At 48.5% G+C, this 127587-nt stretch overlaps 4 protein-coding genes and 1 non-coding gene across 10 annotated transcripts; 3 read left to right on the forward strand and 2 right to left on the reverse strand.

Annotated features, from left to right (window-relative positions):
* Positions 1-15236: 15236 nt before the first annotated feature.
* On the forward strand, positions 15237-17570 carry BRD3OS (BRD3 opposite strand). Its single transcript, XM_034427186.2, has 2 exons — positions 15237-15458; positions 15615-17570. Exon 2 carries the CDS (start codon positions 15646-15648, stop codon positions 15898-15900), a length of 255 nt encoding a protein of 84 aa, XP_034283077.1. The 5' UTR covers positions 15237-15458; positions 15615-15645; the 3' UTR covers positions 15901-17570.
* A 56-nt stretch (positions 17571-17626) lies between these two features.
* On the reverse strand, positions 17627-49162 carry BRD3 (bromodomain containing 3). 5 transcript variants are annotated; one of them, XM_087879706.1, is made up of 13 exons: positions 48682-48811; positions 40871-41196; positions 36989-37126; positions 36588-36735; positions 34400-34629; positions 33804-34175; positions 31612-31740; positions 30213-30404; positions 29612-29677; positions 26633-26868; positions 25986-26278; positions 20802-20930; positions 17627-19414 (listed from the first exon to the last, which is right to left on the reverse strand). In XM_087879706.1, the coding sequence occupies exons 2-13, from the start codon at positions 41069-41071 to the stop codon at positions 19296-19298; spliced, it is 2253 nt and encodes a 750-aa protein (XP_087735832.1). In that variant the 5' UTR covers positions 41072-41196; positions 48682-48811; the 3' UTR covers positions 17627-19295. The 5 variants fall into 5 exon arrangements, with proteins under 5 accessions (XP_087735832.1, XP_060547688.1, XP_087735833.1 ...); XM_060691705.2 differs by having other exon boundaries at positions 48569-48766; XM_087879707.1 differs by lacking the exon at positions 48682-48811 and adding an exon at positions 47648-48476.
* A 2786-nt stretch (positions 49163-51948) lies between these two features.
* WDR5 (WD repeat domain 5) lies at positions 51949-72410 on the forward strand. Its single transcript, XM_034427183.2, has 14 exons — positions 51949-52247; positions 53071-53207; positions 55088-55196; positions 56911-56984; positions 57640-57729; positions 62388-62477; positions 63671-63754; positions 63892-63947; positions 68451-68497; positions 68594-68669; positions 69084-69117; positions 69597-69671; positions 70651-70738; positions 71577-72410. Exons 2-14 carry the CDS (start codon positions 53127-53129, stop codon positions 71675-71677), a joined length of 1005 nt encoding a protein of 334 aa, XP_034283074.1. The 5' UTR covers positions 51949-52247; positions 53071-53126; the 3' UTR covers positions 71678-72410.
* A 1644-nt stretch (positions 72411-74054) lies between these two features.
* LOC117671334 (U6atac minor spliceosomal RNA) lies at positions 74055-74179 on the reverse strand. Its single transcript, XR_004592812.1, has one exon. It is a non-coding gene; the product is annotated as a U6atac minor spliceosomal RNA (small nuclear RNA).
* Positions 74180-76188: 2009 nt separating this feature from the next.
* Positions 76189-83660, forward strand: LOC117671320 (uncharacterized). Of its 2 annotated transcripts, XM_034427179.3 has the most exons (4): positions 76273-76617; positions 77514-77723; positions 82140-82280; positions 83296-83660. In XM_034427179.3, exons 2-4 carry the CDS (start codon positions 77711-77713, stop codon positions 83478-83480), a joined length of 339 nt encoding a protein of 112 aa, XP_034283070.2. In that variant the 5' UTR covers positions 76273-76617; positions 77514-77710; the 3' UTR covers positions 83481-83660. The 2 variants fall into 2 exon arrangements, with proteins under 2 accessions (XP_034283072.2, XP_034283070.2); XM_034427181.3 differs by lacking the exon at positions 77514-77723 and having other exon boundaries at positions 76189-76617.
* Positions 83661-127587: the final 43927 nt, after the last annotated feature.

Genomic DNA, 127587 nt, shown 5'->3' on the forward strand with positions numbered 1-127587 from the left:
ACATCTATACCCCCTTCCACTTATGAAGGATTTGTTAGCTGCACTATCTACAGGACGGGTCTTTACAAAACTTGATTTAAGGGAAGCGTACTACCGAGTACGTATCAAACAGGGCAATGAATGGAAGACCACTTTCAACTGCCCTCTTGGTAGCTACCAATATAGAGTTATGCCGTTTGGACTTCAAGGCGCTCCAGCGGTGTTCATGCAGCTTATCAACGAAGTTTTGCATGAACATTTGTATAGAGGAGTTCTTGTTTATTTAGACGACATTCTAATATATACGCGCACCTTGGAAGAACATGTCGTGTTAGTCCGTCAGGTCTTAGAGAAATTGTTAGCTGCTAAACTGTTTATAAAACTCTCGAAATGTGAGTTCCATAAATCAAAAATAGATTACCTCGGGTATAGGATCTCAAGCGATGGGATAGAAATGGATCCACATAAAGTCCAAGCTATAGTTGAGTGGCAAGCGCCGAAAACCAGGAAACAACTCCAAAGTTTCCTTGGTTTCGCGAATTTCTATCGCCAATTCGTCCCCGCATTTGCCGCTATAGCACTACCGTTAACAGACCTGTTACACACTAAATCCACTGTGATAAAACCAAGACCAAACCAGTTATTGCAATGGACAGCTCAATGTCAAAGTGGGTTTGAACAGTTGAAATATCTTTTCACCAGAGAACCGGTACTTAAACACCCTGATCTGTCTCGTGAATTCATCGTTCAAGCCGATGCTAGTGACATTGCTGTGGGAGCTGTGTTGCTGCAAAAAGATGAACAGGATAGGATACGCCCTTGTGCTTATACCTCACACAAATTAAACACCACAGAGCGAGGGTGGGCGATCTGGGAAAAGGAGGCCTTCGCTGTCTGTTGGGCTCTACTTACGTGGCGTCACATCCTGGAAGGGGCTACTATTCCGTTTGAAGTATGGACAGACCATAAAAATTTAGAGGCATTACAAACGCCTAGACGTCTGTCTCCAAAGCAACTACGCTGGGCACAATATTTCCGAAGATTCAATTTCAGACTCAAATATGTGCCAGCAGGAAAGAACTTCCTCGCCGACGCACTTTCTCATATGCCACAATATAACAGTAAGCGCGAGGAAGTAGTGGAATCTCTTATACCAACCATTGAGAGTGGGCATGCGGTTGCAGCAGTGTTACGGAAAGAAGAATCCTTCTTAACGAATCTTCGGATAGCCATCAGCCAGGATACGTGGTTAAATCAAAACCAAACGTCAATAGTCCTACGAAATGGATTAGGGTGGAATGGGGATCATTTATACATTCCAGAACCGCTTCGGGCTACAGTCTTACGACGGTGCCATGATGCCAAACCAGCAGGTCACTATGGTTTCCTTAAAACACTTCACCTGATTAGACGTCAATTTTGGTGGCCACGAATGCGTGGTGAAATTGAACGTTACGTAAAAACATGCCCAACATGTGCGGCAGCAAAACCATGGTCAGGGAAACCACTCGGTCGATTACAATTGGTGGCTGATCCTAGTCATCCGTGGGAGGAGGTGGCGATGGATTTTATAGTGGACCTTTCGCCCAGCAATGGACATACCATTATTTGGACAGTAGTAGACCTATTTTCAAAGCAGGCGCATTTTATACCCTGTCGGAGTTTACCATCTGCCCGACAATTGACAGACATGTTTATACAACATATCTACCGCCTTCACGGTGTCCCGAAGCGTATTATATCAGATCGGGTGTCCAGTTCACCGCCAAGTTTTGGAGGTCTTTCATTCATAGGATAGGGTCTACTCAAGGATTAAGTTCAGCCTTCCATCCCAGTACAAATAGAGCAGTCAAACGGGCTAATGCCACTGTGGAACGATATCTACGTTGCTACGTTTCGTATCAGCAAACTGATTGGTCTGCCTTACTCCCGTTCGCTGAAGTCGTGTACAATAATATCAGCCACTGTAGCACGGGATTTTCTCCTTTCCAAATCATCTATGGAAGAGAATTCCCTGCCATACCTGAAGTAGAACCTCCAGCTACAGGTGTATCTACACATTCTGGTTGGGCCGACAAGATCCGACAAACGTGGCCAGCGGTAAAAACGGCACTTCAAAAAGCAGCAAATGAATACAAACTTTATGTCGATAAAAAAAGAGCCGACCCAAAACAGTTTTCTGTAGGAGATCACATGTATCTATCAACCAAATACTTGAAATTACGATTACCTAGTAGGAAACTAGGTCCCAAATACATAGGTCCTTTTCCTATAACACGTGTGATCAACCCTGTCACTGTCATGCTTAAGCTACCTTCACTGTTAGGAAAAATACATCCTGTTTTTCATAGCAGCCTCCTTAAACCTGTCAAGGAGGAAAGACCCACTCATCAGCCTGTTTCCCCGGGACCGAGTCATTCAGATCAATATGAGATAGATAAAGTGTTGGATTCACATCTACATAGAGGCAGGTTACAGTACTTAGTATGGTGGAAGGGTTATCCACTAGCACAAGCATCTTGGGTGGCAGCTCCAGACATTCATACCGACCGGTTGCTCCGTTGGTATCATTGTAAATATCCAAATAAACCAGGTCCCAGTGGGTAGAACGGATACTATACTAACATCTTTATTTTGTTTCCTGCAGGTGGACTCCTGGTAGAGAGGAGCTGCCTGTCGAGCCTCGGTTGGGTCTCGCCATCAATGGGGAGAACGATGAGGAGGGGGTGAGCTGCTGGACTCTCCAGGGGCATGTCATCAGTTGTTTGAGAAGTCTTTACCACTCGCACACAAAACGAAGCAAACGCTTTCATCGGAGATCGGGGGGGCATGGAGTATCAGATGATGCTGCCTTGTGATGTAACAGAGGTGCGCTCCTCTTACAGGCCAGCTAGGGGAAGGAGGGATGATGTTGACTGTTTGATTGCAAATTGATTTATTGCTGCGTATATAAAAGGCGCTACACTGCGATTGCGTGTAGCGCTAACTTTAAACCTTGTTTCCGGCTTGTGCCTTTCTCCTGCCTGTGTTTGCTGTGCCGAACCTAATTAAAGAAATTGCAACCGCTTTATTCCGTTCTGGTGGTGGCTTGTTTCCAGTGCAGTTGGGTGGACTTGCCGAGACCCTGATAGTCTAACAGGTACCAACAGCCTAGCTGCTGATATTAGATTCAAAATCAATTTAGTCTCTGATACTGTACAGTCCGTAGTTATACCCAATAGGAACAATTGAGGAGTAAATTTCAGAATATTCTGCATCACCCACCAAATTTTTATCCAAAATGCCTTGATTTTCTTACAGGTCCACCATATATGATAATAGGTTGCATCATTACATTCACATCTCCAACATTTAGCTTGCAAATTAGAGTACATACATGATAATTTTTTAGGATCTAAGTGCCATCTATAAAACATTTTATAAAAATTATCTCTCAAATTTTGTGCTTGCGTAAATTTAACATTTCTGACCCAAATCTTTTCCCACGTTTCCATCATGACTGGTTCCTGAAAGTTTTGTGCCCATTTTATCATACAATCCTTAACCAATTCCGTTTCTGAATCTATTTCCAATAATGCATTATACAACCTTTTAATATGCATCTGGCTTTGATCTCTAATCTGTTTCACCAGATTTTCCTCATTTTGCATAACACCAAATTTTTGATCTTCTCTCCATCTAGTTTGAAGCTGACCATACTGAAACTGTGAATTGTTTTCCAAAGGACCTTGCCCAATAACCACAAATACGATTTGTCTTTAATTTAAAAGCATTTATTTATACCATGTCTTCTCCTTTCAGGTGCACATCTGGAACTGCTTTGGTCAGTCCCTGGGTACGGATTTATGTACCATGAAGGCGGGGTCAAGGTAAGGAGGGGTCAAGGGAAGGGCTAGGTGAGGAATGTGGGGTTAACCCATACACTGCCATATACAAAGTTAGGCATTTATTCATAACAAATCCCCCTCTAAATGTCTAACGTTTGGGGTTGGCCCCGTACAATGCATAACCATTCCTAGCTTTGATGTCAGATACGCATGTTGTTTATTTGGTAACGGTTTTGTCAGGATGTCTGTGATTTGTTCAGAAGTCTCGCAGTGTACGGCTCTGATGAAACCTACGTTCAATAACTGTCTGACGTGTTTGTGTTTGATGTCGATGTGTCTGGATCTTTGGCCTACTGCGTCCGCGTTGGAAATGTCTATGGCCACTTTATTGTCCTTGTGAATTGTTATTGGATAAGCTGGCTCGGTCCATATGTTGGAAAGTAGATCATCGAACCATACTAAATTGTTAGCAGACAGATGTACTCTGCTTCCGCTGTGGACGTGGCAACCAAGTTCTGTTTTCCGGTGTACCAATGTACTGGGCAGTTATTGATGAGAAATATATAACCAGAGGTGCTTTTTCTACTCTTTGTGTCACCTGCCCAGTCAGCATCCGCATAGCAGGTCAATACGGGTTCTTTGGAACTTGTCGGTTCTAGACATAGGTATGCGTCTGTGCTATATTTCAGATACCTGATTATTCGTTTTACACCTTCCCAGTGGTATGTTTTTGGATCACTGACATGCCTGGATAACAGGTTTACTGCTAAGCTGATATCTGGCCTCGTCCAATTGGCTATGTATAGAAGGGATCCAATGACGGATCTGTACAGAGTGTTGTCCCTAAATGGCTCCCCTTCTTCGTGCATATGTTTCAGGAAGTCTATTTGCATGGGTGTCTCACATGGTTTGGCGTCCTTCATGTTACACCTGTGTATAAGTTCTAATATTTTTTCCTTTTGTGATACCCTGAACCCATTGTCTGTTTTTTCGATTTGTACCCCTAGATATTTGTTGACTCTCCCTAAGGTCTTGAGTGTGAAATGCTCCCCCAGTTTCTCGGCAAATTCATCACATTTCTGTTTGTGTTGTCCTAAGTATAGAATGTCGTCTACATAAATGAGTGCGTACTCGACTGACGTGCCCTCCCTCTTGACGAAGAGGCAGAGGTCTGCTGAGGTGGAGGTGAAACCCATGTCCCTGAGCGTTTTGGCTAGACACTCATACCATTTTTTTCCCGACTGCTTTAGTCCGTACAGGCTTTTGTTCAGTAACCAAGTGTCTCCCTTTTTCGTGTCCTTCCCTGGGGGTTCCCTGACATAGATTTCTTTGTCTAGCTTTGCATGGAGGTAGGCAGTCTGAATGTCAAATTGATAGACTTCTAGGCCTAAGATGGATGCTATTACTAGGGCGCTTTTGACACTTTCTGCCCTAACTGTTGGTGAATAGGTATTTGTGTAGTCGTCTGGATACCTCTGTGCGAATCCCTGGGCTACGAGCCTAGCCTTATAGAGAGTCTTGTTGCCTTCGAGTTCCTTAATCTTGAAAACCCATTTTGTACCTATGAGTGTTTTGTCGGCTGGGACCTTAGAGGGGGTGTACACATTTAGTTCCCTTAGGCTAGCCATCTCCTTTTCCATAGCCTGTTCCCACCTACTTCTCTCTTCCTGTGGCAGACTGATTACTTCCTCGTATGAGTTGGGGGTCGTTTTATTTGGGTGTATGGACATAACATAATCCTCAAATCTCTTTGGCATTCTATTTCTGTTGTGTCTTATGGGCCTGCTTGGTCGTGCGTCTGTATCATGCATGTATTTGGCTTCCTTCTCTGCATCTACCTTAATGATGGGGTGATCTTCTTTCCACCCTTTTGTGACTATCTCTTGGTATCTAGGTTTGTGCCTTTCTTGTGTTTTCGTTTCTATTGTGGTATGTTTGCCCTTATCCCTTATGTTGTCTGTGTCTTCCTGTCTGGTGAGTATCTCGTTGAGATGTATCTTTGACCAGTTGGTGTTCTCATGGAACACCACGGTCCTGGATATGATGAACCTATTGTCCCTGTTGATGAATCTGTACCCTTTTGTGCCGGGTTCATACCCCATGAACCTTAACTTCTTTGAGACCTTGTCTCCCTTTCGCCTCAGCTGTTTGGGGATATGTACATCCGCCGTGACCCCAAATATGTGCAAGTGTGCAATTTTTGGCTTTCTGTTATACATCACCTTGTAAGGTGTTTTCTCCACTACACTAGACCAGAGCCTATTCAGTGTGTAATTTGAATAGGTGAGTGCTTCTGCCCAGAATGATTGTCCCAACCCTGCGTCTTCTAGAGCGCATCTCACCATTGTTTGTAAGACTCCGTTCCTTTTTTATGCGACTCCGTTCTGGAACGCGGAAAAAGGAGAAGTCATGTAATGTATTATCCCGTGCATCTTTAACCAGCTCGAGAAGTCCCTTGACAGGAACTCAGACCCCCTATCCATCATTATCTGTCTTATTTTTGTATTGTGTTGTGTCTCCACCCTCTTCTAAAATTCCTTACATTTTTGAAATACCTCGCTCTTATGGTTAATGGTATACACAAAGCCATAGCGGCTGAAGTCATCTACTATTGTCAGGAAGAATCTCTTTTTGTATTTTATAGAGGGCTTCATGGGACCCACAATGTCCATGTGTACCAGGTGGAAGATGGAGTTGGTGGTGCGGGTGGCCTTCCTAGGTCTAGGCTTGGTCTTAAGCTTAGAGGATTTACATACGGAGCACTCTAAGTAGTTTTTACAGCCTTTTATTTTCAAACCATTGGTACATTCTGTCATTTTTTGGATGACTGGGAAGCTGGCATGACCCAACTTTCTATGGAGTAAGTGGGCAGAGTCATCATGAATGGGCTTGCCAATCAGCAACGTCCCTTTGAGTGTTGTGTTGCAGTTGTGTCTATCTTCAGTGGCGTCATCGTCTTTGTCCCCCTCTGTCTCGACTTGGGCATCGGCCTCGTTCTCTGTGTTTTCTAGCTGAGCATTTATACTGGTCTGACCATTCCCTTTAGGTTGGAGGTATGTTAGTCCTCCATCAATGACTATGTTTCCGATGCTTTTCTTGCCCTTGGTCATGTAGGCCTTCCCTCCCTTGAAGGTGGTCTCTATACCCATGTCTCTGCTGAGTTTAAGTGTTGCTAAAATATTGTGGGGTATTTCGGGTATGAGCAATACCCCCTCTATCTTGCCTATCCCGCTTATGAATGTATCACCTTTCCCTGTCACTAGAACTTTGTTCTGATTGGCTACCTTAATGTGGTAGTTCTCCTCTGTAAAAGAGGTGAGGATCTTTCTGTCATGAGTTGTGTGGTTGGTGGCTCCCGAATCAATGAGCCACGCTTCTCCCTCTCTCGTTTGTGGGTGTGTGGGTGTGTTTTCCCTGATCCCATACATGCATCCTGATCGGCTCTCCCTGGAGTTGTCTCTATTTCCCCTTCTGTCCCTTGGGTTGGGGGAGTCTCTGCGTCTATATCTGTTCTCAGGTGGGGACCTATCGGGGAACCCTGACCTCCGGCCTTGCCTTTCCTTGCGGTAGGTGTAATCCCTTTCCCTCGAATTTTTGGGGCAATCCCTCTTATAGTCCAGAATGCGGCCGCGCGGGTGGTTATGGGCGCAACTCGCTGTGCCCGCATGACACCCCTCCTGCGCGAGCTGCACTGGCTCCCAGTGGTCTTCCAGATGCGATTCAAGGTGTTGGTTACCACCTTTAAAGCGCTCCATGGCATAGGACCCGGGTACCTTCGAGACCGTCTTCTGCCACCAATAGCCTCCCACCGACCAGTCCGTTCCCACAGAGAGGGTCTCCTCAGGGTGCCATCAGCCAAGTTATGTCGGCTGGCGACACCCAGGGGGAGGGCCTTCTCTGTGGGAGCCCCAGCCCTGTGGAATGAACTGCCCCCGGAAATACGCAAGATCTCCAACTTCCGGGTGTTCCGCTGCGCATTGAAGACCTTGTTGTTCCGCCAGGCAGGGCTGTCAATATAATAATTTTAAATTGGGGTATTTTAATTTTTAGAGTTTTAAATCAGCCAAACCTATTTAATTATTTTAATTTTTAATTATTGTTGTGTCTTGTGTTTTTAAACTGGCTGTACACCGCCCTAAGTCCTTCGGGAGAAGGGCGGTATAGAAATAAAATATATTATTATTATTATTATTATTATTATTATTATTATTATTATTATTATTATTATTGTGGTTCTTGGAACCACAGGTGAAACATTCTGGGTAGTCTTGGTTCCTGGCTTGGAACTCAACCCTCTTTGTTGGTTTGCTGTCCCTGCGGCTGATGGAGCGGTCCCTCCTTAAGCTGTCTTCTGCTATTATTCTGTTTGTCAGTGACTCAAGTGTAAAGTGGCCTAGGCTTAGGCTATCCAGCTGCATTATGAAGTTAATCCCAGCTAGAGTCCAGGGAGTTAATGACAATGCTTTTCATACTTTCCTCTGAGATGTCCTCCCCACTTTGTATCAACTCAGCCCTTGTGGCATTCAGATTTAATATGTGTTCACCCATGGGAGTTCCAGCCTTGTGTCTAGCTGAGTGGAATTCCCTAGATATCTTGGCTGTGGTGGCAGCGCTTTTACTGTAGAATAAGTTAAATATTTTCTGCAGTATTTCAGATACGGTTAGATAATGGCTAAGACTGGGATATATGCTTGGCAAAATGCTTGCTATGACTATATAATAAGCCCTGTGGTGCAAGCAGTCTATTTCTAGAGTCCAAGGTTTCCAATTTTCCATTTCTTTCTGTACTTTTTGCCAAAGAATTTCATAATTATTTTTAAACAATTTCGTGTTTGAGGCTGCAATATATACTCCTAGATACTTAACCTTTTTAACTACTTCAAAACCCGTTATTCTCCCTAAGTCTTCTCTTTGAGTTATGGACATATTTTTAGTTATCATCTTTGTCTTATGAAGATTTACTTTAAATCCAGATACTTTGCCATATTGAGCTACTATGTCCAACATATAGGGAGCCGCTTCTATAGATTGAGATAAAGTAAGAACCAGGTCATCTGCAAATGCTCTTAATCTATAATCCTGCTGTCTAATTACAATTCCTTTTATTTTATCAGAGTCACGTAACTTATTCAACAAAACTTCTAAAGTTAAAATAAACAACAATGGCGACAAGGGACAACCCTGCCTAGTACCTTTCTCAATTTTAAATGCATCTGTTAAACCTCCATTAACTATTATTTGTACTGTTTGTTCCTGATATATTGCTCTAATTGAATGTATAAAATACTCCCCAAAATGCATTTTTTCTATTATCTTAAACAGGAATTGCTAGTTCAATCGATCAAATGCTTTCTCTGCATCCAAAAATATGAACGCTGCAGGGACCTGGTTATTTTTTTCCAAATATTCCAATAGGTTTATAATTTGTCTAACATTATATTTCATTTGCCTCCCTTTTATAAAGCCTGATTTATCATTATGAATTGTTTGTTGCATAACTGGCATTAGTCTATTCGCTAATATCTTAGCAAAAATTTTATAATCCGTGTTCAAAAGTGAAATTGGCCTAAAATTTTCAGGTTTAGTACAATTTTGATCTTTCTTCGGGATCAGTGAAACAAAAGCTGTTCGCCAAGAGGGTGGGACTCCTCCCCCTAATTGAATTTTACAAAATAGAACTCTAAGCGGTTCTACCATTTCAAGCTGTAAATTCTTATAATAAACAGCTGTTAATCCATCTGTTCCCGGAGCTTTCCCTACTTTTAATTGCTTAATTGCATCAGTAATCTCATCAGGAGTTATTGGTTGATTCAATCCTTCCCTCTGTTCCAAAGTTAATTCAGGAATATTCCCTTCCTTTAAGTATCTATCTATATCTATACCTTGTATTGAGTCACTAGCATATAACTTTGTATAAAATTATAAAAAAGCCTTTTTGATAATATTCTGTTGGTCAACTTGCTTACCTCTAAATTCTATCTTACCAATGACTCGTGATTTCTGTTTTTTCCTCAACATATAGGCCAACCACCTACCTGGTTTATTGGCATTACAAAATGTATTATGTTTAGCATATTGTAGGCTAGTTGCCACCTGATCAGCCATTAACATACTAATTTGCCCTCGTAGTATATTTATTGTTTCTTTTACTTTCTTGTCTCCTGGATTAAGTATGAGTAATTGTACTTTCTTTTTTATTTCTTCCTCTATCTCTTTCCGCTTCTTTTGTTGTTTTAGTCTATGTTTATTATTCATGTGTATTAACATACCCCTCATATAAGCCTTACTAGCATCCCAGACCATTTCCATGGAAGTACCCTTGTTCATATTAATTACAAAAAATTCTTTCATTTGTTTTTTAAGCTCTTTCACATTTTCTTCATATCTAAATAAATTTTCATTTAACCTCCAAGACCTTCTTTCTCCCCTCTCCTGTTCAAATTCCACCCAAACCGGACTGTGATCAGTTAAAGTTCTTGGACATATCTTCGTCTTCTTCACCCTAGAAATAAAATCATTTGTGGTTAGTATAAAATCAATCCTGGAGAAGGATTGATGTCTATCAGAAAAAAAAGTAAAGTCTCTTTCCTCCACATTACGTTCTCTCCAAATATCTCTCAGTTCTATATCTTCCATCATATCAAAAAAAGATTTAGGTAATTTTGCACGTGTTGAAATCTCTGATAAAACTTTTTTTTATCTTTCTGTGTGTCTATTACTCCATTCCAGTCACCCATTAATATAAAAGATTTATAATCCCATTGTATTATTTTAGTATGTAGAAATTTATAAAACTTGTCCTGTTGCTGATTAGGGGCATATATTCCAATAAAAAGCATTTTTCCAGTCTGTGTTGATAATTCAATTGCAATATATCTTCCTTGATCATCTGCCTCAATTAGATTAGCTGATAGTCCTTTCCTTACATATATGACTAGACCATTTTTCTTCTCTGGCGCTGATGCCACAAAATGTGTACCTAATCTTGAATTTATCAAATATTTTTGATCTGATAATCTATGTTTCTTGCAAGCAAATAACGTCATTGTTAAATTGTTTCAAGTAGTGAAATACTTTCTTTCTTTTTTGTGGTGAATTTAGGTCATTGACATTCCAAGATAGGAATTTAGTTGCCATCTTTAGCCTTTCAAAGCCGTATGAGCATCAGCTGAAGCTCCTCCTCCACCTTACCCTTCGGCCTAGCCCCCCCCCCACACACACTGCTTCTGTTTTTTGAACTTCTTGAGATAAATCTTGAGATTGTTGCCTTTTTGATTGTTGTTCTTGAAGTTTATAAGTTGATCGGGTCAGTCTTCCGGCTCTCCCTTCTTAGGTGGTTCCAAAGTTGGAGGTAAGCCCCCAAGATCCAAATCTTCTTCCATGGTAATTCCTCCAGCTGCAACTTCAGCATAGGTTTGTATCTACTTTCCATCTTTTTCTTGTTGTAACATCTCCATTTTCTTCCTTCCCCCCCCCCGGTGAGGGTGGGTATCCAGCCTTTAAAACATTTACATAGAAGTCTTTTGCCTTCCAGACTGTGTTTAACTGGTATCTTTCTCCATTATAAGTCACTATTAGACCAATTGGAACGTCCCATCTGTATGCCACTTGTTGATTTCTCAGCTCATTTACCAAAAAGCCAAAGTCTTTTCTACTTCTCAGCATCTTTGGAGGAATCTCTTTCAAAACCACTACCTCTTGCCCAGCCACCTGAACCTTATTCTTGTAGGAAGCTTGGAAGATATCGTTTCTGATCCGCCTAGTTGTAAAGTAGATCACCACATCTCTTGGCAGCTGCCTTTGTTTTGCCAGTCAGGAATTAACCCTGTAAATTTTATCAATTTGGCTTGCCACATCTTCTGGTCTTTCTTTAATTATCTCTGCCATAGCATCAGCACAAATGTCTTTTAAATTTTCTTTGCTATTTTCCTTCTGGCCTCTCAATCTCAGAGCAAACTCCATGGACCTGTATTGTAACATTACCAATTCATCATCCACTTTCTCTGTTCTGGTCATAACATCTCCCATTTTGCTTTCCAAATTTAAATTGGCTTGATTAATTTCTTCAACTTTCCCATCAAGCTGGATAACAAGGTTTGACAATCCTGATACAGCATAAACAATATCCTCTCTTATCTCATCGTGTTTCTCTGCAACCACTTCCTTGATTGAACTTATATCCTCCTCAACTTTCTTTAATTTCCCTTCCACAAGTAATGTTAAATTATTCATAGCTTCTTTCATTGCTGTTGCTTGATTATTCATAGCTTCTTTCATAAATTCTTTAAAATCATTAAGTGCTGCATCTTGACTCTGACTCTGTGAATCAGCCGGAAGTTGTGCTTTCTGTGTCACCACTGACACAACTGGAGAACCTCCCCCTCCTTTAACAACTCCTGGTTTCACTTGTCTAGAAGCCATTTCCCCCCCTCTTTTAAAGAGATCTTCATCTTTTTTTTTTCCCCAAAGCCACAAAGTCTTTAAACAACTTTAAAATATTTGTAATTTATAGTCTCTAATTTATCAGGCAGGATAATTTTTTTTCCCCACAAGCTCTCACTTCCCAGCAGTTAATAAACAGTTAATCCACTTTCCCAGCACAAAGTTCTCAAGCACTTTCGTTTCTGGCTTTCACTTTCAAAACTATAACAAAGACGCCATCTTCAGCCTCCAGCTCAATGAGATTCAGTTTGAAACAAAGTAACTTCAGAGTTAAGCTCTGTACTTTTAAAGCTTGTTCTCCTGTTTTCCGCTCTGCCTGCGCTTGTAATCAGTCAAACTCACTTTTAAAAGCAGGATCAGATTGCGGCTTCTTGCTCTGCTTTCACAGAGTCGTCCTGGCTTCGGAGCTTCTTGGTGGGCTGGCTGGGGAGCTCTCACCCTCCAAGCCTCTGGAAATGTTCCAGAGGGCTTTCGGGGAGCTCTACTCTCACCCACCGGCTCTCCTCTCCTTCTTTTCCTGAAGGAGAGGTTTTTCAGCCGCCAGACAGCGCTGTCAAAGCGGCTTTTTTCGAAGACGCAGGGCTGGCGGTCTTAGAAGACCGTCCACGGAGCCTGCGGTGTTGACCGGAAGTCCATCAGAAGTGCATCTTGTTGAATAGGGCCCAATGCTAAACTCTGTATTGTCTATTCTCCCCAGTCTGTGTCGTTGCAAATTTGTTGAGTTCCCCATCTATCCCCTCGTCCAAATCATTGATGAAGATTTTGAAGTATACTGGGCCTACGACAGAACCTTGGGTTGCCCCACTGCATGCTTCCCCCCAAGTAGATATAGTTCCATTGAGGATACACTGGGTGTGGTTGATGAGCCAATTGTGGATCCATCTGTTGAAAATCATGCAATTTGATGAAGTATCATCAATCTGCAGATGAGACTCAACTCTGCACCAGCTGATGAAGATGACCCTGAGCTCTAGGCGTTGCAATAGCCACCATTCAGTCTCCTGGTTTTAACCTATAAAGCCCAAAATAGCTTGGCACCTTGGCATTTTCAGCTCTGCCTCCCCCAATCAGATTCAAGGGCCTGATTGGGGAAAGTGAAGGGGGCCAAAACGCAAGTATCTCTCCTCTGGAATGGCCTCCCCCCCCAAGGGTTCTCTTGAGGTAGCCTTCTGAAAACCAGTTAAGACCGAGTTATTCTGGAGGGCTTAGTGATGAATCATCGTACTGTTAGCTTGTTTCTTGACTTAATTTAACGTAATTTAATTTAATGTAAAATGTTAGGTGGGTTTGTAGGTGGTGGGTTTTTTGTTTGTCTTTGTATTGTATTGTATTGTATTGTCTTTATATCTGTGTTTATATTTTAATAATAATTTTTTTTAAAAAAAATATATTCTGGAGGGCTTAGTGATGAATCATCGTATTGTTAGCTTGTTTCTTGACTTAATTTAACTTTAATTTACTGTAGCACTTTACTGTTATATTTTGTCATTGTTATAAATCACCCATGGCAGTATGCTGTGATGATATATGAAATACATAAGTAAAACTTAAGATGAAACTTAATTCGTGAAAAATGCATTTTCATGGTATTCTTTAAAAGGCTGTCCTATCTACCTTTCTATGCTGGAGATTAAGAAGTCTGAAGGTACCTTAACATGTATCATTTGATCCTTTCTCTTGTGGGAAGCCCCCACTCCTAGAAGAATGAAATATTTTGAGGGATATTAAAAGGGCAAGATATACTATTTCTCTAAATAAGAAATGGAGAGACTTGTTTTTTTAAAGGTAGAAAGCAGACTCAGTCTAGCCCACTCCCCCAGCAGATATTTTGTGCCCATTAAGAAAGACTGGGCCAGCCTGTCTACAAAACAAAAGACCTTCAGCTCCAGGGTGATGGTATAAAGAGCAGGACACGATCCTTCAGGACATAAGCGAAGACACAGAGCTACATTACATTCCCCATAGGAATCTGGCAACAGCTAATAGAATAGTCCCAGCTTGGAACTGAACCAGATGGATATTTCTTCCAACACTCTGTTCTATACTGCTTGAATATTCTTAATACTGTTAATATGATTTCAGTAAGAAAGCTGGGATTTAAAGAGGTTAGTACTATATGTTATTAAATGATATTCCTAGAATTTATCTATTTATGAAGAATTCTGGATTTCCCATGCTCCGATTCCTGCAAAAATGTATTCTTGGGAACAGAAAAAGGCCGGCCTGTTCCAGATACAAGAGCGGCTGCCAGGAAACGGCCCTCTCCGCCTCCAAACTGGCCACTTATCAACCAATGGAAGGAGCAGACAAGGGGATCCCACCTGGCCAAAGGTTTAATGAGCTGTTAATTTTCAAATATATCACAGTGTTTTATGTAGCTGTTATCTGCTTTTTTTTCTGTATCTAGATTCCATATCTAGACCAAAACATTATTATTTTAAGGCCACAAAACTGAGTTCAAGCAATTATAAAGGAAAGCCTCCCGAACCTAACACCCATTTTGTGTAGACTTTTCTGGCAGGATGCCTCATTGTGCATTGAAAAGCTCCATCTTCACTGATGTTCCCAACTAAAGAGCTCCATTTAGTATATTATTGTCATTGTACATCATATACTATACAACGAAGTTGGTTATTTTCTCGTTTTGGTTCCTACTGAAATAAACTCTTCACCTGTTTTTTTTTTAATAAGGCAAGTATTTTTGTCCTTTTTTCTAATATGCATTTCTTACAAATTACATGCTTTCAATTTTTTTTCAAATAGCGAAATGATTTTCTTCTTTTTTTTTGAAGAGCATTCCATTTCTATTCCACAGAAGGCATTTCAAATCCGTATTTATGCCAAACATTTAGGAACATCCTTGGAGCTCCTTCCTCGGATCCTTAGCCGCCTTGGTTGCATAATTCCTGTGGTCCCATTGATCATTTCCCATTTTGCTTTCGAGACTAAAGCGCCGCCTTCGCAAGCCGCCCGCGGAGCCGAGGCGGGGCGCAGAGCCGGCCAGACCCTCCTCCCCTCCCGCGCGCTGCCCAGCGGCGAGGCGGGGGCGGCAACGGCCGGAGCTCCGCCCGGGACGGCCCTCTCCGCCCCGCGTAGCGAGGAGACGCGCCGACGCCGGAGGAGGGCGGGGGGCAGCCCCGGCGGCCGGCGTGGAGAGCCTCTCCGGGAGCCGCGCCGATCGCCCGCCGGCCGCAGCTTGCCGGAGCCCAGGTAGGGCGGGCGGGCGGGCGGGCCCGGGGGAGGAGAGCTGCCCGATGCTCGCTGGGCCGCAGGGGGAGGCGCTGCGGGTCTGCGCTCCGGGACGCTCCGCCACCGGCTCCCCTCTTCCCCCTTTCCTTCCTTCCTTCCTTCCTTCCTTCCTTCCAGGCGGGCCCGGCGCCCAGGGGAGCCGAGGGCGATGTCGGCGCGGCCGCCGCTGGCCGAGAAGGCGCTGTCCGAGGCTTACGGCCGCCTGCGCTACCGGGACGCCTCGCTGCTCATCTGGCAGCAGCAGCAGCGGCAGCTGGAGACCCGCCCGCCCGCCACCTACCTGAGCCGCAGCCGCAGCGCCTGGTACGCGCAGTACGGCAACCAGGCCATCCTGGTGCGGGACCGGAGCAAGCTGGAGGGCGCCCGCGACACCGGCCAGTCCCGCTTCTGCGCCCTCATGTGACTGAGCCGCCTGCCCGGAACGCGGCCCCTGCAGCCTCGGCTTAGCGCTCAGGCGGGAAAGGTCCCGTCCCTGGCCCCAAGGAAGCCCCTGGCAGGCAGTCGTCTGGAAGACTCTTCATGCCTTTGGCCCCTGCTTCAAGTGGCCGGCAGTTCCTCCTGACCTGCCTCTTGCAGTCTTTAGAGGGGGCGGGGTCTGCTCTCCCGATGGACCAAGGCTTGGGTGACCTGAGGGCAGGCCGGCTGCTGGAAGGAAGGAGGGGAGCCCAGTGGGGCGGGGGCTCAGGTTCCTCCCCTAGTTGCCAAGCGAAGAGCTTTCCAGAAAATTGGGCGGGAGGGGGGAGAAAAGGAGGCTGGGGCACAGGCAGGAAGAGACCACCCTTCCCCATTCCCTAGAGGCCCTTTCCTATATCCCTAATGTGCTGGCTGAGACTGATGGGAATTGTAATCCACCCAGATTGGGTGAGGCAGAGATGGAAATTTAGCCCCCCTTCCTGCGAGCTCAGAGTTGGGGAAGGCTGAACTCACACAGGAGTTTCCTCTTGGACCACTGGACCCAGTCCTCGACTACAAAGCCATGGCCTGAAGTTTGTTTTGATCCCAGGGCAAGTTGGGGGGGGTTCTTCTTGGGGGACATTCAGATTCCATGCCTCCTCCGGCTTCCTCCACTGGTTGGAGGTACTCCAGAGCCGCCTCCCCCAGCTTCTTTCTGGGGTCCAGCATGGCGTTGACTCCCGCAGGCTCTGAGGGAAGCCTGCCCTCTTGGCTGCTGGTGTGGGTGTTGCACTGTGGCCCCCTCCCCCTTGTGCTTCTTGAAGGCTGGGCTGGCTTCTCTGCTGGGGGGGTGGACAATTGGAGGGTATGGGCAGAACCCACTTGCTGAAATCTGGCAGGAGGTTGGGGGCCTGTTCACCCCAAGGCCTGCCAGGATTCCTCCAAGTAGCAACATCTCCGCATTCTTGGCTTTGGCCGTAACTTGCTGCGTTGTCCAAGCCCTGGATTGCTGCTGGTCCAAATCTCTAGCAGACTTTTGCCTAGCTCAGGCCTTCGCAGGCACGGGACAAAGAAGCCAGCTGGGCTTAGCTACCTGCTGTGCTTGTATCAACCAGCTGGGAGAGGCTTGCAGAGAAAAGGAGACACTTGACCTGGAGCTGTCTATCCCAAGAATGAAGGCAAGCTTAACGCATTGTAAGCCGCCCTGAGTCTCCGGAGAAGGGCGGCATATAAATCAAATTTAAAAAAAAAAAAAGTGGCACCAGGAGGCCAAACTCTGTTCCAGGTAACGTGGTTGGCTGGGCTGTCCATGAGCCCCTTTGAGGGCCATTTCCATGTACTGGGCTTCCCGGATGCATCCTTGACCCTGGCGCAGAGAGTTATGATGCTCGGGGAAACGGCCTCTGAACTCTACAGCTCTGCGCATCTGATGGGAGAACCAAGTTTGAATCCCTCCAGTTCTGGGAAGCAGCTTTCTTTGGCCAACCTGAGCAGCTGTTCTTCGTGCGTATTTTACCTTGGGTGAACAGTGGTCAGTCTGGCCCTTTCACATTCATTCTGATGCCCCAAATGTGATGCCAGTGAGGACCCAGAAGAAACAAATTTTAAAGGTGCACCGGACAATGTTCAGTTTGTTTCCTTTTAAATTGCATCAGTCAATAAAGAATAACTCGGCACACACTTCTGCTCCCAGGCCTGTTATGGTGTCAAGTACAGAAGTGGCATCTGCTCTTAAATGGGTCTTTGTTGCTTTATTTTTTTCCAAACTGTTCTACTTTAAAACAAGATACAGAGAAAAAGACGGACATGGGAGAAGACTAGGAATATACAAATAAAACATGCTTTATCTGGAAGTTACCAATACCTGTAAGTCCAAAGTCTATACAAAAAGAAACCCAAAGAATCCCAAACAATCCCATTCCCCCAAACTGAATCCACGTACAAGGAATAAGCACCAGAACAGGAAACTATCAAAGGTCCATAGCACCTGTTGGTTAAAAAGTCAAAATACATTTAAATTAAAAGGATTCCCAAATTTCTTTTTCAGAGCTTAGTTTTAAAAACAACACAAACCTACATTTTGTCTGCTGCTCTTCAAAACGCAGGATACATTTTTTAAGTGACCACTGGAGTTAATAAATAAAGTATTTCTATGTACATGAAAAAAGGATAACTCAATTCCGGGTGCGTCGTGGGCAAAGTGCAGGTCTCCAGGGCAGGCTGGAGAAAAAAAAAAAAGCTTCTAAAAAATGGATGAACCTTACAAAAAAATCGCTTGCCCACCCTCCCCTTCCCCAAAGCATATTCTCCCACCATACCTTGAGGTAAAAGTTTTGATTATTTGGAAACCTGCACTCACACGACACACATGTTCTCCTGGCAAGGGGGAAGCCTGGACTGTAGTTCAGCCGGGGCACCGCCTCAGGGCTGCCTGCTGTCTGGGGTCGCCTTGCCATGGATCTGGCAGCCCCTTCGCTCTCACAGAAGCTGCCCAATGCCAGGATCAGAATGGAAGCCCAGGTCCCACTGGCTGCTGGGAGACCCCGAGCAATGCTTAACAGGCTCCCTCTGCCCAAAGGCCAAGGAGCCAGGCCTTCCTACCCCCCAAGGGGTGATGGGCGATGCCATCCTGCACGAGGCCTTGCCAAGGGTGGCTGGGCAACCCCTTGCTGGGCCCAGGTCGCACCCAGCACCCTCAACAGGGCAGCCACCTCTGAAGAAGTTTTTGCAACCAGAGCATGAATCTATATATTGATTAAAAAAAGGTAAAAGAAATATCTAAAAAGGTACGCTTTAAAAAACAATCCACAGTACATGAGCTTTTTCCCTCTTATCTATAAAAAAAGATTAGGATCTTCATCTCAATGGAGAAGGGGGGGGCTGCTGCCAGGCTTGGGGGGGGTGGTCGGCAGACCAGCAGATGATTAGAAGATTCACGCCGGCCGGCCAGCCTTGGAGCTCTGGCCTCCTCCCATTGCAGTACCATTCACCAAGGTTGCCCCCACTCCCTCCCCGGTCGCCTTCAGAGAGGAGAGGCCCCCTGGCCTGGCCAAAGGAGCCCCTCAGGAAGGGCAGAGTCACTCTCCGTCTGGGCTTCAGCCACAGCGGGAGGGGGCAGTAGAGTCTCTGTTGAGTTCTCCTTCAGTATTTCAGCATCTTGGGTTAAAAAAAGGGTTTAGAGACTTCAAGTGATGCAAATAATTTTGCCACCAAGTCTAGTCAGGCGTTTGACCTAATAAAAGCAGAAGGAAACTCTTCTGAGAAGGGATCGTTTCTGTAACACTGAGTCCTTCAAAACGGCTGCAAAAGAGTGGAAACTTGGTCATGATGGAAGAGAGGAACCGTTAGAAAAATAAAGCGAGGGGACAGAGATTCCAGTCCGGGCAGGCCAAGAGTCCCCCCTGGTCATTCTGAGTCGCTGCTGTCGGAACTGGAGCCACTGGAGCTGGTGCTCCCCGACTCGGAGCTGCTGCTGCTGCTCAGGTGAGACGGACCGCCGGACGGTGCTGAGGAGCCCGATTTTTCTAGCAAGAAAAGGAGCAGAGGCAAGTGGTCAGCTGAGCCTCGGCTGCTTGCCCCCAGCTTTGGCGGGGCAGCTCCCTCTCCAGCCTTCCTGCCCTGCCATCCCCTCCCCTCCTGGGTCTCCGGCCTGACAGACTGGACCCTGAGACATCCGTCCCTCTGTCTTCCTTTGGGCAGCAAACGCCCCTAGGGCGGGGGTCTTCCCTGCTTCAGCTCAAAGCCCCTGCAGAAAGCAGCCTGGGAATCGGGCCTTGGGGGATGGGAGGGGGGTTCTGGTTGATAATTGAAAAGGCTGGCTCAGTACTCAGATGGGAGACCACTAAGAGATCCCAGGGTTGGGAAACTCAGGAGCTGCAGTTGCAAGTCATGAGCCCAATTTTGAGGCAACTTGATGATTTAAAACATTTTTGAAACTCAAGTTTTCCTCCACCCCCCTCCACCGACAGATGAATCAGTTACACCCAAATGGCAGGTGAAACCAGTCCTGCCCAATGGCTAACACAATGTGCTAGGATGGGGGGGGGGGTGTCTCCGCAGTGTAGCTTGTAGGTCCACTGAGAGGCCGAGCGGAACAACCAGGATGCGGCTGCCATGTGAGAGCCGGGGAAGACGGTGGAGGAGACGGGGATGCAAGGTTGAGAGGGAATTGGGAGATGGACCGTGGGGGCGGCAGCCACAGGAAGGAAGGCGACCAAATATTTCCGACTGGAGGAGGAGGAGAGGGACCGGATTCTGCCCCAAAACATCCGTTCAGAATGTCAGAAGGACACAACCCCTGGCTGATGATCCTTGCGTCTTTGCCCCCGCCCTGCTGGCCCCGAGCCGCTCCCTGGGGACCCCTCAGGTGGGACCCTCTGTCTCCCCAACCCCACCTCGACTGTGAAAGGTAGGTAGATGGAAGGGCTGGGTGCCTCTGCTGCCCTCAACACTGGCCTGCTTGCGGTCCTCTTTGACCTCTCTGCCCCCATGCCAAGGGAAGCATCCTGGCGCTTCTGGTGCCAACTCCCAGGCTACGCGGCTCTTTTGGGCACCGCCAGGCAGCCAAGATTGCCTAGCGGGGCTGGCCACGGGAGGGCTGCTTTGCCCTCTTTAGAGACACCCTGAGGCAGGCAGGTCGAGCCAAGGAACTCTGGGCTTGGTGGGCACTGCTGGGTCCAGGGATGGGTGGAATGAAAGCCTAACAAATGAATAAAACACTGGTTCATGAAGAAAACCTCTAGCAGCAGGAAACAAGCTGCCTGGGGCCCTTCTGCCTCTCGTGGAAGCCAGCAGGAAAGCCGTGCTCCACAGTGCCCAGTACGGGCCCTCCTGGGAAGGGGCCTGGGGGCCGCAGCCTCGCCTCCCCTGGTGCTGGGGCAGAGGTGAAGGAGGGAGGCAGCCTCTGCTCACCTTTCCTGGCCGGCTTCTTGTTGTTGCTCAGCTGCCCACTCACGTCCTGCAGGCGCTTCTCCAGCTCTTTCTTCTTTTCCTGAGCCATCTCCTCCTTGGACTTGGCTGCCTGCTTCTTCCCACTTGCGGCTGTGGGCAGAAAAGCGGAAGGGCTCAGATGGGGGGGGGGAGAAGAGTCGGGATCCCAACTTCTCAGGAGGCAAGAACCAGTATGGCCCGTTGGGCTGCATCAAATGAAAGGCTCACCCCTTGCAGGCGTTGGACTGAGGATGATTCTGGACAGTGGTCCAATCGGCCAGGGCTGGGGAGCTGCTCCCTGTGACCAGGTCAGGGCCACGAGGGAGACAGGCGGGCTCGTGAGTGGGGGAACAATACCATAAAGGGCGGGGGCCCAGCTCTGGGGCCCAGGATTGTATTGAGCAGGGCAAGGTGGGGTTCACCGAGCTGTAGAAGCTCCTTTAGGCTCCGCAGTGGAGAGGATGGGCAGGCCTTCCGGGGGCCTTTCAGGGGCCCAGCCTGAGCAGCCAGAAGGAAATCAGGAAGGGTTGGAACCAGATCCACTCTCCTTCCACAGGAGCTAATGGGAGGGGCAGAGGCCTGCAGGACACCCCCTCCAAGAAGGAATACAAATTTGAGACACACACAAACACACCCGGAACCCAGCCAGTAAAAAAGGGAAGCCCCCCTTCCCTCATGATTGGCCCCTCCTGGAAAGAAATTTTCCTAACATCCGATATGGCAGCTGCTCCCTCCTCTCTCCTTCTCCAACCGCCCGCCTTCCTTGCCCCCCAGCCTCCATGCACACAGGGTTCGTGGATGTAGAGAAAGGGAATGCCAAAACACCATGGGTTGAATTACAGAGTATGTTGGACAAACCCAGAGTTGACAGTTGGTTGCCGAGCATGATAACAGAACAGTGATGTGTAAAGGAAATAAAGTATGTATGACAACCAATATTCCTGTTGATTGTCGTACACACTTTAAAACTTCCTCCACACGCTTAGCAGAGAGGAAGTCAACAGCACCGGGGGTCTCCTTCACGGTTACTAACTGATTTGCTGATAACTGACCAGGAATGCTTGTGGTCATTTCAGCCTTAGGTATGGACGCCTGTGTGCAGATGTCCAGCGCTCTGCTTCCCTCTTGTCTCTCCTTTTGAGTGCCCTGGCACACTCTTCCTCTGGACCTTGCCCCAAACTTCTGAACTCGTGCCTCGTCCAAGAGGAGACCAAGCAGGCCCTGCCGTCACTTTGCTGTGGCTGAAACCATCTCCTGGGGTGAGGAGAAGATAGGCCGAGGCCCCGGGTCCTATCTTGAAAGTCTGACGTCTCAGTCCAGCTGAGCCTCCACTTCCCAAGAGGGCCCTGGTGTGGCTGAGTGGGGTGTGTTGAGAGAGGAAAGAACAGCGAGTGCTTGTCTGACCACTCCAGGACATCTATGCCATGTTGGCATTCTTTTGAGTGTCCAGCACCCTTAAGCCACGCACCCCCTTGGCTCCAGGCGCTGGCACTGGCAGGGCTAGGATTGCAGGAGAGGACTTCCAGACGCTCTCATCTGGACACCCAACCTTTGAAGGACCATTTCAAGCCCTGGTTCAGGGAACCATGGCTCAGCTCCACCTTTCTACCACGGGACCCTCGGGATACCCCTGAGCACTCTAGCTCAACAGCAGGTCAAAGAGGGGAGCAGCTTTCGGAACTGGCCACCCAGGTAGTTAAATCTCAGAAAGGCCAACATGAGGGATGGGTGGGTGGGTGAATGGCCACAGGAAGGTCCTCTCCCTTGAATTTAAGGAAGCTAGCAGTCACTGGATTTGGGGCAAATCTAAGCGGACATTGAGATCTTGATGACTGCATTTGGAGACCCAGAATGCTGTCCAAGCCCCACCAGCAGTGGAAATGAACTCCTGGGAACTCCTGTCTGTCCTTAGAGAGCAAGCAGATGAGAGTGGAGGTTCGTTTGTGGGTCCAGACCCGAATGTTTCATTACCAGGGTAGGTAAACATCTTCAGTGGAATTTAGGGGATGTCAGAGCAAGTAGATAGATGCCTAGCAGATGGATGTGTCGGTAGCCTTCTACGTCTGCCGCAACCAGGTGCAAGAGGGTGATGCCAGCCTCAGGATTGGTTGATGTGATTATAGGAAACTGTGAAGCACCCTGTTAATTCAGGATGATGGAGAAATAGATGCAGCCCGTCTTCCGTGGATGGACTTTAGCAGGACCTTCCAAGGCCACCTTAATTGGATAGGCAGGGTAGGCATCTGGCTTTTGTCTGCTCCTGTTTACTTTAATCCAAATAGTTTCAACAGCTTGCCCAGGCTGGATTTCTGAGGGGGGCCTATTTTGCTCACCCAGTGGGACTCTTTCTCTCCTGCTCCTATCAAGCAAAGGTATCTTCAGCTGCTACTGCCGAATTACGAGTCCTTTATTATTTATGTTGAGTATCATTTACTCTGCTCATCCCAACAGGTCCCTGTTGAGCAATGATGTTTCCCTTCCGATACTATGAATTCAGGCTCACTTTCCACCGTCTCATCTTTATAGGGAGTCCTCAAATTACAACCATTTGTTCTAGTGACTGTTCAAAGTTACAATCATAGAATCATAGAATAGAGCTGGAAGGGGCCTTGGAGGTATTTTGGTCCAGCCCCCTGCTCAAGCAGGAGAACCTATGCCAGCCTCCAGAGACTGTCCAGCCTCTTCTTAAAGCCTCCAGTGATGAAGCACCTACAGCTTCTAGAGGCAAGCTGTTCCACTGGCTAATTGGCCTCACTGTCAGGAAATTTCTCCTTAAATCCAGGTTGCTTCTCTCTTCGATGAGCTTCCATCCATGGCTTCTGGTGCTTTGGAGAATAGGTTGACCCCCCTCTTCTTTGTGGCAGCCCCTCAAATACAGGAACACTGCTATCATGTCACCCCTAATTCTTCATTTCTCTAGACTGGCCAAATCCTGCAACCGTTCCTTCATATGGTTTAGTCTTGTGACTGCTTTTCACGCTTATGACCGTTGCAGCATCCCCACAGTCACGTGATCAAAATTCAGACACTTGGACTCATATTTATGACGGCCGCATTGTCTCAGGGTCATGTGATCTCCTTTTGCAACCTTCTGACAAACACATCAATGGGGGAGCCAGATTTGCTTAATGATTGCAGTCAATTGTTTAACAACTGTGGCAAAAAAGGTCATAAAATGGGGCAAAACTCAACAATTGTCTTCCTTAGCAACAGAAATGCTGGGCTCAATTGCAGTCATAAATCGAGGACTATTTGAGTTCATTTGCTCCTTTCTAGATTTCTATCCCACCTTCTGGGGCTGAAGGCAGGGCCCAGAATGCTCCCTCCGCAACAACCTGTGAGGTGAGGTGGATGAAGGCATGGGGACAGGCCCGAAGGGGTTGAGATGGGCCTGGTCTCCTCAGTGCCTCCCCTTCTGAACCAATATGCAAGTGGGGATCTCTCAGGAAGCCCCTGCACTTCCTGAGCTTTCACAGAGGGGCTTCAAAAACCTGGTCCTACCAACCCATCCATCTTCTGCCTCCTCGGAGTTTCTCACATTAGTGTCTTCATCCCCCATTCCAACAGGCATAGTTTAGTCCTTGGCAGATGCAGCCGTCCTCCTGCTGGCAGTCTATAATCCATTGGGGGTGGGGGGATGGGAAAGACGTCTGAAGTTCCCGCTATAGCACTTTCCTCCTTTAAATCTGAAATCTTTACACTTTCTTCTCAGGCCAGTTCCCAATTAGGATCCTCTGGGCTCCTCGGCCTCTCTCCCAAGCAAGGCCCTTGCTGCAAAAACAGGGACACCACCAGCCCACAAGCACTGCAGGCCATGGACACAAAGAACCATGGTTCTCTTCACTCTCCTGCGGCTAACCTTTCAGGCTCTCAAACGTCCTGCCAAATCTCTACGGTTCCGCCACAAGGAATATTTCTTTAAGGACTCCTGCTGAATTCCCCCAGGCCCAAGCTGGAGCTTTCATAGTCTTCTTAAGGACGACCTTCAGAAAAAGATTAAGGCTCAGTTGCATCTAGTAAATTGGCGTTTATCTGTAATTTAATCATGGGAGAAGCAGCAACCTGACTATCATGTTATGAGGGAATGACCTGGGGGGGAGTTGGTGCCTAGGAAACAATCAGAGAAGGAGGGGGAGCCCTGTGGTCAGAGAATGAAGTTTAGAAAGGACCCTCCCTAAATTATCAGGACGTAAACGGAGACAGCAGGTAACTTGCACTTTCAGACTTTCAAGGCTGCTCTGTTAATGCAGCCTTACAATAAAGCAGAATCAGCTCAGCTGCTCATGGTCTACCTGAGAAGGCTAGAAGGACACGCAACACAGAAAGGAAATCAGAACGGCGAGTCTCTAGGGCAGCTGAAATCAGGAAGATTTCCCCTTCCAGCCGGTGACCGGAGGGCTGCCTTTGCCTTCTTCTCAAGACTCTTCCCATCAGCCAGGCGGCAGCAAAGCACACGTGCTCTCCGCCGAAGAGGCGCAACAGGCAAGAGGGAAATGGCAGTTAAAAGTAAATCACCTCCCACCCTCCCCCAGCGCCATCTGCCCTCACAGAGCACTCCCCCACCTGGGCCGGGAAAGGGTCCAAAGCCCCCTCAGCAGATAGGAAACCCTGGGAAGGTTCCAAAGGTTTGGGTGCCTGAGGCTGGTTGCTGAGACAGAAGGGCCATCTGAATGCCGAGACCAGCTGAGAGGACAAGAGCAGAGAGAGCAGCCTGTTCTCAAGAGCAGATGGGTTTTCACAGCCCCAAGCAGACTGGGGGTGTATACGGGTGAGTTGGAGGTGGGGGAAGAGTTCAGAATGGACTCTTCAAGCTCCTGCAGCCCCCCCCCCCCCAAAATTAGGAGCCTGGGCAGTGGAGTTCATGGCTATAATTTTCCCCTGGCTCGTTTTTCCTTTTGCTGGCATCCCTTCCACACCAACACTGATGCTGTCCAAGCTCTCTGCCGATGGACAGATCGGCCCTCATAACTCATAAATAGATGAACTGTTTCATGGCTAGGAAAACTATAAAGGGGGGGGGGGGCTGTTTTGATTTTCCCCCTCGTCCAACCGAAATTGCCGCATAAACCTGCATTTCATTCCTTTCCTTAACCCCCGGGAGCTTCTTCTCTGGCGCTCCAGCCTTAAGAGCCCCACCGGTTCTACGGCGCAAGGGATCCCACTTACAAAATGGCTTCCGCTGCTTTTTCTGCAAGCAAGACTTGACGTATCTCTCAAGTTCTCGCAACGTGGTGGGCTTCAAGGTTTCAAAATCGATCTCGATCTCGTCGGGATTGGAGTCCCTGAGGGAGGGCTCTCGCGACTGGATGATGTGCACCACCCGGCCCAGCTTCTCCCCCGGCAGTCGGTTGATGTCCAGGCTGAGCTGGCGCTTCTCATCGTAGGTCATGGGGAGGCCCTCTTCCTCCTCCTCTGAGTCGTAGGTCGCCGAGGCCTGCTTCCCGGCCTTCTTCGGCTGCCTGTGGGCGGAAGGGGAGCGGTCAGGACCTGCAGCTCCGAGCTCACCGGGCAAGGCTCCTTTGGAGCCTCCCCGGCGGCCTGAGAGGGTGGGCAGACTCTCAGCAGGGAGCCCACTGCCGGGGGTCCAGAGAGAGGTACCCTGCTCCCATGGGCCCCTCTCGCCTTCTTCACCCTGCTGGCCCCTGGGCAGCCTTGCCAGAAATGCTACTGTCCTTCTGGCACCCCTTTTCCAATGTCCCTTTCCGCTTTGTGTTGGCCAGCTGTGTAACTTCTTTGGGTGGGTCCTCCTCCCTTGCCCACCTACCACTCGAGCCTTGCCCCAACCAACTTCATCCCCGTCCTGGAGCCCCTACCTGTTAACGGGAACCGTGCTGTTGGCCTTCTTGGCAGGGGCTTTCTTCTGCTGGGGGGCTTTTGTTGGCGGGACCACCTTGGCTTTCTTCTCCTCCTCGGCTTTTGCCTTGTGCTTCTCTTTCTCCTTCTCTTTCTCCTTCTTTTTCTTCTCTTTTTCTTTCTTCTCCTTCTTCTTCTTTGGCTTGTTCACCGGTGCTTGTGAGAGGGCAGCCAGCTGCTCGTGGACGGCCTTTAGCTGAGAGAGAAGCGAAGGAGAGAAGCTCAGCCCTCGGACCCACTCAACCCCAGCAAAGTCTGGCGCTTGGCAAGAGGATGGGGAGGGCAGCAGCTGTTCCCATTCCCCCCCCCCCCACACACACACTGCCCTTGGTCTTCGGCAGGCCAGCCAGCTCAGTGCCGTGAAATGTTCATGGGGCCAGCAGCTCCCAGCTCTCTAGGCTGCCAGGCCCGGTGCCTCACCCCATCCCCAGACCAGGCTGCCAGGGCCTGGCACAAGCCGCTCCCTTAACCTGCTGCATGAATAAGGCTTTCCCGCTGGGCCACAGCGTGGCTTACTTGCTGGAGCATTGCATGGGAGGTGAACGCTACAATGGCGCATTTTTTAACCTGACTTGGACTAACCACACAGGATGTGAGCCAAGAGGCAGGCTGGGCCATGGGAAAAGCTTGCTTCCTTTCATTTATTTTCAAGTGGTTATTGATAGTTTGTACATTGTTTTTGACTTGATTTGCTGTTTTTTAACTATCACGAGACGCCCAGAGTCACTTAGATGAGATGGGCGGCCATACAAATCAAATCATAACGAAATAAATTTAAGCGAATTAGAATCCAATCTAGCTGAAAAAGGATCCTCCGGCCATGGCCGGCCCAGGACGCCTGCAGCACACAGAGGCAGGCCCCTCCCACCCCTGGCAGAGGGAGGTGCCTCCCCAGGAGATGCCCACTTCACAGCTGGCAAGAAGCAGAAGGCCAGGCGGGAGAGACGAGCCTCCTCCTCCTCCTCCTACCCAGAGAGGAAGGGGGAAGGCAGGGGTCACAGGGAGGGAGAGGCCCCCGCCTGGGGCGATGGATCTGGCCTTTCAAGAGTGTGCAGGCCCACCGATCCCACCGTCTGGGGCAGAGGATCTTCTCCTCTCTTGGCTCCTGTGCACTTTCAGAGCCATAAAGGGGCATCAGGCTAGTGGAACCGGAGATGGCCACAGCCAAGGCATCTGTGATTAAAAGGACCCAGGTTCAAATCCTCATTCAGCAGCGATACTCACCGGCAGCTTTGGTCTACCTGACCGGGCTACGGGCAGATGCCACGATACTTGCAAACCCCCAGGAGAACCGGCCCTCTTGGGGCTTCTGCCCTTCTGGTTCCCTTTCCCCCCAGGGTCCCCCAGCAAGAGCTCTTCAGCACTCCCCGCCTCAAACTCCCAATAAAAATCCAGCCACAAAATTGGCAGGCACCGTCCCTTCTAGAGTCTATTCCTTTGCTTTGCTTTGCTTTGAATTCAGCCCAATTCTAAAGTCTGGATGGAACAGAAATTGAAAAATAAAACAGGTGCTGCTACCAGGGGTATATACTGCATATCAAACTCAAGGCCCACGGGCTGTGCTTAGATCTGGCCCTCGGGGCCACCTGGAAACAGCAAAGGATGGGCCTGTGATGCCTCTGCCAGTGAAAAGAAGATCTTGGGGGGCCGCACATGGCCCTCCCTGGCCCCGTTTTTGACGGTGAGAGCCTCCTGCAGCCCTCTGACAGCAAAAACGTAGCTTGGGGGGGGGGCTGTGTGCGGCACCCCCCCCCCCAGTTCCTTTTCTCTGGCAGAGGGTTGCAAAAGGCAGTCGCAGCCAAAAACAGGGCCAGGGGGTGGGATGGGGGCTGCACAGAGGGCTATCAAAACAAACTGAAAACAAAACAAAAGGAGAAATGTTTCCTCTTTTGTATTTGAGCATGCAAGAAGGGACAGGAAAGGAGGAAGGGAAAGAGGGAAGACAAAGAAAAAGATGGGAAGAGAGAAGGAAGGACAAAGAAAGAAAGAGGAGAAGGAAGGAAGGAAGGAAGGAAGGAAGGAAGGAAGGAAGGAAGGAAGGAAGGAAGGAAGGGTTATAACGAGACTGAGGGAGGGTCTGAGGGAAGTCCTGCCTCAGCACTTGGCCACCACAGGTGCCCCTGACACAAGTGATGTTGGGCTGACCACGCCCACTCCAGCCCCCCAAGGTCGAACACAACCCTGATGCAGCCCTCAATGAAACCGAGTTTGACACCCCTGTGCATATGTTCAGACAAAGACAAGGCAATTCTGAGGCACCGAGGAGAGAAACATCACTAAGTTTATTCCCCATATTCATGAGGACTAGACACTTGTTCACTGAAATCTAAAGCAAATTCTCAGAAAATCTGGTGCAACCTTAAGGGGCAAAAACAGCATTCACCCACGAGGGGTGATGGGACTGGCAGGGCCAATCCCAGCTACCACCACCCGGAGGAAGGCTGCAACTGGGGAGGGTTTGCCATCGTGAGCTCTTCCCAGAAGGCCCTGCGATTGTTCGCTCGAAGGAGCTCTCTCCTGCGGGGCAAGACCAGCCCCACCTGCCTGGAGCAGCCCACTTGCTTCTCTGCCCATGAGAGGCTTTCCCAGTCTGCCACCTTTTACAGAGCCCACACCTGGCCCATCCCATGGGGGCGCTTCCGATTCACAGCACAGCTGCCCCCCCCCCGCCCTACAGGGGATCCAGGTGCGATTCTACAAGGAGCAGCTGGCAGAGCAGGAAGAGAAGAGGCTCCCCCCCAAGTTCAGGCATGGAGCTGCCCTCCACCTGCCTTCCATCTCCCCACCGAGCTCTCCTGGGCCTCAAGGCACTGACTGACTGCTGGGATGAAGCATTTCTGAAAAGGCCTTATGAACTTTACGTATCTGCACACAATACAGAAAAGGGGAAAGTACTTTATAAAAGGGGGAAAAAAGGGGGAAAAAAAATAAACAAATACATTCCATCCATTCCAGTCTCGGGAGTCAATGACCTTGTAGCACTGCCTCAATGATCGGGAACAGTCCTGTGTGAACAAGAAGACAGGCAGGGAAGCAAATCGGGTGTCCACACCGCACCCGGAGTCGGGGGGGAGGGGAGGGATATCCACAGAACCACAGTCTGGTTCTTGGGGAAGCCTGGGACACTTTGGGTCTTTGGTTTCAAGTGCCAAGTTTCTAGTCCTCACTGCTGCGACCGACGTATGAAAAAGGAGGGTGGTTCCTTTTCTACTACCGGTCACAGAGCAGGCATAGGAGTTATTTTGCACAACCCCCAAGGCACCCGGCAGACCTCTGGGGGGTGCTGTGGCCTCATTTGCCTATCTTCAAATTTTTGGCCCTGCCTTTTCCGACTGTCTCAACGTCCTTCTTAGCGACCAGGTGGTTTATAAAGAAAGTGGGTCTTTCTGACCAGTCAAGAGGACCTTCAGTGGGCCAGAATGAGCATCTCTACAAGGCCCCCGTCGAGGCTTCCCGCACGGCCAGCGGCCTCAGGGACCAGACGTGGCCCTTCGCGAGCGGCCAAGCCCTGAACCGCTCCGAAGGCTGGCTGCCACCCACCTGCTCCTGCAGCTCTGCCAGCCGCGTGGCCCGCTCCTCTTCCGAGTCCGAGCTATCCGAGTCCGAGGAGCTCCCCTCGCTGCTGTGGCTGCTCTCCGTGCTTTTGCTGACCACGGGGGCGGTGGGCAGAGGGGGAGGTGGGGGGTCGGCGGGCTCGTCCGGCATCTTGGCAAATCGCATCTCAAAGACGTCCTGTGGGAACAGGCGGGTTTGGAGAGGAGGGCAAAGGTGCCCTCACAGCAGGCAGCTGCCCCAAAAGAGGCACCCCCACCCCCGCCCCACTGCTTTTCCACAGAGCTGACTGGAGAAGGACGCCAAAGGGCAGCTCGGGGCTCTTCAAATGCTGTGACCCCCCATTAGAACTGCCATCTAGCCTTGGAAGTGAGAGAGCCCCCGGGAGATGCAGCCCCAATCCACCTGGGGCAGGTGCCAAGTTTGGGCCAGCTGCCCGAGGCCTCCTATGGCCCTCTCTAGAAAAGGCAGGTGTCCTTCACCTATCAAGGGGAAGGAATGTCCTGCCTTCTGCAATGGGAAAACGGAGGGCAGCCAGCCAAGTGGCCCCCTTCCCTTGACTCCAAGGTCGTGAAGGAGGCAGAGGGCTGAGGAAGACAGCCTGCCCGGATTAAAGGTCACTCCCTTGAACAGCAAAGGCAGCTCTGACCGAATGGACAAGCGGAACAAATATAGCAGCATAAATTATAAGCAATCTACATGCAAATGTGTACCACCGTACACGAATATCCAACTCTGCATAAAACACATATGCTATTTACAGATCTCATTTTTTGAGGGGAACTTTTTGGAGATTTGAACCGGCAGAATCCACACATTTTATGGGTAACACGCTCAGGTTCAGGAGAGCCTGACAGAAACTCCTGAGGGGCTGGAGGGGGAGGTCCAAGATGAGGCATCAACTCCAGGGATGCTTTCCTCAAGCAAATGGCCATGAAAGAGGAAGCGGTTAAAACTTTTCACCCTTAAGACCAGCCCCGGTCATGATTTACTCCAAGGTGGAGGGAAAGAGCAGTCAGTCTCCGCTGTGAGAACTGCCTGTCAGGCATTGTGAATATTTTGTGATGTTGTACAACATAGCAACAAGCCTTGTTGTGAGCCTCTGGGATGGAGGCTGCAGGGAGCAAGAGTCGGCCGTAGCTGGGAGAGGCCCCGGGAGGCCTGGAGGCACCAGTCCCAGAGTCTGGACTCAAGCAGGGAATTTCGGGGGCAACCCTCATGCAGCAGGAGAGAAAGGGAGACTCAAAGCCAAGGAGGAGGTGGCCTCCTTGCAAACAGCGGCAGAACTGACCAAATTGTACCACCCAAGCCCTTCATTGGCCCCACAGACCCACTGCTGGTGAGGGAGGACGCTCTTTTTTCTCGTCCTGGCAGGGAGCCCCCTTACCTGCAGCTTCCTAGCCATGGCCACCACCTCGTGGTCAGGGGGGTTGTACTTGTAACAATTGGAGAACATTAGCCGGATGTCCGCTGCGAAGCCCTGGGCGTCCTGATACTCCCGGCTGTCCATTTTTTTCTGCAGAGGAGCCCAGAAAGGGGACAGGATTAGAAGGGAAGGGGCGAGGAGGGGAAAACCCCCAGTAGAGACAGAAGACCTAGGCCACTCCAGGACTGGCTTCAAATGAAAGCAGTGGGCAGGAAAAGGCCCCTGAAGCCCTGCTGGTCACCTGACCACCTTCCTATCCTTAAAGCCCCTTGAGAAGCCCCCGACAGAGCAGCTGGAAGGCGGGGGGGAGGGGGGGCAGGGCAAAGTCTGAACAATCATTCAAGTACTGAGACGTATAGAGCACAGAATTCAGCCGGGGAGGTCTCCCTCTGGAGAGAAGAGGACTCATCCTGAAAGAGGCCTGGAGCAAACTGTCAAGGCATGGAGGGCACCACTCAGCAGCCTCACCTCCCAAGGCAATCCCAGACCCCCAGCCCAAAGCTCAGAATGGCAATGGATCAGGCCCCTGGGCGTTTCACGCAGAGCTTCCAAGGCAACCTTCCTTGTGGGTGGACGTGTGGGTGCCAGCTGAGCCCCTCAAGGGCAAGGCATAGGGGAGGGGGCACGTTCTGCCTTCCCTGTGGGCAGAAGAGCGGAAGTAACATGGGGTTGCCTTTGGAAGTCCTTTGGGACAAGAGCCACGAAAGGCTCATCTCTGCTACCTGCGCCCTGGTTGGTTCCTCCAGAGGGATTACTGTATGTGGGGCTGCCCTTGAAAAGCATCCGGGAAACAGCTGGTGCAAAATGGGGCGGTGAGGACATTTACGTGCACCCTGAGATCAGCACACGCTACCCTTCTGTTCCGCAAACTACGTTGGTTGCCAGTTTGCTTCCAGATTCAATGCAGGATGCTGGGCATGACCTCCAAAGCCCCAGGTGATCTGAGGGGCGGCTTACGTCTCCCCATCCCATCAGCCCCAGAGGTGTTCCATCAGGCGGGACCCCGGAGAAGAGCTTTCTCTGCCACAGCACAGACCCTCTGGAAGGTCGTTTCCCAGACAGGAGGGTGGGCCCAATCTTACTGGCCTTTTGGGAAGGGTCTGAAAACTTGGACAGGCCATTCAGGCTCTTATGAGCTGCTGCTGGTGCTCTCCCTTGCTTTAAATTCTTTTCCACTTTACTTATGCAACCTTGTTTTTTGTTGTTCCATTTTGCCATATGAGTGAGTTGGGCCCAACTGGAGCTTTTCCCCCCAAGCTGCCAGGGCAGGGCAGCCCCACCGCCACGCCCTCCTGGCCCTCGTCCTGGAGGAAGGTGGGGCAGAGAGGAGCCCCACTGAGGGCAGCACTGGCCTCAGGCCTGGCAGGTCAAAGTGGGCTTCCTTCCCTCTTCTTGGCCTTTGCCCAGCCACTCCTACCTACTGATCATGTCCTTGTGGCCCTGGAGTTCTCTGGGGCTGCCCCTCCCCCCCAAGGAAGGTAGGGCCCATTCAACCCAGAGGGGCCAAGAGGGAACTTGGTGTTCTGCTGCCTGGTTTGTCTGAGTTTAGAACAAGCATGGGATTGGGGAGCGCTTGTGCAGGTTCTCAGCTCCGGGAGAGGAATAGACCGGGAGAAGGCAGCTCTGGGGAGGCCAGGAGGTTCTCCCCCTGTAACCATTTGTCTAATGACTCTTCAAAGTTACGACAGCACTGAAAAAAGCGACTCACCAGCTCCTTGCACCTCCAACCATCCTAAAATCCCTGAAGTCACGGCGCCCCAATTTGGGCTGTTGGCACCTAACAAGTACTTACAATGGTTGCAAGCAACCTGGAATCATGTGACTGACTTCCAACCAGAAATGCCAGTGGGGGAAACCAGACTTGTGTAATGGTTGCGGATTTACTTAACAATCATTTGCTTAACAGCCAAGGCAAAAAGGTTGTAAAATTGGACATACTTAAGGACTGTCTCACTTAGTGACAGAGTTTCCAGTCCCAACTGTGATCATAAGTTGAGGACTACCTGTATCCAGCTAATCTTGTGGACAGGGACCAAGGCTCCAGCAGCACCACCTACCGCAGGTAGGAAGGGGGAATCCCTGTTGGGCCAGATTCCACCTGTGGGTCAAGCAGGGGGAAGGAGGGGCAGCCAGAGGGGGCAAAGGCGACCTACTTTGACGGTGCTGAGGTCCATGGGGTGCTTGATGATGTCGTGGTAGTCGTGCAGCTCCAGGGCTTCGGCATCCACTGGCTTGTAGAAGGGCCAGGCGTAGGCTGCGTGCTTCTTGGACAGCATCTCCTTCAGGATGCTGTCGCAGTACTTGAGGTGCTCCGAGAGCTTGCCCTTCTTGCCCGCGTGCTGGGGCACCTCCCCATCTTCCAGGTCCTTCTTTGGCGGTTTGATGGGCCGGCCACCACTCTCCCGCCGAGCCACCACTTTGGCCTGCTTTGAGTCCAACAACTGCGGGGGGGATTCGCTCCGGCTGGCGGTGATGGCCGACGTGGTGGGCGTGGTGGTATCCGCTTTCCGCTTCACCCCCTTTTTCTGAAATTCAAGCACAGCCCATAAGGAGGGGGCAGGTGGAGAAGGAGCCCCCAAGGTGGTGGGTTAGGAGGAACTTAGGGGGGCCAGACAGATGGCAGCATCTCTCTGGCCTGAGACCAGAAACAGACCAACCTCTGCAAGGAAGGGGCAGCGGGGGCAGCGCCCCAGCCCCACCCCTGCCCTGGAGGAGAAGCGCCTGCGCAGAGAAGGGAGGCCCCCATTACCTTGACGATGGGCGGTGTTGGGGGAACGACTGCCATGATTGGGGCGGCAGGAGGCGGGGGAGGCAGCACGGGCGTCACAGGGGGGGCAGTGATGGGGGTGACGTTTGCAGTGATGGTTGGCACAGGCGTGACGGCAATTACAGGCGTCTGAGATACCGACGGAGGGACGTTCTGGAAGGGCGCCGGAGGCGATGCGGAGGAGACGGCTGTGGCTGCTGGGTGCTGGGTCCCTGCCGGAAGGAAAGCAAGGCTGTCAAGAGGAAGGCCGGCTTTTCCTTTGCTATGGAATTGATGGCATGGGAATTCTCTCCCCCGCTCCCCAATCCTGTAGGGGTGGAGTCTGGGCAACTGAATGGAGGCTGAGTGTTTATTGGCCGGATGCCCTTCCTATCGCCAATGCAGAGTTCGCAGCAGATATTTACTCAGTGGGCCCAGAGACATAAATATCTGCCGCTACCTAGGATTGAACTCACAGCCTCCTGATTGAGAGGCGAGGGCTCCACCTCTAGGCCACTGCACCACTATGATAAACATGAAGTATGGAGCATAAATGAAAAAATAGTAAAGAACATTAATTGGGAGGGGGGCAGAGAAAACTAGCTATGCTATGTGCCTGTAAACAAAGAGAAAGGGAAGGGAAGGATAACAGAGGTGAATGAAGATGGTTGATCTTATGGAGGTAGGGAAAGTGCACATGTGAAATTAAGGTTTAATCATGAACGAAAGAGTCACAATGAACCTTAGAAGTATGAATTGGCATTGAAGTTGCTCTGACTGCAGACAAAAACAAGAATTGGTTGGTGATGCAACAGTGGCGTGTCACACTATGCTGTATGGCCACAGCAAAAGAGCCTGCAATGAATTCTAGAAAAAAGCTGCTGGACCTTCTGACTGAATGCCATCGGAGGAAAGACCCTAGACGAGGGGTCGGCAACCTTAAATACTCAAAGAGCCACTTGGACCCGTTTCCTACAGAAAAAAAACACTGGGAGCCACAAAACCTGGGTGGGCGTGGCCAACTCGATGTCACTCACTCCCACCCAGTCACATGACCACCTAGCCACGCCTACCCAACCACAAAACTATTTTCTATATCTCTCTCCCCCACTCATCTCCCCCTCTCTCCCCCCAAAGCGCAGCAAAGGCATGCGCGGGATGGGCGGCCGCTCGCTTAAGGAGGGTCTTAGCAGTATGCGGCTTCTCTCCTGCACTAATGCTGCGGCCATCGCCTTGCCGTGTCCTCGCCCACCCCCAGCAGCTCTTCGGAAACAGTATAAGAAAGATTATGGAGCCATTTAGAGACCCAGGAATGAGGCCTTGGAGCTGTGGTGGAAAACCAACAGTCCTCCAAGACAGTTTCCCTTTAACAGACTATTCCCATCCTGGCCCTGAGAATTTGACTTTTGTTTCTTAAGTGAGGGACTTTCCACTATTCCCTGTTACATTTCATTTTGTTACTCGGATCAATTACAGAAACAAACTGGTCGAGACTAGTTTGTATTTTATTTCTGTCATCAAGGGTATTAAACAAACAAACAAATCAACAAATAAGCAAGCAAGCAAGCTGTGTAGCCCAATTCTGTATTGCCTGTAAAAGATGGGCTTTCCTTTCACCTCTCCATCCAAACCATAATGAAAATATAGAGCGGGTGGGGGTGGGGGTGGGGAGACAGACTTGGCCCTCCGGACTAAATCTGATGCTCTCCTCTCAATGCCCTCTCCAGTTTGAGGAGCAACCATGCATGAATGTCTCCATTTCACCCCTGTGCTATCCAACCCACTTCTTACTAGCTTGGGGTATAGTTGCAATTTTTTCTGCTAAATCAAAGCTATACCATGTCTAAAGGGAAGGGGACAAGCAAGATTCCAATGTAGCATGCATTACCGAGACCTGGCCAACATCGTATGTGTGCACGTATGTGTGTATGTGTGTGCACCCCTTGGTTTGACTAGGTTTGGCACCAGCCGAGATCCCAAGGCAGGAGAAGTGAGATCATCTGACAATCTCTCTTGGCCTTCAGGGGCCGTGTCCTCCGTGTTGAACTACGAGATAGACAGCAAATAAATGTAATAATAAACAAATAAAATAAAATCCTCAGAAATGTTTCTCTGCTTCGCCACCTAGTCCCTTTCCACGAACACCATTGTTATGGCAATCAGGCCTGCATGCACAGCCTTTATCTCTGACCTGAGTTGGGGGTCCCAGCTGCCATCTTCCGAGCTTTGCCTTTAGGCACGGGGGGCAGCAGCTCCACTTCCTCCTGAGGCATCTGGGCCACTTTCTGCAGGAAGATCTTTTCCAAGGCTTGTGCCATGAGGACAATATCATCCGTTGGCTGGCAGAGAAAAAGGCATGGGAAAAGAAGGAAATGGAAAGTAACACACAGGGCCAAAGCCAAACTGAAATGCAAATGTCCACACGTTCATTGCTAACTTTTGGGGACAGAGGCCATTTGGCCTCAGAGGTTTTGGGCCCGAGGGAGAAATTCAGAGCCAACACCCCCTCTTGGTAGTGGCCAAACAACCTTCTGAGCATAGCCTGTAAATGCCATGAGCCTCCCCCAGAAAAGAGCAGACTAGATCCTTTACCTTGTTGTAAATGTAACAATTGGTAAACATGGTGTTGAAATCCTGCATGCATTCACTGGCGCTCCAGTAGTAGTTGTGCTCCAGGCGCTTCTTGATGGTGCCCATGTCCATCGGGTTCTTGATGATTTTGTGGTAATCCTGTTGGGGAGAGGAAGCAGTCAGTCTTCCACTGGCACCCTGGGGATCACCTCAGAACAGGGGTGTCAAACTCAATTTCTTTGAGAGCCGCATCAGGGTTGTGGTTGACCTCAGGGGGGCTGGGATGGGTGTGGCCAGATGGTCACAGCCAACTGGGTGAGTGTGGCCAGCTCGACATTGCTCACTTTGGGTGCGCCTGTGGTGGACCAGGTAGGTGGGTGGATCCATTGTCTCCAGCACGAGCCCAGGGGGTAGGGTGGGAGCAGCCCCTTGCTGGCTCCAGGGAGGCCCCGTGGATCTAAGGCTGACCGCGTTCCAGTCCGGATGGCCGTCACCAAGTTTTATATCAGCACTTGGCCAGCCTGGGCCAGGGCCAAGGCACTGGGGGACGGTCCTTCACTGTTTCCAGGGCAGCTCCACTGACCAGATCTAACCACAATCACAGGCAGGATCTGGCCCATGGACCTTGAGTTTGAGACCCCTGCCTTAGATGGCTAGCAAGGAAGGCTGTGTCACGGGAAGCCCTAAATTCTGATAGTGGAGAGTGATGGATGGAGCAATCAATCAATCAATCAATCAATCAACCATAATAGAGCTGGAAGGGACCTTGGAGGTCTTTTAGTCCAGCCCCCTGCAACAGCAGGAGACCCAATACCATTTCAGACAAGTGTCTGCCCAGTCTTTTTTTAAAACCTCCAGGGATGAAACAGAAGCAACTTCTGAAGGCAACTTCTGTTCCACTGGTTAATTCTCCTCACTATTAGGAAGTTTCTTCTTAATTCCAAGTTGCTCCTGTCCTTGATGAGTTTCCATCTGCTGCTTCTTGTCCTGCCCACAGGTGCTTTGGAGAATAAGTTGAGCCCCTCTTCTTTGGGGCAGCCCCTGAGATATTGGAAGACTGCTCTCATGTCACCACTACTTCTTCTTTTCTCTAGCCCAGGGGTGTCAAACTCAAGGCCCGGGGGTCGGATCCAGCCCACAGGGTACTTAGATCTGGCCTATGGGGTTGCTCTGGAAATAGCGAAGGACCGGCCTGCGGTGCTTCTGCCAGTGAAAACGGGCTCCTGAGCTCTGTTTTATGCTGCGACAGCCTCCTGCAACCCTTGGTTGAACTCCGTTTTCACTGGCAGAGGGTTGCAGGAGGCCATCACAGCTGAAAATGGAGCGCTTGAACCACCACAGGCGCCCCCAACACGAGTGATGTCCAGCTGGTCACACACCCCCAGGCCACACACCCCGAGGTCAAGCACAACCCTGTTGCGACCCTCATTGAATTTGACCCCCCTGCTCTAGACTACACATACCCAATTCCTGCAGTGATGATAGCAGTGATGGTAGCATGTAATTAAGAACATCAATTAATCTTATTCCTAGGTGTAGTGCAAGGAAAACAATCACATTCACAACACAGTGAAAACCAGCAAGACAGTAAGACAGTCTTAATAACCAATCAAAAACATCATTAACCCCAGGTAAGTATGATGATGGAGAGTTTTGACAATAAACACTAAATATCTGGGTATTCTTTTCCTCTCATAAATAATATATATTTGTCTCTGCGCACTGTATAAATACACTGAATATTCTTGAACAAGATATGGTAACCGCTATTACCGTACCATATTATATGGTAACAACAAGCAATGAAAACCTCCTAGAATCCATATTGGTCAATATAAAAGGAAAAAAGAATGATACTGCGGTAGGCGTATACTGCAGGCCACCCAACCAAGCAAAAGAAATAGATGGACTTTTTGCTAAACAATTAACAAATGTATGTAGGAAACATACTACACTAGTAATGGGAAATTTTAACTATCCTGATATTCAATTGGAAGACAAACTCTGCAGAAAGTGGGAGATCGAACAAATTCCTAACCAACCTAGCTGACCACTTTGTCATCCAAAAGGCAGAGGAGGGAACTAGAGGAAAAGCCATACTTACTAATAGAGAAGAAGTGGAAGAGGGAGTGGAAGCTGCCAGAACTTTGGGTGAGTGACCACCTCATATTTGAATTCAATATAATGCAAATACCAACAAAAGAAAATAATCCAACCAGTGTCTTTAAGAGCTGATTTTCACAAACTCTCAGAAGGTCGCAAAGGGGATCATGTCACCCTGGGACAATGCAACCGTCATAAATACATCCCAAGTGCCCGAATTTTGATCACGTGACCGTGGGGATGCTGCAATGGTCTTAAGTGTGAAAAGCAGTCACAAGACTAAACCATATGAAGAACGGCTGCAGGTTTGGGGTCTGGCTAGTCTAAAGAAAAGAAGACTTAGAGGTGACATGATAGCAGGCTTGGAGGTTTTTAAGAGGAGACTGGACAGCCACCTGTCTGAAATGGTCCAGGGTCTCTTGCTTCAACAGGAGGTTGGACTAGAAGATCTCCAAGCTCCCTTCGAGCTCTATGATGATGATGATGATGATGATGATGATGACGACAACGATGATTGGAAAAAAATTTTTTTCAAATGCCAGCAGTTTGATTTTCACCAGCTCAAGGTTGACTTGACCTTCAATCCTTCCATGGTTGCTAAAATGAGGACCCAGATTGTTGGGGGCAATAGACTGACTCTGTAAACCACTTAGAGAGAGCTGTAAAGCACTGTGAAGCGGTATATAAGTGCTATTTTGTGTTTTCCTGCCTTTTATCGGAAACAAAATATTGAGCCAGACTGGAAGTCACTTTTGTTCTACTTGGCTTTGTTTCATTTGAGATGGGATGCCAAAGTGCCATCATTCCATGTGAGTGGTCATGTTTGCCTCAGCTAAAATTCAACAATATTTGGGGATTTCCTTATTTTCTTCTGGATTTCAAATAAATAAATAAAATAATTAAGGGGGAAGAGAAAGAAATTAGGCTGACCGGCTGTTTTGCTTTGGGAATCTGGAAAGTTAAGGCAAAATCCTGCAGGATCTGAACTACTTAAAAGAGCCAGTAAGCCTACTGCAAGACATCAGAAAGCTGTTATTTTTGCTGTCATGGTGAAGGTGATGCAATGTTTACTCTCCAAGGATGGGGTGGGAATCTTTCCATTTAGCAACACAAGCACATAGAGAGTGACTAGATAATTCTCTTAGGAGGCAGGATTCTGACTGCCACCTCAAAACCCAAACTCCACATGCACAGGGAAAACGGAGCTGTGTTATGGACCAATTGTTCCATCTTCAGGAGCACGTGCCTATCAAACATGGCCTTTAATTGGAACCAAAGAGCCAAGAGAACCTCCTGAATCTCGCTTTTCACTCAAGATGACAATTTTAACTCCTTTTGCAGACAGCTTCAAAAGGCACCTTCACACAATATCATCTTATAGGAGGGGGGTCAAACTGGATTTCTTCGTGGGCCGGATCAGCATTGTAGTTCTCCACTGTGGGCCAGCAGGAGGGGGAAGGGGGGGCAGGGAGTGGGGGGGGGGCAGATGGGACGAACACCTCCTGCAGCACTCTGCTGGCCAAAAACGGTCTGCATGGAGGCCTCCTGAGGCCCCTGCGTGGCCCGTTTTGGCCAGCAGAGGCACCGTGGCCTGGTCCTTTGATATTTGCAGTCCGGGCCTATGGGCCGGATTTAAGCACCCCGAGAGCCAGATCTGGCCTGTGGGTCTTGAGTTTGACACCCCTGGTCTATAACATGTCCTGATTTTAAATTTAACCATGGTGCAGAAGTTAAATGTTAAATGACTTGACAGTGACATTAAAAAAAGAGAAAGCCACACACACAGGAAATATCACTCACCGGTAAGTTTAATTTAATGGCATCAACTGGCTGATAGAAGGGCCAGGCAAACTGGTGCTTCCACAGGGTCTTCACCACCACATTCTGCATGTACTGCAGTTGGTTCGTCTTCCTGCCAGGCTTGGTAGGGTTGGTGACCTCTGGGGGAGGAGGGTTGACCGGCCCCTGGGGGGCCTGGATGGCTGATGTAAGGGCAGACATGGTTCCCCGCCTCCTGGCTTCACTGAGGGCAGCCGCAGCAAAAGGGAGGAGGAGGAGGAAGAGGGCCGCCTTTTATGCTCCCCGCGTGGGATGGGCATCCCATTTCCAGGGACCAGCTACGCAGCCTGAAGGAGCAAGGAAAAAAAGCATGGTCAGTTTCTTCAGATGGCATTATGGAAAGCGAAACATTTTGGGGGCAAAGCATTCAACCTCTTTTCCCAGATTCCATGATTACTTGGCACTCCAGAAATAAATGTAATCCATTTGGAGAGTTTCAGACTCCTATCTTGCATCCCCATCACTCACCCCAGAGCAGAGGAAGAGGCAACCAACTCTCTGGGGCCGTAAGCCATCCAGGTTTACGGCTCAAATGAAGAGCCTTACATAAAAGAAAACCCACATGCAGAACAGAACATTCCTAAAGATATTGAGAGGCCCCATCAGTGATATGCTTATTAAGTACAGCAAACTGCCACCTGCCAGCCACGGGTGATTTTCAGAGAGACAGAGAGCCTTTGCAAACAAACTGACAAGCTCAGAGGCACCACCCTGACCATTACAGACATCGGGGAAAGCGGGGAGGGGCTTCTATCACATCCCCTTTCTAAGGCCAGGGCTAGTTCTTCTCAATGGGCAGAGGAAACGTAGCACACACTCTGAAGTCTCAAACCCCAATTTTTCAACAGTTATGCCTACATAACAAGATCTGCCCCAAAGAAGAGGTGCCTTTATGGTTTAACGAGGGTTGGATTCCCACAACATACTGAAGCCTTTTGTGTTGGCCGCATCTAGTGTGTTACACAAAACCTCAGGTGAAATTTGAACTGGAGCCCCGCCAATGCCTGCCTCTTGAAGAAAGAGCAGATAATCCTACAGTCATCAACGAAGATAAAAGAACATTTTCAAGAAAACAGCCAAGCTCAGAGAGCACCAAGGACCTCCATAACTACAAGTGACTTTTCTTTCTTTCTTTCTTTCTTTCTTTCTTTCTTTCTTTCTTTCTTTCTTTCTTTCTTTTTCTTTCCTTCCTTCCTTCCTTCCTTCCTTCCTTCCTTCCTTCCTTCCTTCCTCCCTTCCTTCCTTTCTTTCTTGGAAATTGAAGTCCGTCAATATTTGCCTTAGTCAAGTACAAAATGGCAGATAGGATCCCATATTTTTTTTTTTTTGGTCAGAATCTTTACTCCAACTAACTCTTTGCTAGTAGTTTCTTTATGGACACAAAGGTCCATAACTGATTTTGTTCAGCTCTTTGTCCTTGGTGCACGCAACAGGGTTCAAAGGCAGCGGCTCGATCCATATACGTGGCAAGCCATATGATGACTTCGTTTTCATTTAACATTCGTAAGGAAACTAAGCAAACAAATAGTTTGTTCAAAATAGCTAAACATTACCCTGTTTCCCCCAAAATAAGACCTCCCCTGATAATAAGCCCAATCGGGCTTCTGACCACATGGCAACAAGGCCAAGCGTTTATTTCAGGGTTCAAAAAATTATAAGACAGGGTCTTATTTTCGGGAAAACACAGTATTTTTTTTTACATTAGGCTAAGACAATGTGACTCAAAGTACTAGCAAAGGGACTATATAATTTAAAACTATTAACCATAAGGCAGTTGGGGCATTTTCATTCTGACAATAAAATAAAATGACACACCAAGAGCAAAATCCAATTTCTATACCATCAGTCATTTCAAGTGAATAAAGATTTGATCTTTTCAAGGATTCACATAATAAACCGAAGTATAATTTGTTTAAATATGGGAAATGTCCCGAAGAAGGCAACAGATATATCTATTCCAGGAGTGACTCTCTTTTTTTCCCAGTGAAAACTACAAACTCCACCAAACGCCTCCCATCACTGGGTTTAATAGTTACAGAGCTCCCCATATGAAGAGATGAGTCACATAAGAGCAAAGCTTTTCTTGAGGGTGGAGTTTCAGTAAAATAAAAACTTCCAAACCATGAACCAAGGGTTTCTTCAAACATTTCTGCCTATCATGGGCCAATCCATGTGGCCAGAAGAGAGCGCAAAGGGCAGGGATGGCCCAGGCTGTGGCCTTCTGCAACTGACCTTCCAATCTGCAGGGAGCCCCACCACTTTGGAGCCACCTAAATGGGCACAAAGTTGGGGACAGTTTGCAAAACCTCCCCCTCTCCCCTCATAGGCACTAACCACATTTTTTTCTGATATTTTGAAGCAGTTTTTCATCACCATAACAACAGTTTATACTTTGGTATCAATCCCCAAAATGTTGGTATAGATTAAAACAATAGTTCCCACAGCCTAGAATTTGCAAAGTTACTTCTGGCTATAAATGATGGGAAACTATCCAGTAAATTCTCCTGATTGCACACAACCCATCATCCAACTCTCCGATTCTCTTTCGGCTACCACTACCTGTGTGTTAACAACCAAAAAAGTATGTTGTTGTTTTTTGTTCCTTCCCTCCTGAAGAGATGCAAGATGCAAGGGGGGGAAAGGAAGGGCTCTGGAAAACTCATTCCAGCAGCCTCCCTGTAAATGTTATATTCAAGCACAATAATGACATGAGTAATGCAGAACTCATGGAGCCACTTCCTACCGTTCCCAGGGCGCCTCCTGGGCACCACCACCTCTCATTATCCAGGCCTCTGCTTCAAAGCAAAGCGAGGTGCTGGCTTCGTTCAGTCATCAGGTGGAGCCCAGATGCTGAGGCTGCTCTTGGGTCGAAGCTCAAGCATTAATCCTCCGGCTCTCATAAAGTGCACTCAGTCCATGCTTTGAAACGTGTCTGAACACTCAGGAGCTCCCAAAAAGCTCATCCAAAGTGCCTCAATGAAAGCGGCTGCACCTCGACCAGGCGCTCTCTGTGCACTGTGGATTCCAACTGCCATGCTGAAGTCAGAGGGGCCTGCCTGCCTGCCTGCCTGGAAACCAGAGCTGAAAAGGACCAGGAAAAGCCCCTGTATTGAGCCCAGGAGCCAGAGGAGCAGGGACACCGCTGGTGCTGGAGAAGAACTTGCTTTGCCCTCCAACCTGCCCAGATCCCCCTGCAGAGAAATGGTCACAAAAGAGGCTCTGGAAGGCAGCAAACAGCTGATGGGCGACTGCAAACCTTTCTCAGATCCTGGCAATTGTGTTTACTTATGGACTAGTTTTTTATCCTGCTTTTATTTTTTTAATTCAAAGCAGCATACATAGCTTAATGCTTCCTGTTTTCTCCACAACAATCCTGTGAGGTAGGTTGGGGAGAGGGGGAGAGAGCACCTGCCCCAGAGTCACCCATCCGGCTTTCACCCCTAAGGGAGGATGACAATTTGCATTCTTCTGGTTTCCTTTAACTGCTACACCAAATTGGCTCTCACCAATTACTTTGCCAAGAAAAAAGAACTCCTGAGTCCCACACACAGAAAGAAAGAAAAAGCTAACTTTTCCCAAGAATGGCATGCAGGCGTACACACACACACACACACACACATTTTCGGGCATCCGGTTTTCGTATTTGTCAGAAACAATAAACCTGAATGACAGAAAAATTGCTGCAATTCTCCCCAGAATTTTTTATTGCTGTGAATAAATGAAGTAACAGATAAAGCATAAAGGTCAAGCAGCCTCCAAATGATGAGGGGGGGTCTAGCAGGCACAAAGTACCATTTTATTTCGGCTCCGAGGCTGCTGCATTCTGGATTCCAGAAACTTCTCTGTTATAAGGCAGCACTTAAATCCCGCAGGCGGCACCTCCACCCCCCCCCACCCCCATCCCATGGCTCTCCTCCATCCAGGGGCTCCTTCTACCTTGGGAGTCGGCCAACCCAACCACTTCAGTCTGCCACTCTTTGGCAGGCTGCTTAGCAGTTGAGTTTTGCACGCTGCCCTCCTGGCAATTAAGAGTTTTCATCATCTCTGATCCTTGTGACTAGGAATTATGGGAGCTGTAGTCCAAAACAACCGTAGGGAATCAGGTGATTTACCCCAAGTTCCTTCCATAACCTGTTGCTGGGGAAGGCAAGTAATTACAAAGACTGTGATTTTAGAAAGCCATTCAGCCGGCTGAGCTGTTTTTTAAAAAGCCAGAGTAGTGATTTTTCTTCTTAGTTGAACTTTTTGCACACTTCCTCAATGGAATAAGCTTAGACATCCTCATGAAGAAGGTGCCCGTAGCACATGAACCAGCGTAGCTCCTTCTGCTTTCCTGTGATTCAGGCAGAGCGGGATGTTCAAAAGCCAAAACTCCTTTCCACAAACCAGCATAGCAGAGACCTCCAGAGATGCAAAGCCTCCACTGCACCTCCGGTTTTTTTATAGGAGGGAAACATTAAATTCAATGCACTGCGATGGTACCCCAACTCGGACAAACAAGCTAACAATAAACAACAAAGAACCGCCAAGAACCACTGAGACCACTTCCACCCACACTGACAGGGCAAGCCACGGGCATATAAAATGAGAGCAAACCCTGCTCCCTATACCAGGCGTGCCCAAGCTGCAGCTCTGGAAAGCAGTCCCACAAGATCGTAAACTTTTAACGTTTATATGTGTATACAAATTAACTATATTATATACAGTTATAACAGGTGGAAGACTGGCAGAATGCATCCATGGCAGTCAGAAGACAAGACAAAAATTATTTAATTTCACAATATAGAGACAGATTTAACCATCGTTTCAATTGGGAAAATGTGAGCATCCTAGACCAGGCCAAGTCCAAAAATGCCAGGGAATTTCTAGAAGCCTGGCACTCTGACAAATCAGCCATCAACAGACACATAGGCATTAACAACATCTACAGATTATGCAAAAAAGACCATCAACCAGCTCAAAAGAGAACCAAAAAGACCCCAACACCTCTCCACCAGCAATCAGCACCCAGATCAGCCAGATTAACTCCAGGTTAACTTCAGACCAACAATCAAGAAACTGCCAAAGAGCCATCAGTAAACAGCCCAAACAAAGAAGCCCTAAGAAGTCCCCACCCACACAGACAGGCAAGACACCAGAATATAAACTGACAGCAAACAGCACTCCTTACTAGAACTGATGATGTTACCTAATTGGGTAATGAAACGTCTGAAAGAAAACAGCCAAGCTCACAGAGCGCCAAGGACCCCACAGAACCTCAACTGCTAGGCAACACTGTTTCTATGGCACATAAAAGCCCAGGCAGAAGAGATGGCTGAAGTCGGCCTGACTGCACAAAGCCATTTCAGCTGCTTTCTATGAAACGGCTACTGTACTGCAGTTGGTAAAGCTCAGATAGCTTGAAGTGCAAACGTTAACTCATCACGGCTCATTCAATGAGCCATGCTTAAGAAAACAACGTGTTAGGCAGTGTGTGAACCAAGACACAGAACGTCTCAAAAGGTTACAGATGAAGCCTGCACTCTCTGAAATGAGGCTATTCTATCAGACTCACTGCTGAATAAATCCACTCGGGACGGGACGGGGGGGAGGCACACAACTTAAGTACCAAATTAGGCTAACAAAGTACACATTCAGCTTCCAAAGTTCATCCACAACTTATGAGAGGCCCTCTCCCTTTCACCCATCTTCCCCAGGCAGGGCTGGAAGAGGGAGCACAAGCATCTCTCCTAACTTCTTCAACAACTTCTGTGCCGGCTGGGCTTGGTAGTTTAGCACCACCTGGGCAGGAATAGGAAATGTTACTTGACAACCAAAGCAGTGCAATCACAGGGCCATTGTAATCTTATAGGCAAATGGATTTATTCCTAGGTGTGCACTTAAGTATTGATAGACGCCTCCACCGCAGTTAGTTATTGAATTTCTGCTCTTCAAAAGCTCCAATCAATTAGTCCTGCAATCCAAAGACTATCCTCTAAGTGTTTAGAATAAATATTAGAAAGTAGGACTATTCCAGAGAGTTACAGGTTGGAAACCAAACTTCAGAGCCAGAGTTGAGCAAAGTGACCTTTTCTACGGCAACCTAAAAGCCTCAAGTCCCCTCCTGAGAACTGAATTTGTTACCTCTGGTGGGAAAGAGAAAGGGAGTTCCTACCTGCTCTTTAAGGAGGCTGAAAGTTGGGGGGGGGGGGAAGACTTCAATAGTGCACTGGCTGTGTGTGCACTTTTCTGCCTTGGGTCAAAGTCCATCAGCACCAAGCAATGCCCAGAGAAACACTGGCTCAAACCATACTCTGCATTCAGCCATAGAGTAGCTTTGTTGCTGCCCACTAAATATGCCAGGGTTTACAATCGTCCCTCCAAAATGTGGCATTTATGATGAAATTTGCACCTGCCTTCTGCTAATATAAAGCACTCAAGTTGGCTTGCAACAGTTAAAAAAAACACAAAATATGAAGTCCATTCACCCATAAAACTAAAACCAATTAAGAGTTCAAAGCCTGATGAGAGAAATGCATTTTGACCATTTCCCTTAAAGGATGGGGCAAAGAACACCTCCCTACAGGACAGGAGAACTTTTCTGCCGGACTCCAGAGGCAGGCTTCCCAGGGGCCTCTGATCTGGGCAATCGGGCTGGGCTCTGGTCTGGTCTTTCCCCCAATCAATTATGGCATGTTTAGCAATGTGTGGTTTAGCATAACTTTTACGCAGGTCTCTGTCTGAGCAAAATCCATTCACCATTTGGACTAACAGGGAGTTGCGTTTGCACCCAGGCTTCCCGGTCCAGCTTGAGAGCCGGGTCCCCAGCAGCCCAGTGGGGCCACCAGCAACCTGCCAGTCCTCCAAAGCTTCTTCCCCGACCGACTCTGAAGTTTTGACAGGTGTCAGTAACTTTCTTCCCGGCTCTTCCAGGCTGCCAGGCCGGTCTTCTTTGACCAAAGCTAAGAAGGGGCTGCAGGACTTTGGCAGCTGGGAATTTTGGAGGAAAAGCAAGCGAGCCGGGGAACCCCCGAACCGCCCAGCGATGAATGGCTGCCTGTCTCGCCCAGCCCGGTGGGGAACTGCGGCGGCGGCGGCCCCCTCCATCCCGGCAGAGCTCAGCTTGCGCACCGGCCCCGCAGCCCAAGGAGAAGGAGAGGGCAGGAAGCCCCCCGGGGAGCCCCACGCCTCCCTCCGCTGCGGAGAAGAGCCGGCAGCTGCCCTCCGGCCGGGGCTGGCGGAGGCCGCGTGGGAGCCCACCGGGGAGGCCGCCCCAACTTCGGGGGAAGCGCCGCGGCGGAGACCGCGAGGGGCGCACCTTCCCCCGCTCAGGAGGAGGTCGCTTGGCGGGGAGGGAGGACGGACGGACGGGCCCCGGTAAGAGGCCCCTCCAGGCACACTCGGGAACCCCCGCTTGCCGGCCCCGGGAGAAGGGGCGATCCGCGGGGGGCCCGGCCGGGCTTCGGCCGCCCCCGGAGGCGGCACTTCGCCGGGCCCACCGAATGGCGCCGGCCTTTGTGTGGCCGCCGCCGCCGGCGAAGATGGCGCGGAGGGGGAGTCGCTTCCCGCCCCCCCCCCGCCCGCCTTTGTTGCTGTGGCGCCCCTCCCCCCGCGCGGCGGTTGGGGTCCCCGCGGCGCCCCTCCCCTCCCCTCCCGGCCTGGGCCCGCCCGCCCGCTTACTTGGGCCCGCCGCCCCCGCCGCCGCCGCCGCCGCCGCCCCCGCCTGGCCAGGCCGGCGGGCGGGCGGGCAGGCTGGCCGGCTGCTGGCTGGCTGGCTGGCTGGCGCTGCGTACCAAGCCGCTCCTGCCGCCGCCGCCGCCGCCGCCGCCGCTCCGGTCCGCTGCCGCCCGCCGAGGCCAGTCGGGCTGATGCGCGGACGGGGCGCAGCGCTGCGCTCATGCGCCGGCCGCGCGGGCCGCCGGGAAGCGTAGTTCGCTGGAGCGGCCTGGCGCGGCGCTCCGCCCGGCGGGGACTACAAGCCCCAGCCTTCGCGCGCCGCCTTTCTTCGCCGCGCCGCCAACAAAGCGCTCGGCGGCGGCGGCGGCCCGGCCAGGTAGGCCTCCGCTCGGGGGCCCCGTCGGGGGAGGTTTTGCCGGGGCTCCGTACCAGCGACCGAGGCGGCCTCGCGGGGGAAAGGCCGGAGTCGGCCCCGTCGCGCAAGCGGCCCAGGCATCCCCCGGCTCCGTTTCTGCCCTGGAAGCCTCCGAGGTGGAGGCCGCGAAAGGCCTGGCAGAGCCTCCCGGGGCGGCCGGAGCGCCTCTCCTCGGGCCCTTCTTCGTCATGGACGGGGCGGCCCCTCCTGTCAGGGGTCTCAGGGAAGGCCTGTGCGCGGGTTCCTGGGTCGGGGACCCTTCAAATGCCCGGCTTGACTACTGTAACATGCTCCATGTGGGGCTGCCCGTGAGGACCACCCAGAAGCTTGGACTGGTCCAGAATGCGGCGTCTCCAGCAGCCATGGATGGGCATGCGTGCCTCAGTCTTCCCTTGCAACGCCCCTGCCTTCCGAGGGGTATGGTTGGTGGTTTGTTTGCAAGCGAGATGCAAAGTGTACCTACAAAGTCTGCATTGCCATAGCCAGCGCATGGTTCCTTGAGGGCACACCTGCCTCCCACAGCATCTGCTCGGCCAATTGGTTCCTGCAAGACTGGCACACGCCATGTTCCGACAGACCTCGGAAGCCAGCCTTCTCTGCAGCAGCACCTGCTCTGTGGTTCCCCCAGAGATCTGGATGTGCCCAACTCTGCTGTTGGTTAGAGCTGTGAAAACTTGGCTCCAAAACCGTAAATTCGAGTAGTCCTCATATATTGACCACTTGTCCTGTGACCATTCAAAGTTACAGTGGTACTGGGTGGTACTTAGGATGGGTCCTCAAAGTTCTGGCTGTCCCAGCAGCCCTAAATGCCACATGGCCCCAATCTGGGCACCTGGCAGCTGGCTTAGACAAACAGTTGGCAGCATCTCAAAGTCAGGTGATAGTTATTTGCCATCTTTCCTGCCAGCTTCCTACAAGCAAAGTTAATGGGGAAGGTGGCAAGTCATGCTAGTTACTCTCACTCTCCCCCACACGCTCATTGTGCTCATGCCATGCTGGCCACCCACATGCCCTCCCCATAGGGCAGCAGCCATTTACCTGGGACTCGCCGTCCTTGCTTAACAATGGCAACGGAGTGTCAGGCTTGCTTAGGTTGACATCACACTTTACAAATATGCCTCTTAAGGACAAATTCCTTAAGACAAATTCCTCTGTATCATCATTGTTAATCAAGGACTTCTTCAGTGACTGTAATGCTCTTACTATAAGGTTACAATAACTGAACCTTGCAAGTCTGAAAGGACTGTTCTCCACACCCTAGTTTTCAGAGAAGTAGGGAGGGTCCCTTCTGACACCCTCCTATCCTTTGGATTTGGATTTCATTCATCAGATCTAGGCTGTCTAGGCTGTGACTCTTCTTCCAGTCTCCCATAGTTACTTTCACATGCCTTTCACGCCCCTGGCTTTGTTACACTTGCCAGTTTTCATCTTTTATTGTAATAGTAATTACTTTGCTATGAACTGCCCTGAGTTATTGAGTGGCTTACAATTTTAATAAATTATCATTGTAATATACATGGTACATATTGTTGCTGTTCAGCTGTTCGGGTCTACCCAGCACTGATTTATTTCCATAACTGCAATTTCTTGTTGGAAACATTCAGTCACTGTAAAGTAATAAAATCAAAGGATTGTTCACTCATTCAGTGTAGGATTATTCATAAGAGGAGAAAATGATTGACTGCATGCGGAATTATTACATTAAGTGTAATCATTTGAGGTTGACAAGTAGCTTAAAATGGAATACTTTTAAGTCTGATGAATCAGGGAAACCCAGGGAAGCTGCACAGCACCAGCAGAACCAAGCACAGGATCTGAGATAGAATCGGCCCCTGACTTGGGTCCTGCCCTAGACACCCACAATTGCAGAATGCTATACAGATAATCCTTGATTTAGGACTGTAACAAAACCTCCCCACTACAACCATAAGTTGCTGTGGTCGTTAAGTGAATTGCCTGCATGGTTGCCTCACTCAACGACCACTGTCCCAGCACTCCCAGATGCTAAGCAAAATGAGTAAAAGGCTGGCGGCTCCTCTCCGTGTGCAGAACCAGCACTTTGGGCCAGAGAAAGGAAGCTTGGACCCCGAGGAGCCCTGCTTCCTTTCTCCTGCCCAGTGGACCAGGTCCCCTCCCCACTACAGGGGCCTAACTTTCCAGCCTGGTAGTGGTGGCATACAGCGTTTTCTTTCTCAACTTGTGCCCCTCAGGGAGGGCAGAATCACCGCTGCCCTCCCTGAGCCAAAAAATCTTTTTAACTTTCTGGCCCAGGGAAGGGAGGGGAACAGGCACACTGGGCAGGAGAAAGGAAGCGGCTTGTGACCTTCCCTGATAGTCCATTCACCACTGTACTTTCAAATGGCTGCTGAGCGTTCGTAAGTCAAGGACTACTTGCACTTCAAGCTGCCCTTGAAGCCCAATGAATGAGAAGCTTCCTCCGGTCTAGAATTCAGCAGGGCGGGCAGCCATGGGCACTTCTGCTTTGTGAACTACACTGGTGGCCAGTTTTCTTCTGGGTGTGTTTCAAGTGTTGGTTGTGACCCGTAAAGCCTTACTTCATTCATACAGTGCCTGGTTACTTGAGAGTTCACCTGCCGATCTGATCTGCCAGAGTTTGCAGACTCCGGGTCCCTAAACAGCTTCATCTCTAGGGACCCATTAAGCAGGGCTGGGTCTCCGCTGCAGCGCCCGGAAGGATTCCCCGAAGATCCAGGCAGCCGGAGCCCCCGCTGGAGGCTAGTTTACGTTTTCCGCGTTGTTGGACGGATTCTCCTGTTGCTCTATGACAGGTCCCCAAACTTGGCAACTTTAAGATTTGTGGGCTTCAACTCCCAGAATTAAAGTCCACAAGTCTTAAAGTTGCCAAGTTTGGAGACCCCTGTATGAGAATGAGATACGACGTTTCAGCCCGTGAGCTGCGCTTGCGGAGTCGTCCTCCCTCCTTGGGAAGTTCCCGCCGAACCCGACTACGCGCCTGCGCCTCCTGATCCTCTAGGCCCGCCGTAGCCGCGAGAGGCGCTTCCGCCCGGCGTGTCCCGGCACGCCTTACTGGGAGCCTCTGCGCTTGCGCGAGCAGGGCAAGCCCAGCGCAAAGAGCGGCGTCGGGCCTGCCTCGCCTGACCGCCCGCAGTACGCCTGCGCGAGGCCTCGCGCGGCTTCCCCTCCCTCTTCCCTCCTCCCTCCCTCCCGCCGGGCGGCCCGCAGGGAGGCGGCGGCGGCGGCGGAGCCCGAAGACCCCGCGAGACCCGCCGCGAAGGAAGCGGCCCGGTGAGTCAGCCGGCAGCCGCGCCGACGGGCGGGCGTGGTAGGCCGGCCGCAGCCTCCGGGCCCTCCATCCCACGCGGCGCCGCTGGCGGACGGTCCGTTTGGGGCCTCCGCCCGCTGGAGGTCCTCGGGAGGCTTTCCCTCGCGCCGCTGCGGCCGCCGCTCCTCCCGGGTGGTCCTGCGAGGCTTCCCTGCTCTGGTGACCGTGGAGGGGAAGGCCGGGTCCGGGACCCCCCCCCCACAAGAGAGACCCCCCCCCTTCTGCTGGCTGCGTCTCCTTTGCCTGGGAGGGTCCCCCCGCCCCCTCCCCCCGCACTGGAAGAAGGTGGACTTCAACCCCCATAATCCCCCAACTACCTGGCTGGGGAATGGTGGGAGTCGAAGTCCAGCCTCTTCAAGGGCCATGTGGGGGGGGGGGGCAATGAGCTGCTGGAAGGGGCTGTGCAGCCTCCCTCCTGCTTCACTTTGGGCCCCTCCTGAGTAATCCACAGAAGTCTGCCGCGTCCCCTTCATATTATTGCCGGGGGGGGGGGGGGAAGCCAATTGTGCCACACAGGCTTCCTGGGTAAAAGCCTGGCCCTGCAGTTGATTGCCTTGTCGGGATGGGACTTGCCTTCCAGAGCCACTTATGGGCTTTGTAGGTTGGCTGGCAGAAGCTCACTGCCCTTGGACGGCTTCACAATGTCCTGGGATGCGTCCTCCCTCCCAACTTATTTCACTGGTGGGTGAAATGCCCCACTGCGTCTTCCCAGCCACGGTCATGTTGCTGCTCTCAGATGCCTTAAGTATCTTAAAAGTAAAATGCCTTTTCTCTTTCTCTCCCCAGAGAGAGGTGAACCTTCCTTTGAGACCGCCTAATCCTGGCTTGTGCTTCCCACCATCATGGCTACGGAAGAGAAGAAACCTGATGCAGAGTCAGCCAAACCACAGTCGGCTCCTTCCTCCTCAACTAATCAGAGCAAGGTGAGTGGAAAGCTTCTGGCCTGGAAGTCCAAGTAGAATTCCTTGGGAGAGTCCGAGGAACATGAAAACCTGCATTTTGCTGAGAGAATACTTACCTCTCTTCTTGCTTGTAGGATTTAGTTGCTCATGGAGCCATCACATCTAAGCATAAACTATGTTTGTGACGGGAGAAGCAGGCTATTGTGCCATCTGTTCCAGTACGTGATAGGTTTAACCACAACCGCAACTTTGCAATTGTTGAATTCACGTATTTATATTCTAGTAACTTTCTGCCAGAACTTTATTGATTTGAGCAATATCAACTAACTATGTTAACATATAAATCCAAGATACAAATAAAGAAAGAAAAATATGGGAAATACAAAAAAGGTTCTACTATAATGTAGATAAAGAGTTGGATACTGAGCATCTGAAAATGTGCCATATATAAGAAACACATCTTTATTTCTATTCTAGCTACTGATCAAACTTTTGAGATACAGGTAGTTCTCAAGATATGATCATTTGCTTAGCAAATGGTACTTAAAATATGGGCCCTTGTAGTTCCAATTGTTACAGGGTCCCTGCTGGCTTCCCACAAGCAAAGTCGATAGGGAAACTGGCAGGAATTCAAAATTGCAACTTAACAATTGCAGCTGGGACTGCTGGAATTGCCAGTGCTAAGTGACATGGTCACTTGATGTCACACTTTATGACTGTGTCACTTAACAACTGCCGTTCTGGTCCCAATTACTATTGTAAGCCAAGGACCACCTGTATCTGCCATAATTAGAACAAAGCACAACTCAAAACAATTTACATGTCAACAACTGAGAATAGAACCAGATACAAATGGACATTTTCTAGCCATACAGCCTGCAATTCTTTTATTCGGAATTCTTCGATTCTCTGCATTAAGCCTGTGCTCCAGAACTGAGCCCCGATCTCCACCTGTAACATTCTCAAGTGTGCCTGACTCTAGTATTTTTCTTAAAAAGTTCTTGGAAAGATGCAAACTATATCTGAATAGCCTAATAAATTTATCTTCATCAGGACAGTAAAATGTTAAAGAGGAAACCACACAGTACTGGATTTGTGACGGTTAACAGCTTTGCCAGTTGATCTGAATATGCTGTTGCAAAGGAACTTCTGTCTAGGGTCAGACTTCGTTCCAGTTAGTCTAGCTCTGCCTTCCAGCTGCTTTGCTGGGAGGATGCAAATGTCACAGCCCCCCTGCCAGGCAGCCGTTTGCAGATACATGGCATTTGCAGAAAAATGGCTTCTGCCCAAAAATCTTCATTTAGTTCTCTGAATGGAGAACTCTCTTCTAAAAATGAATTTTTAGACACTTATTAAAACTGTCTTCTAATTGGTGAAGGAGCAGATTTCAAAAGTGACTCCATCTTTGCACCATCTTGTTTTCACATACTTCTCTGTTAATTCAATCAATCCGAATAAAAGGATCCTGAAAGCCAGTTTTTCGTAGCAGTTAAGGGGCTGGATTAGAAGCCAGACCAAGACCGAGTTCTAATCTCCCCTCGGGTGTGGGAGCTGCCTGGGTGACTTTAGGCCAGTTGCTTTCTTTCAACCCTAGGAAAAAAGCACTGAAGAGCCATCTTGAAAGCATTGGAGCAAAACTTCAGAGACAAGGGCCATGAAATAATAGATCTCCCAATTGTTGTTTTATTGGGATTGTTTTATTGGCCTCCCTGAAGCCAAGGCAGCCTTCCTGCAGAGCTCTCTGCCAAGGCCCCAGTCCTTGTTCCTCTGCTGCCGGGAGGGAGGTACAAAGAGCAGGTTTGGGGGGGATCCTGGCAAGTGATGGAACTGCATAGCCCCTGCTTGGCCGTGTGTAAAGAGGACAAGTTGTTTCTTGACCTAACATGACTTTCTTTTGCCAGCCTGCACCTGTGAAACCCAACTATGCCCTGAAGTTCACATTGGCAGGACACACCAAAGCCGTCTCCTCTGTAAAATTCAGTCCCAACGGGGAGTGGCTGGCTAGTTCTTGTAAGTATCCTTCTGTTCCCTTCTTTTCTTTCTACAGCATGTAATCCCAGTTAAAAGAATTAAAATTAAAATGGTAATTTTAAAGTAGAAGCCAAATGTCTAGGTTTTTTTTTTTACATTTTTGGATATATGTGTCACACAGTGGAGGCTTCCTTCCGAGCAATTGTTATTCAGAAGCCCACCAGTGTCCTTGGGATGGGTTTGGAAGAGCAGGGGTTTTGACTGGGGTGGCTCCAGAGAAGCAGTTTGCCTTGGTTCCTGGTTGTCCCAAAAGTGCTTTTTCAGGAGGCAACTGGACTTTGTTGTTGTTTTTCTTTTGAAGACATTTCGCTTCTCATCCAAGAAGCTTCTTCAGCTCTGATAGGATCGTGGGGAATGGAGCCCCTGTCAGAGCTGAAGAAGCTTCTTGGATGAGAAGCGAAATGTCTTCAAAAGAAAAAACAAGGAAGTCCAGTTGCCTCCTGAAAAAGCATCTTTGGGACAACCATGACCTGGATGACACAGAAGCTCTACAGACTATTGGTTCCTGGTGTGTCCTCATCAGACCTTCTGCAATTATCACTGCAGTTAAAGCAGCTGGTAACATCATTTTCCTCTCCAAGGCATCCAGTTGTGGAATCTCTGCTCTCTGGGAAGCTGGCATGGCTTCCCATTTGTTCTCTTCTTGAGTATCAGGTTCAGATATTTGAAAGGTTTAAAGCAATGTCGATAATATGCTATATTTCAAAATGCAGGAGTCTGGTACTCTACTTCTTATTGCTATTTTAATTGTGCATTTGTTATCTGTACTTTCTTTTAAGTTATACATGACATTTTAACCGAAGAAAAATTGTCCTTGGTACAGTGGGTGAGCACATTATTTCAGAGCATCTGTAAAACTGGCAGAATTAGGATTTCTTAAGGCTGTTTATATGCTCAGTGTTGTATCAAGGAAGGGTATTTTTATGATTGGTATAAACATTTCATAATTTTGCACAACATACACTGGTTCTCCATGATCTGGACTGGGCGGAGACAAGTGGAAGGCCCTGAACTTTGGAATTCTTTATCAGAGTTCACTGTGAATAGATTTTATTTATTTATTTATTTATTTATTAGATTTTTATACCGCCCCCTCTCCCGAAGGACTCGGGGCGGTGAACAGCCAAAATTAAAAAACATACAATATAAACAATTAAAATACGTTTAAAACAGAATTAAATCTAAAATGGCTCCCCAATTTAAAACGCCTTACCCATACCCCTATAAATAAGACGAATTTAAAATTTAAAAATTTAAAATTTCCACATTTAAAAAGGGGGAAGATTTAGGCCAGGCCAGCTTGATAAAATAGAAAAGTCTTAAGCGCGCTTTGTCGGCTGGACATTTGTAAAGATGAAAGTGAAATTTCCGTGTTCACAATACTTTATGGCTGGCTCTGCTGGTTAGTGCTTAGCCTCCCTCGTCATCCGAGTGGGAAAGCAGCTCCTGCCTTCTCCAACTCTCACCGGGTTAACTGTCTGCCAGTTGCCAAGCTTCCACATGCCAATCACGTGACTGCAGGGACACACTGAGGGCCACTACCTGTCATAAGTACCCCTTTTCCAGCACCATCATAACTTCAAATGATAACTAAACAACATTAAATGAGATCTACTTGCTTTCACAGCAAACAAAGTTATGGGTGGCAAACTGACTTTTATAATCATTTTCACTTTTTCCCCCTTTTTTTTAGCGGCTGATAAGCTGATTAAAATTTGGGGTGCTTATGATGGCAAGTTTGAAAAAACAATGTCTGGACATAAACTGGTAAGTATGATACATGGGATGGGAGTTTGATGCTCCTTGCAGATTTAACTAAGATGGTCCCAAGATATAGGATCCTCTTGCTTAGCAAAATCCTTCCTAAGGAGGAGTTCTAATAAGCCATGAGGAGGAAGTTACAGCCTGGCTTCTATCACTGAGGTGGCCTCTCGGTCATAACATTAGACAGATCATACTTTGGGGACAAAAAGCATAAAGGGAAGAGAGCTTTCTAGATTAGACAATGTTTGACCACAAACACAGGGAGACAGATTTTGAAAGCACTTCCTAAACCACTACTGAGGAGTAGTTGGACACATCAGGAGTTGTATCAAGTAAAGCATTTGCTGGAGGAATCTGCTGCCATTCTTCTCTGAATGGAAAGATACACCTGTGCACCTGTCCCCTCCTGAACGAAGGCTTTTCCAGGTCAAGCTAATTCTTTGTGATGTCCATGTAGGTGTTATAAAAGAGATGATTATTGCTGCTCTCCAATTTTGTTTTAAGCTTCCAAATGTCATTACAGCCCTGAGGTTTCCTAGCAGTCTGGCTTCTCATGAGCAACTCCTGATCACCCGGCAGTTGGTAGGGCCAGCTCCTGGGGAGGGATGACATTTTTCAAACTTTGGGTGAAGAAGAAATCATTTTTTCTGTTTTGCAGGGAATCTCTGATGTTGCTTGGTCATCTGATTCTAATCTTCTTGTTTCTGCCTCCGATGACAAAACTCTCAAGATTTGGGACGTCAGCTCGGTAAGAAGTTACTGATAGTGTTCAGATACAGTTCAGTGCCCAAGAACTTCACCTTTGGAGAGACACTTCATACCACATCTGACATACGCCCTGATCCAAAAAGTCCCTCTTTTTTTCCAATCAGGCTTAATTGCAGTCCTTAATTTTCTCTTCTCTGCCTTAATATATAACCTGAAGAGAGTTTCTTGTTGCAGTTCCAGGATCAGTTAACTTTTACTAAGAGAATTGATGATTTCACAGGTGTTTAATCTTATTGTGCGTATATATGAAAACACAGAAGGGGAATTGCTGTTTTCCCCTGCCCTCTGTTCCAGGAGGAAGTCGGGGAGTGCAGAGAGGAAGAGGCTGCTCCCTCTTTATTTGCTTCTGGCCTTGATTGGTTGGGATGGAAAATGATGCTTCAGGAGAGTAAAAAGAGAGTTACAGGCCAGTATACAATATCAATACCTGGGAAAATCCTAAAAAAGATAATCAAATAGCAAATTTGTGAGCACCTAGAAATCAATAATGAAGCCAGCATGGTTTGTTAAAAACAGACCGTGTTCAACAAACCTTACATTCTTCTTTGACAAAGTGACTAAATTAGTGAACCAGAGAAATGCTGTGAACATAGTACATTTTTATTTCAGTGAAGCATTTGACAAGGGAGACCACAACCTACTTCTTGGCAAGATAGAAAAATGTGACCACCAGATAAATTCATAACTGGCTGACTAACCACACTCAATATGTAGTCCTTAATGGGACTACTTCTACATGGAGGGAAGTAAGCAGTGGGGTACCTCAAGGTTCTGTCTTGTGCCCAGTACTCTTCAACTTCTAGATGAAGGGGAGCTCATCAGATTTGCAGGTGATAGCAAGTTGAGGGGAATTGCTAACACTTTGGAAGACAGACTCAAGATTCAGAACGATTTTGACAGAATTAAGCATTGGGCCCTATTCAAAAGATTCAGTTCTTCATTGGCAAGAGAAATAAGGTCCTGCACTTTGGAAAAACCAGGCGCACAGGTACACAATAGGAGGTACCTGGCTCAATAGGAGTAACTGAGAGGGATCTAGTAGACCTTAAGTATGAATTAGCAGTGTGCAGGAGCTGCCAAAAAAGCCAGTGCAGTCCTAGATTGTATCAACAGAGGGAGAGCATCAAGATCACAGGAAACAATAGTACTGCTTTATACTGCACTGATCCAATTCTGGTCACCACAATACAAAAAGATTGTATTGTAGAAAGAGTGCAGAGAAGAACAACAAAGAGGATTAGGGGTATGGAGGCTAAACCATACGATGAATGGTTAAGGGAACTAGATATGTCTGTTGAGAAGAATAGGGAGAGATGATAGGTGTCTTCCAATATTTGAGGGGCTGTCACAGAGAAGGGATTGATTTATTCTGCAAACTACCTGAGGACAGAACAAGAAGCAATAAGCTAGATTCCAACCTGGAACTAAGGAGAAACATCCTGACAGTGAGAATGATTAATTAATCAGTGGAACAGCTTGTCTTTGGAATTGTGAATGCTCCATTGCTGGAGACTTTTGAGAACCATTTGTCTTGGATTTTTGAGGAAAACTGCTGGAGTGACCATACGAGAGAAAATCAGAAATGAAACCATAAGAAAAAGAATTGATGTAGAACCAGTCTTAGATTGCATATAAAAACAGCAAATAAAGTGATTTGCTCACCTGGAGAGGATGTCTTGGAGTTCCATAACCATACAAAGCATGTAAAAAAGGAGAAGGTCAAAGGCAGACCCCAAAGAAGATGGAGAGACAACAACAAAGACACACTACAATAGCACCAATTAACAATGGTTGGGGCCACCAGAAGAACAAGAGCTAGACCTTTTATCTCCCTTGACATCTGAAGTAAAAGAAGAAGGAGAGAAAGAAAGAGAGAGAGAGAGAAAGATGGATAGAAGGATAGATGGATCTAAGGATAGATTTAAGGTCTCTTGCCTTGGCCAGGGAATTTCATTGAGGTCCCTTTCAGCCCTATGATTCTGTTTTCCAGTACAGCTTTTCTTTCCATTGAGGAAGAGAGAAGGAGTTCAGATTGTATGTTAGCTAGAGAATATTGGAATGCTGGCAGAAGAGTTTAGAGATGCAAATGGATCAGAGGTGCTATTCAGCAGATTCTGACAGGTTCTGGAGAACCGGTAGTGAAAATTTTGAATAGTTCGGAGAACCAGGAAATACCACTTCTGGCTGGCCCCAGATTGGGGTGGGAATGGAGATTTTGCAGTATCCTTCCCCTGCCACGCCCGCAGAACTGGAAGTAAAAAAAATTTAATTTCACCACTGAAATGGATCCTTTCCTTTGGCAGTTCTAAAGTAGTATCTGTTTTCTGCCAAATAGAAAAGGAATTCCGTCTCATTTTCATGGAATGTAAAGATTGGAAACCAGTCTGACCCTTCCCCAGTGCAGGAATCTCTACTGCAGTGTTCTCATATGAGGTTCTCCAGCCTCTGCTTAAACATCTTCAGCCAAGGAGGCAGCTGCTCCATTGATGAACAGTCCGTAATTCTGAGAGTTTTTTCCCTGATGTCCACCCAAATCAATTTCCTTGCCACTTAATCTCATTGTTTTTTGCTCCTGTCTTCTGGGGGAGCCTCCAGCAATTTTTACTTATTTTCTAAACGATGGCCCTTCTGGTACTTCTCCACAGCTGTTAGGTTTTCCAATTAAACTTCTTTAAGAACTCCAACTACCCCTCTTAAGTTTTTCATTGCTGCCTTAGTTAGTCTCCTCTGGACACTCTCCCGTCTGTCAGGGTCCATCTTAAAATTCTCTGAGCTGGATATAGTATTCTCAATGTGGGCTGCCCACCAGAGAGCAGAGAAGAATGATGATTCCCCTTGATCTTGAGGCTTAGCTTGGCTTGACTTCTGTTAATGTGGCCTATGATTGCATTGGCCTTTGGCTCAGGTTGTCTTCCACTGAGATACCCAGACCCTTTTTGTCCATACAGTGGTCCAGAATGGTTCTCTATCTCTGGGCCTTTGATTTCTCCCACCCAAACATAGGACGTCCCCTGTTGGTTTTTGGCACTTATTCCAGCTTGTCAAGTTCTTCTGGAAGAGCATTAAAATTTTTAAAATCAGGGGAACAACTCGTCTTCAGAAGCTGTGGGTGCTCCATCACTAGAAGCTTTTAAGAGGAGACTGGGCAGCCATTTGTCCGGAATGGTATAAGGTCTCCTGCTCTGGCAGCGGTTTGGACTAGAAGACCTCCAAGGTCCTTCCCAACCCTGTTGTTCAGTTATGTTTCTGTATTTTGGCAAAAACAAAACCTACAGAGCCTTTGGAGTGATTTTTACTGGGTGAAAATGACAGAGCTGGTGCAGATATTTAATTGTCATGGATGATCTTCCCCATCTGAAAATTTTGAATGTGATTCTATTCCTTACACCAGGTAGGGTTCTGATAGTGTGGCACTAATGCTTGTCCTGTGGGCAAAAAACAAGAAGCTGAAGATAAAGGGATGGACTGGTGATGCCAGAGTGGTATATTCAGGAGGTAGGCATCTGGCTTGCTTGCCCAGCCAGCCTGTAGTCCTGATGCTGCCTGGTTAGAACAGCCTTGTGTGGCTTGTCTGACAGGGCAGCCTCCTTCCAGGGGCCCTGTGGTGTGAGCCCACCAAGCGAAATGAATAGAATAGAGTTCTTTATTGGCCAAGTATGATTTGATACACAAGGAATTTGTCTTCGGTGCATAAGCTCTCAGTGTACATAGCGAGTACAAAAGTGATAAATCATGATCATAGTCATCATAAAAATACATTCATCATAAATTATAAGATACAACACTTAGTGACTATCATAGGATACTAAATAAGCAACATAAATCGTACTAGGAAACTAAATAAAACAATATAAATCGTAAAGATACAAGCAACAAAGTTATAGTCATATAGGAAAGATGAGAATAATACAGTCTTACTAAATAGTTTGACAGTGTTGTGGGATTTAGTTGTTTAGCAGAGTGATGGCATGGGGGAAAAATTTGTGTCTAGTTCTTGTGTACAGTGTCCTGTTTTGAGGGTAGAAGAAATGCCAAATTCTGTGAAGAAAGATGCCCGTCCAGAGCCCAAGTCAGCTTTATCTGCCAGTTCCAAGTTGCAAAGTAGTGAGGCAGCTGGAAGGAGGCCTTCCCATCTCCCGTTTTTCAGGAGTGAAATTTGCGAAGGCCTGGATACGTTTCTTCTTCCCCACCAGAGCTCTGACAAAAGAGGAAAGTGTTTTGCCAGCTCCCTTTCAGCATCAGATTATATAGATTAGGCTGGTGGCCCCCAGGGGGAGGGCCTTCTCTGTGGGGGCTCCCACCCTCTGGAATCAGTTGCCCCCGGAGATAAGAATCCAGGACCTCAATGCCTTCCGTCATTCCCTGAAAACCCATCTTTTTCAGCAAGCCGGGTTGGCTTAAGAAGAAATTTTTAAATTCTTTAATTAGTCTGTCATTCTTAACTTTCGGGCCAAAATTTATATATACTTTTAAATGTTTTAATATTTGTATTCTATGTTTTTTATTTTGGCTGTACACCGCCCTGAGTCCTCAGGGAGAAGGGCGGTATATAAATTGGAAATTAAATTAAATTAAATTAAATATCAGTGCGGGTGGGGCACGTTATAAATATATATATATATATATCTCTTATTGTAGGGAAAATGCTTAAAAACTCTGAAGGGGCACAGCAACTACGTCTTCTGCTGCAATTTCAACCCTCAGTCAAACCTCATCGTCTCAGGATCGGTAAGCATCTGGCTGGGCAAGATTTGCTCCCGTTTCAGGCAGAAATGCACGGTGGCTCTTGGGACCTGCAGCCAGACAGGCTTCCTTGGCTTTCTAGAGCTGCAGCTCTGCCTTTGGAGGCCCCAAAACATAGCCCTCCATACACCCCCATGGCCCTGGAAGGGAAGGGCTCTGGATTCCTCTGGGCCAAAGAGAACCCCGTGGTTTCCAGCCTCAGGTGGGCCTTCTGGTGCAGGATGAAGGTCTCCTATGAGTCCTAGCATCATCTCTCTCTCTTCCTGGTTATTTTCCCCATAGGTGATAAAATCTTATTAAATAATTTGTAATGTATGTGATCAAATAGAGCAGGAGATCTCAGATGAGTGATTACAGCAAAATAACTTTTTCAAAATACTCCCATTACTTTCTGTCTTATTCTGCTAGAATTTTGATTGGCCCTTTTTTAATTTTCCTGAAAATTATAGCTCAAATATTCATTAGTTATAGCCCCGCCTCTCCCATTTAGCCGGCAGCCATTTCATGCAAAGAAATTAAATGTTTCTACGCAGGTGTCTTTGGGGGGTGGGGGGGGGTTGGCATTTTCATTTGTTGCCCACCATCACCACAAATGGATGCTACTGGAAGAGAGCCCGAGGGTGACCTGGGGGAAGGAGGAAGGGCTTCGCAAGCCCCGTCAGTCTCTCGGGCCATGGGGAAAGTCTGTGTGAAATGGAGGCACTCTGGGCACCCCGAGTCAGAAACGGCTCTTTTTGGGGTTCCATAGCAGGGCACTGGAATAACGAGAATATATCGGCTGAACAAAACTCCACAGTGGCGACAGGAAGGGCATCCGACCAGTAAACACTCTGCTAGCTCCCTTCAGTTGCCCAGACTCCACCCCGCAAGGGATTATGGGGTCGTTAAAGGAGGGTGATAGCAGGGCACTGGAATGGACCCCCTGGAAGCTGAGCTCCACAACACAGAGATAATTTTTCTGATTCTTTTCTGTGGCCTGTAGCCTCTGCCCCGGGAGAAGGAGGGGTCTCTCTTCACCTCAAGAGGGATCGTTTAGAGCCTCTTTCTAGGGCCAGGGGGGGCAGAGAGACAGGCTTCCCTCAGAGCAGAAAATGCTCCCCTGCCGAAGCAGAAGCCCTTCAGGTGTTTGGGGGTCCAGAAAACGCCATTTCTGACTGTCTCCTTTGTTTCATTTCCAGTTTGACGAAAGCGTCAGGATCTGGGATGTCAAAACGGGGAAGTGCCTGAAAACGCTGCCAGCCCACTCGGATCCCGTTTCTGCCGTAGGTTCTCATTCCCGGGGAGCCTCGGCTGGGAAGAAGCGAAGGCTTTCCTCTGTGGGGCAAAAGAGGGATGACCCCAGAGCCTGTTCCCTCCCTTCCCTCTGCCCCCAAATAGCAGGGTCTTTTCTCGCCTTCAGGTGCATTTTAACCGCGATGGCTCCCTGATTGTGTCCAGCAGCTATGATGGTCTGTGGTGAGTAGGGAGCAAGGAAAGGCCTGCAGTGCTGAGTCAAGGCTGCCTAGCCGGGCAAAGCAGGTCTTTGCAAGCCATTCTTCCACTGGGACAGGGCATGGCAGAGCTGGCCTGGGGGAGGGGGAGTGCATGTCCCTTGAATTAACACGGTGACTCCAGCCTTGATTTCAAGAAGGGGGAGGGGGCAGTGGGATTTCTTGCCGTGTGGCAAAAGTCCCGTGAAGGCACACAGGCCTGCTTCCCACCTTCAGCCCTAATTGTGAGCAAAGGAACCCCATCATTGAACGGGCTCTGCCCAGAGAGATGGGACAGTCTCTGGCCTGGTTTGTGCCACTACCTACTACAGAGGTGGATCTCCCTCTCATGTGACCTTTTGAATTTAATTGGGGTCGAACAACCCTGGCCTCATTTCCAACTCTGTTTGGCTCTTGACCCAAAGACCCAAAGACCGGGGAGAAGCCGGAGGGGTGTGTATTGGGAGGGGAAGTTTCAGAAAAGAGCTGTTGGTTCCTATTTTGTGTTGCCTTCCTTTCTCCCACCCCCCGCCCCAGTGGGCTGCATGAAGCTGCCTTTTCTGTGCTGTGCAAAGAGCCTTGGCGGACAGCCCTGGGGCCCTGTAGAAAAGGACAGCCAGGAGAAACTGTGGGGCCTGGAGTTTGGGGCCTGGCTTGGTCCAAGAGTCCCTCAGTTTGTTCCTTTGGATAACTGGAACCTGAAGACCTCCAGCCTCCACTGAACCCCACATGCAGCCTTGGCTTCTCCCACTTGGCTCTCCCCTTCCCACTCTGGGCTGTTTCCCTGGTGGAAAACAAAGCCTTGGCGGTCTGGGAGAGGGGCTGCATGTCCTCCCAACCCCTGAAGAGCAATTGGTCGGGCAGGAGGGAAGGTGTTTAGGGCAGAATGGTGGCTCCCCCCCCCCTCCCAAGGATGGGGCCTATTCTTGCCCTGACCCTCTTGCCAGCATCTCCCACCAGACCAAGGCTTCCCTTCCCTTCCCAATTGGCAGAGCCCCCCCCTTCCCCCCCCATTCCTCATTCCTTTCTGAGATCCTGTTGGGAGGGGATCATAAAAAGAAAAGAGCAGGTTCCATTATTGTAGAGAAAGCTTTAATTTGAAAAAGTTTCTTCACCCTGATGCTGAAGAGGTGGGATTCTGGAGTGGTGCAGAGGGAAACCCCTGTCTGGAATTAATAAGAACATAGAAAGCCCAGCCTTGCTCCATTAAAGCCAACGGGTAGGGGGAGCCGTCCTGCTCCTTGGAGCACCCTGCAAAGCCAGCTGTGTCTCCTGCCCTGAGAATAGAGAGCTGGGTGGGGTGGGGGACTCGTTAGCAACCGCTTCCTGGGTGAGAGTCGGGCATCCTCAGAGCCAGGACAGGGGAGCAGTTGGTGAGCAGCCTTCTTGGCACACCTGGGTTGCACGGCCTTTTGTTCAGTGGGCCACCAGTTTTCTAATGAACGCCCAGTGACCTGTGGTGGTGGAAGGAAGAAGGCGACCTTGAGGGAGACGGGCAGGGAGCCTTCCTGAGGTACGGGGGCCCAAAACCTTTTAAAGTTCCGAGAAACGAGGCAGCGTTCAGGAGGGCTTCCCTTGAGTCAGCAAACGATGTGGAGATTCCTTAGGGCCAGCTCCAATAAAAGCCGTTGGCCTTCCTGTGGGCTGGATCCCCTGGTCTGGGGTGTCTGGTGGGACTGAGGTCTGTTGAGAGAAATGAAAACGGAGGGAAGAGGGGAAACGGCCATTGTGCGATGGCAAATGATGTGTCCATTGTCCCTCCTTCCCAATCCTGGCTGGAAGCTTGAAAAATCAGAATCTCAGCACCACCGAAAACCATCCTAGCCATGATGGGCTCAGTGCCACCTCCTCTTTATCTTCCTCCTCTCCTCCTCCTCCATACCTGTGGCTTAGTGACGGGAGTGGGATGAGTGGCGATCAGGCCACACTGAAGCATGGAATGTTTTACAGGCTCCTGGTTTCCTCTGAGAAAAACCCAGAGGGGTTTTTAGGGGAGCACCGCCTGATCCTGGCCCCCTCCCCTCCCTTCCTGAGCATCAGCCTTCCTGAGCCCCTCCCTCCCCTAGCCACCCTTTGAGCTCAGCCCACCCTAATCGCCCCAGCCCTTCCCTTCCCCACTCTCTGCTCAGCTACCTTCTGGCCTCCGATGCGCATAGTTCCTGGTTTCCATTTCAGAACAAAAGTTTTTATGGAAGGAAATTCTGAGTCCTTTGCTCTAAAATGTGACCGTCCTGAGAAGCCATTTGTGAAACAGCCCCTGATCCAGATGTTGCTTGCAGGAAGGGCCTGCTGTTCCTGTTAATAGTAATAGCAATAAGATTTATATACCGCTTCATAGTGCTTTTACAGCCCTCTCTATGCAGTTTACAGAGTCAGCCTCTTGTCCCCAACAATCTAGGTCGTTAAAGCCAAATGAAACACTGCTACCAGAGTCGGAGGGTTTTGCTCAGTATCTGTATGACAAAATCACTCGGATTCGGGACGATCTGGACTCCAACTGGGTAGTCTCAGGGAGAGGGACTGGGGCAGGTCTTGAGAAGGTTATCTGGGATGAGTTTGATCCTGTGACCCCTGAGGACGTGGACAGGATTCTGGGCAGACTGAACGTGACCACTTGTTTATTGGACCCGTGTCCTTCCTGGTTAGTGCTGGCTTCCTGGGAAGTGACACGAGGCTGGCTCCAGGGGATTATAAATGCTTCGTTGGGTGAGGGTAACTTTCCTGCCGCCTTGAAAGAGGCGGTGGTGAGGCCTCTCCTCAAGAAGCCTTCCCTGGACCCGGCAATGTTGGTAAACTATCATCCGGTCTCCAACCTTCGCTTTGTGGCGAAGGTTGTTGAGAGTGTGGTTGCGCAACAGCTCACCCAGCACCTGGATGAAGCGCCGTATCTGGATCCGTTCCAGTCGGGCTTCAGGCCCGGGTACAGCACGGAAACGGCATTGGTCGCGTTGGTAGATGATCTTTGGAGAGCTAGGGACGGGGTGCTCCTCTATCCTGGTCCTGTTAGATCTCTCAGCGGCTTTTGATACCATCGACCATGGTATAATGCTGCACCGGTTGGAAGAGTTAGGGGTGGGAGGCACTGTGTTGCGGTGGTTCTCCTCCTTTCTCTCTGACCGGTCGCAGTCTGTGTTGATGGGGGCAGAGGTCAACCCCGAGACCCCTCATGCGGGGTGCCGCAAGGGTCGGTCCTCTCGCCCCTCCTGTTCAACATTTATGTGAAGCCACTGGGTAAGATCATCCGTGGTTTCAGGGTGAAGTACCACCAGTACGCTGATGACACCCAGCTGTACATCTCCACCCCGGACCACCCCAACGATGCCCTTGAAGTGATGTCCTGGTGCCTGGAGGCCGTGCGGATCTGGATGGGGAGGAACAGGCTCAGGCTCAACCCATCCAAGACTGAGTGGCTGTGGTTTCCAACGTCCCGATATAGTCAGTTGGTGCCATCACTGACTTGGGGGCGAATCATTGGCCCCCACGGAGAGGGCGCACAACTTGGGCGTCCTCCTGGATTCACGGCTGTCTTTAGAAGAGCACTTGACGGCCATGACTGGGAGGATTTTTCATCAGGTCTGCCTGATTCTCCAGTTGCGTCCCTTTCTGGATCAGGACTCCTTACGCACGGTCACTCATGCCCTCGTCACCTCCCGCCTGGACTATTGCAACGCTCTCTACATGGGGCTCCCCTTGAGGAGCACCTGGAGGCTCCAACTGGCGCAGAGTGCGACCGTGCGGGTGGTAATGGGAGCGACATGGCGCTCCCATGTAACACCCTGCGCGAGCTGCACTGGCTCCCGGTGGTCTTCCAGGTGCACTTCAAGGTTTTGGTCACCACCTTTAAAGCGCTCCATGGCTCAGGACCTGGGTACTTGCGGGACCGCCTACTACCACCAATAGCCTCCCACCGGCCAGTACGCTCTCATAGAGAGGGGCTCCTCCGGGTGTCAAACAATGTCGACTGGCGGCCCCCAGGGGGAGGGCCTTCTCTGTGGGGGCACCTACTATCTGGAACGAGCTCCCCCCGGAGATACGGAGGATCCCGGATCTGCTCACCTTCCGCCACACTCTAAAGACCTTTTTATTTCACCAGGCGGGCCTGGCCTAACTTTCTCCCTCTTTTTAAATAATTTTAATATTTTAATATGTTTAATATTTTTTAATCCTCAAAGTTTAAATCTGTTTTAAATTGAGTGGGGTTTTAATCTGTCTGGGCCAAACTATTTAATTCGATTTTATTTCTGCTTTTTAAAATTTTGTATGTATGTATTTGTTGGCTGTTCACCGCCCTGAGTCCTTCGGGAGTAGGGCGGTATACAAATCAAATAAAAGTAAAGTAAAGTAAAGAGTCTATTCCATTTCTACTCAGAGTGCCCTGGCTGTGCTGTGCTGTGCTGTATGTGTTTGTGTGTGCCATCTATCCATCCATCTCTCCCCCCCCCCCCCCAAACTTTTCTGCCTGACTAACGTGACTCCCTTGGCATTGCAGCCGGATCTGGGACACGGCTTCTGGCCAATGCTTGAAAACGTTGATTGGTGAGTTGGCTCCCCTCCAAAAGGAATTGGCTCAGGCAAATCCTCATTTCACCACGTGGTGCTGAAAACAGGCCTTTCTTTCATTCTCTCTTTCAGATGATGACAATCCCCCTGTGTCATTTGTGAAATTCTCTCCAAATGGCAAATATATTCTAGCGGCAACTCTGGATAAGTAAGAGCCAAAGAATTCGATTTTCCAGAGAAAACGGCAAGAGGGAGGAGGAAAAGGCTGACCAGGGCGATGGGAGGAAGGTCCCGCTGGGCTTCTAGCCCTGGAGAGTCCCAGACCAGCCTGGCTCTTTGATTTCCTAGGCTGGGCAGGAGTGAAAAAGCCAAATGAAGGTGTCAGAAAGGGAAAAAACAAATATTCGGGTGTGGTTTTAAAACTCTTTCAAGAAGGGGAAAAACAAATGGTGTGAACAAACAGGTAGATACAGGGAAGAAAGCGAGAGAAATATTCCCTTCTGGGCTGGTAGGGAGCAAAGGAAGAGGGGCCCCAAGGGAGCTGGAGGGTGTGTGTGTGTGTGTGTGTTGTGGTGGGTCATTCTGTGGACCTTTCTAACCAGAGTGTTTCTCTTCCCTCCAGCACTCTCAAGCTTTGGGACTACAGCAAAGGGAAGGTGAGTGCCTGTGTTTAATCCAGAAGATGTTCCCATAAACCCCGGAAGGCTTAGTTAGCCTGAGGCCCTCAAATCCTCCTGCAGAAGCGAGATCCCCCTGAAGCGGATCCTCCTGAGATCCCTCTGTGAAGGATTGATTAAGCAGTCTCAGACTAACCACACCGACTGCTGACTTTATTCCTAGCTGTCCTCCCACAGGAAAAGCTTAATTCAAACAATAATTTGAAATTAATGCATCTTGGCAAATAGCCTCCAGTTTCTGAATATTCCCAGACCACTAAAATTCAGGAGACTGCAGAGGTGAGGGTGCATTCATGATATCTGGGGCAGAAGTTTCCTCTTTGTCCAGAGGGAAAGTCTCTGGGTTTCCAGGTAAGAGGGAGGGGACACACGGACACACACGTATGGCAGTGGTCTTCCCCTGTCTGGGCTCTCCTGCTGAGGTATGATATGTGGTTCTGTGGCCTTCTCTTTTCTAGTGCCTCAAGACCTACACGGGTCACAAGAATGAGAAGTATTGCATCTTTGCCAACTTTTCAGTTACTGGCGGAAAGGTGAGCATCTCTTTTCTGAGTTGCATGGGGAGAGCCCATGTCTCCCTCATTGCTGCAAATGCCATCTGAATTGAAATTGAACCAGCAGCATTCGAATTCGGGGACAGGGCCTGGGTGAGGGGACGAGATCAAGTAAGGCAGCAGCAGCAGCAGCAGCACCTCTTGGGAACAGGATCTAAGGCAGGGGTGTCAAACTCGATTTCATTGAGACCCACCACAGGGTTGTGTTTGACCCCAGAGGGCCCGGTGGGTGTGGCCATGGTGTGGCCAGCTCGTCACTTCTGTCAGGCACCTGTGGTGGCCTATTGATAATGCAGGGCTTCCCTGAGACCCTCCCTCACTCTCATAACCTTCCTTCCTTCCTTTCTTCCTTTTCTTTTTTCTTCCGTCTTCATTCTCCTTTTTTCTTCCTTTCCCTCTTTTTCCTTCCTTCCCATCTTCACTTTTTCTTTGTCTTCCCTCTTTCCCTTTCTCCTTTCCTGTCCCTTCTTGCATGCTCAAATGCAGAAGGGGAAACATTTCTCCTTTTGTTGTGTTTTTAGTTTGTTTAGATAACAAACTAAAAACACGGGGGGGGGCGTGTTTCCTGGCAGAGGCTATTTCCAGGCTGGCCCCACGTGCCGGATCTAAACACCCCGTGGGCCAGATCTGGCCCGCGGGCCTTGAGTTTGACACCTCTAATCTAAGGGGTGGCACCAGGCCTGACATAAGAAGACTTGTCACATCAAGTGGCAGCCACGGAGTGCCTGGGGTGGCACCGGGTATTGACTTTGAGGCAGGGAGGCTGCTGCCCTCTTTATGATGCACCTTGTCCAAGATGAGACTTACTGAGGTCTTGATATTTTAGAAAACCGGCTCTGGAGTCCCATTTCTGATACTAGTTGGTAGGAGGGAGGAGAGCGAGAAGCAGCCCATCGGACGGGATCTGCGCCTGGGCCCAGCCATGCTCAGTCCTTCTGAATGCCTTTCTTCCCTTTAGTGGATCGTGTCCGGTTCGGAGGACAACCTGGTGTACATTTGGAACCTCCAAACGAAAGAGATTGTACAGAAGCTGCAAGGGCACACAGGTAGGAGCGCTTGGGCTGCCTGTAAAGTGGCTGGGAAGTCGTGAGCGATGGGGCTGCACAAGGCCTCCTCTTGGGCGATCAGAATCGGGCCTGAAATAGCTACGGCTTTGGGGCGGGTGTTTTCGGCTTTGTGTCAAGCAGAAACGTCAGGAGGCCCCTTTCGACCTGCTCCGTAGCCTGGAACTTTGGGGGCCCAATCCTGCATTCGGGCCACTCCCACTATTTGCCCCCAGAATTCCCTCCCACCAGGAGGGACCCGCCTTTTACCGAGAGGGGGGGATGCGGGTCTTAATGGGCTTGGTTTCTCCTTGCCATAAGCTGCAAACAGCCAAGGCGGTCTCCTCGATCCTTGGGCTGGGTGGGAATATTGGGGACTCCTGCTTGAAGTAGTTGTGCCTTCCCACGCGCCCCCCCCCCCCCCGGATCCAAGACTGTTGGCACATGTTTAGGGTCACTGCTAATAAAGAATGAGATGGTGCCATGCGCTTTTGTTGAGTGGGAACATAACACAATGCCCCTGGCCACAAAAGTAACACACTTGCGACTGTCCAGTTGCAACTGCTGGTCTTGGCCAGAGCTGCTCCTTGGTGGTTGTCCAGCCCCTCATGGTTCTTTGCCCCCGGGGCCTCTGGCTATGGCAGGGAGGCTAATGCCAGCCAATGGGCTGAGACCATGCCCGGGATGCTTTAAGCCCAAGGAGGGACCCAGCCCTTCAATGGTAAGGGTGGAGGTGGGCAGTGGCCTCTTCTCAAGGCTCCCTGAGTGGGCGGCTTCTTGTGAGGAGCCAGCTGGGTGCTGGCTGGTAACGACGGGCATCTTGGTCCCTCTTTCCCAACAGACGTTGTGATCTCCACGGCTTGCCATCCAACCGAAAACATCATTGCCTCTGCAGCCCTAGAGAACGACAAAACCATTAAACTTTGGAAGAGTGACTGTTAAGTGCTTTTGGCACCGGCATCACGTGGAGACTGTTGGGGTGGTGTCCATAAAATCGGAGGGTATTTTGTGTTTGTGTTTTTTAAAAAAGAAAGAAAAAAACCCAACCCACATTTCAGCCGCATTAGCAGGAAGTCCGGAGCGATGTTAAGAGGTGCAGCCTTGGCCAACGGAGAACCGAAGCGCCCTTTTCCTTGGCCTGACCCTTGTGTGAGGAACCCCTTGGCTTTCTCAGAGAAGGCAGTCGTCCCTGCTTGGAGTGGGGGGTGTTCAGTCCCCCATCCCCCCTCCCCCCCCAGGCTAGAAAGAACCTTTTTAAAGTTCTTATTTAAGACCATCTCAGGCACCCTTCAGCAGAAGAGCTCGGGGGTTCCCGATAGGCCTCATGAAGGAAGACAGAAGATGATTTTCAGTGCGACCAAATCAATGTGCCCCCCCCCCATGTGGTCCCTTCCCTGCCCAGTTTTCCAGAGCCTTCCCTCCTGCTGTGCCCTCTGGTAGATGCTATTGCGGTGAAAATCTTCCAAGGCTTTTTTTTCCCTCTTGCCCCCTCCCCTCCAAAAAAAAGAACCAGTTCTCGTGACCCCCTTTTATTTTAATTTTCTTGTTTTTACACTTTAAAACCATTCTGGCAAATTTCACAATATGTGTACAGTTACTTAAGTGTAAAGAATTTTTTTATCTGGAAAAATTTCTCTGTATGAACTTGTATTGCTAATAGTATGACTGTATCTTTTCTGGCGTCGACACTTCTTCCTCCTTTCCCTCTCTCTCAATGGTACTCTTGGTGTCCTACGCATCCCGGACAGTGACCATACGGCAGAATAAAAAGTGGGATTTAACGTGGCTGACGGAAGGATCAGCTGCCTGGCGTGAGTGTTTTCAGGGTGGCATCCAAGCAGCTTTGCCTGGGACACCAGTAACCTGGTTCAGGTGAACAAGGCTGGACACTAAACCATATGAAGAACGGCTGTGGGTTTTGGGTCTGGCCAGCGAAGAGAAAAGGAGGATTAGGGGCGACATGATAGCAGTATTCCAGTATTTGAGGGGCTGCCAGAAAGAAGAGGGGATCAACCTATTCTCCAAAGCACCAGAGGGCAGGACAAGAAGGAATGGATAGAAACTAATCAAGGAGAGAAGCAACTCGGGAATTAAGGAGAAATTTTCTGACAATTAACCAGTGGAACAGAAGTTGCCTTCAGAAGTTGTAGGTGCTTCATCACTAGGGGTTTGTAAGAAAACACTGGACGGTCACTTGTCTGAGATGGTATAGGACAGGTGTCAAACTCACGTCACAGTGGCATCACGTGACATCAGGATGTTTTCCCCCCTTCGCTAAATTGGGCGTGGGAACGCGTGACCCATCCGGCCTGTGGGCTGGGAGCTTTGACAGCCCCGGTATAGGATCTCCTGCTTGAGCAGGTGGCTGGACTAGGTGACCTCCAAGGCCCCTTCCAGCTCTATTCTAAGGCACCCATGGAGCCTGCCCAAGGAGGGTGAGGGGCACCCAGGGGATTTAGTCTCCACTCTTCTCTCCCCCCCCCCAGAAAGCCCCTCACTCAGAAGGCTGTGAGGTGGGTGACGACTCAAAGCAGCTGGCCTGCTTGGAGCACCAGTGGCCTCTCTCTCCCCCCCCCCCCATTTGGGCCCTGGGGAGTGGGGGTGGTCCCAGTGCTGAGGCAGGGGCTTTGTTTTCCTCTTTCCTCCTGTGGGAAAAGCAGCAATATCGGAGGCTTTTTAGCACAAGACGAGGGCAAGCTGCCCCTTCCCTTGTAGGTGGGGAAGGCAGAAGGGTGACCAAGAGCAGGGGATGGGGGGGGGGGCGTTCGGCCAGGCTGAGCCTCGGGACTTGCGGGAGAAAAGGAAGGTGAAGGAACCGGCAGGAGGCAAACCCACCGGCCCGTTGCTGCCTGCGCATCTCACTAACCAAAACAACTTGTGGCTCTTTTTAAAACGACTCCAGAGCTGTCTTCCCGATTCTCTTGATTCAGGAAACGAGGATACAGAGAAACCGCCTGGGCTTCAGCATTCAGCTGCCAGGGATTCACAGGTGCCCCTGCTGTAGGTTGGCAACGGTTTCCTTTTAAGAGTCCTTGTTTCTGGGCTCGGCTCTGCTCTGCTCTGCAGTCGCCCATCCAGGACGCCACATGGGCCAACCCTGCTCAGCTTTCCAGAGAGCAGCTGTGGGCTGCCCAGCCGGTTTCAGAAAGGCAACCGAGCGGTGACCTTAAATGCAAATCCCAACAACCGGTATTGTTTAGCTACAGAGCCTGTTGCGAGCGGGCCGCTGCTTAAAAATGGTGGCTGGGCTGCCCGTGTCGACGTGGCAAAAAGAATCGGCTGCGTTAGGGGAGCTGGCAGGCTCTGCGGGGCTCCGCCCCAAAACTGGTTAGATGCCACGACGTAAGTGGCAGCGCCTTAACCATATGCGTGTTGCAAAGACCACAAGGGCCTCTTCCATCCTTATCAAGGGGAGTGCTAACCTTCTCTCCTTTCATACAACACGAAAAACAAAACCACGCCATGGTTATTTAAACCTCCGAGAAAGCTAAACCTCCAGGTTATGGTTAGAAAAATGCGGGGTAGGCAAAGAGTTTCGGCCTTTTTAGATATTTCCTAATACTATATGGCTAATCTAGAGCATGTGTTCGGTGCAACATAGCTAGTAAATCTAAGGCAATTGGATTTTGTTCCCGTCAGTGGCCAATTTCCCATGCAGCCCACGATAATATATGCACAACTCTATCCAATCGGGATGCAAAGCGCGTCTCCGCTTTTGCCTCTTTGCAAAATGAGCAAGATGTTCATTGACTCGGGGACGAAGCCTCGCGATAAGTGAAATCACCGCTGAGAGAAAAGGCTGACGAGTCCTATACCGTCGGGGCGTCGGCTTCCACCGCCCTCCTCCAAGATGGCGGTGGAGGGGAATCTAGGACGCCGGGAATCGCGAGTTCGAATCCCCGCCGCACTACTTCCTCCCGCCCCCCCACCCCCCGGCCTCGGTCGCAAGAGCGGCGTCCGCTGCGACCCCGTGGGGCTGCCCCGTGGGGCCAGGCAAAGGAGGGGGGGAGTTGGGTCCAACGTGGCTCCTGAAGGTGGTCTGGGGTCGCTGACTGCCTCGGGGAGGATGCCAGGCGGGCGGGCGAAGAGGAGGCCGGTTGCACCTCACCAAGGGGGGGGGGTTCCTGCTTACCGACCCCCGACCTCCGTCCAGCTCTTTCTGCGCCCCCCTCCCCGCCCCCCAATTTGGTCCAAACGGTCCCGACCCTCCTCTCCCCCCGCCCGCCTCCGCGCCCCGTGCCGGAATCCGAGGACCAGACGAGCCCACCTAGCCCAGGCGCTCTCTGCGTAGGGCAGAGGACCCTCCCGGGGCCGCGCTATTCCCCGCTGCGCTCCAGCAGCACCCGAGCCTCGCCACAGGACGCCCCTTCGCATAGGACGCATGGCGGCGGGGGGGGGGGGGCAAGAGGCTCGGTGGCCTCGTTCCGCCTGCAGGGCGGAGGCCTTCGGGGGCCCCTCGAGGGCAGCCCTGGCCAAGGTCCGAGCAGGCGGCAAGCGAGGCCTCCCCAGAAAATGCACCCCGGGATCGGGCTTGCCTTTCCAGCCGCTCCGGGCCCCACTCCTGGCTCCCGCCCCCGGACTCAGGGGCGCCCACAGGGGACCCCCAAAGAGGTCAGGAGGGGTCGCTAGGGGAGACCAAAGCGCCTCTCGGTCTCCACCCATAAGAAACCTGCCTCTTTCAGCTGCCCCGGCTCTCCTGCCTCCTTTTCCTTCTGGGCCGCTTGGCTTAAGCCCCAGGCTAGTCCAAGGCCACCCGAGGCCTCCTGGCCGTAGCTGGACTGGGGCTGCTTCCCTGCCCTGCCTGCCCGGCTGCTTGGCCCCCCACTGAAGGGCTCCCGTTGGTTCTTTCCATGCCCTCCGTTGAGGAACGGTTAGCAATAGCAATAAGCACTCTTAGATTTATATGCCGCTTTGCAGCCCTCTGAAAGCCGTTTGCCTATCACCCCCAACAATCTAGGTCCTCATTTTACCCACCTAGGAAGGCTGGAAGGCTGAGTCAACCTTGAGCGGGTCAGGATCCAACAGTTGCCAGTGGGCAGAATTAGGCTGCAATACTGCATTCTAACCACTGCGCCATCACATGATGGATGGATGGGTGGATGGATGGATGATAGCATTTAGATTTAGATTTATATCCCGCTTCACGGTGCAATATTTTGGTCCTAATCTGGGTTTAATTCAAAAAGTGGCGTTAGAAAGGAAGCCAACTTTTAACCCTTGTTTCATTCCGGTAATCAATCATTTTCCAATATTGCTGAGCTTTTCAACCACATCGCCGCCTAGTATTTTAAAGAATCTGACTAGAGGATTTCGAAGTGGATTTAGAATTAAACCTTGATTAAAGAGAATTTCTTTCCATCAGCTGCTGCACAGCTGTATTAGCCGAGAATGATCGCGGGAAGGAGAAAGGGGGCAAGAAATGCTGGGGAAAATGCTGGGGAGGGGGGGGGCACGGGGTGCTGAAGCGCCGCCTGCCAGACACACACACACACACACACACAGACACACAGACACACACAGACAGACAGACAGACAGAGGATCTACTCCGGACGCAGGAAGATCCCTCGTGGCGAAGAAGAGAAGGGGAAGGCTGCTAATTGCCAGCCCCACTTTGGAAAGACCCAGCAAAAACCTCTCCCTCCTTTCCCCGCGTGGGCTTCTGAGCAGCTGGAACGGGGGGGGGAGGCTCTGGTCCCCGGGTGGAGTGACAGAGCAGCGCCTGGCGTGGGAATCCAGCCCGGCCGGTCTTCCCTTTAGATGCTCCGCGTGCTTTGAGTCCGGCGCCGGACGGCGGGACCCCCAATGGCTGTGTTCGGCGTGGCTGGCTTCGCTGCCGGCGGGACCCTCCGCCTCCTGGCTGGATCCTTCTTGCTGGCTACCAGTAAGTGCTCTGTGGTCGGTCCCTTCCATCAAGTCGGGCTGGTGGGCTCCGCTGCCGGGCCGGTCCTCGCCACCTTCGGAGGCATCTCCGGAGAATCACCTGATCTAGAATTACATAAGGCGAAGCTCCCTCCGACCTGCGGCGACCCCGCAGAGCCGGCTCCCTAGCCGGGCGCAGCAGCACTTTCTGGGGCTCCCTCTTCCGAGCCCCTCCCGCTCCAGAGCCTTCCCTCCCTTAACAAGTTGGGTCTTTGGGGGGGGTCACTTTCCCCCCGTGGCCCTTTCCCACCCACGTCCCCCTCCTGCCCCGACTCTGCAGCTTTCCGCGGTTGCGCTAAGACCCTGGTCCGGTGGTCCCAAAGCCCGGGAGAGTTTGGCTCATCTGGGGGAAGCCAGCAGCGCCCGCCCCCGGCCGGCCCGAGATCATCGGGTCGAGCCGTCTTCCTCCCGGTCACCCGGGGCTACCGCTGCCTCTCAGATGAAACTTGGTGGGGAAACTCTCCCTGGCGGATGGCCGGAGAGTCCTGGACAGGATTCCCTTTTTTGCGCCCCCCAGGCTCCAGGTTTCTATGCCCGAGAAGGCCAGCCCCACAGAAGCCCCCAGCCAGTCCTAAAGCCTCTCCTTCTGGGGGCTGCAGGACTGGCAGCTCCCCTCACAGACCCCGAAGAGTCCACGGGCTGCAGCCAGTGGCAGAGACCAGTCTTGGCCTCGATCCTTAGGTGGTGGGGAGAAGATGCTTCTGGCCCTTTCAAACTGGAGTGGGAAACCATAGCAAATGGTTATTTGCTCCTGAAAGGGAAGCTGGGATGGTCGGGTCAGAAGCCATTCTAGAAATAAGTAGTTGGCGTTATAGTTTTAATATTGTGTATTTCTTCCATCTATCTTCTGGAGAGCAGCTAAAGGAACTTGGCACATCTGAAGACATTAGTCTCCACAAAACGTCTGCCAACTTGAAGTGGTTGAATGTCCAGATGGCTCCCCTGAGGAATGGCCTTGGCTGGGTTCTTGCAACTCCTCACCCCACCCCCCACACCCCATCCCAAGCAGTCCATTCCTCCTGATCTCCAAGCTGGATCTTCAAGTACTCATCAAAATGCAGCTCAGTGGTGAGAAAAGGAAGGGCCTGCACTTAGGCAAGAAAAACCAATTCCACAGTTATGGAATAGGTAGCACCTGGCTCAAGAGCAGTAACTGTCAGAGGGACCTAGCATTGCCAGTGGCCAACCACCTAAATAGGACCTAGCGGATGCCAAAGAACCAATGCAATCATAAACTGCACTAACAGAGGGAGAGTTTCAAAATGGTGTGAAATGTTGATGGAGATTCTCAGTCTCCATAGAAAAAGCACCTTTGGGACAAGCATGTGAAATGTTAGCACCACTTTAAAATGCTTTGGCAAGACCATACTTTGAATATTGCATCCAGTTCTGATCACCACGATACAAAAAAAGACATTGAGGCTCTAGAAAGAGTGCCGAGAAAAAGAGCAACCAAGATGATCAGGGGCTGGAGGTTAAAACCGAAGAACGGCTACAGGAATTGGGTATGTCTCTAGTGTAACAGTCAGAAGGACTGGGGTGACATTATAGCAGGGTTCCAATATTTGAAGAACTGCCCCAAAGAAGAGGGGGTCAAACTGTTAAGTTGGGTGAATGAGGTCACAGCAAGCCAGGCAGTGAGTGACAACAGCTCTGTTTATTAGGGTGAGAACCCAGCAACTGACCTAGGGAAACAGCTCCCTTTATATACCTTGCAGCTGTGGTGGTCAGCCAATCAGCTGAGGGTCAGTTAATTCAAACTGCCCACCAAACAAACCTATTTACATAACACTCCTCCCCTCCCAGAAATCACTTTGGGTTTTATTTACATACAAAGTCTCTCAGGTGACCAAGGCGTGTACGTAGCCTGGTCGACCTGCGCAGTTCAGTCAGAGGGGCGGCGTCGAGCAGGTCGGAGGGACTCCCTGTTTCTCCCTGCTCCGCCAATGGAACCTCTGAGATCTCTTTGTGGGTGGCGACTTCTTCGGCTGGCGGGAACTCCTTGCTGGGCCGGCTCCGGATGCCAGGATCGTCAGCTAAGTCCTCCGCTGCACTCGGGCTTGACTTAGTTTGTTGTTCTGGCTGGTAGTCAGGGAGCGGCTCGTTGAAGTTTTCCTCGGCGTCAGTTGCGATTCACCTTCGCAGTTGGTCTACATGCCTGCGCCAAACTCTCCCGTTGTCTACCCTGTACGATTTGGGCCCCGTAATCTCCGTGATTGTCCCTGCTTCCCAGAGTGGGCCCTTCCCGTAGTTTCTGGTGTGGACTGGAGTCCCTATGGTGAACTCCCTGAGTTTCCTCTCCCCCCCTTTGAAAACCTCGGGGGAATAATTGGGATTAAGCCTATCCAGTACCCCTCGGAGCTTCCTCCCTATGAGTAGTTCTGCCGGGCTTCGGCCTGTGGCTGTGCAAGGTGTGGAATGCTGGGCTGTTAGGAACTGGTCTATCCTTTCCTGCCAGTCTCCGGGGCCTAGGCATGAGAGGGCCTCCTTGGCCGTTCTTACGAATCTCTCAGCCTGTCTATTACTAGCCGGATGGAACGGGGCCGAGAGGATGTGTCTGACCCCCAACTCCGCTAAATACCCTTCGAACTGTGTGGCTGTGAATTGGGGCCCATTATCTGACACTAAGATGTCCGGTAACCCATGTGTAGTGAATAACTGCCTCAGTTCCCTGATAACTGCATCGGTGGTAGTGGCCTTCATGAGCTTACTTTCCATCCACTTGGAAAAGGCATCTACTACGACCATGAAGGTCTGCCCGTGAAATGGCCCCGCGAAATCTATGTGGATCCTGGACCAGGGTCCCTTGGGTCTTTCCCACTCCCTCACCGGTGCCGTTGGTGGATCTGGCCTAGACTCTTGGCAGGGCTGGCATCTCCCCACCCACTCGGTAATGTCTGCGTCTATGTTGGGCCACCAGACGTAGCTCCTGGCTAGTCCCTTCATCCGTAAAATCCCCAGGTGCCCCTCATGCAACAGTGTTAAGACTTTTTCCCTTAGGCACAAGGGAACAACAACCCGTTCACCCCATAGCAAACACCCCCCTTGCATTGTTAGTTCATCCTGTTTGCCCGCGTACTGTTTGAATTCCCCGCTCCCAGTCTTTTCCGGCCACTCTCGACTGCAGTGTAGGTCTTCTCGCCGGGTGATGTGCAGGTCTGGCCGATGCGGATGGTGTAGGCCTCGATGTCTTCGATTTTCACGCCCTTCTGGCTTCCACCCTCTTTATTGGATCTCTGACACGGCGCCATTTCGGATTGGCTGGTTTGGCCACGTGGTTTGTGGCCCTTCGCTTGCTTGGCTCTGCAGACTCGAGTGATGCGCCCCTTTTTCTCGCAGAACCAGCAGATCGTGTCCCAGAACTTGCAGTTGTGTCGGGGGTGGGGGCCTCCACAGCTGGCGCAGTTGTCTCTGGGTCCCCTTCGGTCTGGCCTGGACTGCTCGGTGCAGTAGACTTCCTCCTTGGACTCCCCTTCGCTCTCAGTGCTCACAGCCTCAGGGTGCACAGTCGCCGACCTCTGCGCTGTCCGGCCATGGATGGTCCCTTGCAGTCTCTCGGCGGCCTTCACGGATGACTCTTGAGCTCTTGCTTCATCTAGGGCGATGTGCAGGGTCAGGTTCGATCTTGCAAGTAGCCTCCGTTGTAGCCGGCCGTCTCTCACTCCGCAGATTAGTTGCTCTAGGAGCATCTCATCTAGGTCTCGGTATTCACACTGGTTTGCAGCCTTACGCAGGGCGGCGATGTACTCACTGATCAACTCGCAGTCCTGCTGTAGCCTCTGCCGGAACTCATAGCGTTGGACGTATTTGGAGGGCGTTGGGGCATAGTGGTCTTTCAGCAGGGTCTGCAGCGTCGGCCATGATATGGTGTGGACCAAATTTGGCTCCACCAGGGCTTTGGCTGTGTCGAATACTCGTGGTCCACAGTGGCTCAGGAACAGGGCCTTCTTCCTTACGTCCGGTAGTCCCTGCAGGTAGTTGGCCACCATGAAGCACTTGAACAGGGACATGTAGGACCCCCACTTCTCCTCCTTGGGGTTAAAAGGCGCTGGCAGGGTGTAGGCAGACATCGTCGCGATTCTCCTGTGCTCCACTCGCTCGCCTGGCTGGATTCTGTGGTCGGTTGTTCCGCTTCTCTCTCAGAATGTGATTTCAGCTCTTTTCGGTTGTGGCTTCAGCTCTTTCCTTGGCTTCTGGCCTCAAAATCCCATCCTCGTCACCAATGTTAAGTTGGGTGAATGAGGACACAGTAAGCCAGGCAGTGAGTGACAACAGCTCTGTTTATTAGGGTGAGAACCCAGCGACTGACCTAGGGAAACAGCTCCCTTTATATACCTTGCAGCTGTGGTGGTCAGCCAATCAGCTGAGGGTCAGTTAATTCAAACTGCCCGCCAAACAAACCTATTTACATAACACTCTCCAAAGCACCTGAAGGCAGGACAAGAAGCAATGGATGGAAACTGAACAAAGAGAGAAGAAACCTAGAACTAAGGAGAAATTTCTTGACAGTGAGAACAATCAACCAGGGAAATGGGTTGCCTACAGAAACTGTGGGTGCTCCAAGACTGAAGGTTTTCAAGAAGAGCTTGGACAGCCATTTGTCGAGGAGGCAATAAATAACCTCCTGCCTTGGGTGGGATTGGACTAGAAGACCTCCAAGGCGCCTTCCAGCCCTATGACTCTATGAATCCTGGTGGTATTCCTCGGGCTACTGAGCAGGCAGGCTTGCCCTAAATGCTACTATAATTTTTCTCCCCATATAACCCTCTTTAAATAATAGTTTATATGGATAGTTTACTATTATTTACAATTTATAAGGTATATTGTCTAATATATTTACACATGAGCATTTATTTATACACTATTATATAGTTGTACTGTAGTTTGTTAATCTGCAGCATTGCAATCTAATATCCAAGTTTTTGAAATTTATTGATTGTGAGGTTTTTAGAAAATAATGAAATTGTATTTTTAAAAAATAACAGTTCAACTAAAAGCCATATTTCCCATGGGGATCGGTCCTGGGCTGCACATGCCAGGGAAGGTGCGGGGAAGAACAATGAAAAGGCCATTCAGAGAACCAGGAATCTGGAGAGGCTCTTCCAGTGCCACATTTAACCGCCTGGACAGTCCAAAAGATTGGGCAGCCATTAATCCGGGATGGAATAAGGTTTCCTGTGTTGGGCAGGGGTTGGACTAGAACAGGGGTTTCCAATCTTGGCAACTTTAAGCCTGGCGGACTTCAACTCCCAGAATTCCCCAAAAGCTGGGATTCTGGGAGTTGAAGTCCGCCAGGCTAAAAGTTGCCAAGATTGGAGACACCTGGACTAGAAGACCTCCAGCCCTAGGATTCTAAAAGCTCCCATCCTAGAACAGCTGAGCCAGCTTAGAAGGAAGGACCCTTCTTGCAGGAGTGAATTCCCCTCCCCACTTGGCTTGGGAAAGGGTCCCTGCCCCTCACACTCCACTGTATCCCCCCTTCAGCCTCCGGGCTCCAGTGCTACGGCTGCAACGTGATAGTGGGCAGCAGGTCGGTCAACACCGGTTGCTCCAGTCCAGAAGTGATCACCTGCCCCCGTTCCCACCAAGGGTTCAAGCACCGGTTCTGCATCAAGATGGAAAGCGGTGAGTGCCAGCCTTCCTCTTTGCTCCTTCCACGGCTCTGGGCAAGCGGACGGGGGAGACGGGAAGGGGAAGGCTCAACAGAGGGTCTGTTTATGGGCATAAACCCCAAGGCCACAGAATACTCCAGTTTCATGTCCTCCCTGACTCTCTTGGTCAAAAGGGAGAAAGGTCCCTCCAGGTGGAGCCCAATTCCTGCTGGGAATCCACCTGGTAGACATATCCCTGGGGTGTTTCTGGCATGAAGGTGACTCGCCATGACCTTCTCCAGAGACCCTTCTCACTGTAGCCCTGGTGGTCCCCCATCCAGCACTCAACTGGATGGCCAGGGTAGCAGGAGCAGAGTGGGGAGACAGGCCAGGTCTGCCCAGGGGAAGAGCTGCAGTTCAAATTCACCCTTGATACAGAGATAATTCCCTGCTAAACCCTCAAGATGGGGAAAGGACAGGCCTCCAGGAGACCCCCCCCCCCAGACGCTCTGCTGCGCCCACAGGCAGGGAGAGGCCAAGAGGACAGCCCAGGCCTCCTGATGCAGGCGAGCCACCTGATCTTGGCCTCTCCCTGTTTGGGGACTCGAGGACTGGCAGAACTCTCCGAGCTGTAGCTGGGGAAAAGCAGGTCAGAAGTGCCACTTTGGCCTCTTCAGATTCAGGAAGGCACAGCTGCTCCGCACCCCCAACCCACTGTCTGTTTTTGTAGCGAGGGATGCCCCCCAGTAGAACGTTGCACCTTCCAGAAGCAAAACTGCATAGTCCTCTGGGTTGCAGATGTCAAATTCAAGTCTGAAGTCCCAGGAGAAGCTCACTTCTTCCTCTATTGAGGGGTGGTGGTGGCAAACATGAAATCTTTCTTATGGCTGGACGGTTTCAAGCCAGAGGGGAGCTTTGCAGTAGCTGGCCATGCAACCCAAGATCCAAAGTCCTAGAGATGCTGTCAGTGCAGCTGGCGTGTGGCCTGCAGGTCACAAGAATAAGCTGCTAACCTGAGTTTCCTCCTTGTCCTTCTCTGTCCTTGGCAGCGGTGCTGGGGGTCCTTTTGACCAGTGGATGCGCCACCTCCCGTCACTGCCAGCAGCAGGAGTTGCCAGGGATCCGGATCCACTGCTGCAACAGAGATCTTTGCAATGGATCCCCTGCTTGCTCCTCCTGCCCTGCCTGCTACCTCCTGATCTTGTGGACGGTCCTGCTTACCTTCCTCCTGTGAAGCAGAGCTCAGAGACACCAGGACGCCTCTCCGGCCATGCTGCTGCTGCCCGTTGGCCCCAGATCTCCTTTTTCGTCCTTCTTGGTCCCCTGGCAGCCATCAGAAGAGGTGGCTTCATTGTCATTCTTCACTGAGTTTTATAAGAACCGGCAAGTCTAAATAAAGCATCCTGAGAAATTGCTTTCGGACGTGATTAACATTTCTCTCTGGTCTTTGTCCATCTGGCCACATCCTTTTTTCCCAGAAGCTCCTCGAGCCTACTGGAGACTTCAGCTTCTCCAAATTTCCTCATGCAAAGGCCACGGAGTCTCCACTCCTGTCACTCCAACTTGGGTTTTCTCTTGGGGATCTACCTGTATATGTAGATGATAAACTGTTCCCCATTGTGTGTCTGTCTTTGAGTCGATGATGACTCCAGGCAACTGCAAGATTTTATTGAAAAGTTTTACAAAGAAATTCCCCCCCTCCATATTCCCCCCCTTTCCCCCCCTCCCCCCCAGTCTTCCCAGAGCAAAATACAGGGTATTTCAATTAACAATCATAAGCTAAATTAGCCTAACTATTCTTAAACTACCTATTCCCCCCCCTGAAACCTTAACTCCACTATGGATAACATGATACTTCTAAAGTAAAGTTTAACATTCATTCATAAGCTATTTGATATTTTCTTGTCTGATACTTATTTTGAATATAATCAATCCATCTTCTCCATTCCGATATGTATCTTTTTTGTGTATAGTCCTTCAGATATGCTGAAATTTTCACCATTTCCGTTAAATTCGCTACTTTCAATGTCCATTCTTCAATAGTAGGCAAAGAGTCCTTCTTCCAGTATTGCGCTACCAACAGTCTAGCTGCTGATATTAAGTTCAAGATCAATTTAGTCTCTAATACTGTACAATCCGTCGTTATACCCAATAAAAACAATTGAGGAGTAATTTTCAACCTTTTTTTCAGAATGTTCTGCATCACCCACCAAATTTTTATCCAAAATGCCTTGATTTTCTTACAAGTCCACCATATATGATAATAAGTTGCATCATCACATTCACTGCACAATTTTAGAAGTGGCTTGCCATTGCTTGCCTTGTAGGGAGACTGGCCCAAAGTCATCCCCCTGGCTTCATGCCTAGGACAGGTCTAGGAACCCACACTCTCACATTTTCTAACCTGGTGCCTTAACCACTGCATCAAACTGGCTCTTGATATACATTTACCTAGACTTAGGTATTATAGCAATAGCAATAGCACTTAGACTTGTATACCACTTTATAGTGCTTTGCAGCCCTCTCTAAGCAGTTTACAGAGTCAGCCTCTTGTCCGCAACAATCTGGGTCCTCATTTTACCCACCTCGGAAGGATGGAAGGCTGAGTCAACTTTGAGCCTGCTGAGATTCGAATTGCCAAATTGCAGGCAGCTGGCAGTCAGCAGAAGTAACCTGCAGTACTGTACTCTAACCACTGTGCCACCGTGGCTCATTAAAGGATGAAGAGCAGTGAATCATAGACTTTAGTGCAGGAATTCTCTGACAACCCCATTTGCAAAAGTCTCTAGCCAACAGGTATCTGCTCTCCTTGGGAGCAGTTCTTGTTCAGATTCTTCCTGATGCCCATCAAAACCTCGTTTCTGGTCATTCCCAGTGCCCGTCTCCTGCAACGCCACTGATAAACTCTGCTCTGGGCTGGAGAGCTAGCAGCAGGAGGCCTCACCTGCTCACCTTTCCTTCCCCCCCTCCTGCCAGACAAAATCTGCTCTCGGTTCCCAAGGCAAGAGGTGGCCGGTGCTTCTTCAGGACTGGAGCCATTCTGCCGGCATATGCAAGACTCCAAAGAACCTCATGCGCTCCACCAGGGATGCTATTGGGCTTTCCCAGCTCTCCCTTTTGCAAAGGCTGTTACCCTCGGTCAGCCAATCAAGCAGGTGATTTCCTCTCCTCCATTTGCACAGCCGCATGCTTGCACACTCTGGCCTCATGGGGTCACTGCTGCTCGTGCAAGAGAGGCACGCCCTGAGGCCGAAGGCCTCGTCTGGCAAGGTGCCTGGGAGGGGAGAGAAGCTGGGGCCTCCCCAGTTCTTTCACCCCTGCTTTCCACTCTGCACTTCCCAAGGGTTGGTACCTGCCAAGGGTGGCAGTTTCACCAGTTGCTCCCAGACTTCCAAAGTGCAACTCTGCTAATGTACTTTGTGGGAAATGTGTGATAAACACCCATCTAAAGGAGGTCTGGTGGCCCAGGAGGAAAGAGAACCTGGGGGGTGGGGAATGACACCTCAGAAACACACTGGCCAGCATCTTTCCTGGCAGATGGCCAAGAAGCCCATGGCCAAGAAGGCGTGGAAGCAGCAGACCCTCTACGGCAGCCAGCCAAGGTCTTCGGAAGAGGCCAGGGCTTTTAAGTGCTGCAGGCTCACCCCCTTCCCTCCCTCCATTCAGAGGAAGCCCTGGGCCTCCAAAACCCCCTCCCCCACCCCCCAAACCCAGTGGCCAAAATGTTCTTTGGTTTCCTTGGAGTAACTCCTGGTAAGGCACTGACTTTGCCCTCCCCCCCTTGCAGTCCAGACCCAGGGGCAAGGAAGGGTCTTCATCTCACTCAAGGGTTCTGGCTCCCCCTTCTCCTGGGCAGGAGCTCCTTGGAGGCAGGGAAAAGAGGGACTTGGCTTCAACTCCTCCATGGTCCCTCCTCTGCCAGCTTGAGATGGGCTCTCAAAAGCCCAGGCCTTCCTCAGCATTTCAGTGTATCCCTGCGCTCCCATTCACAGAACCTTGTGGGTCTCTGCACAACTATACACCCACCCACACTACAGGAAGCCATGGGAAGGCAGTCCCAGACAATTCTGTTCCTGGTGCTTTCGACTGGGCTCCTGCTGCTACTCGGGGCCACCTTCAGCTTCTGCCCCACTACAGACTTTGCTCCCATTCTGTCTGGAGGGGCTTCGGCTGGCATCTCAGGCCAGGAGGCCCGGAGACAGGGAGCCTAGAGAGGGCCGGTTCAGGTGGGGAGTCCCTGCCCTTCCCATCGCAGAAGAGCTGAGCCGAGCGTCTTCCTGGATTGCCTAGAATCGGGAGGTTCATTCCCCAATAGAGCACGGAGACTTCCTTCGGTGGGAGAATGGAGGAGCTTCTATCTGAGAAATGCCACTGCACAAGAAATCATTTTTGTTAGAGGGAGAAGGTTATGAATTATTTATTAACATTTCTGTACACCAAACTATAAATAGATCTCACGGTGGTGAACAATCCAGATAAAAACAAGAAGAAACCATGTTTAAAAATCATCAACAATATTTCATTCATGTAGTAAAACCATCTTTGGAAATTGCTGGGAAAAAATAATTTCATTCGCACCCATCCCCAGAAGGGCAGGGGCATCTGGGCAGCTCCTGATTTGCAACAGCTCCAAGGGTGGGCAGCAAAATCGGGGGTGGGGGGGGAGGAAGCAGGACCCCCACAGGCTGGCCCTGGAAACAGGGAAGGATGGGTTTTAGAGCACCTGCGCCTGACTCCGTGTCTTTTCTAGATTCCAGGGGTGAAATTTACTTACGTTTGCTACTGGTTCACAAATGTGAGCGTGCGCGCCTCCTCCACGCATGCGCAGAGCCTTCTGTGCACGCGCAGAGAATAAAAAATGGGACGCGATGACATCCGGGCAGGTGGGCGGAGCCTCCTGCCACCGCCGCTACCGGTTCGCCCGAGCTGGATAGAACCAGCTCAATTTCACCACTGCTAGATTCCCCATACTTTCCAAAACACAAGTTGCATGTTTCTCTTCCCCCAAAACGTTTGACTTTGTACGGTTGATGTTCAAAAAGTAATCTTTGCCCAGGCTTATCATAATTGGCCGGCCCTCCTTGCTGCTACATGTCATCACCAGGCCAAGATCCAAATCTGGAGAATGGGGGGGGGGCACTCCTGACACACTTGTGGGCCTTCCCCACAGAGGCCTCTTTGCACAGCACATGTGGGGCAGGATGGAGACCGGCTGGCTGGCCAGGTGCCACAGCTCTGGTCAATACAGGGCCAGATGAGCCCTTCCATCCTTCCTTCTCCGCCTCCCTCTCTTATGCTGCAGGTTTGACCCCCCTCCCTCCTTTGCTCAAAATGCCCAGAGCTCTCATTTTTTCACACACACCTACACACACACACACACACACACGCAGAGAGAGAGAGAGAGAGAGAGAGAGAGAGAGAGAGAGAGAGAGAGAGAGAGAGAGCGCACTGGCTGCACCACCATCTCTGCCTAACAAGATGTCTTGAAGCTAGGCTGAAGTACACCAGCTGCTGCAAGGGCCAGGACTGGCCCTCAAACTCAGGACAGTGTCCATTTTCTACCTGTCCTCCTGCAGCCATCTTATCACATGGGAAACTTTTCAGAGTTGCTGGCCCTGATGAAGAGAGCCTTAGAGTGACACCTCCTCCCCCAGCCTCTCCTGGGAGATGGGACGTGCCCACGCTTACTAAGAAATGGCACCACTTGGTGCCCTTCCTTCCATGTCAGCTCCTCTTTCCTGTGAAATTGAGGGGTAGGGCTCAGCATCCAGAGTTACCCTCCCCAATAAAAATTACCTCCCACCTACCTGTCCAACACCATAGGCTGCACTCAATTTTATACCATGATGGTTGGGTGGGCCTGTCCTGCAAGACCTCCCGAAAGATGCAGTTGAGGGGGCTAAGAGTGGCATAAGTTCCCCCGGGGGGGATTTCTTCCATATTATTTCACAAAAAGTCTCTAATATGAGCTGCATCCTTGTTTTCCATATCCTGGAAAACAAATGACATTGATCTTTCTAGACGCACAGAAAGCATTTGATAACATTAATTGGCAATTTATGTAATTACAATTAAAATTCATGGATTTTGGGGAGACTTATTAATACGATCAAAGCAATATATCACAAACAATGAACTAAGGTGATGGTAAATGGGGACATGATAGAGAATTTTGATATTTAAAAAAAAGCACAAGGCAAGGATATCCACTGTCCCCTTTACTATTTATACTGACCTTGGAAGTGCTAACTAGAAATATTAGACAAGATGAAGAAATAAAAGGTCTGGAAATAAAAAAAGAGAAATATAAGTTACAGGTGTTTGCGGATGATTTGGTTTTTATATTAGAAGAGCTACTAGAAACTGGACCTAAGTTAATTTTAAAAAATAGAAGAATATGGTGAAGTCGCAGAACTGAAAATAAAGAAAAGACTAAAATACTAGTTAAAAATCTTACAGATATACAGAAAAGAGAGCTAATGGAAACATTGACATACAGATAGTTAAGAAAGTAAAGTACTTAGGGATGCAATTAACAGCAAAATGTGCAATGATTAAAGAGGATAATTATATGAAGCTGATGCAACAAATCAAATCAGATTTGGAGAAATGGAAAAACTAGCAATTGTTGTTGACAGGAAGAATAGCTGCTATAAAAATGAATATTTTACCAAGACTTACTTCAAACAATTCAAATAAAGCTGGGGGGAAATATTTTGAAGAACTAAATAAAACAATACTAAGATATATTTGGGTAGGGGAAAAAAGCAAGAATAAGCCTGAAAATGTTGCAAGATTCCAAAAAAAAAGAGGGGGCTTTGGGTTGCCAGACTGGGAATTGTATTATCAGGTCTTGGTACTTACATGAGTGAAAGAATGGATTAATTTGAGGCATAAAAGACTAAACCTTAGAGGGACACGACTTCAATGAAGTTGGCATGCTTTCTTATGGTATGGGAAAAATACCATAAGATACCTAACTATTTTCAAAGACGTCATATTAGAAATGCACTACTATCAATATGGATAAAAATCCTAATGTTATAAATATGGAAAAAAATATAAGATATGAAGATATTTTGAATGAAAAGGGGGAATTGAGTAGTCAAGGGATGGATATAGCATGGTGGCCACAAGTGCAGATACAATCTCAATATGAGAAAGATGCTAAAATGTATGGTTTTAATAAAGAATTAACAGAATTGGATCAGATATTAACTGGGACAGATGAAAAATTAATAAAGAAAATATATAGCATCAAATTGGAAAGTGAGCAAGTAAAGGAGACAATGATAGTTTAGGCTAAAAACTTTGGATATATAGAACTGGATAAATGGCAGAAATTGTGGGACAGAAATGTTAAATTAGCTATGTCAACTGCATATAAAGAAAACTTGTATGAAATGTTATAGAGATGGCAGTTTTCACGAATAAGACTGGCAAAAATGTATAATTTTTTTAATACATCTACTAAATGTTGGAAGTGTAACCAGACACCTGGTTCATATTATCATATGTGGTGGACTTGCCCAAAGGCAAAAAAATATTGGATGAAAATACATACTTGGTTGGAAAAAATGATAAAGCAGCATATAGATTTGAAACCAGAAATATTTTTGTTTGGGCATCCTACTGGAAAAGTATGACAAAAGGAATATATATTTGATTTTACATCTACTAACTGCAGCCAGAATTGTATTTGCACAACAATGTAAAAGTGAAGAGATCCCGACAGATGAGAGTGTAATTAAAAAATATTAGAATGTGCAGAAATGGACAGAATAACGCTTACAGTTAAGGAAAAAGAAGGAACTGAATATTTCTTGACATGGGACTTATTTTATCAATGGTTAGATAATAAAAACAGAAGTTAGTTCTGACATATACATTTGCTAAATAAACATTTAAATGGATTAAAGAGCAAGATAGCAATAGCAATAACACTTAGATTTATAAACTGCTTTAAGAGCCATGGTGGCGTAATGGTCAGAGAGCAGTACTGCAGGCTACTTCTGCTGACTGCTGGCTGCCAGCAAATTGGCAGTTCAAATCTCACCAGGCTCAAGGTTGACTCATTCTTCCATCCTTCCGAGATGGGTAAAATGAAGACCCAGATTGTTCGGAGAAGAGGCCTCTGTAAACTGCTTAGAGAGTTTAAAGCACTGTGAAGCAGTATATAAATCTAAGGGCTATTGCTAATATCCTTGCAAAAACTAATCCAGTACATTTTCAGAGGACATATGGTTGAAATGGGACTCCAACCCTTGATATTACTTTCATGCTAGTTTGAACAATTTTTCATCATAATTGAACATTGTTGGCAGCATTTATTAAAAGATCTGATCTCATTATATTTCCACAATCGCCTGAAAATCCATTTCGGCAATCAAGCCAACAATAACACTTCTTATATCAGTTTTCTTCGAGTATAATGTTGGGAGTAAATTTAACGTTCTTCCGTTGAAATTCCCATGGTGGAATCTCTAGTGCTATATTCAAGTTCTACATCGAAGGTTGTTGAGAGCGTGGTGGCACGACAACTTCCCCGGCACCTGGATGAAGCTATCTATCTAGACCCGTACCAGTCGGGCTTCAGGCAGGGGTACAGCACTGAAACGGCATTGGTCGCGTTGGTGGATGATCTCTGGAGGGCTCGGGACAGGGGTTGCTCCTCTGTCCTAGTCCTATTAGACCTCTCGGCGGCTTTTGATACCATCGACCATGGTATCATGCTGCAGCGGTTGAGGGGGTTAGGAATAGGGGGCACCGTTTTGCGGTGGTTCTCCTCCTTCCTCTCCGACCGCTCGCAGTTTGTGTTGGCAGGGGGACAGAGGTCGACCTCGAGGCGTCTCGCATGGGGAGTGCCGCAAGGGTCGGTCCTCTCGCCTCTCCTGTTCAACATTTATGTGAAGCCGCTGGGTGAGATCATCCGTGGTTTTGGGGTGAAGTGTCATCTGTACGCTGATGATACTCAGCTGTACATCTCCACCCCAGACCACCCCAACGATGCCCTTGATGTGATGTCCCGCTGCCTGGAGGCCGTGCGGGCCTGGATGGGGAGGAACAGGCTCAGACTCAACCCCTCCAAGACCGAGTGGCTGTGGCTTCCGGCGCCCCGATATAGTCAGCAGGTGCCATCGCTGACTATTGGGGGTGAATCTTTGCCCCCCACAGAGAGGGCTCGCAATCTGGGTGTCCTCCTGGACGCACGGCTGTCTTTAGAAGAGCACATGACGGCCGTGGCCAGGGGGGCCTTTTATCAGGTTCGCCTGATTCGCCAGTTGCAGCCCTTTCTGGATCGGGACACCTTGCGCACGGTCACTCACGCCCTTGTCACCTCCCGGTTGGACTATTGTAATGCTCTCTACATGGGGCTCCCCTTGAAGAGCACTCGGAGGCTCCAACTGGTCCAGAATGCGGCCGCGCGGGTGGTTATGGGTGCAACCCGTTGCGCCCACGTGACACCCCTCCTGCGCGAGCTGCACTGGCTCCCAGTGGTCTTCCGGGTGCGATTCAAGGTGTTGGTTACCACCTTTAAAGCGCTCCATGGCATAGGACCCGGGTACCTTCGAGACCGTCTTCTGCCACCAATAGCCTCCCACCAACCAGTCCGCTCCCACAGAGAGGGTCTCCTCCGGGTGCCATCAGCCAAGTTATGTCGGCTGGCGACACCCAGGGGGAGGGCCTTCTCTGTGGGAGCTCCAGCCCTGTGGAATGAACTGCCCCCCGAAATACGAAAGATTTCCGACCTCCGGGTGTTTCGCTGCGCTCTGAAGACCCTGTTGTTCCGCCAGGCAGGGTTACTAACATAACGTTTTAAATTGGGGTATTTTAAATTTCTGGGATTTTAATTGGAGCCTAATTATTTAATGATTTTAAATTTTAAATTGTTGTCGTGTTTTTTGTGTTTTTAAATAGGCTGTACACCGCCCTGAGTCCTTCGGGAGAAGGGCGGTATAGAAATAAAATTATTATTATTATTATTATTATTACATTCTTTTAGTCATCTGGTCTTTGACCTGCTTGGTTTTTGAGTCATTCTTTACCAGCAATCTGGACAACCCATGTCCCAATGTTGGAAGATTCTCAGTCAAAACTCTCTTTGATAACTATGCTGTGTATTTGGAGGTATTGAAGCTGGTCAGATAAACTGATACTTCTTTTTTTTTTATTTGATTTTTATTATAACAAATAGTGATACACTCAATACATTTTTGGTTCAATGGTGCAAATACATACATATATATATCTACATGCATTTTTACTTGTCTTTTATTTGATATTGTTTCTTAAAACTAAATTTAATTTTAATTTAAAAAAAAATAAACTGATACTTCTATTAGATAAGAGTTTCAAAGCATTTGGAGTTTGCCATCTACATCAATTGTTTTCCACTGAATGAATTACTTTTTTTAAAATAATGTTTATTAAATTTCCAAAAATTAAAATACACAAAAATACAAAAAGAAACATAATACACAAAAAAAAGACACACAAAAAATATAAACAAACAAAAACAAACATATCAAATTGCTGAATTAATTTCTTATTTACAAAAATGATGTGGCAAGACGGGAGAGATTTGGATGGATTCTTTTGCTGTATTTATCCCAGATGTTCAGTATATTATTTAACATTGCACAATCTCCTATGAACTGCTTGTTTCTGCTTGTGTCTACCCAGATAGGTATGCAAAGAATCTGCAGGAGCTCTAGCATGGAGCCTCGCAGAATTCGTCTGTAGACCTGAAACCAGATCCAGGTGGGACCACTTGTTCAGAGACACAACAAACATCCTTGCAAGTCGGTGGAAATGTGAATCACATGTAGCACAGAGTTGGAGCTGAGAATGCTATAAAGCTCATAATCTGTAGAGATCCTCAGTCATCCAGGTCACAGTTGTCCCAAAGGTGCTTTTTTCAGGAGGCAACTGGACTTTCTTGCGTTTTTTTCCCTTTTGAAGATGTTTCACTTCTCATCCAAGAAGCTTCTTCAGCTCTGACGGGATAGTAGGGAATGGAAGGATTTCTATTCCTTGCAGACAGCTGGTCATTTGCATCCTTTTAGAGAGTCATTGAAGCACTTTTAGGTTTATCTGTGTCCTCAGGGTCACCTGAATGGTGCTCCTGGTTCCTGTAGTCTGCAATTTTTAAAAACCTCCAAGTGCTTCTGGAGGCAAGTTGTTCCACTGATTAATTGTTCTAACTCAGGAAATTTCTCCTTAGTTCTAGGTTGCTTTCTCTCCTTGAACCTCTATGGATAAAGCCTTGCAAGAGGTGGTGATGCCGCCCTTCCTGGAGAGACATCTTGGGATCTGGCTCTTATCTTCTGCAGATTGTTTTGGTCAGGATTCAGGCATTAACCTGGGTGGAAATGACCCTGGTTGCTCTGATGAATGACTTTGACTGAACTGGAAGCAGAGATCAAACTCTTGCTGATCCTACTTGACCTTTCCATCGTGTTTCATGCAGGGGTGAAATGTAAAAATGTTTGCTACCGGTTCTGTGGGCGTGGCTTGATGGGTGTGGCTTGATTGTCATGTGACCTGGTAGATGTGGCCAACTTGACGTCACTCACTGTTAGAGCCAGGAGCTGCACATTTTGAAGGACATTCTGCCCTTCTGAAGCCCCCAACGCTTTGAGTTTCCCTCCGCCACCAAAGCGAACATCGGAGCCTTCTCTTGCCCCACTCTCCATTCTGGAGGGCCGTGCATCCCCCCCACCAATCCTCTGTACAAACCGCCCGCCTCATTTCTGCAAAGGCAAAGCCCCCCCCCATGTAGGGCAATCTAAAGAGGGGAGGGGGATGCTGCAGAAAAGGCAGCCTTCCACCCATGCCTCCTAATACATTCTGGATCTGACACACATCCTGAGGCGACATCAAAGTTAACGCAACCTTTATTAAGCAACAATCAATAAGTAACACAGCAAAACTCCCGCGCTTTGACAGCTTCTTTTATACCCCTGAGCTGTCAACGTATCAACCAATCAGAATTATCGTAGCAAACAGGCCTGGCCACTAAGGGCCGCTGGCGGCATAACTTAGTATGCAACACTCCTTCCCACCCAGCTCATGCATGCACCCGCTATATGCATGCGTAGTCACTTAAGTATGCTGGACTCCGTCGGACCCGCCCAGATCGCCTGGGCTCCACCCCTCCCAGCCGGTCTGGTGGTGGTTTTGAATTAGCAGTCTTGATCGGAGCGTCTGCCTGGTATCCAGTGCTCCCAGCCTCGGCTTCCTCTGGCCATTCAACAGACCCAGGTACAGGCTCTATAGGTATGTCTGACGGGGACATCTTTGCTGGGGTTGGTTGGGGGGAGACGTCAGTATTCGGGTTGAATGGTCGTATGCATAGGTATTCCCTACTGTCTGGATGGGGCGCTAACATCCTCCTAGATTGCAGTTGGTCTTTATGGCGCTTCCAAACCCGCCCCTGGTCTACCTCAATTTGGTATGAACAGGGGCCTACTATCCCCACGACCTTTCCAGCCAACCACAACGGTTGCCCCCCCGTAATTCCTGGCATAAACCAGGTCTCCAACTTGGAATGGCCGGTACCTACTGTGGGAATCCACCGGTTTGCTCGGACAGTAGGATGGGTGTAACCGGTCTAACGATGTGCGGAGTTTACGGCCCATCAAGAGCTCAGCAGGGCTCTTATTAGTTAGCTGACAAGGTGTCGTATGCTGAGCCATTAAGTATTCCTCCACCCGATCCTGCCAACTCCCCTGACTCATCTTCTTTAGGGCCTCTTTTGCCAACCTCATGGCATGTTCAACAAATCCATTGCTGGCTGGGTGGAATGGCGATATTAAACAGTGCCGTATCCCCCGGTGTGCCAGAAATCCCTCGAACTCTGTGGATGTAAATTGGGCCCCGTTGTCAGACACCATCAAATCAGGCAACCCATGGGTAACAAACATTTTCCGTAGAGCCCTAATGACAGTATCAGAAGTGGTGGAACGCATTGGTACCACCTCAACCCACTTAGAGAATGCGTCGGCTACCACCAAGAATGACTGTCCCTGTAAGGGTCCCGCCAGATCTATATGCAGACGAGACCAGGGCCCCCCAGGATCCTCCCACTCCCGAGGCTGTTCCCTGGCCGGCATAGACATGCTTCCCTGACATTGCGAACAAGTAGAGACCCAGTCAGTAATGTCGTGATCAAGATGTGGCCACCACAGGTAACAATGGCCCGATGATCTGTCCCCGTCCACACACACACACAAACACAACCAGCCGAGGGTTAAGGAAGCACTTTGCCACCACAGATAGATAGATAGATAGATAGATAGATAGATAGATAGATAGATAGATAGAGATAGCAATAGCCATTAGACTTATATACCGCTTCACAGTGCTTTACAGCTCTCTCTAAGTGGTTTACATAGTCAGCATATTGTCCCCAGCAATCTGGGTCCTCATTTTACCAACCTTGGAAGGATGGAAGGCTGAATTAACCTTGAGCCAATCAGGATCGAAGAGCTGGCAGTGGACAGAATTAGCCTGCAATACTGCAATTCTAACCACTGGGGAGGAAGGAAGGAAGGAAGGAAGGAAGGAAGGAAGGAAGGAAGGAAGGAAGGAAGGAAGGAAGGAAGGACTCATATATCACTTCACAGTGCTTTTCACCCATCTCTAAGCAGTTTATAAAGTCAGCTTCTTGCCCCCAGCAATCTGAGCCCTCATTTTACCGACCTCAGAAGGATGGAAGGCTGAGTCAACCTTGAGCCTGCTGAGATTCGAACTGCCAAATTGCAGCTGGCAGGCAGCAGAAGTAGACTGCAGTACTGCACTCTGACCACTGCGCCACGTTGGAATATGGTCCTCTTGTTGCTACTTTTAAGCATCCATGTCAAACCTTGCTGCTTACGTACCTGGCTCCCTGCCGCGTAGCAACAGCCCTGGCCGAGCTACTCAACGTGATAGCCATGGTAGCAGTTGATACACCCAGGCTTATGGTCATGGGTGATTTCAACTTGCCGTCCGTTGGTGAAATGTCAGAGATGGCTCGGGAGTTCATGGCTTCCATGACAGCCATGGACCTGACCCAGTTAGTTCATGGCCCCACTCACACTCTGGACTTGATTTTTGTCTCTGGCCAGTGGTTGAGTGGTCTTATTATAGGGGATATAGACATGAAACCCTTGTCATGGTCAGATCACTCACTCCTTCGTCTGGACCTTCAAACCGCTACACCCCACCGCAGGGAGGCGGAGCCAATTAGGTGGGTCCGCCCCAGGCGCCTGATGGATCCTGATAGGTTCCAGATGGAGCTTGGGCCATTTCCTGAAGATCTGGCACACAACTTGGCCGAGGACGTGGTGGCTGCCTGGGATCGGGCAGCTGGTGGGGCCTTGGATCGAGTCATGCCTTTGCAGCCTCTGGCCCGGTGTTGATCCCTCATGGCTCCTTGGTTCACCGAGGAGCTGAGGGAAATGAAACGCTAGAAAAGACGCCTAGAGAGCGGTTGGAGGGCCAGTCTCGCTGAATCTGACCGAACACTGGTAAGGTCGCATATTAAGACCTACTTAGTGGCGATAAAAGCGGCAAAATTTAATTACTTTTCCACTCTTATTGCATCATCAGAGAATCGTCCGGCCGCCCTGTTTAGGGTGACCCGCTCCCTGCTCCACCCGGGAGCATGGGAGGATCCCTTGGAAGGCAGGGCCGAGGATTTCGGACAATATCTGTATGACAAAATCGCTCAGATCCAGGGGGATTTGGACTCTGACTGGGTAGACTCTGACAGGGTGGCGAGGAATAGTCTTGAGAACGTTATCTGGGAAGAGTTTGACTCTGTGACCCCTGATGACATGGACAGGATTCTGGGGAGATTTAGTGCGGCGGCTACGGAGGGCAGTTAAACTTTAACCAAGAGAACCCTTGGTGAGGGAACAGCGCTTTTCACACACACACACACACACACACACACACACACACACACACACACATGTTTACTGGATCCGTGTCCCTCCTGGTTAGTACTGGCTTCCCGGGAAGTGACACGAGGCTGGCTCCAGGGAATTATTAACCCTTCGTTGAGTGAGGGTTACTTCCCCATGACCTTGAAAGAGGCGGTGGTGAGGCCTCTCCTCAAGAAGCCTTCCCTGAACCCGGCAGTATTAGCCAACTATCGTCCTGTCTCCAACCTTCGCTTTGTGGCAAAGGTTGTCGAGAGTATGGTCGCACGACAGTTTCCGCAGTACCTGGAGGAAATGTCTTATCTAGATCCATTCCAGTCGGGTTTCAGGCCTGGGCACAGCACGGAAACGGCATTGGTCGCGTTAGTTGATGATCTCTGGAGGTCTCGGGACAGGGGTTGCTCCTCTGTTCTGACCCTGTTAGACCTCTCAGCGGCTTTTGATACCATCGACCATGGTATCATGCTGCACCGGTTGGAAGAGTTGGGGATGGGGGGCACCATGTTACGGTGGTTCTCCTCCTTTCTTTCAGACCAGTCGCAGTTCGTGTTGGCAGGGGGGCAGAGGTCGACCTCGAGGCCTCTTATATGTGGAGTGCCTCAGGGGTCGGTCCTCTCGCCCCTTCTGTTCAACATTTATGTGAAGCCGCTTGGACGAGATCATCTGTGGCTTTGGGATGAAGTACCATCAGTACGCTGATGACACCCAGCTGTACATCTCCACCCCAGGCCACCCCAATGATGCCCTTGAAGTGATGTCCCAGTGCCTGGAGGCTGTGTGGCTCTGGATGGGGAGGAACAGACCCTTCCGAGTGGCTGTGGTTCCCGGCATCCTGATATAGTCAGTTGACTCCATCACTGACTATCGGGGGCGAGTCTTTGGCTCCCGCGGAGAGGGCGCGCACTCTGGGAGTCCTCCTTGATACGCAGCTGTCCTTGGAGGAACATCTGACGGTTGTAGCTAGGGGGACATTCTGTCAGGTTCGCCTGATTCACCAGTTGCGGCCCTTTCTTGATCGGGATTCCCTGTGCACAGTCACTCATGCCCTCGTCACCTCTCGCCTGGACTACTGCAATGCTCTCTACATGGGGCTCCCCCTGAAGAGCACCCGGAGGCTCCAACTGGTCCAGAATGCTGCCGCGCGGGTATTCATGGGAGCCGCATGGCGCTCCCATATAACACCTCTCCTGCGTGAGCTGCACTGGCTCCCAGTGGTCTTCCAGGTGCGCTTCAAGGTGTTGGTTATCACCTTTAAAGCGCTCCATGGCATAGGACCTAGTTATCTTCGAGACTGTCTGCTGCTATCGACGGCCTCCCATCGACCTGTGCGCTCCCACAGAGAGGGCCTCCTCAGGGTGCCATCAGCCAATCAATGTAGGCTGGTGACCCCCAGGGGGAAGGGCCTTCTCTGTGGGGGCACCTACCCTCTGGAATCAGCTGCCCCCAGAGATAAGGAGAATCCAAGACCTCGGTGCCTTCCGACGTGTCCTTAAAACCTTCTTTTTCCAGCAAGCCGGGCTGGCCTAACACTTTTTAAAATGTTTTTAATTGTCTGTTATTGTTTTTAATCATGGGGCCAAATTTATATATATCTTTTTAATTGTATTTTAATGTTTGTAGTTTATGTTTTTACTTGGCTGTTCACCGCCCTGAGTCCTCAGGGAGAAGGGCGGTATACAAATTTAAAAATAAATAAATAAATAAATAAAATAAACCACTGGATGAGATTATTTTTGATTTGAGATAAGGTATCACTAGGTTAATTCTCAATATGCAGCTGGGCCAGGCTTGAGTCCTAGATCCACCAGCTAGCAGGGGTGCCAAACTGGTGGCTGGTGGGCCGAATACATCATGCACAGGCCATGCCCACCCCAGCTCCACGAAGGCAAAAAATGTCGCAATATGTCACGTGTCATCAGTGTAACACAGCAAGTTTGACATCTGTGAGCTAAAGCAGGGGTCTCCAACCTTGGCAACTTTAAGCCTGGTGGACTTCAACTTTCAGAATTCCCCAGCCAGCAAACATTGACACGCAGAAACAACTTGCACCCATTGTGGCAAGAGAAGCCATGAGCAGCCTTGGCCTGGATGGCCTGTCCAAGCCTGCTTTGCATTGGGAAGTTTCGTACTGGCTGAATTGAATTCAGAGAACAATATCCCCAACCAGGCTGGCTGCTCCCCTAGGTGGGGATGATGTGAGTTGTAGGACCAGATCAGCGTTGAAATCCACCCCCCAGTTATATCCAGTTCGCTGAACCGGTAGTGCCGGTGGCAGGAGGCTCCACCCACCCACCAGGACATCATTACGTCCTTTTTTTACCATCTGTGCATGTGCAGAAGAGGTGGATTTCACCACTGGATCAGATTCATCTGGCAGGTACAACTCTGGGAACGATGGTGTGAAGGGAAAGCAGAAGAGAGTTCAGATTTGGGGATATAAACAGTAATCATGTGTGATGTGATGGTGTTCATTTGCTATTAGCCTGATGCTAGGAATGGGAATTTAGTCAAATAAAGAACATTAGATATTTAAATAAAAGACTGCACACATAACATTGCTGCCTTTTGCAACAGCAATGTTGCAGACTAGCCAGACGTGTGATCCGTGTCCCCTGCTTATGTACTGCTCCTGAATGGAGAGGCTCCACGTTGCAAAGAGTTGATTTATCTTGCCATTTTCTGGCACAGGACAGCCACACCAACCATAAGATGCGCGAGCCCCAACCTACTTGCCTTATGACCAGCCCACAATCACAGCGGGGGGGGGGGGCAGCTGGAGGCCTCCTGCCCACAAAAGCCCCTCCAAAGGCTCATTTCAATAGCTCCCACGTTTGTCCTCTAGAGCAGGGGTCTCCAACCTTGGCAACTTTAAGCCTGGTGGACTTCAACTCCCAGCTTTGCTGGCTGGGGAATTCTGGAATTTGAAGTACTCTAGGCAGGGGTGAAATGCTCCCTGTGATTTTTCCCTGTGGTTCGGCGGTCCTGTAGCGATTGCTGCCCGGTTGTTTTTTTACCTTCTGCGCATGCATAGAAGGTTTTGTGGATGTGCCGAAGATGCACACGCGCAGCACATACGCTTCCAAACTGGTAAGGAAGGTAAGTAGATTTCACCCCTGCCTCCAGGCTTAAAGTTGCCAAGGTCAGAGACCCCTGAGCTAAAGAATCTGGATGGGCTAAAGCAAACTAAATCAAATCCTGATATTGGGTCACCTGCTCCCTTATTGACTCAAAGTGGAAAAGCAAAGTTTTTGTCAACCAAAACTGGACCTACAGTTCTTGCAGGACAGGAACTGAGGAAACGTCTGCCCAGTGCCAATCATCTTTAGATAATGGACCTACAGAGTTCAGTGCCCTGGTTACCTCTCAATCAGATTATGGCAGTGTCCCTGCTTGAGGCCACCTTTAAGATTGCCTGGAGGACTTCCGGTGGCTCCGCGAAATGCTGACGGAGCTCCTTTTAGGAGCTCCAGCCCCGTAACTCTGTATAGCTGCTAGAACAGTGAAAATCAGCTGTCTAGCGGCTTAAAAACTCTCCCCCAGGGAAAAGGGGGAGAGAAGAGCAGAAGGGTCTGGGAAGAGCTCCCCTAGACCCCCAGGCTTTTTTTTTTTTAGCCTGGGGTTTGCAGGGTGAGAGCTCCCTGAAAGCCCTTTAAGAGCTCCGGAGCCGGGATGAGTCTACTTAAAGCAGACCGAAGCGTCGAGACCACACCAGCAAAGCAATTAGAAAGATTATAAAGAATTTGGACTTTGGATTTTGGATGCTGGCAGAGTTAATCCAGGAGACTAAAAATGCAAGTATTGTATGTTAACTCCATTTTAAAAAGGGAAAGATGGCACCTTAGGGCATGAAAATGAAACTTATAAGTGAAGTGAAAGTCCTTGTTAACATCAGTAACATTGTTAAAGCTATCGGGTTATTCAAGAAAAAGATTTAAAGTGGAAGTGGAATGGAAAAGACTGTGGTATTGATTTTAACTAACTTACATCCTTAATTTGCGTGGAAAATAATTGGATTTAATGACCTGATAGCCGAATTAATACAAACACAAAGAGACAATTGAAAAATGGCTGAAATTAAAGATGGATTATATGACTCAGCAAACTTACAAGTAGTGACTGCGAAGGACTTAAAAGATTTTTTAAAATCTTCTACTGTTGAGATAAGACAGATAATTAAAAGAACTATTCAAGATTTTAAATTGGGGAATAATAATGGTTTGCTGGCTGGAAAAAAGGAAGAGATTGATCAGGATGACGTGCCTTTGGAGGATGGACGAGACCAATGGTGGGATACTGCTGGTTCTAGGGAGTTCGGCTGAACCGTTTGTTAAATTGCTGGCTCGCCCTGCCCCTTGCTCCACCCCTCTGCACCACTGGGCGAGGGGTGGGCGAGCCAGCAATTTAACAAACGGTTCAGTGTTTTTTTATAATTTTATTGGCCTCACAGCTGCCGTGGGGCTTCAAAGAGCCGCCCTACAGCTGATCAGTGTTAAAAGAAAACAAATTAGTAGACCGACGCCTGCAAAACTAAATGGGTAGACCCAGTGGTGGGATTCTACTTCGGTTGAACTGGTTGTTAAGTAGTTAAGTAGTTAAGCCAGTGGTTGCCAAAGTGGGCGGTACCGCCCCCTGGGGGTGTGTGGAATGCCTTAGGGGGTGGTAAGAGGCAAGGGGGGGCAGCAGGAGGAGCTAAATGGCAAGGAGGGTGGCCCCCACCCTTTGCCCTGTGCCTCACAGCACTTACCTCCTTGCAAGCAAACAGCAAGAAAAAACAGCCCCTTCAGCTTCAGCATCGGTTAATTAGCACAAGTTGATTAGATCGGCCTCCCTCCTCTCAGCTGATTTGCTCTCAGCTGTTTTGCCAGGGCTCTATTGCTCTCTGCAAAGAGTGCTCGAGCAGATTTTTTTCCCCCTAGCCTAGCTATGCTGAAAAGGCAAAACCGAAAGTAAAGCAGGGTCTTTGCTGCAACGTGACAAAATGAGGCAGAGAGAGATTTCTTTTTCTTTTTCCTCACCAAAAAAGGTAGGTGCAAACAATGGGAAATTTAGGGCAAAAGAGGAGAGTTCAAGATTTTAAAACACAAAAGAAAAAAAGCTCTATTTAACTAGAGAAGTGTAATAATTGAGATACTATTAATTGTATATTGTGTTGAAAGCAGAAATGGTTAAGTTGTGGTTTGGAGGAATATATGGGGGAAATTATTTGGTTTATTATTATTGGTAAATATAATTAATTGATTTGTAAGAAATTGGATTGCATGAAAATAATTGGAATATTCATGTTCATATTGATTAATATACAAAAAAGATAGTTATATAACTAATTGATTTATATTAAAATGTTGAATTTGTATTAAACAACTGTAATATTACATACTTAACCAATGTGAGGATGGATATAAAAATAGATGACAATGGGAAGGGGTATAATATAGGGAAAAATTGAATTTGATTAGATTAGAGATGAGGATGAAGGGTAATATTGGTTTTTTAAAAAAATAGATGAGGAATAAATATGGCAAAAAGGAAATATAGAAATTGTAAATTTAATTGAAATGACTAAACACTGTTTAAATTTGTGAACCAGCCAAATACTCTGTTCAAAGAAAATACATTGTATGTTTGTATGTGTGCTTCTAATTATTGCTATTTATTCATATTTGTTCTCTTTTATTCTTTAAAGTTTAACAATTCATTCTTTATTTTAATATCTTTATATTTGTTTGGGGTTGGCTTTCTTCCCTTTCATCTTTTTTATTGTACAGCAATCTTTCTCCTCAAACCTACCATCCCTCTCTTTTCTTTCCTTCTTACTTTCTCTCCCCCACTCTTCTTCTCCTCCCTACTTCCTCTTCCTTTCTCCTTCTCCTCCTCTCTTCCTCCCTCTCTTACCCTCACTCCTACTCTAATTTCCCTTCCCTTCCTTCATCCCTCTCTATTGCTGTATCCTTTTATGCATATGGACTACTCAGAGGGCTGAAAAAGTTATTTTTGACTGGTCCTCGCACTTTTGACCAGTCCTCGAACTTACGACTGTCCTAACATTTTATGTTTTTGCCCTATCTTGTCACCATGGTGAAGAGAAGCAGTTGTGAAATGAGTGACACGGTTGTTAAGAATGCTACAATGGGCATAAATGATGACCAGTCATAAGTGCGAAGACCGGTCAAAAGTGCGAGGACCTGTCAGAAATCACTTTTTTCAGCCCTCTGGATAGTCCTTTTGTGCATATGGACTACTCAGAGGGCTGAAAAAGTTATTTTTGATTGGTCCTCACACTTTTGACCAGTCCTCAAACTTATGACTGTCCTCACATTTTACGTTTTTGCTCTATCTTGTCACCATGATGAAGAGAAGCAGTTGTGAAATGAGTGACACGGTTGTTAAGAATGCCGCAACGGGCATAAATGTGAGGATGGTCATAAATGGAGGACTGGTCAAAAGTGCGAGGACCAGTCAGAAATGACTTTTTTCAGCCCTCTGAGTAGTCCCTATGCAGATAGCCATGCCCACCCAGTCACATGACCGGCTAGCCACGCCCACAGAACCGGTTGTTAAAAAAATTGAATCCCACCACTGGACGAGACATTGTTGGGGCTGGACTGGAGATTGTTGTGTTGAGGACAGAGGTTCTGGAAGAGGCTTCCATTCAATTAATTGAGAAACAGCAAGAAGACTCTTTACTGCAGGTTGATAAATATTTTGACAAGTTTTGGCTCTACAGACAGAATCAATATATAAGCAACGAACTGATGGACTACAAATGCAGGAAGAATCGAAATGGGGGCTTCAAATTAAAGGAAACAACCCCAAGAAGAGAACGAATTCCAAAGACACACCATTTACAATTTCAAACCCAAAAATTTTTGAAAATAAAAGCAGGGGGAGGAGCAATGGTGAAGAAGAAAGTATTATTGAAGAAGGACTGGAAAAAATATAGAAAGAAAGAAAGACTGGTTATATTTGGGAGATTGTCTCATGATGTTTAAAGATTTAATTAAAGTTGGATAACTTCTGAATTTTATGGTAGTTTTAAAGTATTGAAGTTTAAAGGTGGATAACTTAAAATTTAATGGATAACTTTTTGAAAGTTTTAAAACTTTTATTTTGGAGAATGTTCTGCTAAAGTACTAAGAGATTTTAAAATGTTTAAAATAAGATTATGATGTTGTTGTTTTTTACAAATGTGAAATGTGATAAGAGAATTTATAAAAGGAAGGCTGAAGTATAATTTTTAAAAGGGGAGTTAACAAGTGTGAGAGAGTTTTGAATTCTGTAATAGTTAGCATATTTTAGCTTATGTTTGTTAAATGCTATATCCTGTTTTTGCTCTGGGAAGTGGGGGGGGAATTGGGCTGGGGGGGCTGGGGGGGGATAAAATGATGTATGATAATTGATTGTGTAGTGTTTGGTTGTTTGAATATAAAAAATAAAAAACTTTTGTCTTAAAAAAAAAAAGATTGCCTGGAAATTGCAGCTGGTGGTGAAGGAGGCTGAAGCTGTGTTGGCAGATGTTGCATTGCAAATTGCATCCGGATGGGCACAACTGAACATGCTGCTTTGAACTGATAAAGCAGAGTCTGTCACCTGTAATCCTTTAGCCAGCCTTGCTAAGTGATGCGGCTGTCCTGCACATCTGAACATCTCCCTTTTCCGTTGGGTTCACTGCCTCGGTGGGTTTTTCTCCTTTGGAGCCTTTAAACATGATTTATTCCAATATTTGAGGGGCTGCCACAGAGAGGAGGGGGTCAAGCTATTTTGCAAAACACCTGAATGCCAGATAAGGAACAATGGATGGAAACTGAGCAAGGAGAGATTCAATCTGGAAATAAAGAGAAATTCCCTGACCCTGAGAACAATCAACCCATGGAACAGAAGTTGCCTTCAGAAGTTGTGGCAGCTTCATCCCTGGAGGCTTTCAAGAAGAGACTGGACTGCCATCGGTCAGAAATGGTGTAGGGCAGTGATGGCTAACCTTTTTGCCATCGCGTGCCAGGAGAGGGGGGGAGGGTCACGCGCGCACGTGCCCACACGCATGTGTGCGCAACCCCCTCCCCCTCCCCCCCCGCTCCTGGCACATGATGGCCTGGTAGGCCCGTTTTTCTTTCTTACCTGGTTCCAGATCCTCTTTGTGTATCTGGGAACGGCGAAAACAGCCTTTCCCACTCCCTTGGAGGCCCTACGGAGGCTGAAAAGGCCCATTTCCCAACTCCCGGTGGGACAGGAAGTGACATTTTTTGCTGTCCCCAGCCTCCAGAACCTCTCTAGGAGTCTGTAGGAGCCTCTCTAGGAGTCTGTAGGAGCCTCTCTAGGAGTCTCTGGAGGCTGGGGACAGGAAAAAAGTCACTTCCTGTCCCACCGGGAGTGGGGAAATGGGCCCTTTGAGCCTCCGTAGGGCCCCCAAGGGAGTGGGAAAGGCTGTTTTCGCCGTTCCCAGATACACAAAGAGGATCTGGTAAGAAAGAAAAACGGGCATTCCCCCCCCCCCCAGGCCCTCCAGAGGCAGGAAACAGCCTGTTTCCCTACTTCTGGTGGGCCTAGAAGGCCTGAAAATCAGCTGGCCGGCGCGCATATGCACCCCAGAGCTGACCTGGCGTGCCCACTAATATGGCTCCGCGTGCCACCTGTGGCACGCGTGCCATAGGTTTGCCATCACGGGTGTAGGGTCTCCTGCTTGGGTGGGGGGTTGGACTAGATGACCTACAAGGTCCCTTCCAACTCTGTTAATCTGTTAAACATGATAAGCCCTGCCAAGAGCCATCACAATACATTAAACAGTAGAATTATACTAACAGTAAGCAGCTGGCACTTGGAGAAAGAAAGCAACAGAGACATTAACATTCATTAATATCAGTTTTGCAGCTCTCTAAAATATAAACTCTGGCAGAAGCTCATAAACAAGAATTGTACATTCTTTCAACTATGACTAGCACTTCAAAGTGTATCAAAAGATTTCCTGAGACAAAAGGATTATTTAATATGACTGTTAAGTGATTCCAATTTGTCCCAATGTTGGGCTGCTGCCTGTGGCCGTTTTCCACTCATTCGCATTGATCTCTGTCTAAGCTCAACCAGAGCCAGCCTGGAAATGGGTGGCACTTCGGTCAAAGTAAAATAAATAAAAATAGTACTCCTTTTTCCATATATAATTTTTTATATGTAGAAAAGAATAATACAAACAATTAAAACATGGGAAAATGGCAAGGCTATGGGGCCTGATAACATCTTGGCAGGAATATTTAAACTGATGGGCAAACCAGTGTCAGTAATTTAACAGATATTAGTCAATAAATATTTGATGGAGGGATTATTCCAGAAGATCATCTTAACAAACTATAAGTGCAAAAGGCCTCTATTACATAAGAATCCTACTCCTTCACAATCACCTGAGAGGTCTTCAGCCCCCTCATCACCAGGCGTCACTGTGGATCTTCAGGCAGGAACCCCAATGAGATCCAGAATGAGGCGGGGGGGGGGAATGTTTTGAAACGAAGAAGTACAGAACGGGATAATAAGCATTCAATGTTAAATTCACTTCAAGGATGTGTATGTGAATTGTGAATGGGGGAATAGGAGTAAGACTAGAGAAAGAAGGATGAGGATGAGGATGAGGAGGAGAAGGAGAAGAAGAAGAAGGAGGAGAAGGAGAAGGAGAAGGAGAAGGAGAAAAACTTGGCATGGAAGCATCAGAAGGGAACTTGTGGGTTGTTATGTATTGAATACATATAGTTGTGTTAAGCCCTGCTAAAGTGAAACTAATATTTAGTTGACCCTAACTGTTAACTTCAACTGTTCTGGAGGGAAATTTAGAGCATTAATATTTGGGCGGGCTTTTTCAAGTATTATGACTGGTTGAGGCCTTGTGAGCCCAGAGTATAAATTACAGGAATTTGCCTGTTGTTGAGCAGTTCCAGTTGAGTCAATAAATGCTGTTGTATGTATGCTATCTGTTCTTGCCTACTGCATCCTACAACATAATAGTGGCAACGAGGATGGGATTCTGCAGAGGAGAGAGCTGCTGCTAACCAAGAGACTGAAATCACTGGGTGTCAGACCAGGGTGGGACCACGCTCCCCACCCTGCCTGCCAGTAAGACACACTGGAGGCACAGACGTACCTGAGGGATCCGTAAGAGGAGCTGAGCTCCTAAGTGCAGCTCAGCTCCAACTATCAGTACAGGCATTAACCAGCACCACAGGGGCCTTCTCAAAATGGCTAAACTGGGAAGACTCAATGAGTTCAATATTACTCACCCGGAACAGTGGAGCTCATATGTCTCCTGAGTAAACAACTATCTCAGGGCTAACCAGGTCACGGACGATGGCCTGAAGCCAGCCATCCTACTATGTGTCTGTGGACAAGCCACGTTTGATATAGCTGAAAACTTGATAGCACCAGCAAACGTAGAGACAGTGGGCTAAGCAGACCTCAAGAAAAAAATTAAGCGAACACTTTGAGCCTAAACTCTTGGTCATCGCCCAGCACCATGCATTTGAGCAACGTGAACAGAGATCCGGGGAATCTGCAGTAGAGTTTGTGACAGCCCTTCGCCAAGCTTCGTGCCAATGTGAGTTCCCTGATCTGGAAGACTGTCTCAGAGACAGGCTCGTTTGCAGCCTGCATAATAGTGAATTACAGCAGCGCCAATTAGCCATAGAGAAACTGACTTTCCAAGACGCGTTGAAGGAAGTCATGGCGGCTGAGGCTGCCAGGAGGGCCCTGAAGACTCTCTGGTCACTAAAAACATACATCACCCCCCCCCCCAGCGATCCATCAAGAGACCATAGAAGGCTCGGAAAAGGTCAGTGAGATAGAAGAAATCGATCACTTGCAGAGAGAGCCAGAAGGCCATGCTCCACAGAGCAAGCAACTCCCCCACAGAGCTGTGCAAGCTGCGGGGGACAGCATGAAAGAGCAGAGTGCAGATTCTGCACAGCAGTATGGTCTGGCTGTGGAAAGCATGGGCACATTGCTAGAGTTTGCAGAGGTCATCAGCAGGAAACAAAACCTGCGACACAGCAGCACAATGGGAAAAGGCCTCCAGGATGGAACAGAGTTGAATACTATTCAGGAAGGCATAGCATCCAATGCACAGGGGCCCAATGCCCCATCAAAGAAAAGATAAGACTCCAACTAAGACTTCAAAGGGTCCCATGCTCCATGGAGTTAGATACTGGATCGGCCCTGTCTATTATCTCCTCCACGACTTTCAACCACTTTCACAAATGTAGCCAATGCAGATTCTGCTCAAATCATTGAACTTACTGCTAATGGATTTCCAGAATTGCCAGGTTCCTGTAAGGGGCAAAGCTACCATTAGGGTACAATTCGGAGAGTTCAAGGGTTCCCTCAGCATAGTGGTTGTAGAGGGGCCACGCACCAGCCTCATAGGACTGGACTGGTTCAAGGCCCTGGGCATCAGGGTAACAGGCATCCATCGAACCCAAATAGCTAATCTAGAAGTGGTATGCCAACAATACGCTGACGTATTCAGCATTGAACTGGGACAATACAAAAGGACACCTATTGCACTCAACCTTGAACCAGCAGTAACTCCAATCCGATTAAAACCGTGCAAGGTTCCCTTTCAATTGAAGCCTAAAATTGATGCAGAACTAGACAAGCTGGTACAGCAGAGAGTGCTCCAACCTGTGGACTATAGCCATTGGGAGACTCCCATAATGACCCCAGTTAAACCTAATGGGGACGTTTGCATTTGCACAGACTACAAGTGCACCATAAATAAGGCACTACAACAGCATGCTTACCCTGTACCAGAGGTAAGCCACATCCTTGCCTCACTCCAGGGAGGCAGAATCTTTGCTAAACTAGACCTCGCCCAGGCCTACCAGCAGCTACCGCTAGACAACGCTACCACAGAAGCACAAACAATAGTCACACACAGAGGTACATTCTGAGTGCGCTGATTGCAGTTTGGGGTAAGCGTACCATCAGGGTTGTTTCAAAGTGTTATGGAACGAACACTGAAGAACATTCCAGGCATCTGACCATACTTTGATGATATCCTGATTGTGGGGAAATCAGTGGCAGTCCTGGCAGAACGTCTCTGTTCTCCAACGTTTTTGCGAGGCAGGCCTAAAACTCAAGAGGGAAAAGTGCTAGATCGGCGTGGAATCCACAGAATTCCTGGATTTCTGCATCGACGCTGCTGGAATCCACCCATCTGATGCAAAGCTAAAGGCAATTCAGCAAGCCCCCACTCCAAAATCCAAGGGGGATATATAACTTCTTATATGGACGAACCTTCATAATCTTTACAGACCACAAACCTCTGCTTGGTCTCTTCACAGCTGACAAACAGATACCGCAGATCCTGTCACTGTAAATGCTACAATGGTCCATTTTCATGGTCACATACTCGTACCGGCTAGTCCACAAGCCAGGCAAGGAAATGGGCCACGCTGACATTCTCAGCTGACTGCCTCTACTGCAGACTGAGCCGTATCCAGCCTCAGGTTGTCGTATTCTGGCAATCCAGGGCTTGCCTGACGCACCCCTACATGCAGGGGGTGTTGCAGCTGAAAGCACCATGGACAGAAAGCTTAGCCGCATTCTCAACTGGGTGTTAAGGGGATGGCCAGAGGCCTGGCCAGGCTCTGAGTTCCAACACAGTGCCCAGTACAGCAACAGGTCACAGCCCAGTGGAACTGAGGTGGGGCCACCAGCTCACAACAAAGCTTGACCGACTTCACCTAGACAGAGTAGCGGTGGAGATGGCTCAAACAGCACCCCCCCCAGGAACTTATAGCCAGGTGAATTGGTCTGGGCCAGGAACTATGGGAGTGGGGCACTTGGGTGGCAGCCAAGGTAACGGGTCCATTATCATACGAGGTTACTCTGGGGGATGATCATACAATCAGATGCCACATGGATCAGTTACGGCATCAGCAGACTGGGCCAGTGCCGGTTGAGGATCCCAAGGCTTTATCAGACCCATTAGAGAACTGTTTTCCTCTGAGTTTGCCTACACCACCTGTTGTTCTGCCCCAGCTACGGACCCCAAAGAACGCAGCACACACAAAGACTGTTCAAACCTTAGTTTACTAAATAAACCAGTTTTTACAACAACGGCTGTTAATTAACTGCATTAACAGTCACCAAGAATTCAAAGAATAATACTGAAAGCTTACTGTGGTTGGCAGAATGCCCAGAAGCAATTTGCAGGAAGCTGATAAGATAAGCAAGACAAGACACGAAGGTATGTGAATGGAGTTGTTCCCTGCAAATTACTTCAGTCGGCGTTCCTCCTTAAATAGGCTAAGGGAGTGGCCAATTAGCCCCAAGCCTTACTTTCGAGGAGACCTCCTCCTGAGGAGCCACTCCTGCCTTTTGGCAGCTCTGCACACCCGTGCATTGAGAAGAGGCTCCTCCTCTTCGTCCTCTTCACTTAAGGGAGTTTCTGGAGGTTCTGAAGGTCCTGGCTGAATCCCCGACCTGGCACCACATCTTCTCCAGCCTCCTCATTGTCTGACTTGAGTGCCAGCTGCCCAGGCTGCTGACGCAGCACCATACCAGCCTCCTTGCTGTCTGAATCAGCTACTAGCTGCACAGGCTGCTGACGGGCCACAACACTTGTGGCCACCTCCAGAGAAACGGAGGTACCAAGGGCCGTAGAGATGCTGCCACGGGTGACCAAAATGGCCACAAAGACTCTGTCCAATTAGAGATGAACAGGACTATCCAGTGAGACTTTCAAGAAGAGACTGGACTGCCACTTGTCAGAAATGGTGTACAGTCTCCTGCTTGAGTGGGGGGTTGGATTAGATGACCTATAAGGTCCCTTCCAACTCTGTTAATCTGTTAAATTACTTGCACATTACGGTGATCCACTAGGATCGGTGGGCCCCCAGCCTATCTTAAAGACTCTGAATATTGAACAGACTGAAGGTAAGAACTATCATAAGGGGGAGGGGGATTATGTATTGAATACATATAGTTGTGTTAAGCCCTGCTTTAAATGACCCTAACTGTTAACTGCAACTGAAACTTAGAACATTCATATTTGGGCGGACTTTTTCAAATATTATGATTGGTTGAGGCCTTGTGGGCCCAGAGTATAAATTACAGGAATTTGCCTGTTATTGAGCAGTTCCAGTTGAGTCAATAAATGCTGTTGTATCTATGCTGTTTGTTCTTGCCTACTGCATCCTATAACATAATAGTCTAGTCCAACTCCCGCTCAGTACAGAAATCACTACTACAGCAATTGTTCTCACAAATGTGAGACTCTTTCTATGAGTCTCTACTCAACTTGAGCACAGTTTCTGTAGCGAAAAATGGGGCATAGGCTATTCTCTCAACAAACAAGTAACAATACCGCTTCTGGTAATGCAGGTCTTCGTGAAAGGGGGAAAAATTGAGTTCACAATTGAGTAAGAAAATAAACATAGTTACAAGAAAGGAAAAATGTTTTTTATTGTAAAGTATGGAGAAACCACAATAATCAGTAGCACCAGAAGTTGTCGCAAAAAAATTCCAGCCGCAAGAAAGGGGTTTCTTTTGCAAACCGGTGAGGCAGGATCGGGATGCATGTGTGTGTGTGAATTTCTGGCTTTTCTCTTGAGAGCAATCTGGATCTTTTCTGCTTTTCACTGAGTGACCCCATCCTGCTCAGAGGCCTTGAGTCTGGTCCAAGCTACTCAACAACCGTCAGCCCCGCTGTGTCTTCAGCAGAGACTCATTAATGCAGCCCCAGCACTGAAAATCAATCCTCTTAAGTGGAAATCGATAGCTGTAACTAATATTAATAGAGCTTATGCCGTCTCTATTGCACTTTGCAGTTGGAAACAGATTATTTTTAGTAGCCATTCAGCTTTGCAGGGAAGGCTTGAGATTTGCTGTGCTTGAAGGAGGGGGGAGGTCCGCTGGCAGAGAGAAGGCAGGGAAGGCAAAGATTGAGGAGGGGGTGTCAGCCATGGCCTGCTATTAGATCTGGAGAGGGGTTGCAAGGCAGACCCGCTATAAGGGGGGACCAGGCAGGGCCAGGCAAAGGTCTGAGGAAGAAGCCACAGGAGGAGATGCTGGTTTGGCTGCTGGAACTGTAGGAGGATATTAGTGTTGCCCATCCAGGGAATTGCAGCTCCTCTTGGTGCCAAAGACTTGTCCACAAAAAGCCCAGCTGCCCCTGGGGCCTGCAGGAATGGGAGAACGCCCCCCCCCATGTGTGTGTGTGACCCTTTGACATTAATTACTTTTGCCTGGCCTCTCTTTCTCTGACTCTGCCCAGCCTACCTTGCAGGGAAGTTGTTGATGGGGAAAAGGAGAGGAAGCCACCCTTTTAAACTGCCTCAGAGAAAAGTGGGTAGGAAGAAGCAAGAGGCAGGCTGCAGATCCGGGGCAGCCCAGATGCTGGCCAGGATCAAACCTTGTTTAACAGTTTAATATGCAGTCTGTGTGGCAGGCAGACCCCTCCCCCTTCCTGCTGCGGGACTGGGGACTCCAGAGCAGTACGGAGCCCTTCAAGTGGTTTGTTTGATTGTTGTCATTGGAGGTGGGGAGGGGGGAAGATTATTGGATTTTGAATTTGGAGTTGTATTTCTGAAAGCCGCCTGGAGATAAGTGAGTGAGTTGGGCTGTCACACCTGCCCTGACTGGGGTTCTTAGGAAAGAGAGACCCTCGACTCCCTCAACTTCATTTGAGTGAAAAGTCAGAACTAAAGTTTTGTGCATGAAGGTTCCCCACTTAATTTTCCTTTTCCTGTTCCTCACCCCATTATTTTCCTATTGTCCAGTTACATTCAAAGGAATTATTTTGGTAAGAGTCCTTGAATTGGCGGGCTAGTTGGCAAGCCATTACATTCCCCTCCCAGGTCTCTGGCCTTGAGACCACGAGCCAATGTTTTGGTGTCCCCCTTCCCAGCATTTCCCTCCCCCCCCCCAGTCAATGGCAGGCTGGCAACTATCAAAGCAAGGCTGAAAGCTCAGGAGGGCAGTTCTGACATATACATTTGTTAAATAAATAAACATTTAAATGGATTAAAGAGCAAGATAGCAATAGCATATACCGCTTTAAGAGCCACAGTGGTGCAGTGGTCAGAGTGCAGTACTGCAGGCTCCTTCTGCTGACTGCCGGATGCCTGCAAATTGGCAGTTCAAATCTCACCAGGCTCAAGGTTGACTAAGCCTTCCATCCTTCCGAAGTGGGTAAAAAGTGGGTAAAAAGTGGGTAAAATGCGGACCCAAATTGTTGCGGGCACTCTGTAAAACCACTTAGAGAAGGCTGTAAAGCACTGTAAAGTGGTATATAAGTCTAAGTGCTATTGCTACAGTGCTTTACAGCTCTCTCTAAACAGTTTACAGAGTCAGCCTCTTGCCCCCAACAATTTGAGTCCTCATTTTACCCACCTCAGAAGGATGGAAAGCTGAGTCTGGTGAGATTTGAACTGCCAAATTGCAGTCAGCAGAAGTAACTTGCAGTACTGCACTCTAACCACTGTGTCACTGTGGTTCATGTTTGTTTATTTGTGTCAGAAGCATCACAATTAAAATAAGGCATAATATATGACATAAAATTTAAAATATAAAATATCAGATGAAAATTTGTACCAGTTAAACAGATCTTGCCCAGAAACTAGCAACATTAATTGTGTTCTGTTGCACTGTCATGTGGTCCTTAAGTGTACACTGATTGGGGCACAAAGGGTGTGTGTTATATATATGTATATATGTGTTATTGTCTGCATGTCACCACAATCACAAAGAACAGAAGCCACCGGATAGCCCCATTTGTTCAGAGTATCTCTGAATCTTGTACCCGTGCGCAGTCTATTCAATTATTTCCATACTTGCCAACTTTCGTCAGACCCAGGTGCCAGCTCCTCCGTTGGTTCCACCCAGTGTTAGTTCTTTGTAGCTTTCCAATTTCTGAATTGAAATTGTTTAAAGTCTTCCATTGACTTAGGAAGCTTTTCTTGGATTTTAATCTCTGATTAAATCTCAGACCATAGAGAGAGCAAGATTGTAGTCCTCATTTAAGGATTATTTGTTCAGCTACTGAGCAAAGTCAATGCTGAATGAGGGGATTTATGACAGCCCAAATGTATGACCATTATAACAGCTCTGTGGTCATGTGATTGCAATCTGGGAGCTTGACAATCGCTATGCGCTTGCTGTGGGTTGCCAAGCGCCCCTCCACTGTGTATGATCACCATGTGCAATCTTCCCTGCTGGCTTCCCCAACAAGTCAGTGGGGAAACCACAGGGATGGCCGCAAGCCACTGCTGCCTGCCTAGACAACTCCCTCTGGGGGGGGGGGTTGGCTGAAAAATGGCCATCACAAAATCCAAGCAGGATTTCCCCCTTGGATTTTGGGAGGGATTTTTTTCACCCAGCCTCCTTGAGAGCAAAAGCCTCACTTGGCTGGAAGATTCCATCCTGTGTGGAATTAAATCAATCTGTCAGGCATCATTTCTGCTGTCAAAGAGGCTGAGTGAAAAAGGCCCACATGGAGGGATTTCTTCACCAGCCTCTTTGAGAGCAAAAGGGCTGCCTGATGGATGGATTTCGCCTGGGGTGGGGTGGGGTCTGAGCAGTAGGCAGGAGGGAAACTGCAGTGCTCGGCTGGAGAAATGACGCTTGGATAATGAAGTTCCAAGTTCCATTCCACAGTCCCTTTGCTTCATCCACTTAATGACCTGCACACTGCAGTCACTTAATGACTGCAACACAGAGAGAGCCAGGATTGCAATCGTTGAGTGAGACAGTCCATGGCTGCCTTGGTTGATGACTGCAATGAATTACGACCTAAATTCTGGGCTCAGTTGTGGTTATAGGTCAAGACTATCTGGAAAAAAAAAAGAACATAAAGTTGGTTTATATAATCAGAGTTAAAATGGGATATGTTATTATTTGGGAGGAATCATTTCTGGACTTGCTGACATCTGATTGGAAAAGCTGTTAGTTATTGAATTTGCTTACAATTGGGAATTGAGATTTGGAATGATGAATTTTATCACTGTTAACTGATTATTTAAAGGCTGTGGATTTTTTGCTGACATCAGGATTGGAAAAGATGTTTTGGATTGAGCTGGCCTTTAAGTAAGAGTTAGTTATGGGATGAAGAGTTTTACATTTGTAACTCAATGGAGGTGGAGAGATAGTGAAATGCTTTATGCTTGTCCTAATGAGGGCGGCAAATTGCTTTTTTAGTTTTTTTTTTAATTTTCTCTTTCTTGCGCTTTTTATTCTCTTCGTTATTATTGTAGTTAAAACTTTTAATATAAATATTATTTTAAAATATCCCAGGACTGAAGTTCCTGCAGTTCTTGAACCATTGAAGAAATAGTAGAAACTAATTTCTATTCTTTCCACCCAAGGGGATCTGGGAAAGCAGTGAGGAAAAAGAGATTGGCCACTCCAAAGCTTCCCAGAAGGAAGAGAAGAGCAGGGCTGTTAGCTGTGGCAGAGACCCTGCAAAGAGACCCTTGCGTCTGAAAACAGGCTGATCGAAAATACCCCCATCCCCAGCTATCCTGTGGGAGGGACACCCTAACCCTCACCTAGTCAAAGGAACATTGGATTACATGAATTTAATTGCATCATTTCAAATACTTGTAGGAGATGTTATTTTATCTCACTAATAGCCATGTTTTTGTTTTCATATTCTCGGAAGGGCTCTTGGTGAATCTTCTTTCAGGGGCAGGAAAGCAGCCAACCAACCCTGTCACTCAAACCCACCGAGAGCAAAGTCGCCCAGAGTTTAATGCTCTCTGTCGCCAGGTAAATCTCCAGCTGGGCCTCCCATGAAGATCTGGGGAGGTTAAGGTTTTTTTTTTTTTCAGTTCAGTTCAACTAAAAGCAGTTTAGGCCTGGGAGAGACGCTGCCTCTGGGGCCTCCCCAGATATCCCAGTCAGAAGGAAAAGCAAATATTTGTCTGGGTTCTTTTCGCTTCCTCTTCAGACAGAGGCCAGATTTACACCATGTGGGGGTGGGGGTGATATGTGTGTGTGTGTGTGTGTGTGTGTGTGTGTGTGTGTGTGTGTGTGTGTTTGGTGCAAAGACACCTGTCAGGTGCCTGGGGCAATGTCTGTGACTTTTTGCTTCCTATTCAATTCCCTGAGCAAAGCAAAGGCAGTCAGGGCTTCTGGCAACAGTTCAAACATATGCAGGGATCTCATCAGGAAGGCTCACAAGGTTTGGATGGATGGATGGATGGATGGATGGATGGATGGATGGATGGATGGATGAAATTAGGCATGGAAGCCAACCTGGGTGAAGGGATTGGCAAACCACTTCTGAAAATAAAGTGACAGGATTTGAACCTGCAGGAGTCAGGATTGACTCAAAAGAAAACAATAAATGAATTGTGGAGATTTTCTCATTGAAGATGATCTTCACAGATCCAGGATCATCATGGTAGTTCTCTCATAAAGAGAGACCCTTAGAGGATTCAAGAGGATCCTGATAAGTCGAAACCATCAGCCGAAACTAACAAGATGAAATTCTCTAAAGCCAAATGTACAGTGTGCGTCTGAATGGCATTAGCCTTCAGGAGCAAGAAGGTCGAGGTGTGTTGGAGCAAAATCATCCTTCCGTGGTCTGTGAAGAGCATTCGAGCTCCAGAGACATTCAAGAGAAGCCACCAGTCTCGATTAAAGAACTGGCAAAATTCTCTTCAGGCTTAAAACAATAGACATAATTCCCTTGGTTTTGACCCCAAGTTCCCAAAGTGACAGCTGAGAAAAAAACCATTTATTCAGCTCCTACCCCCACCCTACCCCACTCCCTCCCCCTAAAGATTTTAACCGACCAGGCTTCCGGTTGGTGCCGTCGTCACCGCCAGACAGTCTTTTATGACCGCCAGCCCCGCCGCCCGTAAAGAGCCGCCTCCACAGCTGAGAGGTGGCTCGAAAAAACTCCGTTTCTTTGAAGAAGTGTGAGGAGAGCCAGCAAGAGCAGGTAGAGCCCCTGTGAAATCCCCAGAGTGTTTTTTTTTTTTGCCTCTGGGGAGGAAGCAGGATGAGGCTCCCTATCCAGCTCGCTGAGGCTCCGGACGCCGGGGGAATTCTGCTTGTTGCCGAGCCAGATGACACGACCAATGTAACTAGTGAAAGTTAAAGGATTTATCAAAATAAACAAAGTGAAATCCGGATCTGAAATCCAAAACTGCAAGTATATATATTAGCCCTGTGATTGGATTTAAGAATGAAGAGAGAGTGAAAGTTTAAAATGGCGCCCGGCTTTAGCTGCTTGAAAAGAAAAAAAGCTGAAAGCGAAAGTGGACTTGCCTGATTGTCTCAGTACGCTACAAAGTATCTAAAATAACAGCGCTGGTTAGAAGAGAAGGGAAAAGTTTTTTTTTCTCAAACTATTTTTATGTTCCATCTCCCTTAGAGACTTGATTATTTTATGCTGGCAAAAAGGGAGAGAAGACTTCCTTCTTAAAAAAAATTTGTCTGCGTGGCAGAATGGCTTTAAAGCCAGATAATAAGGCGGTATGGGGTGGTTCCCCTATTTATAAGTCACAAGAACAGTTTCTAAGCTTGCAGATTCAGAGCCAGAATTTTAAAGACTTGAAGGAATTTATTACTGCGGCTCTGATGAGACAAGAGGTGGCTATGGATCAGAAGTTTGAGAAATTTCAACAGGAAACTAAGGAGTTGGTTCAAGAAAAGTATGATAAGATGAAACGAGATATTTTGACAGTCCTGACTGGCTTCTCAGAAGTAATTGTCCAGATTGATAAAAAAATGGAAGAATTCAGTTTAGAAGTAGAGTCTAAAATGAAGGAAATTGATTATAAGATCTATAATGTGGACAATAGAATGCAAAGGATTGAAAATGAAGTAACAATGATGCAATTCAAATTTATGGAATCTGCTGTAAGACTGAGGGGGATAAAGAAAAACAACAGAGATTTGAGAAGGATTTGTGCTGATGCTTTGGCTGTGATGTTAAAGGTTAGCTCTGAAGAGGTTTTGTCTAAAATTGACAAGATTTACAGAGTGAATTCTTGGGTGGCAAGGCAAAGGCAATTGCCCAGAGATGTAGTGATATACTTTACAGATAAAAGAATAAGAAATGACATCTTGCAAAAGTCTTTTGTTTCTACCCTACAAGTGGATGGAAGGCAGATTGGGATTTACAAAGAGTTGCCGCCTAAGATGCTAAAAGACAGAAAAGACTTTGGATTTTTGGTGACTGAACTAAAGAAACAACAGATTCCATATAGATGGGATGTCCCAGTTGGCATAAGATTGATGTATCAAGGAGAAAGATATCGATTAAATACTGTTGAAAAAGCGGAAGAATTTTATCGCAATGTTTTTAAAATTGGCCCAACATCTCCATGTATATTGTCAGCGTCAGGAATACAGGAGGGAGATAAAGAAAAGCAAACTGAACAAAAGATTGAAGTCCAGTGGAAGCAGATGGAGGTGGAGCCAATGGAAATACAAGGAACCACAGGAGGTTCTTTGGATGACCCGTGCTCGGATCATCCTTTAAAGGTTTTAGGTGGACCACTTAAAAACACAAAAGAAGCGGCTTTGGATCTTGATCTGATGTCCTGCAAAGTTAATGATCAGCATACAACTTGAACAGCATACAAACAAATTCCAGAAAAACAACAACAGCAGAGGTTCAAGCCAGCACAAGGCAAGAAAAAAAGCAGGTTCCACAAAACTAGAAAGTTTTAGACCAATATTTCTTTTGAATATGGATTATAAAATTTTTGTAAAATTATTATCCAACAGATCAATGCCAGTTATCTAAGAACCGATTTATGTTTATGCAGGACTTATAGAAGGCAGATATATGAAAGATAATGTGAGGCAAATTATAGACTTATTGGACTATCTTGAGAAGAATAAACAGATCCCTGCAGTGCTGGTGTTTAAGTATGTGGAGAAGGCCTGTAATTGAGTGAATTGGAACTTTCTATCATAGATTTTAAGAAAGATGGATTATGTGTACATTGAAGGGAATAATCATGAGGCAAGAGGACTACGGAACAAGGGCATTTGCAGTTGATCTGGTTGTCACCCTAACATGGTCGATGGAATTAATAATCTAGATGAAAGACTTTGTAGAAGATATCATATGGAATATAAATATAAAGTCACTCGTGGGGGGGGGGGTTATACACAAAAGTACTCTTCAATGATGGGGGCAGATGGCAACTAAAGACACTAAATACACTGTTGGAAGAAGGCTGTGATGTGATTGTTTAGATTTTATAAATAATTATATATGGCGGACCTGCGGGAAAGTGGGTGAAACAAAACTGATATGGTATATGGTGATAGGCTAGGTTATATTGGAAAAGGGATGTTATTGAAGAATGGACTCTGAAGGCGGCCAGTCTCGCAGAAATGGTGAAGTTATCAGCATATATAAAAAACTGGACACAAGAGATTTATGTAAGGGAGTGGAGGATATGGATAGATTATGTGTAGAATAAATACTAAACTAGGAAGTACCAGATAATTCTTAGATGAATGTTGTGTAGAAATGTATAGTTTATAGGGGATAGTATACTAGAACGTCAGGAAGAAATGTATAACACACAGGGGGTAGAGTAGATTGGCGGTAAAGTATTATATAACATGATTTGGATTTGGATTTCATCCTGGGGAAGCCATGGGGGGAAAGTAGGGTAAGGGAGGGCTAGGGAGGGAAAGGGGGGGGAAGGGGAAAAATTGTATTTATAAAACTTTTTCAATAATAATAAAAAAGATTTTAACCGACCGAAACACTGTCTGTAATTGTTTGAAGGGATGATGCTTTTATGTTGTTTTTTGTTTGAAAAATAAAAAATATATATATTTTCAAAAAACCCTTGGAGGCTGCCAGGAGGGGGTTTTCTGGAGCTGTCACTGTGCAGCTGGGCAGTGAGGGAGGCAATCCCTCCAGCCAGTGGTGCTGGGCAAGGGTGAGACCACAGTTTGAGGGGGCTCGTTCCTCCTGCAGGAGAATTTGTTCCTCATACCCCCTTAGCGTGTCTGAACCTGCACAACAGTCAGAGGCTGATGGCTCCTTGGAGCCTTAGTTGTGGTTTCGTATACAACTCTTGCACAGCTGACCTTGCTTGTTCTAACATTCAGCTTGGAAAAATCCATCCATGAGGGTGAAAGACACACAATGTTGATGGCCCACAGCCAACTCACCACAGCCAACTCATCACGGCCAACTCTCCATAGCCAACTCACCACAGCCAACTCACCATGGCCAACTCACCACAGCCGACTTGTCATGGACAACTCATCATGGCCAACTCACCACGGCCAACTCACCACAACCAACTCGTCATGGCCAACTCACCACAGCCAACTTGTCATGGCCAACTCGCCATAGCCAACTTGTCATGGCCAACTCATCACAGACAACTCACCACAGCTAACTCGTAATGGCCAACTTGCCACAGCCAACTTGTCATGGTCAACTCACAACAGCCAACTTGTCATGGCCAACTTGCCACAGTCAACTCACTATGGGACAACTCGCCACAAAAGTTGGACAACTGGGACACCATGGGACAACTCGCCACAAAAGGACAAAAGTTACACTAATATTGAAGAAATAGTGAAATAGAATCATTAAAGAAGGATGTCAAAGGAGTGTCTATCGAGATTCTCAGTCATCTAGGTCATGGTTGTCCCAAAGGTGGTTTTTCAAGAAGCAACTGGACTTTCTGTTCTTTCTTTGAAGATGTTTCACTTCTCTCTTTTTTTTTTTGAAAATATAATTTTTTTTCAAACAAAAAACAACATGAAAGCATCATCCTTTCAAACAATTACAGACAGTGTTTCGGTCGGTTAAAATCTTTTTGTGCTCACAAACTCTTCAAAATATCAATATATGACACATGTTTCTTTTCCACTAAGAGAAAAACAAATTTTTACACATTTTATCTTAATTTCATTTCATATATCATATTTCATTTCCATGTTTTATTATCTATCCATTGATAAAATAAATCCCATATCAAATAATATTGTTTATCTTCCTGTTCTCTTATTTCAAATGTCAATTTACTCATTTCACCACAGTCCAACATTTTCTTAATAATTTCTTCATCATTAGGTATCTTCTCTCCTTTCCAATTTTTAGCAAATACAATTCTAGCTGCTGTTAAAACATTCACAATTAAATATTGCAATTCTTTATTAAATGTCTCTGGTAAGATCCCTAATAGAAATGTCTCTGGTTTAAAGTCAATATGTCTCTTTGTCATTTTTTCCAACCATGTGTGTATCTTAGTCCAATATCTCCTTGCTTCTATGCATGTCCACCACATATGGTAATATGATCCTGGGGTCTGATGACATTTCCAACACTTCTCCGATTTATTCTTAAACATTCTGGCTATCCTCGCCAGGAGTAGATGCCACCTGTAAAACATCTTATTCAAATTATCCTTATATGCTGTAGACATTGTCATTTTATAATTATGCGACCACAATTTTTGCCATTTCTCTAAATCAATACCATAACCAAAATTTTTCCCCCATGCTATCATTGATTCTTTAACTTGTTCTTCCAGTTTTACCTCTAGCAAATATCCGTATAACTTTTTAATTACATGGTCATCCAAACCCATTAAAATCTTATCTAAATTAGTCAAAGCATTATAAAAACCCTCTTGTTTGAGATCTTCTCGATATCTAGAAAATATTTGCATGTATGAAAACCAATCCATCTTACATCCCTGATCTTCTAGTTCCTGCTTCAATTTAAGTTCACCCTTTTCATCCAATAATTCACTATATCTAATAATTTGAACCCTTTTAAATATTACTGGATATGAAAAAGCTTCAATTGTAGATACCCAGACTGGAATCTTCAGATAGTGATATTTTTTAACCTTCTTCCAATTCAACCATAAAGCTTCCCATATCTGATGTCTTCTAAAGTACCCCTGTATTTTAGTTCTTTTATACCATAGAAAGGCATGCCATCCCATCAACAAATCATGTCCCTCCAAGTTCAATAATCTAGTATTTCTCAAAGTTATCTATTCTTTAATCCACATTAAACTTGTTGCTTGATAGTATAGTTCTATTACATCAATGTAATGTACACCTCAGTCCATGATTTGGGTATTTTCTTTTTTATCATTACTTCATTCATGACATCCAGTAATGGGAGACTTAAAGATTAGTTTAGTTAATTTAGTTTATTTGATTTGTATACCGCCCTACTCCCGAAGGACTCAGGGCGGTGAACAGCCAAACAATAAAATACATAAATACAAAAAATTTAAAAACCAAATAAAATCAAATTAAATCATTTTGGCCCGGACAAATTAAAACACCCCAATAATTTAAAAACAGATTAAAATTTACATATTAAAAGAGGGAGGAGATTAGGCCAAGCCCGCTTGATGGAATAAAAAGGTCTTCACAGCGTGGCGGAAGGTGCACAGATCCGGGATCCTCCTATCTCTGGGGGGAGCTCATTCCAGACGGTAGGTGCCCCCACAGAGAAGGCTCTCCCCCTAGGGGTCGCCAGCCGACACTGTTTGGCTGACGGCACCCGGAGGAGTCCCTCTCTATGAGAGCGTACTGGCCAGTGGGAGGCTATTGGTGGTAGTAGGCGGTCCCGTAGATAACCAGGTCCTAAGCCATGGAGCGCTTTAAAGGTGGTAACCAAAACCTTGAAGCGCACCCGGAAGACCACCGGGAGCCAGTGCAGTTCGCGCAGGAGAGGTGTCACATGGGAGCGCCATGACGCTCCCATTACCACCCGCGCGGCCGCACTCTGCGCCAGTTGGAGCCTCCGGGTGCTCCTCAAGGGGAGCCCCATGTAGAGAGCATTACAATAGTCCAGGCGGGAGGTGACGAGGGCATGAGTGACCGTGCATAACGAGTCCCGATCCAGAAAGGGACGCAACTGGTGAATCAGGCGAACCTGATAAAAAATCCTCCCGGTCACAGCCATCAAGTGCTCTTCTAAAGACAGCCATGAATCCAGGAGGACGCCCAAGTTGCGAGCCCTCTCCGTGGGGGCCAATGATTCGCCCCCAATAGTCAGTGATGGTGTCAACTGACTATATCGGGACGTCGGAAACCACAGCCACTTGGTCTTGGATGGGTTGAGCCTGAGCCTGTTCCTCCCCATCCAGATCCATACGGCCTCCAGGCACCGGGACATCACTTCAAGGGCATCGTTGGGGTGATCTGGGGTGGAGATGTACAGCTGGGTGTCGTCAGCGTACTGATGGTACTCCACCCCGAAACCACGGATGATCTCGCCCAGCGGCTTCACATAAATGTTGAACAGGAGAGGCGAGAGGAACGACCCTTGTGGCACCCCACATATGAGGGGCCTTGGGGTCGACCTCTGTTCCCCTGTCAACACAGACTGCGACCGGTCAGAGAGAAAGGAGGAGAACCACCGCAACACAGTGCCTCCCACCCCTAACTCTTCCAACCGGTGCAGCATGATACCATGGTCGATGGTATCAAAAGCCGCTGAGAGATCTAACAGGACCAGGACAGAGGAGCACCCCCTGTCCCGAGTCCTCCAGAGATCATCAACCAATGCGACCAATGCCGTTTCCTTGCTGTACCCGGGCCTGAAGCCCGACTGGAACGGATCCAGATACGTCGTTTCATCGAGGTGCTGGGGGAGCTGTTGCGCGATCACACTCTCAACAACCTTCGCCACAAAATGAAGGTTGGAGACCGGACAATAATTTACCAACATTGCCGGGTCCAGGGAAGGCTTCTTGAGGAGAGGCCTCACCACCGCCTCTTTCAAGGCGGCAGGAAAGACACCCTCACCCAACGAAGCATTTATAATCCCCTGGAACCAGCCTCGTGTCACCTCCCAGAAGCCAGCACTAACCAGGAGGGACACGGGTCCAATAAACAAGTGGTCGCGTTCAGTCTACCCAGAATCCTGTCCACGTCCTCAGGGGTCACAGGATCAAACTCATCCCAGATGAATATTTATTTATTTATTTATTTATAACATTCTCAAGACCTGCCCCAGTCCCTCCCCTGAGACTACCCAGTCGGAGTCCAGATCTTCCTGAATCTGAGTGATTTTGTCATACAGATATTGAACAAAATCCTCGGCTCTACCCTCCAAGGGGTCCTCCCGCACTTCCTGGTGGAGCAGGGAGCGGGTCACCCTAAACAGGGCGGCTGGGCGATTATCTGATGATGCAATAAGTAGCTACATTTTGCTGCTTTTATCGCCACTAGGTAATTCCTAATATGAGATCTTACCAGTGTCCGGTCAGATTCAGAACGACTGGCCCTCCAACTACTCTCTAGGCGTCTTTTCCAGCGCTTCAACTCCCTCAGCTCCTCAGTGAACCAAGGAGCTAAATGAGATCGGCGCCGGGTCAGAGGCCGCAAAGGCACGACCCAGTCCAGAGCTCCAGCGGCTGCCCTATCCCAGGCGGCCACTAGGTCTCCAGTCGAGGCGTGTGCCAGAGCCTCAGGGAATGGCCCAAGCTCCATCTGGAACCTGTCAGGTTCCATCAGGCACCTGGGGCGGAACCATCTTACTGGCTCCACCTCCCTGCGGCGGGGTGTAGCGGTTCGAAGGTCGTGACAAAGGAGAGAGTGATCAGACCATGACAAGGGCTCGGTGACTATACCCCCTATCTCGAGATCACTCAACCACTGTCCAGAGACAAAAACCAGATCCAGCGTGTTTCCCCCCGTGTGGGTAGGGCCATGAATTAACTGGGTCAGGTCCATAGCTGTCATGGAAGCCATGAACTCCCGAGCCACGTCAGATGCCTCGCCCACGGACAGTAGGTTGAAATCCCCCATGACCATAAGCCAACCACCACCGCGGCGATGACATTGAGTAGCTCGGGCAGGGCTGCTGCCACGTGGCAGGGAGCCAGGTACGTGATCAGCAAACCCATCTGAACCCCGTGGCCCCATTTCACAAGGAGGGATTCACAGCTGGTCGTCTGAGGGACAGTGGCCTCCCTCGGTTTCAGACCTTCCTTAATGATAACCGCTACCCCCCCGCCCCTCCCCTGTGACCTTGGCTGATGGAAGGCAAGGAAACCTGGAGGGCACATTTCAATGAGGGGAACCCCCCCTCCTGGCCCAACCAGGTCTCCGTAACACCTGCCAGGTCCGCACCCCCCTCCTGAATAAGATCACAAATGAGGGGGGCTTTATTTACTACGGACCTGGCATTGCACAGCATCAGCCGAAGGCCCAGGCCCTGAGGGTCTATGCAACCTGGGAGACGGGTGGAGCTTTGGGGGCCGGAGCACGCCATCACTCATAAACAGCGAGTGCGCGCTCCCCTAACACGATATGGCCCCCTGCTCCCGCCATATCTACCCCTCCCACCCACAGTATTGATATTCAAAACATTATCCGGATGAGCTCTAACCCCCCCTCGATCCCGGGCCCACCCACCGCCACCGTGCTTCGCGGCCAGACCCGACCCCGACCCTCCCCCTTGTGGGTTTTCCCCCAAACCCACAACCTGAGTTCTAATTTGACCCTCCCCCTCCCTGAGACCCCTTAAAAATTTAACTAAAAAATTTGATAAAAAAGCCCTCAATCCCCTAGTTTTCACATGCCACCTCTCTGGGTCCCAAAGCTCGTCATTGAGGTGGGCCCTCGATAACGATGAGGGCCACATCTGCGAGAGGGGGGAATCTCGCAGCGCAAGAAGATCCGCAATCGTGTACATCTCCAAGTGCAGCGATGGAGGAAGGGAACTTAATCAGGGGTCTCAAGATGTATCATGGGGCCATATTGTTCATTGATGTAGCATTGGTATCTCTACTGTCCTCCCATGACAGTAGGAGGGTTCTGACAATTTCAGCCAATGGGAACAGCGTCCAGTCCGCCCTCTCACGGCGGGACCCTCGAAGGGTCATAGATCGAAAAGTACTTCTCCCAGTGGCGAAAGTCCTGATGTAATAAAGAACCCCTCAGCAGTTGCATCAATTAACTGACCCATGGTCAGAGGGAGATAGTTTATCAGTCAGTCAGTCCGTGAGTCACGCCAGGGGCAAAGACGGAAATCCTTGGCAAAGTCTTATGCTCCAGATTGTATCCTAGTAAGTCCCGATGAAAGGGAAAAAAGAAGGGAAGGGGAAGGAGGGAAACGGGGTGGAGAAGAGGGCGGACTCCTTCAGTCAGGGCAGATAACAAGCCCTTTATATGGCAGGAGGGGGAAGGAGGAAGAAGGTTGGTATGTGTACAACGGGGGAAAAACCCCTCCGTCGCCCACCAACCCTATCTTCCTCAGATTCTTCCGGGATAACAACCTGCTTCCGAGCCCCAGCCCCCATTAGATGCCATAGGGGGCCTACAGGTCCTCTGCAGACACCACAGGTCTTCCGGGAAGGAGTCTCTCATCTCCGGACTCAGCAGACCGCTTATGCCCTCTCAGATTCTTGTAATATCCTGTAATATTCAACAGGTAAGCCATCTGGTCCTGGTGCCTTTCCATTTTTCTGTTTCTTAATTGCTTCTGTTAATTCCATCATTGTTATATTCCCCTCCAACATCTCTTCAGTATCTTGGGAATCCGAGGTCATTTTGCATCTTTTTTTTTTTTATTTGATTTATATGCCACCCTTCTCCGGAGACTCAGGGCGGCTTACAATGTGCTAAGCAATAGCCTTCATCTTTTTGTATATTTATACAAAGTCAGCTTATTGCCCCCACAACTGGGTCCTCAATTTACCTACCTTAGAAAGGATGGAAGGCTGAGTCAACCTTGAGCCTGGCGAGATTCGAACCTGCAGTAATTGCAGGCAGCTGGTCTTAATAACAGGATGCTTTAGATCACTGTACTACCAAGGATCTTGTAGGTATCTTGCCATTTTTTCCTCCTCTATCATCTCTCTCTTGTAAAGTTGTCTATAATATTCTTGTATTATTTTCCCCATCTCTTTATTTCCAAATTTACTGTGCTCTTGATCATCAACTAGTTGAATTATTTTTCTTGATTCTCTTTCTTTTTTCAATTTACTGTATATGCTAGCCATCTTCCTGGCTTATTCGCATTTTCAAAGTAATTCTGTTTTGCACTTCTTATTTTTTGGGCTAAATCTTCTTTCTCCAATTGGTCCATTTTATGTTTTATTGTGTCCATTTTAATTTTGATATCTTTCTTATATGGACCTTTCTGGAGTTCCTTTTCAAGTCTTTTATAATCGTCAGTCAATATTTTAAAGTTCTGTCTTTTCTTAACATTTCTTTTCCTTGTATAGTCTATAATTAATCCTCTGGCATAGGCCTTCATTATATCCCAACGATTTTGTGCCGATGTTTCCTTCTTGTTTTCTTTAAAGAAGAAGTCCAACTCCCTTTCCATTTTCTGTATAAAATCTTTTTCTTTTAATATTGTGGTATTTAAAGTCCATCTAGATGTTCTTTTATGCCCTTGCCATATAACTGTCACTGGATTGTGATCTGCCCATAAATTAGGTTTTACTACTGCAGCTTGTG

This window comes from Pantherophis guttatus, chromosome 16, assembly GCF_059756535.1.
Source record: "Pantherophis guttatus breed Tessera chromosome 16, ASM5975653v1, whole genome shotgun sequence".
In the NCBI taxonomy this organism is placed as follows: Eukaryota; Metazoa; Chordata; class Lepidosauria; order Squamata; family Colubridae; genus Pantherophis; species Pantherophis guttatus.

Bases quoted from the DNA above. Each gene is read 5' to 3' on its own strand.
- BRD3OS (XM_034427186.2), top strand. From the start codon at position 15,646: ATGTCGGCGCGGCCGCCGCTGGCCGAGAAGGCGCTGTCCGAGGCTTAC.
- BRD3 (XM_087879706.1), bottom strand. From the start codon at position 41,071: ATGTCTGCCCTTACATCAGCCATCCAGGCCCCCCAGGGGCCGGTCAAC. The intron at 31,741-33,803 runs GTAGGTCGCCTT...GCTCCTCTGCAG, and splicing joins TGGACCTCAGCACCGTCAAA to AAAAAAATGGACAGCCGGGA. The intron at 19,415-20,801 runs GTGAGCAGAGGC...TTTTCTTGCTAG, and splicing joins CAAGAAGCCGGCCAGGAAAG to AAAAATCGGGCTCCTCAGCA.
- WDR5 (XM_034427183.2), top strand. From the start codon at position 53,127: ATGGCTACGGAAGAGAAGAAACCTGATGCAGAGTCAGCCAAACCACAG. The intron at 69,672-70,650 runs GTGAGCATCTCT...TCTTCCCTTTAG, and splicing joins TTTCAGTTACTGGCGGAAAG to TGGATCGTGTCCGGTTCGGA. The intron at 70,739-71,576 runs GTAGGAGCGCTT...CTTTCCCAACAG, and splicing joins GAAGCTGCAAGGGCACACAG to ACGTTGTGATCTCCACGGCT.
- LOC117671320 (XM_034427181.3), top strand. From the start codon at position 76,539: ATGGCTGTGTTCGGCGTGGCTGGCTTCGCTGCCGGCGGGACCCTCCGC. The intron at 76,618-82,139 runs GTAAGTGCTCTG...TCCCCCCTTCAG, and splicing joins ATCCTTCTTGCTGGCTACCA to CCTCCGGGCTCCAGTGCTAC. The intron at 82,281-83,295 runs GTGAGTGCCAGC...TGTCCTTGGCAG, and splicing joins CTGCATCAAGATGGAAAGCG to CGGTGCTGGGGGTCCTTTTG.